This window comes from Pogona vitticeps, chromosome 4, assembly GCF_051106095.1.
Source record: "Pogona vitticeps strain Pit_001003342236 chromosome 4, PviZW2.1, whole genome shotgun sequence".
In the NCBI taxonomy this organism is placed as follows: domain Eukaryota; kingdom Metazoa; phylum Chordata; class Lepidosauria; order Squamata; family Agamidae; genus Pogona; species Pogona vitticeps.
Window position 1 is genome coordinate 95680544 of NC_135786.1, and position 108369 is coordinate 95788912.

The 108369-nt window shown below is 39.2% G+C and overlaps 1 protein-coding gene across 2 annotated transcripts; it reads left to right on the plus strand.

Moving 5' to 3' along the window:
• The first annotated feature begins 10879 nt into the window (after window positions 1-10879).
• ARHGAP29 (Rho GTPase activating protein 29) lies at window positions 10880-102911 on the plus strand. Of its 2 annotated transcripts, none has more exons than XM_072997974.2 (24): window positions 10880-11017; window positions 15411-15752; window positions 52227-52370; window positions 63187-63283; window positions 63861-63933; window positions 71780-71846; window positions 72308-72445; window positions 72704-72768; window positions 73225-73335; window positions 73440-73520; window positions 74095-74280; window positions 74472-74609; window positions 78450-78640; window positions 83096-83259; window positions 84499-84627; window positions 84754-84852; window positions 86995-87158; window positions 89095-89283; window positions 89376-89513; window positions 93923-94155; window positions 94419-94731; window positions 94831-94939; window positions 95659-95766; window positions 101083-102911. In XM_072997974.2, exons 2-24 carry the CDS (start codon window positions 15491-15493, stop codon window positions 101961-101963), a joined length of 4080 nt encoding a protein of 1359 aa, XP_072854075.2. In that variant the 5' UTR covers window positions 10880-11017; window positions 15411-15490; the 3' UTR covers window positions 101964-102911. The 2 variants fall into 2 exon arrangements, with proteins under 2 accessions (XP_072854075.2, XP_072854076.2); XM_072997975.2 differs by lacking the exon at window positions 101083-102911 and adding an exon at window positions 100117-100826.
• The last annotated feature ends 5458 nt before the right edge of the window (window positions 102912-108369 follow it).

Below are 108369 nucleotides of genomic sequence, written 5' to 3' on the forward strand. Positions count from 1 at the left end.
CTCTCTTTCTGTGCCTGCCCAGGTTTTAAAATGAGCAACAGAGGCTTTTCTCTCCATTTTGCCAGCCTCACAGGTGTGTTTAGTGAGGCCATGAAAAGAGGGCATTTTCTGGCGCTGCTTCCAAGTTGTGGATCTCCCTCCCATGGGAGGTCGAGCTGGCCCCCCTCTTTGCTATCCTTCCACAAACAAGCAAAAATGTTTCTCTTCATGCAGGCTTTTTCTCAGTAACTTGCTGCCTAAGAGGACAGCTTCGCATTCCAACCCCACTTCCAGTTTGTACATGCCTTGTTGTAATACTGTAAGCCATCTGTCTTGAGGACAAATATTTCTAAATAAAAAATAATGCATTGGAATCACCTCACCCAGAAGACAACTAAGAAGTACTGCCGAGTCTAGACCCTTTGGGGGTACAGGGGGTTGGAGCCCTTGGGCAGAAACAGAAGAGGAAGTGGACTTCCTCACAGCCGCACAAGAATAGGGGAGACTGAAAGCACAAAGTTGTCTGCAGTGCCCCAGGTGAATTGCTCAGTTGCAAGGGAGAACCCCTCATGTATAGAGAACTGCTCAGAAATAGAGGCATTAGGGAGCAATTCTAATTAACCAAGATGGCTGACTGAGTTCACATTAAGACAGCTATGTCTGTGCTGAATCTAACCACACGCCGCTGCCCCCCCAACCCAGCCCAGCCCAGCCTAGAGGTATCAGAAATGGGTTATTTATTTATTTATTTATTTATTTATTTATTCATTCATTCATTCATTCATTCATTCATTCATTCATTCATACCCCGCCTATCTAGTCAAACGACCACTCTGGCCTGACTTTGTGCCCACACAGTGGCTATGAGAGATCTTGATTTCATGTAACTCACCTCCTCCCTCTTCTGGCTATGCTACCAGCTGATCTTGGGACTGTTGTGCCAGCACAAGAGTCATCTGCCCATTCGAAAACCACTACAGCTGAGGTATCTTTGACTTTTAGATTGCCCTATTATTGTTGAGAAGACTCCCTGGAAAAGATGCTGATGTTAGGAAAGTGTGAAGGCAGGAGGAGAAGGGGACGACAGAGGATGAGATGGTTGGACAGTGTCACCAAAGCTACCAACATGAATTTGACCCAACTCTGGGAGGCAGTGGAAGACAGGAGGGCCTGGCGTGCTCTGGTCCATGGGGTCATGAAGAGTTGGACACGACTTAACGACTAAACAACAATTATTGTTGAACCGAGGGATAAAATTATGGCTGTATTGATCAAGAAATTGTTTATCTGTCATGCATATTGTGGTCAAGGAAGTGTTTCCCTTCCCTTCCCTTGGCTTTGGAATCTTAATGGTTCAAAGTAAATTTTGTCACTCTCAGACAGGAGCAACAAGAAATCACTCAAGAGCAAGGTCTTGCATGAACTGTGGTCTTGCTCTGCAAACCTGCTGACAAAAGAATGGGAAATCAGGATACTGCATCAGAAATATTAACCTTTTGGCACAGAAAATAGGCATTAAGAGACCAGGAATTGAAATTACAGTGGTGCCTTGCAAGACGAATTTAATTTGTTCCGTGGTTAATGTTTTCTTGCGAAAAATTCGTCTTGCGAAATGTGTTTTTCCATAGGAATGCAGAACAAAGTCAAATTTGGTTTACAAAGGGTTTATTAAGTGCTCTTTAAAGCCATACATATTGTGCAGATGACTTAAAAAATTTCAATCAAAAAACTTTAACTTTTTAAACATCATAGAAAAACATTTAAAAATCAGCAAACATGAGGAAGGAATAAAAAATGGAAACACATTTGTCTTGTGAAGCACGGCCATAGGAACATTTGTCTTGTGAGTCATCACCCCCCCCCTTGCCAAAACCATTTGTCTTGCGAGTTTTTTGTCCTGCGAGGCATTTGTCTTGCAAGGCACCACTGTATTAACTAGAAGTGCTAGAAAATATACCCCTTCCCACCCACTCCAGAAATCTAGTTATTTTAAACTTAAAACATTTGAACTGACTGGCAGAATATATTAAGTGAAATAAGAGAGGGAAGGCAGATTTACTATTTTCAGAATTGAAGCATGTAACCAAATATAATAGGCTTTTCTTGGTTGACAGTTTTTTAAAAAAACACTGCTGGACTGCAAGAAATGTTACAAAAACTGACAATACCATCATGCTCACTTTTACTCATATTGTAGTTCTGATTCGACCCCATGGTGCCAATGGAACATACTTCTAGATGTATAGTCTGAATGGCTTAAAATGACCAACTCTGAACTTCTGTGGTCTTTATTCAAAAAGCTCAGCTAAATCACCAAAGGAGTATAGAGGGACTGATTATTTGAATTACTGGTTTCTTGCCTATAAAATAGAAAAATTCGACATTTGACTTTTCCCCCTTACCTTATTGCTACTCTCACACTAGATTAATTTGCCCTTGTTTACTGTGGCTTAATCTTGACAACCTTGGGACCAATCACCTAAAGGTTCCAAATCCTTTCCAACCTTTCTGCCTTCTGTGTCTTTATTTGTTCTTATTCTAGGTTTACTATCAGCAGACTTGATAGCATGTAACCTTCCAGTGGATTTGTAAATGTACCTAAGCCTTAATTTAGGCAAAGAGTTACAGGGGAAAAGAAAAGGTATAGCCCACATTGGGTTGAAATCATCATAAATCTTTGTTGCTAGCCGTTAAGAAATACAGTATTTGTTCTTTGATTCTCAGAATTCAATTACAATTGAAATAATCCATGTTGAAGATTGTACAGTATTAGTGTTCTTCATTAATTACACCTGCAGATGTATGGGGGGCACTTGACAACTTGACCAGCCAGAGTTGCCCACTCCTGGTCTAAGCCAACAAGCTGCAGAACTCCAGATGGTGCATGAGAAGTTGTCAGTGTAGTACCAAACCACCTCTGATCTCCTGGCCGTGGTCCAGCTTACAAAGCTTGAAAACTAATTACACTAAGGGTGCGACTACTTTGCAGTATGGTCCTGCAGTTACTCTGGGTTTAGCATGAAGCAGATTGATTCAAAATATCCCAACAACACAACATTATTGTAAGTGCGGGGAAAAATTGCACTTTTTTTCAAGGAATCGTTTCTTTTTAACACTCATTGACAGGTCATTTATTTTTAATTGTTCTACATTTTGCTGGGTTTTTGACCCATTTTTGGTTGTATGAATTGCCATGTCATTGTATTCTGGGGGTGGGTGGGTGGATGTTCCCTTTGCTGACATCTTAGTAATGTGTTTGAGGTGGTGCAGGATGTTGTCCCATTGCAAAATCAACAATCATGCCTGCTGTCCAAAATCTTTTTTTAAAAATAAACCGTTCAACTTTAATGCTGCATCACATAGGCACTGGAGTCTTTCTCTCTGCAACACTGATGTAGTGCTATGCCACTAAGAATAAAAAAGGGGGGGAATTAACTCTGGACAAGACAGTTATGTGCAAGACCAGAATACAGGTGGACTTAGGACAGATCCATGGGTTTATCAGAGTGCCAACCTTGGGACAATTTAAGGCCATTAAAACAGTGGTGTAGTCCTCTACACCAAATCAACCCAGTTGAATTGAGGCTGCCCCATGAGGACGGGGACAGTGACACAAAGAGTGTATGACATGAAGTGATACTGTAATATCCTGACACAACTCTCAGATTATTTGGGCAATATAGTCACACTCTAGATTAATGTCCTTTTGAAACATCATCATTGAGAGTTCCATATTGCTCACTGTGAGATTGCTATTTTAAAGCGTTGCTATTAGTTTTGGGAAACTTCCTTGAGAACCAACCACCTGGTTAAGATCTGATTAGCCTTGACTAAGTAAGTTAGCATATTTAAAATAATACATTTTAAATAAGTAAGCAAACAACTGTTGGTTTGTAATAGGGCAGTGCACCTCCTTGTGTCTCAAAAATGCATTCTACAAGTTCAGTAATGCTTGGATGAGAACTGTGGATGGAGACACATTTTCAGATTTATATAAACTGGCATTTACATGGAAATCTACTTTTAGGGGTTAGCTAGATGGCTCATTTGGAGTTGGCTGGTGCATACTGAAGAAGGTCACTTAATATCAGTTAGAAGTCTGGTATGCCATGTGGTGCTATCTTTGCATCCACGGCATACAAACTTTGATTGACTCTATTTGGTCAGCCTCCTTTTTTAAAAATGAACGGAAGAGAAGAGGAGCTCTCTCCTTGCCTCCTCCTGTAGTTTTCTGTTTCCAGGAGGAAGCTTTTCATTAAAAAAAAAACCTTAAAAGGTACAGCACATCAGTGCTGCCCTAATTGGCTTTAAAAAACATGTGCTTCCTTCCTCTGCTCCAAGAAAGGGCAGAGGAAGGAAGTTTTTAATTTTACAATTTTCGAATGCCACTAAGTGGCTTAACTGTCAATTTAAACCACAAATAATATAGGGGAATTGAAACCAACTGGGATATTAAAGTAGGAAGCTCTGCTTTGGTCTGATCCCAGTGACTGCATATATTGGAAAGAAACCAAACGGGATGATCCAACCCGTACTTTAAAAAAAAGTGTAGCCCTTGACAGGGATCCATAAAAGTGCAAGTAGGAACTCTCTAGGGATGAGCTGGTTCACTCGAGCAATTACATTGTCTGACTGCCATCAAAAGGAGTGAACCAGCACATCCCCACTGGGGACCATTGTTGTTTTTTTGTCATTAAGTAGTGTTCGACTCTTTGTGACCCCATGGACCAGAGCACACCACGCCCTCCTGTCTTCCACTGCCTCCTGGAGTTGGGTCAAATTCATGTTGGTCGCTTCAGTAACACTGTCCAACCATCTTGTCCTCTGTCGTCCCCTTCACCTCTTGCCCTCACACTTTCCCAACATCAGGGTCTTTTCCAGGGAGTCTTCTCTTCTCATGCGATAGCCAAAGTATTGGAGCCTCAGCTTCAGGATCTGTCCTTCCAGTGAGCACTCAGGGTTGATTTCCTTTAGAATGGATAGGTTTGTTCTCTTTGCAGTCCAGGGGACTCTCAAGAGTCTCCTCCAGCACCACAATTCAAAAGCATCAATTCTTCGGCGGTCAGCCTTCTTTATGGTCCAGCTCTCACTTCCATACATCGCTACTGGAAAAACCATAGCTTTGACTATGCGGACCTTTGTGGGCAAGGTGATGTCTCTGCTTTTTAAGATGCTGTCTAGGTTTCTCATTGCTTTCCTCGTCTTTTAATTTCGTGGCTGCTGTCACCATCTGCAGTGATCATGGAACCCAAGAAAGTAAAATCTTTCACTGCCTGCATATCTTCCCCTTCTATTTCCCAGGAGGTGATTGAACCAGTGGCCATGATGTTCGGGGTTTTTTAATATTGAGCTTCAGACCATTTTTGCTTTCTCCTCTTTCACTCTTATTACGAGGTTCTTTAATTCATCCTCACTTTCTGCCATCAGAGTGGTATCATATGCATAACTGAGGTTGTTGATATTTCTTCTGGCAATCTTAGTTCTGGTTTGGGATTCATCCAGCCCTGCCTTTTGCATGATATATTCTGCATATATGTTAAATAAGCAGGGAGACAATATAGATTTCTTAGAAGATAGATAAGGTGGTCAGGCACTCCCATTTAAGAAATGGACCATACAGTGGGCCAAATGACTGTATGGTCACCCACAAAGGGAAGCATTGTTTATCTATATGGTACTCCCAACGTGCTTAGTCGTTTACAGAGAAATAACAAGGAAGACTCTTATCTCCAGTTTATTTATCATTCAAAATTCAACACAGAGAAGACAGAGAAGCAACAATAGGAAGACATCAGGCTTGTATGAGTTACCTCTTTTTAAAGTTTTGACTACAACCTCAGACCCATGAAGCAGGGCTTGATGCAGAAATCATACATTTAAAATGAAGCTACATATTTTGAACCTAGGGATTTCTTCTGATTACCAGAAGTGAATGGAATTCATAGTCCTTCCACCCCAGTTAATCTCAAGCTTTCTTCAGCAATATAAATTAGGATAGGGAAGGGGAAAGCATTTTGCTGCTGCTCTTGTTAAACAACTCAGAGCCAGAAATCCTTGCTATCTATTGTAAATGTCTCGGAGAGCAATCAGTAGATCCAAATCTACCTTCCACCTACTCCTGCAATAGAGACAGGGAAAGCTAGGAAGGATGGGAATTAATTTTTGTTACACATAGGTCTTGTGCATGTCCTATGACTGATTGGATGGATACTGGGTATTGACACATTGGTGCTTTGTCACTGGGAGCAAATTAGAAACCATTGTATATGTTGATTGCCAATAGATACAGGATGATGATAGCAATGATTTTGTGCTATCAAGTCAATTTTGACTTACAGTAAACCTTTCCAGGTTTTTCTAGGTCTAAAGTACACAAAACTGGTTTACCATTCCCTTCTTCTGGGAGCAGTCTGGGAGCATTTAAGGTTGCCCAGGGCTGTACAAGTTGGCTTTTTTCCTTACAAGGCATAGTGGGGGCTCTAGTTCAGAGCTGGGGGTTTCAAATCAGTAATCTATGCAGACATCTAACTGATAATTACAAATGTTAATTTCAACTTTATTCTGCATTACTCTGTAGATTAAAAACTCTTCCATTTCACTTGGAAAGAACCTAATATTCTTAGCCCTTCACGACCTTTCAGGCTTTTCTTCCATATATGATGGCATGTGACTCTAGTAGCTTTGGAGGGTGGCCATACAATAAGTACAGTCAGTACAGTGAACCTTTATTGGCATAAAACAGTGTGGACAAGGAAGTACAAAATAATGAGAGGTAAGACATAACTGGGAAATGAGGTAAAGAAAAGTTCTACGTTATGAGGCAACAGTGAGTTTCATAATTACAACTAAATAATTTGCCACCGCCTCGGTGAGGGGGGCACAGCGATCACTCAAAAAAATAGGGAGAAGGTCAGGGAAAAAGTCCGAAAAGGGAATCAACCAATGATCTAAACGGAGTTTCCGAAGGGAGTAATGTGCTGGACATCTGAATAGAATATGATCTAATGTATTAGGCAGCAAGTGACAAAAAGGCAAAGTCTTTTGCCTTTAGGGGTTTTGGAGAAACAGCCATAATGCATGGCTAATGGAAAGATGTAAGGAAAATTTACATCTACGTAAGACCTAAGAGATCTTCTGTATCCTTCTTGCTCTCCAAATTTTTTGGTTTATCCCCTTCTTTAGAATATCCTCCACATTATTTCAACCTACTGATTAATCCTATGCTGCGGAGGGCTTTCATGCTAGCCCGGTTTAACATCTTTCCGTCGGCCATACAATAATGCTTCCCCACGCCCTTCGCCTTAATGATTTTAATGATAAAATAAGAGGGGTAGGGAAGGCATTGATGTATTGCCTCCCCATAAGAGCAATTAGAGCTGCTGGAAGCAAATCCAGTTTCAAGTAGGCTTATTTCAAGCAAGACTAACTATAGACCAATCCTCACCCATTGAAGCTCCTGTGATGCATGACCTGCGGAGTCAACAATGCTGATGTAGTAGCCCCCAAAGTACAAACACTCCTCTTATTGTTATTAAACAGGCCCACTATTCACTGCTTAGGTGGTCAGTCTGTTCCAGGCTTTGACCTTTTACCACAGGATCTGTCCATTCAATTCACACTGTTCCTGGGCATGCTTTTGCCCTCTGTCCCTAACTGCTGCATTCCACACTGCTCTAGTGCATTAATGTAGCACTAGTGTCTTCAAAAAAAAAGGGGGGGGACTTACAGAGGAACAAAGATGCAGCTGGATACTAGCACCAACCATCTGGCTGACAAAGAGGACTCAACTGCTGTGGCAAATAAGCAATGCTTTTAATTAAAGGTAGCTGAGTCGATCATATGTTTTAGCAAACACCATCCAAGTAAGGAAAGGAAAAGATGAAGAGTTTATCACAAGACGATTCCAAACAATCACAAATACGTCTGCTTGAATAAATGGCAGGTTTTACTCTTTGCCTAAATCCATCCTAGGGAGTCAGACTATCTAATAATTGCCCAGTGCAACAAAGCTGAAGAATGGAAAGGTTCCGCTTATGTTTTCTAGCTGGGCTCAGTATGAAGAGTGCCATGGTGAGAGCCACAGATTCTTGAGACAAGGCCAGGGTCTTAGGAGATCATGGCTAATTTTCAGAGTTTAAAATCAGCAGAAAAGCTGATCATTGTTCAGATTGGAGAGGGGAGTGGGATTCAAAGAAGGCCTTCTAATGTGGTTATGAGCTTTATATGTTTTAAAATTGGGCATCACCTCCCACAAAAGTTGGTGCATCTATAGAACAGTTGGCCAACCTGCAGTTCACAAAGTGGCCTCAGGCAATGTAGTTCAAGTATTAATCAAAATATGATCAAACAATTAGTTCAGAGTATCTCAGGAAATGCCATAGAATAGTAATGAAACTGGCAATGCCACTGCCCACTACCAGTCTGTACATTAAAGCATTTTATCACTCACAGCTTGTGTGTAGTATTTCCTTAGGGATATGGGCAGTAATGAAGTTGGGGGATAGGGGAGATCGGATGCAGTATTTCAGGTGCCTAGAGCGTCTCTTGCAAAGGACTTTATATGATAACAAGAAATAGCAATCCATACTTTTATTCTAATTTTTTTAATGAAGTGCTCATTTGTATCACTTATAAGGCCCTCATGTAGAAGTGAGCAACTTGTGGCCCTCCAGATGTTGCCAGATGGCTACTCCCTTCATCTCTTACTGCTGGCTAAGATTGATGAGAGTTTGGCCATATCTTCCCCAATCCTGTCTTAACACATGGACAAACAGAGTGACCTAGTGTGAAGCAGCATCCTATGTATCAGCTTTACTACAGAAAGTTATGGTCATGGGGAAAAACACATTCTGGTGCTAAAATAATTGTTCTGCATTACAACACAGTTAGTAAATTCATATATGACTTAAATGGCATGACCCAAACTCAGGGAGGCAGTGGAAGACAGGAGAGCCTGGCGTGCTCTGGTCCATGGGGTCACGAAGAGTCAGACATGACTTAACGACTAAACAACAACAAAAAAGTGGTGAAGGCTTCTGGGAGTTTTAGTCCAAGAATATCTGGGGACTCTAGTCCACTGAACTAGAGACTAAAGTGTAGTTACTGAAGAATAAGATACTATTTTATTATAACTCCACAGTAAATCTATATACTCTGTTAAGAAACTGAGCAATGCGCACACACAAACACATGTGACTAACAAACGGAGAGAAAAATTAATCCTTTTCAGTTGTTCTGGTAAAAATATGGTGTTTCCCAAATGGCAGTTATAGAACCTATAGGGCAGGATATTCTAGAGAAGATGAATTATGTTATGTATTACCCTTTATGCTCATGAGATGTTAAGGTACACACATACACTTGCTCAGTCTCTAAGTGTATATGGATGAACAGAGAAGTTGTAATAAAATAGCATTTGATTCCTCAGTAGTTACATTATAGTTTGTAGCAGAAGAATATAGTAGACTCTTTCAAATTCTGGACATTACACTGAAGAAACCCAGTGAAGTATTGATTGATTCTCCCAAAGCTCTGCCTGCATTTTCTACCATAGCACATTGTAGTCATTTTTGCCAGCTATATACTTCTTACCAACCTTTTCTAATCCAGCTTCTTCAAGGTCTGTTTAAAGATGACCCCTACAAGTTTGAAATTTGATTTTTAGATTATTAACCTGACGGATCCACCCCATTTTAAAACAAAGAAAATGTTTCTTTTTGAAAGTGTCGAAAAAGGGTGGTACACAATAAGAGTATAAAATTATGATAATATGTGTGGTGATAATGGATATTCAGGGCTGACAAAAGGCAGCGCATAGTTGAATTGCAGAATTTGCAAGCATGAGGACACACTGATGCTTGCCAACATGGACAGCTTTAAAATGATATTAAACAAAGGCATGGCAAGTAAAGCTACCCACAGCTGTTAGTCATGTTTGTAATATATACCGCCTGTACCAAAGGCCGAATGCCTCTCAGTATCAGCTGGAAAACGCAACTGCGATATTACAACCAGTATATTGCTTGGGGCTTTTCTTATGCTATGATTTTATTTATATGATAGGGAGGAAGGGGCAAGAAAAAAAAGCTAAATAACATGATTGCTGGGGATCTGTTCTTCATTATCCACATAACAGCGCTCAGCGAGGGACGGACCTCTCTCTCTCTCTCTCTCTCTCTCTCCCCCTCCCCAGAGGAGAGTAAGCGAATTGAGGTTTCATCCACAGGATCTATTAAAAGCATCTAATCGTTAAGCCCCACCTCCAGGTTTAAAAGGTCCCCCCCCCAAATAGGAATTATCCTTCCAAAAAAAAAAAAAAAGACAGATGACAGCTAACCAGCTCGGGCTCTGTTCTCTTTTTTAAAAAAGGAGCGTGGATGCTGCTCCCCCAATCTATTCGATCTAAGTTGGTTTTCAACCACCCTTTGTACGCCAGAGGGCAAAATAAAAACGCACTTTTAGGTGTTAGCCTGTGGAAGGACGGATTCTCTCTCTTTCTCTCTCTCTCTCTGCTTGCTTGTTTAGACTAAAGGTACGTGTGGTCCTGTCCCCCGCGCTTTCCTCTCGGCGAGGAGTCGGCGGGTCCAGATTGAGCCTTCAAGAAGAGCGAGAGGTTCAAAAGAAAACCACGCCTCTCCTTTCCTTCCGTACCTGCTCCCTCCTTATTAGCGTAAGCCACGCCCCTGCTCTCTCCTTATTAGCGTAAGCCACGCCCCGGGTGGCCACAGCCGCCCAATACGGATCGGTGGTTTGGGAAAGGGGGCGGGGACCTCCGCTGGAGCTCGAAAGCCAGGGCGGGGAGTGGTTTGGGGCGTGCGGGTGGCGGCCAGTCTGGCAGTGGGTTGCGCCAGGGCTAAAGCGAGGAGAGAGCGAGAGCAAGAGCGAGGAAGGAAGGAAAGGGGGGGCGGGTTCCATGGGCGGCGGCGGGGATGCGGCGGCGACGGCGGCGCCCGAAGATTCGGGTTCGGAGCCGCCAACCGCTTCCCGGCGTCGGTTATAGAGCGTCGTCCTGCTGTCGTTGGGTTGGTCCGCCGTTGCGGTAAGCATAACCGGCGGAGGCTGCGGGGACCTCGGGCGCGGGTGTCTGTTGTGGGGTCGGGTCGGGCTCAGAGAGGCAGCGAAGAGGCTGTCAGCCCCGCTTCATACTCTCTCTCTCTCTCTCTCTCTCTCTCTCTCTCTCTCTCTCTTTCACACACACATTCACACACACTCTTTCTCTCACACACACACGCCGGTGCCTTCTCTCGGCGTGTCTTCGCGGGTGAGTGCGGAGGGGAAGGGCGGTGCTCCCGGTGCCTCCGGGTCCCTCCCGCGAGTCCGCAGTCGTGGGTCTCAGAATAGGAGTGTGTGGGACTTGGGGCGGGGGGGTTCCCCCTCTCTTGACACCCTTCCCAAACCCTCCACAGAGTCTCTCCGGTTTAGGGTAGGGGCGGGTTTTGTTTTGCCCCCAACTTCTTCTCCCACCCCCACCCCTCCGCGGGTGCTCCTCGGTGGCTTTCAAGCCGAACGGAGGGAAGGAGGGAGGGAGGGGAGGGTCCCCTTTCCTGCCTCCCTTCCCGAGACGTCTTCCACCTCATCCTGCATTTCCGCAGTTCCTTCGACCCGCTCGCTGCCTGGGGGGGGGGGAGGCTTTCCCTCTGTTTCTCCCACCCCCCCCTCGCTCCCCCACCCCCCTCCCTTCCTCTCGGTTTTCCGTGTGTGTTTATAGCCCGAGCGTCTCCTTTCGATTGTATTTAAATCCTGGTATGAACAGCCAGAGGAAGAGGACGACGACGACGACGTGCGATTTGGCAGCTGGCTGCCCATGCCTGGGCCGGGGAAAAGGGGCCCTTGGACTGCCTGTGGCCGCCTGAAGAGGGAGGGAGGGAGGGCGCGAGCGGGAGCGGGAGCGCGCCTCGCTCGGAATGCCAGATATGCCTTTGAAGGGGGGCGGCGGGAGCGCTCGGGCACCTCCCGCGCCCAAGTCGCGAGGTCTCTTCCCCCCCCCCGGCCGCCCCCATGCCCCCATGTGTATGTCAACAGTTTTTATGCTTCGCTTTGTTCCTCTGCCCCATGGTGCCCTATTTTTACAACATTGTTGCAAATAGTCTATTTTTTTTAAATGTACGGTTTGTACTCGTTGGGGTAAAAAAAGAATCAGTCCCTTCCCCCCCTGCCCCTCATGAAGAGTACCCACCTTCTGCTTTTAACCGGGCAGCCACCCTGTAGGTAGGGTTTTGGTAAAAAGTGACAGGGGAGCCCCACTGAGGCCAAGTCGACTGGCTTCCGAGTGAATATGCAAAGGAATCGTCTGGAATTAATTAGAAAGTGTGTCTGCCTTTGAGGGGAAAACTTTTTTGGTCCTAAGAATTACTCTCTAGGTCAGTGGTTCCCAACATTTTTCAAGTACTGAGCCCCTTTTATAATAGGCAGGTAACCTGTGACCCCCTTGCCATTTGTGCATAAAAAGGCATATTTAATGGGGCCAAATCATCTTTTCTCATAGAGGTTTCTTCCTCCAAAGACTCTGCTTCTCATACATACTCACCCATGTCCTGCTCTAAAATGTCAAGAAATTATTTAACAAGGGCAACAACACATGAAGTGACCCATGACCCCCCTGATAAAATACTTCAAGACCCCCCTTGGGTGTCCTGAGCCCCAGGTTGGGAAACACTGCTCTAGGTACTTTATCTTCTCTGTTAAAGTATATGGGAAGAATTTGAGAGTGTCAGAAAAAGAGGAAAAATTTGTGTTAGTAAAACCAACTATATGTGAAATCTGGCATAATCAGTGCAAGTGATGTGCCAAACTATTTCAAAATTATGACTATAGACAGAATTATTGATTTGTTTCATGTTCAGGCTTTCTTCCAGTGCATAACTGAAATTTCAATTAAAACAGATGCACACCTAAAAACACAGTTAATGGTAAAACACCACTGAGCAGGTTTAGGCATCCTTCAGTCTCGAGAGACTGTGGTAACATGCTCTGTATGGAGGACTTGGAACAGCGTCTAGAATGGCTGAGAAGGCCAATTCGAGAGTGACAATCCCTTCCACACTGAAGACAAATCCAATCTGTCCCCTGTCCAGCTCCCTGATCTTGCTGCTTTCGGGACTTCCTCTTTGCCTCGGCCTGCTGGACAAGGGTCTCTTCAAAATGGGAGAGGCCGTGCTGCACCACCTGCCTCCAGGCTGAATGCTCAGATGTCTGGGTTCCCCATCTGTTGAGGTCCATTCCTAAGGCCTTCAGATCCCACTTGCAGATAGCCTTGTATCGCAGCTGTGGTCTTCCTCTGGGGCACTTTCCCTATACTAATTCTCCATACAGGAGATCTTTTGACCACTGAGCAAGTTTTTATATTAAAAACAAGCATCAGATTAAAGTACAGTAATTTAAAATGTTTAATGAATGATTGTAGGAAGGGAATGTGTAATGATTAGAATGTTGAACTGAGGCTGGGAAGACGAGGGTTCAAATCCTCATTTGGCCATTGTCATGATCTCTCAGCCTGACCTTTAAGTTGTTCTGAGGATACAGTGTGCAGGAGGAGTTTCTGTGTACCTTATCTTGACCTCACTGGAGAAAAAATGGGATACAAATGTAATAAATAAATAGGGTTAGTATGTACTTATTAATATATTAATAAGTACATACTAATGTCACTTATATTAAGAAGTGACATTAAAAGAAGAGTCTAAAAGAAGTTATTGTCTGTGAACTGAATAGTTGTCACTTTTAATGGTTTGAGAAAGTATGAGTTTCAACTTACTAACATAAGAGGAAGCATTTAAAATATTTTAAGATGAGTGTGTTCTAACTACAACCTGTCAGGGCTTTGGCATACAAAACCACAAGAGTTCACTATGTGTAACAAGTCTTGCTTGTCTCACTAGTAGTTATTACATTAAAAAAAAGAAATGGGTAAGCAGAAGGGTAAGATTTCAGAACAGATTTCTGTCTGTAAAGATGCACATAGGAACTTTGCAGTTCTTGCAGTTTTTCATCCCATAGGGTATGGTGAACCAGGTAATCTTGTTGAAGTAGCCTATTTTCATACTTGTAAATACTTTTCAGTATCTAGTATTATGTGTGTTGCTTTTAAACAAAGTATTACAGTGCTTTTTACTGTGTAAAAATTGTGAGTGGAAACATACTATTATCTGGAATATTCCTGGGATGTTTTTGAAATGTATGTTCAAGTATTAATTAAAAAATACTTGGAATTCATGTTTAATTATTCTTTAGCTCTCTTTTTTTGGAATGTTGATGTGATACACAAAAATTAACAGCCCTTTTGCATTCATGCATATTGCCTAGTTTTTTTTATTTCAAGAAGTGCCCATGTTGCAGAATAATTCAACGTAGTTTGTTTACTGTTTATAAGACAAAAGGAGTATCTTTATAAATCCAATTTCAAATGAGGTTCATAGGATCACAGAATAATCAAGTTGGGGGGGCCTATAGGATCATCAAGTCCAACCCCCTGCTTAATGCAGAGATCCAAACCAAAGCGGATCTGATGGATGGTTTATAGGTTCTTTCATGTTTCAGTAATAAAGCACATTTAAAAGCCAGAACTTATTAAATGCTCAATATATTTTCAGTTGTTTCTAACAGTGGGTTAAGCTGATACTGATATAGATATCAGTAATTTGAAACCTGTATTAAGATTTTGTTTGAAGGGCTAAATGTTCCTTCCCCTTTTGTTCAAGTGAAATTCAGAATTTTAAGTTGTTAAAAGTTTTCATTTATTATATCATTGGGTATATGCATCAAGTGGTGGTGTACCTGCTGAAACTGTAGTGTACCTGTAATGTCCAAAGCATATGCATTCTGTATTCATGTTCTCCAAAGAATTATGACCCCAGATAGTTGCTCCTCTCTACACTGTATTTCTGTAGCATAAGGTGGAAAAAGAGAGAGGAATGCTTTACATAGTTGTAGCCAATTCATAGTGTGGGTTTTAATATCTGTCTCTTACAGTGTAACATATGGAATAATCTTTAGAAGAAAACTGCTTATTGGTGACTTATTCTGTTGATTAAATGCTTTGAAATATATGCTTGATTAATGAAAACATACTTTATTTTCTAAAATGGACACAGATTGATAATTCTATTATACATTATACTCTTCTTTCCCTCATAGAAAAGAATAGAAATTAAGGACCCTTTTTTAAGTATGGAACTATCAGTGTTAAAAAAAGACTTCATAAGGCTAAAAATATTCAGCATAATGTTAAAGGAATTGATTTGCAAAAGTTGTACTATTGACAATTATAACAGTTATATGCGTCTGAGCTGTTTACTGTTAGTATCAAAATGATGAACACTGTTAGTATCAAAAAGGCTTCATACATTCAACAGCTTAGTGCTTGAATTTCAACACCTGAAGTTAATGTTTACTTCTGTTGTAGATGACTCATAATTTGTTTTTTCTTTCTTCAGGACTTTTTTGCTTGGCGGATGGACCATAAGCAACACTGAATGTTAACTCTGAACATTTCCTAAGTTCCGCAGTGGCTGGGATGTTGCGACAGAACGGTGGCAGCAGCAAGCGTGGTTTAGGATTAACCAAGCTGTCTACCTCCAATTTCTTCAACATCTCTAATTCTGGAACCTGGGGTATGGGGCGTAGCACCAAGAGCAATTCTCTGAGCAGCATTAGCTCCAACTCGGACTGCTATGACAGCACTGTTGTGGACCCAGAGTACATCTTGCAACTGGTGAATGATGTCAGAAAATTTGCAGATGTTCTGCTTTATTTGAAAGATGCCATTCTTTCAGAAGGTGTGTCAGCTCTTTCTTGGTGTAACTCCTCTGATTTCAAATATACATTTACAGTGGATTGCTTAGTAAAATATGAACTAAGTCTTAATTAGAAACAGGGAGGGTTTTTTTTAGTTTGTTTTCTATATACAGGAAGTTGTGGCATTTAGTTTGCTAGCTTCCTCTGTGAACATCATGCAAGTTGTTTGGTAACTGCATGTATAATGAAGAACTAAAATTCAGCAGTGAGAACCTTTTGAGTAAACAAGACAAAAACTTGTTGAAAATAGATTCTAGTGGATTATTTCCCTGTTGATTTTCAGCAGCAGGTGCGTCTATGTGTGTGCACAGGATTCCCATGTTATCAAAGTTCTAACATCTTACTTGGGCTATTGTTAATGTTTTGAGCATTTGTACTTGTGAGGCCTTTTAAAAATGAATGGTTAGGAGGATGTTTTCTGCCACTTAGTACTTGTTGTTTAGTGGTTAAGTTGTGTCTGACTCTTCATGACCCCATGGACCAGAGCACGCCAGGCCCTCCTGTCTTCGTACCACTTAGTACTAGCAGGAGGGAAATAGCAGATTTGTTCACTGTTACTGATAGCAGCCATTTGAGTACATAGAATCTGTTTTTCTCCGGAGGGTGATTTAGCATCTTCTGTTAGGTAGCAGATAAGTGTTCCAAAACTAAGGGTGAAGCTATACTTTAGCTTTAGGGTTAGTTTTAGAAGATTTCACTTGCTGTTTTACATTAGTCTGTGTTGCCATATAGTCAACCATGTTTAACCAAACTGTGCTTAAACTTAGCCAAGGCTAGTAGAAACAACTTCAAACTACTGTAGTACTCTACAGAATTAGTTTTTCCACCAAGCAAATTTAGATTAGATGTTAAGAGTTTAGATGGTATGCCAAACTATTCATCTAAAATGGAAGCAGAAGCCTCATATTTATGCTGTAACGAGAACAAGAAAATATATTAATTCAAGGCCTACTGCAGTTTTCTTTTAAACTTAAGCCATGGTATTTGACATGGTTTATCTATCAGTTCTTGGAAAAACAGAAAAAAACATTTGAAATGTTACTCTTATTGTAGTACTTCCATAGAATTACTGTAAAGGTTATAGCATAATATTATCTTGAAGATGAGTCAGTTCTTTTTTTATAAGTCACTAGCTGAGCATCAGTCATATTCCTGCTTGCAGTGAAACAACAGAAGTTTTCCTTACAAAATGCATTTTAAAGAAATCTGTACTCTTCCTTTGTAGAATATTAAACAGTTTCACTGTAAAATGGTTTAAATTGGTTGTTCAGTTAGCTGCAATTACCATATGTGCAAAGGGGGGGGGAATCCCAAAAGCAATAATTGTCCTGGTCATAATATTTGAGTTGCTGAGGTCACCATATCAATTCTTTGTTGTATTCCCTGTAAATTCAGCATTGAATCTTTTGGAAGATCATAGAGCAGTTTCCAGTACTTAATGGAGTATAATCTTTATAATGTAAGTAAATAAGAAGCTGGTATCAGCCAGCCTAGCATGAATTCTTTTCTAGGAATATTTCCTCTCTCGAGTTTTTGTAGCACATTCAAAGCAAGCATTGTACTTCATAGACCTATAACTTTGCAGAAAATTTCCCTGAGAAAATCTGCCAAGTGCTCAGTGAAACTGATTTTGAGCAATCAGTAGATCTCCCCTTTTTTTACACATTCCACCAAACAAAGACATACCTTTGATGTATACCCACTTTAGTCCCACTTTCTTGCCAAAGTAGGAGTTTGTCCTGTTGATCTAAATTACGTGCATTTACTCCAGTGGCTCCCATCCTTGGTTCCCCAAATGTTCTTGGACTAAAAGAACCTTCAGCACCACCTGTGCTGTCCAGGATCTCTGGAAGTTGTAATCCAAGAACACCTGGGGAGCCAAGTTTGGGGGTTACTGATTTACCCTTTTGTATTTAAAATAAAATCTGAATTATGCATCTTAAAATTTTTAGATCATTTCAAAAAAAATTACTACAGTTGGGCTGTTTAATAGAGCCAGTTGAAAATTCTAAAATTGTTCCATTGGATTCACAGCAAGGTATTGTTGACCTGATTTTCGCACAAAGGTGTTCTCTACTGGTTATTTTACCTTATTTATTGAGTTTTCTTATTTCATTTGTTAAATACTTAATTTAGTTTCCTGGGGACTGCTGTGGCTTGAGGGAAAAAAGAGTGATCAAAATACTCCATGTTTTATCCTGAGGTAGCCTTCATGCTAGTAACCTACTACTGAAATGAGTCATGTCACTAAAATGTGAAGTATTCATAGATGGAATAGAGCCAGCTGCTTAGCAAATTTAACTCAGAAAATGTATGCACCTGTGTTAACAGGCTCTGCTTGTCTTTAATTTGGATCTTGGCAGGCTGAGGTTTTTAGTTTCTGTACTCCCATCAGCTAGATTATCAACATTAGCATAGCTCGAAATAAATTGAGTTTTCTGCTCATTTGAATGAAGTGGAACATAAATATATATGTAGGAATTAGGAAAGAGAGATTGATCTGCTTCTATTGTCAAACTAAGCTTAAGTCCATTGGTCTTAAAATACATACAGAAGAAGTTATTATTATGGCACTACTGTTTGCTTTGGCTATGATTGCTTACATTTTAAATTCATAGAAGAATTTTAAGCTGTACTCATTCCTTTTTCTAACAAAGTAATATAACACTAAGTCTTATTAATGTTAAAACGAATTCACTATAAGTTGGAAAGTAGTATTTAGACAGAGGAGAAAAAAATAGTGTATGAGAGTTTATGCTTGTGCATTTTTTAAATTGCATTATTCCTTCACACTGGAGAAGAATACTTCTAAAATTGTTCAGATTGTGTTGCCAAAATCAAGACTTACATGGCATACATTTTATGACAACTGCATTCACCTTTCACACTTCTGCATGGGAACTATTTAGGTAACAGTATTATAAGGGCAGTTGATCCTAAACTTAGATTCCTAGATCCAGAAACCTTTGCGGGTGGTTGGGGCTTCTCGGAGCTGGAGTCCAGTCTCTGGGACCCAATTTTATATAGAGTGGGAGACTGGGCTTTCTTTCCTAAGGCCAACTGATGAACTATTATAGCTGGATGGAGATTTGAATACTTGTTTCTGACATTCAGGTTCAATATTCTGTTCAGTACATATCACTGGTGCCAAATGGGAGGCCTCTTGATTAAACTGAATTGATCTGTGGGGGAAGAACAAGAATGACTATTGTAAGGTTTAAACTATTAACTTTTACAGTTTTTAATTTTATTTCAATTTATTACAATAAGGGGAAATATTGTGTGCTTTTTTATGCAAGGCAGGTTAAAAATCTTATGCTACTGTAATTATACTGAAAAGTTCTTGAAGAGTTAATCCATTTTAATGCTGCTGAGCAGTGGAATGCCCAAATGAATTGAGCAGAATTATATGTGAAACAACATATTGCTATAATGATCAGTTGCTAATGCTGTTTATAACTTTGGGCATGTTAATATCCCATCCACCAAATTAAAAGTAAATAGTTATATTTTATAAGATAATGCTACTGTAAAGCAGGGGTGGGAAATCTGTGGTCCTTCAGATGTTTCTGAACTCTAACTCAGATCATTCCTGAGCATTGGCCATGCTGGCTGAGACTGATGAGAGCTGAATTCCCAACAGTTTCTAGGTGGTCATAAGTTTTTAAAATCAGTGTAGCAGACTTCTATCAGTCTTATATTGCTTTTTAGTGGCCATATGGATGTGGCATTGAAAGTAGTGGTACCATGAGTCTGCATGTTTTCAGAACCTTGAAAATTACTGGGCCTGTATAGTAGAGCATGTTTTATTATTTTCCATGTTATTTCTGTGCTATGAAGACTGCCATGCTATTTCAGTAATACTAATTAAGCCAAAGAGAAGAATTGAACAAAGGAAAAAAAGAGGAGGCACTGCCTTGAACAGAGTATTTCAATCATTTCTCATGATGTTGCTATCTGCCCCATTCTCTGTAAGACCAAGTGCCCTCCTGTGAAACCTTGTTTTTGTTCATGTCTTCTAGGTTGATGGGGGCTTTCTACATCAATTAGAATCCTGATTTTCCATGGCTGTAATTTATGTGCACGTACCTAGTGTTCTGTAGTGAGTGGACAAAGTGATTTAGCCCACAGCGCCACCACGTCCCTTTTTTGGACTCAGGAAACCTGGGTTCAAATTCCTGCTCAGCTGTGGAAATTCCTTGAGGGTCCTTGTAAGTCATTTCTGACTTGATGGCACATAATGCACACAGTTCATGTAGAGAGCACTTGTGAATACTGGGGTACTGTCCTACAGAGCTGTTACCTTCTTTGTGTAAAGAGTCAGGAAGCAACAGTGAAAGATGGCAGGGCTAGAACATTCTCCTTTCTCGCATGTTGGTGCAAATGCTTTGAAAATGTGCAAATAGTTACATGTATCAGTGTCTCGCACTGATGTATTCTTGCATGGGAAGGACTAAAATGGTGAAATATTTGTCTTCTCTGTGTGCAATCCTCTGCTGTGTTCTCCAAGCCTGTTTTGTGTTTGTGTGTGTTGATTTATATTGTATAAATATTATATTTATAACAGGAAGTTATCCTACGTTGTGTGCTTCTGCTGTAAATTGGGATTCTCACAGCTCCACCAAACTGTTCACCTGGCAAGGAACAGCAAATTTTACCTATGGCCGAGAACTTAGATAACCCAGTGAGTTGGAGTACATGGCTTGGAGGGTGAGGGGTTGGGAATTTTGTCCCTTGCTATACCTGCCTGGAGATGAGCCTGGGTAGCTTTTCACAAGTTGTACAATCCTAGACCATCACCAGGAGGAGGGAATGGTAGAAAACTTCTAGGTACTTTATATCTAGGAAAACCTGGAAATTGAGTTGACAGCACATAATTGTTAATGCTAATAATTATTTACAAATTAATTATTAATGGAGAACTTGAAGCAGTGACATAGGCTGCTCTGAAGACCTCCAAAGCTGGTGGGTTACTAACACATTTTGTGTAAAAAGTACAGAATGTTATATGCCTTTTATGTCATCAGGTTAGGATACAGCAGCAGAGTGAAAGGTCCAATTTTTGCTACTAGTATGTGTGTATCTTGCACATCTGTCTGTACATTCTACCCAACAAAGTAGATGCAAAAGAATGATACCATGCTACTGTGGAACAGGAAGTATCAATGTTGAGCCTTATTGGTTGTTGGAAACCATGGCTGACTCTGAAGCCTATCAAACATTTGTGGATCCCTGAAAGGGATCATCTGTTCATTGATACAGTACTTTTAAGTTTAAATGGTTAAGACACATACATTAGAAAACATGCCATATATCCTTGAAATTTTAAAATGTAATGTATAATATAATTTTGGTTACATGTATGGAATTATTTCAGTGGCACAGTAAAAAATGGAAATAAAACTGTCACAAGTATTTGGAAAGTAAATATTTCACAGCTGACAGACTGCTGCTCCAATTAACTTTTCCATTATGTCTATCTAGCTGACTTAAAGTTGTGATCACATACCCTCCCCCATCACATACTCCGCATTCCTTCAGAACAAATGTTCACTTGTTGCTATAGTGTCAAAGATCAACAGTTGGTAGGGGTATGTTTCTTGACGAAGTCTCTGAATGTTCAAAATTAACTTTAATTGTTGTTGACAGAAATGTCTTTTAAAACAATTTTAATTATTATAAGAAACACTTGTGGGTTTTACAAGTAAGAAACTTTTATATTTTCACTTTTACAATTCAGCAAGTACTGTTATTTTCCCTTTTTTAGAATTGAAAGAGTACTGAATACTAACACAGTGAAAATATAAAATCCTTATTTCTTCCTCTCTACTAAGAGTGTCAGGGCTAGAAGTCTGAAAACTAATGCACAATGATTATCTGCTTCCCCCTCTCTTTGTATGAATATAGCATTTATCACTATAAAATAATAAGACATATTGATTTCTCTTTAGGAACCTCATCTATACTAAGTCATAGTTGTAAAATATATTTTAATGCATTTCAGCTAAGGCAGGTGAGGAAAGATAATATAAATAATCTCTTTGAAAGTTAAATTTACAGCTGCTTTCTTCAGATATAAATATAGACACCTAGACACTTAAATGATATCAGGTTACTTGAGACTAAGTCAAGTTGAAGTTGCTTCTGAATAGACATGCAGAATTCTGCTATTGATAAATAATCCTAAAGTAGGGTACTTATAAACTCTGTTGCTTTTGTAGAGAAAGGTAAACATATGCTTCATTCTTCCATTTGAATCAGTCCAATTTAGAAATGTGCACTTCTTGCTGGATTGTGCCCATGAGTTTTAAACCCTTGTAGATAAGTGAATGCATCTTCGACATCCGCTTGTTTGGGTTAATGTGCAACAGGATATATAAAATCTATTTGGAGAACTTGAAGCTTAGATCTTGGTCCTTCTAGGCTAACTAATTCAATATGTAAAAAAGTGTAGTTAATATGCTGTGATACTGATACCTAGTCTAACAGTGATCAGGTAACCAGTTTTTGGAAAGAGGAGGGATGGGGCCAACAATCTCTTTTTGAAGGGCAATTTATTATTAGTTTTGGTCATTATACCAGTTAGGTTTTTAGTGGGAATGTCCTCTGATTTTTTCTTTGATTTATGCTAAGTTAAAATTGCATGATTTGCCACTGATTCTCAAAAGGCAAGGCTAGATAAAATTGGGGTGGAAGCAGAATTGACAGTGGATGAATAAATTCTTATTTGGCAAATGATATAAAAAGACAGGATAGCCTGTGGGAAAAAATGACAATTGTTTTATGTATATTTGTGTACATGTCTGTGTTGTAGTAACAGATGCTTGGCTGCCCTGACCCTTCAAAAGAAATAGGAAAAAATGGGAAACTCAAAATAGAGAAAAGTGGTAGAATATCCATTGACATTGACCTTTGCCTTGTAGAAAACAGAGTGGTTCTAAAGTACACTTGGTTTGCTAAATAAAGATCACAAATGGTGATTCTTACTTTCTCCTGGCTAGTGTACAATGGGAAGGTTGGAATGCTATGTTGGATTGAAATATATGCTGCCTAAAGAGTCAGCTTTACACATAGATCAATGTTGATTGGTTTTATTCTAATTTCATTGTTGTGTTTTATTATTTTTCTGTAAACCACCCAGAATAGTACTTCACACTAATGGGGCAGTATACAAATCTAAGAAATAAATAAATTGTAGAACTTATTATGTGTTAATGGTGCCACAAACCTTTGGCTTATTCATGAACAGTAATGCAGAAAGCACACATGTTGTAAATATGGCTGCTATTCTTGTGCTCATATGTTTTTTACAAGTTACTGTGTGTGCTATTTTCATTGCACACTGATATTAAAGCATAGGTTATAAATTTATTGAGTAAGTAAATGTGACATAAAAAATGCTACAGTACTGCTGCATGAATGTGAAAGTCCACCTGAAATCTTCCATTTAAATACCTTCTTGTGAGATAGATAAAGCTGAAATAATTACTGGCTCAGTGTCACCCGGTGAATCTCATGCTTGAAAGGATTTGAAGAGTTCCCAAACCGTACTGGGTCTCCTTACCACTTAAAAGAGGCAACAAAATTGCAAGATTTATATTAAAATATTCATTTTATACACATACAATAGATTGCATTGTCATATTCAGTTTTATTAATTATTTACATGAAAACATTGATATCCTAGGGAATTCAGAAGAAATGGAAGATTTCAGCTGTCTTCTACCAGTTGCTCAACTTAACTCTTTTGGAATTTCTAGGTTTCTCGGCAAGGTCATGAAAAATTAATTTTCTTGATTTTGTATGGAAGACTTATTCAAGTTGATAATATTGTGGAGTTTCCATTGTTAAAATGTAGAGATTATATTGGAGAACTAATGCTGCTGAAGGTATTCTGTGTGTTCATCCCACTGAGCTTTAACCGCAGGAGTAGCCTTGATCAAGTAAGTTTCTGCTAAACTTGGCATACTGCTGCATATTTAAATTGTGTATGTGATGGGGTACAGTAGGATGAACCTATGGGAAAAACCCTTCTATATTGTTATCTAGTTTGCTGTTGTTTTTGTGCTGTCAAGTTGCTTCTGACTTATTGGCATTCTTATGAATGAATGACTTCCGGATCGTCCTATCAGTCACAGCCATGTTCAGCTGCAGAATCAGACACTGGGAGATGAGTTCCACAAGGTGCCTGTGTAGCTTTGGGAAATAGTAATCTACTTCTGAGGGGTGGCCCAGTAGAAGAAAATAGTAATCTACTTCTGAGTTCCTTATACCTTGAGAACCCTGACAATATGCTATTCAGCTATTGCAAACTGAAGGCTGTGGTTTCTATTTATTTATTTGTATTTATTTATTTATTCTATTTATACCCTGCCTGTCTGGTCAATACACCACTCTAGGCGGCATCTCTTTGCTTTCTCCTGGGGACAAAAAAGTTTTAGAGCTCAGTTTACAGCAGGAAAAGCATTAAACAAAAATGGAAGTGGCCTACTCAGAGACCTTTTGTACACATCATCCATTTTTTCCAACACACACAGTGGATTGCTCTAAACTAAACCTTTACTAAGTTAAGCCATCTCAGATGCTACTTTCAACCTCCCCAGCATTATGGTCTTTTTCACTTGAAAATATTGGTTGGTATAATTTTGTGCCATCAGATTGCTTCTGACAGAGAGCAGCCCTAAGAATTAATTACTTTAAAAGGGCCCTATTGTGGCCACAGTTGCTTTTGCTAAATCAATCCATCTTAGGTTTCATCTTTATCCTTTCCTAATGCTGCCAAATTTCCCTACTACTATTGTGTTTTTCATCAGTCTTGCCTTCTCATGGTATGTCCAAAACATGATAAACCTCGGTTTAGTCATTTTAGCTTCTACTGAGAATTCAGGTTAATTTACTTAAGAACCATTTATTTTCTTTCTGGTCCTCACTGGTAATCTTCCTTTAATCCAACAGTTTTCCTTCCTCCTTTATTGGAATTTTGCTCAACTTTCTGTATGATACAATGTGCAAATAAATCGAACAGTTACTCAGAATGTATTTTGGCTAACATCTTTTCCTATTTGTGAGACTTGCCAGGGTCCTCTTTAAAAATATAGTCTCACTCCCTGGGTGGCTCAGGATCTGTTGAGTCCTCTGCCCAGTAAGCTCCTGAGAAATTCTCCAGGGTGTCTCCCAGACCTCTTCCTCTAGAGCTGCTTCTTCTGCCCCTTCAGGGCTAGTAAGAAGTTTTTGACTCTTCAGTTTGGTATACCTGCTATTTGCAGGAACTGTCTGGTGGAGGATCTGCCTTGTTTTGTGGCAAGGGCCTGTTTATATCTCTCATTTGCCATGATAATTCAGGGCTTCTTTTCATCTAGGGGGCATCTGCCCACCTTCCCCTGGGGTTTCCCGAGTCACAAATGGGGCAGAAACTCTGGTATCCTTAGTTTGAGACTTCTGCTCCCCTTCCCCTGATGATGATTCAAGCTCCAGAGACACCAGGCTCTTTGCTTCTTTCTGATAGTACACCAGTCCCCTCTTCAGGCTTGTTGATGGGTGTCCTTGCCACTGTCCTCCACACACTATTGGAAACCATTTAGTTTCTCCATAGTCTGAACAGTAACCTCTTGTTTGGATTAAAAATATATGCATCAGGACAATCAAATGTTTTGAACAATCATAGCTTTTCATGAACAACACAAAGGCTTTGCTGTAATCTATAAAGCACAAACAGGTTTTCATCTGGAATTCTTTGGTAGGCTTCAGTACCCAATGTATATTTGCAATATGTTCTCTAATGCGTCCTCTTCTGAATCCATCTTCACATCTGGCCTTTTTCTAGATACAATGGTGCCTTGCTAGACGATTGCCTCATGGGACGAAAAACCTGCAAGACAGTTGTGTTTTTGTGATCACTATGGTGCCTTGCAATACTTTTTTCTCTATGGTCGTGCTTCTCAAGACTTTTTTTTTGAGACCAATGCTTCAAAAGGTGGGGTTTTTTTTTTGAGACTGATGCTTCACAACACTTTTTTTTAGACCGATGCATAATGAACCTCAAGACTCTTTTTTCACAAGATGATGATTTTCGCCGAACGAATTAAAATAGTCTTGCAAGTCACCACTGTATATATTTGGTTAAAAAAATCTTTGTTGTAAAATCTTCAGCATTACTTTTCTTGTATAATAAATCAACACAGTGATACTGGACTGGACTGCCGTCTCCTTTATTAGGAATTGGAATGCATATGGAATGTCCCCAGTATGTGGCCATTGTATTATTTTCCATATTTGTTGATATATTCTTGTTAGCATTTTGATACATGTAGCTTCTGTAGCTTGAAATAGCGTTATAGGCATGCCATTTGTTACTGATGATATATCTTTTCCAGGTTCTTTGTGGGTAATGTCAGTCATGAAAAATATGAATACTATAAAAATGCAGCATTTTGCTTAGATTCTGGAATTTTAATTGGAAAGGCATTAGACAGATCTAGTCATTCTTCAGAGTAGCAAATGCTGGAGCACCATTTAGTAGGATCAGATTTATAATTTACACTGTTATATTTTCCACATTTAAAATTTTCTTATGGCACCAAAATATTTTGGTATAACTGTGATAGTTCAAAGGGTTCACAAGGCAAAAACATCTTTATTAATACTCTGTAATCCCATAATCCTTCCTTTGTGTGGTCAGCACTTAGGTGGGCTGTTGGAAAGTAGTCTATTCATTTATACACTCACTCAGGCTGAAAATGGGTGAGTGTATAGATTAGAAATATTAAAAAAGTGAAGACAAATTGATTTTGGCAGATAATTTATGTTAGCACTTTGAGTCAAATAAAATCTGAAAAAAGTAATTGTATTCTATAGTCTTCCCTATATTGGGACAAATTATGTAAATAAAATACTATAGGCAATGTATTTAGAAGAGGCTGGATATTAATTCATTTAGTACTGCTACTAATTACTATGACCTGAATTTATTTTTTTCCTGCTATCTGAATGTGAAATGGAACAGTTCAAATAATTCATGAATTCTGTTGCCTAGTGTACTAAATTGCACTGAAGTATGCCTTCTGAACCATTGCTGAGTTACCTCCGCTATAAGTTATTTCAATTCAGAAGGGTCTGTTCTAACTGTGACTCACTTTAGCACAGTATCAAATTAAGTATATTTTCCCAGAATTTTTTTACCTTGGGGCATTCTAGCCACACGTACTGAAGGGATCTCTTCTACTTAGAACCCTTTCAGCACAGTGGTGATAGGTTAATATTGTATTTTGGCTCTTTACCGGATTCTGCCTGTGTACTCCCAGATTATCTGCTCGTGCCTCTAACAGTCGCCCCTCAGTTCCTTTTTGCCACTGCTTTGGACACATCTGGCAGCTTTCTGGAGCTGCCACCCGGGGGATGTTTTTTTCTCCCTTTGACCTACCTTTATGCTGGTCTCCGGTTTTTTCTCCATCATGAATTTTTTTCTTGTTCCTGGAATAACTGGACTGTGAGTTTCGTTCTTCCCACCAAGGGGATTTTTCCCTCTCATTCCCCCAACACTCTATGGCCTCTAGGGGGCTCTTTAAAAAGTGCCACTGTTGCGGCAACAAGTTGTCCCTCATGGAAAGCACCCTCTTTGCCTCTTGTGTCTGGAGGAATGACACAAACTGCAGTCTTGTCAACACTGCCATGTTTTCACAAAAGCTGCCCTTCGGCACTGACTGGATCACCTTAATGTTCATCTTTGTTAAGCTTCCCTCAAAGCACCTCAAATTGAGTCCTCTCGGGACACACAAAGAGCTTTGTTCCCACAACTCACTCCTTCCTTGTTGGTTGCTGTGGCGTCCGCCCAGGTCATGAATATTAATGTGCTATCTGCATGGGCCAATGGGAGTGCCAAGGGACAGGCAGGAATGTGACAGTTGCCAAACTTTACAGCTCGAAGCCTTCAAAACTGAAAGATCAGCCCCAAAGTCCTCGGTTTTGAAGACCCCAGTCACCCCTTCAAAATATTCTAAGAAGAAGAAGCGTGCAACCAACTACAAACATACCTTAATGAAGCCTCCACAGGAACATACTCTCCTGAAACCTCCTCAGGATGTAGTTTAACCACATGCTGCTCCATCTCAGACCATTATGGAGACTATATCTCTTCCATCTGATGAAGAAGTCCCTTCTCCAGAAGATCATCCTTCTCCTGTATTCAGTCAGTCTCCAGAGTGGACTCGGTCTCACTCAAGCTCAGCTGCTTCTTTCTCTGGCCTCTTCCGTGTCACATTAGTCTGTTCTCCAACAACCTGCACAGTCCAGGCCTTATCCTGAGGGCTCTATGACTTGGGCTCCAGCCTTGGATTCCTATCCGGTCTATTGGCACCAAGCTTACCAGCCGGTTGGCACCATGCAGGACCAAGGTCTTTCTGACCTCCTTCTGCTGACGTTCTTGCAGACTCCCAGTCTCACCCCCTTCCTCCCTCAGCGGCAACTCATCACCTCAGACACTTGGGTTCTGTCTCTCATTCCGCATGGCTATGCAGTACAATTCCACTCAGTACCTCCACTTGGCATATTCAGATCTACACCACCATCCCCCACTCTGTGGCTCGTGGTTTCGTCTCTCCTCCGCAAAAGCACTATAGAACTGGTTCCTCCATCTGAGTACCACCTATGTTTTTTCTCTTGCTACATTACTGTCCTGAAGAAAGATGGGGGTTTCCGCCCCATCTGGGATCTACACAATATCAACAGCTTCGTCACAACTCCCAAATTCTGCATGACCACCTTCAAGACCATCCTCCCACTCCTTCAGAGGCGAGACTGATTCACAGTCATAGACTTGCAGGATGCTTGTTTTCATATTCATATCCGCAGACACTTCCTTTGCTTCACCCTGGGTTTCCTAGCCTTCCATTTCAAGACGCTTCCCTTTGGCCTTTCCACTGTCCCATGCGTTTTCATAAAGTGCATGGCCCGAGTGTCTGCTTACCTGCATATGCAAGGGATCAGCATCTTCCCATACATCGATGACTGGCTTCTAGTTGCTTCTTCATGGCGCAAGGCCAGGCAAGATGTATCCTTCATCCTATGGACTCTGCAGAATCTCAGTCTTTGTATCGACTCGCAAAAATCCATCCTCACAGAACATCCCATTTATCGGAGTTATTCTGGACTCTCAGTCAGGTCGCACTTTCTTACTTGTGGAAAGACACCACAAGATCACTACCTTGCTCACTGCTTTTTCCCCAAATGCAGTTGTCCAGAGGTTGCTAGGCCTCATGACATCCACCACTTCAGTTGTTCCTCATGCCAGGCTCTGAATGAGGTATCTCCAGACCTGATTCCTCTCCCATAACAACCTCTCGGACCAAACTTCTTTGCATCACTTCCGAGCTTGCTTCCCAGTTGAAATTGTGGTCTCAGTTCACCAATGCAAACATGAGTCTTCTTTTCTGCTCACTTCGACAGAGTACTCAGCTTACCACTGATGCCAGCCTCTCAGGTTGGGGAGCCCATTGTTCTGGTCTTCAGGTGCACAGTTGTTGGGCACCTTCCAACAAGAATGAATAAATAAGCAACTACTCGCCTGCACTTTCTCACCTTGAAGATGGTGTTCCTTGTGGCCATCTCCTCTGCCAGGAGAGTGGGAGAGCTTGTCATACTTCGCCATGATCCTCCTTTTCTTCATTTTGCCCATTGGCGCCTTCTCTTGAGAGGTCTCTGCACTCATTGGATGTCAGGTGTACCTTAGCATTCTACACTACCAGCACACAGCCTTTTCACAAGACTAACTGAATTTTTTTGTGACTTATAGACAAAGTTCAGAAGGTTCTTCTGTCTCATCTCAGAGGTTGGCCAGATGGCTGGTTGACACTATTACTTTGGCATATGGCCTTTCTCATCGCCCTCTCCCTATGATAGTGTGGGCACATTCTACGCGTGCCTTGTCATCTTCCACAGCCTTCCTTCAGGGTGTTCCCCTTGAGGACTTCTGTGCTGCACCTACATCGGCTCAACCTTCCACGTTCATCTCTCATTACTGCCTTGATACCCCAAAACATTATTCAGCCTCCATGGGTAGAGCGGTGTTAGCATCTGTTCTTCCATGGCAACTTACCAGCCAGTAATTGAGCTTGTTACTCACCCATAATGTGCATTCACAGAGACCATGAAGAAGAAGGATAGATTACTTACCTTAACTATGATTTTTCGAGTGGGTGTCTGAATTCACACATCTCTCCCACCTCCCTTCTTGTCATGTTGCTTCCTAGCATGGGGAACTGAGGGGTGATCGTTAGAGATACAAACAGACAATGTGGGAGGGTGGGACCTCCAACGATCTGATTTTTCAGCTCTAGAAGGTTCCCAATGTTGTGCAAACGCAGAAGAGTAACCCATAGTGTGAATTCATGGAGATCCACTCAAAGAACCATAGTTATGGTAAATAACCTATCCTTTCATAATAAAGTATTTAGTGTCCCTTGGAACCAATTAGCTTTTGTTCCTTGTAATTTGACTTTAGGTATTCAGGTGTTATTAGTTTCCCACAGTGGCGAGGTATACATATATGTTCCTCTCTCCTTTCTCTAAATTATTGAATTTTAATCCGCATGGGGAAAATCGTGTCATTCAAAATGGGATATATGGTTGAAAATGGATGGGTTAGATCTTTTCTGCATTTGCCATCATACCATAAGTGTGTCTTTCAAAAACAGGTTGAGTTTTCCCCCTGTTTATTTTTTGTAATGGCAATGCTTCTCTGTTTGTGTTCCTTTGCCCCATTTAATCTTTTTTCTATATATTGTTCTAATTAACTTTAATTAACTCGGGCATTTGCTTAATTTGGCTTGGTTTGTAGCAAAGTTGGAGGTATTGGATTGCCAACCCCCGCTTTCAATTTTGCTTTTGTTTGTGTGTATTTAGAAAATGTAATTCCTTTGCTAGCAACAAGGAATTGTGTAATTGTTTTTGCCACTTCATTTTTTTAGCCATGGCAACAGTAATAGAGCTTGAAATAAGTACATAAACATAAATAGTATATTCATCCTTCTTGTAGTAACTCTTCCTAATAATGAAAGGTTTAATTTTGTCCAATCTTCTTTATTTCCTGGCTAATAATTTTTCTACCAGTTTGTAGTTTCTGTATGACAGTTGTTCCATGTCTTTTGCTATGAGTATTCCTAGATATATAAAGGTTGAAAATGGAATCGGTGCCTCACTTTGTCTGAAAGTTCACTGTGTTCTTGAGGTGTCATGTTGATAGAGAATAATCTTGATTTTAAGTAATTGGGCTGAAATCATTCATATTTGCCAAATTTCTCCAGGATGTTTTTCAGTTCTACCAGGGTTTCTAATGAGATTGTATGTAATAATATGTCATGTGCTAAAAGATGTATGTCATGTTCTTTATTATTTATAATTACTGCTTTTAACTTGGAGTACTGCCTTGTCATATTTGCTAGAGGTTCTTGTATTATTGTAAATATTAATAAGACGAGGAAATGTTATAGTCTTGTCCCTCCTCTGTGTTGTATCATGGAACATTCTTGTTACATTGTTTGGGGAAAAATATATATACACCAGATGCAAAAATTAGCTGTAAATATTTTGTCCTAACCCATTTTTTGTATATTGGAAAAAATTATGGCAGATGGATGGCATTTGGAGAAACTTTACAACTGTGCACAACACAATGTTGTGAAGTACCTGAACTGTAGTTCTAGATCTGGGTATTCTTTGAGGGACTAAACACTGTTCTAGTGCATAGGGCTTAAAATTGCTTTGAATTTTATAATAGAGTTAATTTTCGTGAGCTTGAAAACATAGTAATTCAAAGTCTTAAATTCTCTATTCAAAATTAGTAAGGGAACAGTGTTATATATGTGGCTGGGTGAGCATATTTCTGTGTGCATGATCTATTTTGTGTTTGTGTGTGTTTTCTTTACTGGAACCTGTGTTTATATATCCAGGGCCGTGCAAAAGTCGTATTTTGAATTAAAGGATTCTGAGCCGAAGGAATTTGTTTTAAATGTTGAATAAAACTCGCAATTCTTCTACACTAAAGACCATTACTGGTTACCCCAGGTTGTGCTTGTTTCAGTATTATTTGGACTGGAGAGGACAGATACGGTTTCTTGCTGCTCCTGTAAACAATTGGAAGTCTGAAAACTTGGTTGATATATTTCAGATACTTGCAGAAGTTTACTGTTTTGGGATCAATAGCTTGTATCAAACTGTTAGAAAGTTTCAGCTGGCAATATGAAAAGCAGACTTGGACTTTCCATTCACCCAAATACTGTAGATTGTGTGTTGCCTTTGCTTGCTCAGAAAGGGGAAAAGAGGACTTTGACACAGTGGAAATCTTTATCTGTAATTTACTGGATTGTAGTTTGTATTCTCAGCTAGGAGGTAAAACTACAATAATGTGGATATTTGTAACACTTGATCATTTATGATTAGCTGCTATTTTACAGTGCCTGTAACACAATATCCAGTGTGTTGTAGTGGATAGAGTAATGGACTAAGACAGTGGTTCTTAACGTGGGCGATAATGCCCCCCAGGGGGCGATTTCATTTTTCAGGGGGGCGGTAGAACGAAAAGGGGCGACGTGGGGGCACTGGAGCAGAAGGGGGCAGTAGGGGGGTGCTGGAGCAAGCCACACCTGTGAAGTTGGCTGCAGCCTTTTTACAATGTGCATGAATATATATTTTCCTCCAATCTTAATTTAGTTTCAGAGTTTTCGTCTTGAAATTTTTAGTTCCTGCATTGCGGTTTGTTTTTATGCCCTTTTTATATTTCTTTTTGAGTCATAAAATTCGCTTGCAACTAAATCATTAAATGTTACTTTTGGGGGGGCATTTCATTTTCTTGGAATTGAATTTTGTTTTCAGGGGTCATTGGATTCAAGTGTCTTAAATAAATAAATAAATAAATAAAAATAAAAATAAAAATAAAAATAAATAAATAAATAAATAAATAAATAAATAAATAAATAAATAAATAAATAAATAAATAAATAAATAAATAAATAAATAAATAAATAAGATATCACCGCAGGGAGGGGGGCGATGATAACTTCCTCAATGGCTCAAGGGGGCGTTTCTTTCAAAAAGGTTAAGAACCACTGGACTAAGAGGACTTAGGAGATATAGGCTCAATTCTCTGGCTCTGCCATGGAAACTTGGTACAGTAGCAGGGATGCAACTGGTAAAACCACTTCTTAAATATTTCACCTTGAAAAAATTATTAGGGTTACTATAAGTCAGTTCTAACTTGACGATGATGACAACAGCCACAACAACAACAACAACAACATACAGTTCCTTAAGTGCAGGAATCAAAGTGGGCAATCAGTCTTAATTGTGCTGAAGAAAAGTAAAGTACCTGATTGCTCACAATCTTAAAAATTAGTGACTTTGATCAAGTTTTGTATGTTAATCCTTAAAGAGGGCTTTGTGGTGTTCTTGCATTAGATTCTTTATGTTCATGTAAATAGTATTGAATCAAAGTCTTCATGTAAGGTGAATAAACCTCCAACAGCCACTCCTTTGGGAATAGCACTGTTTTAATCAGACTTTTAAAAAACAACTGCAGTAACTAAAGGTTTGATTGTGTTGCTTAGCTTTTCCAGATGTGTCTAGGTTAGAGGAGACTGGAATATCGAGTTACAGAATATATAGGAATAAATTCATGGAAAGATGTTATGGAAGTGTAATGGGTGGTGGCATAGGCCTTCAGTTTAACTAGCTATCTTCTTCCAGATCATTGTGTTAGCAGTAAAAGCCCAATAGTAAAAGCCCATCACATATGGTGTTTGAATCTTGTGACACACTGCAAAGGACTCTGACTTCCAGTGATCAGAGTAATATGTCATCATCTTCTCTGGTCACAAATAATATTTTAAATTACTGTGATTTGTTTAATTGTTTCTTAACTTAGTAATTTATTGTGTTTTAGTCTAATCTGTTTTAATCATTGTGAGCCATCTTAGGTCCCCTCACTGGGAGAAAGGTGGCCTAGAAATGAAACCAACCAACCAACTTGCAGCAATGATTTAATACTGTACAGGTAATCTAAATTACAGATGTGCATGGCAAGAACTTCTGTATTGTTTTCATTCTGTTTTCTTTTGGGGAATGCCTCCATCATTTTTATTCTTTCCTGAGTTGATCCTTTTGTTTGCTACAGAAGTGACTTGTTCTTTCAGGCCATTTAATTTTGTTTCCCAGATGGAGGGTGCTCAGAGCTGAGGAAAGCAAATTGCTATCTCTCTCTTCCCAGGGAGAGTGCAGGGAGGCAGAATATTGCAGCAGAGTTGGGGTTTTTTGGCAGGAGGGTGTTAAGTCCTGCTGGTCCTGACCAGCATGTGCTGCCTGCCCATCCTTTGCCACATCACTGCCATCTGAGTTCCTGCAGCCAGCTCTTCTACGGTGTGTTCTCCACAACCAAACCCCCTAGTGAGACTTCTTTCCTTCCTGCCTGTTTTCTTAGTCTTAAGTCCAGCAGCATTGTGCTGGCCAGCCCAAGGAGCAGCAAAAGGGAAAGTAGGTTAGATCCCAACATGCAGCCCAGAAGCCGCAGTGGTAATGCCACATAAAGAAGTAGCCAAAGTCAAAGAGCAATCCTAACTGATTCCCTGGGTCATTTCCAGCTTTGAAACCTGTGCTTCCTCAGTTTTTTGATGTTCTGACAGCTTGTTGACACAACCCTCACTTGTGACCTCTTGAAAATCAGGCTCACAGTGAGCTCCTTGTTTTTTAAATAAATATTACACATGGCCAATAGGAAATGCAAGAGAAAGAAGAGTTTGGGTGTCTGCTCTATTGTTTCTATGAAGACTTCTGTTCTAAGAGCCTATCTGTCATAACACAGCAAAATCTCCTTCAAAACAGAAAAAAGGCCTATCATTGCTTTTCTAATTAGTTTCAGGATGGATGTCCCATGCCAAGCCTAAATAAGTTCTTATTAGATGCATTCAATTCAGCCAGAAGGTACTGTTTAATGATAATAAACACATGCTGTCAAGACAGTTCCAACTTATGGCAGCCCTTTCCAGGGTTTCCTAGATATGGAGTACTCATAAGTAGCTTCCCACTCCTTCTGTGAGACCATGTAACTTGCTCAGGAACACACAGGTTGACACTTCTCCTACAAAGTACAATACAAAATCAAACTCCCAACTAGGGATGCATTTTCTTTAACTACAAATATTGTAAATCTCCATTCTGGGAGTTCTAGTACCTTACAGATACTTTACAAACACCTAAATGTGATGCACCTCAGGAAAAAAAAAATAGCCAGGCCTATTTCTGTCCAAGTTTCCTGCTTAGAGAGAAAGCTCCCAGGTAGCAGTGGGGAAGAAATGGGACAATTGCAAAGTCTAGCTTAGTCAGAGCTTTCTAATTTACACCTTTCTCCCAGGTGCATCACATTTAGGTGTTTTTAAGGTGTCTGTAAATTAGGTGGAACTTCTAGAATGTAGAATTATAATATGTGTAGTCCAGAAAATCTGAAAATCCCATCCCATCTCCCAGCCCCAGATGCTCCGAGTCACTGAGCTGTCCAGCCAGCTGGAAAGGGACTATTATCTGTCAGTAACTAATGTCTGAACACAGTGTTGTGCAAGATTCAAATAGTTAGCTAGAATGTCAATATTCTAAAGTAGCTTTTGAGGACAAATGTGTGTGTGTGGGGGGGAGGCATGCTCACTCCTGTACTTCTGAACATTTTGTGACATCTAGCTGGTTGCTGTTGAAATGAAGTTGCTGTATTAAATGGTGTTCTGATTCCTTTCTGGCAAGTCAGTATTTTAATTAATCTTATGATCAGCTGGCTTTCTTAAGTTTAGGTTGAATATTCTTGGCTGATTACTCCTGTGTAGGCCTTTCTGAAATCTAGAAGTAACACGATGAAGTGGACTTCTCCTACAAAGTACAATACAAAATCAAAGGCCTTGAAAGCCTTTGCTGTAGAAAATGTGTTACTGTCTCATGCAGCTCTTGATAATTTTTGTTGTAACAAACTTAAGATTGCTACCCCTTTGAAAAAGCTATTATGTGCAAATTGGAATTGCTCAGGTGTGCAGGGTAAATGTGTTTCAGATTTATTAGTTAAAAGTAAGATGCTCTTTATGAAATAAGCACAAGTAACAAAAATAGAAATTTAAGAACATCCTTTTAAGAATTCAAACCATGTGTTATTAAAAGTCACTTATGAAACAAAATCAATGTTAAATTGCTCCTGAATGTAGATATTTCATGATATCTTTCTTACTTTATTATGTTTCCTGAGTCACAAATGTTAGAAAGTAGTGTAAAACGATGAATGAATAGACATATAACATTCTTGTATAGTCTAGAGAGGTTGAATATTTTCTAGATTGGTCACTTGCTGTCCAAATAAAATGTGTTCTCAAAACTGAGGGCTCAAGTAAATAAAAGGATTAGAGAAACAAAGATTCAAAATGTTGTGCTGGATTAGTCCAGCTTCCTGAAGACTTATTTTTGATTGACAACAGGGCACTTATTGTTTAAGACTGGCTCTTTTGACATTCTGATAAGTTACTTATCAGAAAAAATGAGAGTCCCCACCCCTTTTTTTAAACAGATAAGTGAGGTATCACTCAAGAAATTTACCTAGTGAAAGACTAAACCGTAATATTAAATATAATGCTCACAATCCACTTAACTCCTCGTTGTTACAGTGTACTTATCTTTTGCATGCCTGTGTTACCTGGTTGATAAAACTAAAAGATGAACAAACCCAAAGTTCATGTCAAAGATGTAACCTGCTTTAAGATTATGTTGTAAAATTTTCAAAATTATAACCTACTCAGATTCTGGCTTTACTTCACATGGAAGTTCTAGCCTCTGTAGGTCACCACCCCTTTTCTTCTTTGGCTTCAAAGGTTCAGTTCAGTGTCTTATAAACAAAACAAAGTCTAAATTGCAGTATTCAGTATGTATGAACTACATTGCAAGACTGGTATAATCCATTCTCTTGGAGTCACATCCCTTCCCAAACTTCAATGAAGTTCTGTAAAACAAAAGCAATGATTAAAGGAAACAACAGGAAAAAAATCTGGTAACGTAGAGAATGACAGACTGTACCTTTGAGCCTTGTTTTGAAAGAGTGTACCTAACAACATAATATCACATTTGTGATGGCTTAAGAAACCATGGCTAATATTTAACCCCCTGAGATAGGTGTCTAGCGTATGTATAAATTCTATCTCCCTCGGGATTTTAGTTCTGTAATTTTTCTTTTCCAGAATAGCAACGTTCATATCTTGTGGAGAGTGACCTGATAGTTTGAAGTGATTTGAGAAAGGTTCCTGTGTATTGTGATTTCTGATGTCTGATTTATGTCCATTAATTCTTTTGTGTAGAGATTGTCCTGTTTGTCTTATGTAGAATGCAAAAGGGCATTGTTGGCAAAAGATGGCATAAATCACATTAGCACAAAAACAAATAACAGTGCCCTTGATGTTGTGAGTGGCATTGTTGGGTCCTGTGATTGTGTTGTCAGAGTAAATGTGGGGGCAAAGCTGGCATCTGGGTTTGTAGCAGGGTATAGTCCCCATCATTGTATCAGTGTTGTGCAGTTTGTTATGTGTCAATTGTTGCTTGAGGTTGTGGGGTTGTCTGTAAGCAAATAAAGGCCTGCCACCAAGTGCTTGAGAGAGTGAAGTATTCTTATCAAGGATGGTTGAAGATCATTTATAATGTATATGAGTACAAAATGATATGCTTTTGATATAACTGATTAATTTGGTATTTTATATTTTATTTGTAATCAGTTGTTTAAGACTAAGGCACATTGAGATAAATTAGTTCTATCTCTGTTATGACTGACAGAATCTGATTGTTATATTTGACTGTTCTGAAGGGAAACATTCTTGGTTTTTAGATGAATATATGCATTGCGGCAGCTGTGACCTAAAAGTCATTCTGTCCTGTGTGAGAGAAGGTAAAGGTAAGGGTTCCCCTTGACATTTAGTCCAGTCGTGTTCGACTTTAGGGGTGCTGCTCATCCCCATGTTCCAAGCCATAGAGCTTGGAACTACGTTTGTCTGTAGACAGTTTCCGTGGCCACGTGGCCAGCGCGACTAGACACAGTACACCGTTACCTTCCCACCATTGTGGTACCTATTTATTTACTTGCATTATTACATGTTTTAGAACTGCTAGGTTGGCAGGAGCTGGGACAAGTGACGGGAGCTCACTCTGCCACATGGATTTGATCTTACGATTGCTGGTCTTCCAACCTTGCAGCACAGAGGCTTCTTTGGTTTAACCCACAGAGCAGGCAGAATAACAATTCCAACATAAAATCTTTAATCCATTGTTTTGTAAATTCTTCTTGTTACATTTTCTAAATTGGTAAACATTTAAAATCTAATCAAATGACAAAGTATTTACAGTACGACCCCTGTATCTGCGGGATTGATATTGTCAATTTCATTTATCTGTGGTTTGTAACTTACAAGTACACCCCGTTGTGGCCTTTGTCCCACCTCTTTGTATGTTGTATATGGGGTTCTAGATCAGGAATAGATCCCCACGGATACCCCTCCTGTAAATGTTGGCCTGTAAATTGGTGCTGATCTACCAGCTCTTTCTATAGCTGGTTCTCCTCATTTCAAATTAATACAGAATGGTAAGAAGATGAAAATGTACTTTAGCTCATTTTTAGCTCATTTTTACTTTAGCTAATTTTTGTACTTTAGCTAATTTTTAGCTAATTTTTAGCTCAGTGAAATAGGTACCAGCTACAGCACAGAGGCTGAGAGTTTGATTGTGCCTTTTAGGAGAAGAGCCAGCCTGTGTAGGTGCAACGTCCCATGGTGCCATTCCCTTCCAGAGGAAGGGAATGGCAAACCACTTTTAAGTACACTAGATCTGGAAAACCCTGGAAAGAGTTGCCGTGACTCAGAATCAATTTGATGGTGTATAATTGTTAATTGGAAATAATAAATGAAGCTCTTTGTGGCTGCACTAGTGTGGAACATTTACATGGCATTGGCTGGGCAGGTTCTAGTGTGTAGTTGGTGGGGATTGCCTTAGATTTGTGTCTATGCTGAAGCAGAGGTTTACAGAAGATTCTTTGCTCAACCGGATTAAATATAAGGTGTCTTAACATATATGAATGCTGAAGATCACATGTTCTATTTCAAAGGGGATATAGAAGACTACATTCAAGTTCTTATAGGTTCAAAAATACTATGTTGGGTAGACATATGCCATGGGGGTTGGGTTTTTGTTCCATCCCAAAATTCTTAAATCTGGGAGTTCTATCTTCCAGACCTACACCTAAACTGTGCTCACATTGAGAAAGGCTGGGAGGATTCATGACTCAGGATAAGCCAAACTCTGGCCTCAACAAGGAAGTTCCCTGATGCTTGCGGGAGTTCAGACAAAGCACACCACAATAGTGGGTTTCAGCCCTCCAGGTTCCAGGGGAATTACATGTTCTCAGATCTCTGGAAATCACTGCTGTGAATTCATGGTCCAGTCTGTTGCCAGAAACAGCATGTGTCTTGCGTCAGGAAATCTAACTACAGTAACTCTGTCACAGCATTAGTAGAGTCTTGCCTGCAAAAAGTCAGAAGATGGTTGTAACACTTTCCTATCTGTAGGATCCTTTCTAAGGAGTTCCCAGCCCACTGAAATATACAACTGTTATTCTCCAAAAAAAAAAAAAAAAAAAAGTGGGGAGAATCCTTTTTTTAAAGCAAAAAAGTCATAGTTGAAGTTCTTTGCCCAGAAGTAAGGAAATGAAGACCACAAATTATGAAGAATTTGTAACTGGCCCCATGTTTGGAGTGCGGAGAGGGAGTTGCTATGTAGTCTGAATGTCCTTACTTTTGGAAGACACAACTTTAACCATAACTCTTGGTTTGAAAACAAAAGATTTTTCTCTTCTGGAAATGTTCATACTTTTTAAAACATAGGAACAGCTCTTTGTTGGGAAAATAAACTCTGTATTTAGTAAATAACATGAGAGCTTTTTTTTAAAAAATGTTGTGTAAAAAACAAACAAAGAAAACAATCAACAAATAAATGAAGCACCTTAGATTCATTAACACCTCCTAAATCGTTGGTCATCTAAGGCAATTAATTGTACCCACTCATAAAGGAAAATTCTCATTTAAATTTCTTTCTTAAACAGAGGGATTGTGTTTTTTAATCAAAATCTGCCTTTCTCCTGCTGATATGTTGGTCAGACTTTTCCTCCAAGAACATTCCAGGTAGAGATATGTCCCACCAAAATCTAGCTGTAGCCAGTGGGGAGGTGGGTTGGAATTTTTACCTGATAATGAGCATTCTGAATTTTCCATTGGGATAAAATGTAAAAGTAGACACTTCAAGCTTTTAGAATGTAACCAGCTTGAAAGGAGGAACTGAAGCATATGTAAAGAATTGTTTTGTGCTGTCAAGTCACTTCCAATTTAAGATGATCCTATAAATTAGGACCTCCCAAAATTTCTGTCTTTAAAATCCCTGCCCAGGTCTTCTAAACTAAATTACTATTATGTGTCATAAAGCAAAGTCAATTCTGACTTACGATTCCTAATACTAGTTGAAACTTGATTTATGTAGAATGAATTTATTTGTATTTCTGATGGTCCATGCTATCCATAATGTTCTCCTCCAATACCAGATTCCAGATGAGTCAGTTTCTTTCCTGTCAGCTTTCATATCCCTATGCCATAATTGGGAATGCTGTAGCATGGATGCTTTTGGCTTTGGTCCCCAGTGATACAACCTTTTTACTGTCATTTAAAATCTGGCTGCTGTTTCCTTGGCTGCTGTCTGCATTTGGATTGATGACTGAACTCCCATATAGAACATTGTTATGAAATTTGATTTCTTGACAATATTAACAATACAAAATTCTGTAGATAATGTTTTTGTCTTCATATTATTCAGATATAATCCTGCTCTTGCACTTTCTTCTTTCATACTCATCAGTAATCCTTTGAATTCATTGCTGTTTTCTGTCAGTAAAACAGTGTTATTTGCATGCCTTAAGCCACTGGCTCTTAACCTTGGGTTACTCAGGAGTTTTGGACTGCAACTCCCAGAAGCCTTCACCACCAGCTGTGCTGGCTGGGGTTTCTGGGAGTTGCAAAAACATCCAAGTAACAAAGGTTAAGAACCACTGCCTTAAGCTATTGATATTTTCTCCCGGCAATTTTCACTTGTCCTTCATATGAATCTAATCCAGGTTTCTGTGATTTATGTTCTGCATATAAATAAAATAGTTAGGCAGATAAAATGCACTTTGACTAACATATTTACCTGTTGGAAGCCGTTTTATTTCTCCATAGGCTGAAGTAACATCTAGAGCAGGGTTGTCCAAACTTTCACCTTCCTTGGGCCACATTAGAAGACGAAAATTTGGTTTGGGCCGCATGGGGGGGCAGCCCTACCCATCCCCCGCAGCCCCGCTCCAAGCGCGCTTACCAGCAGCTGCGATCTCAGACAGCAGAGGCTGCCAGCTTCGACTCCGGTGGCTTTATGGGGCCGGGAGGGGGTCCACCTATTGATGGGGACGGTGCAATGCAGTCACACAGCCCCCCTCTCCCTTCCACTCCTGCTCCTTCCTTCCCTCTCTCCCCCACCGTTGTGACGTGCCCCAGCCGCATTCCGGCCGCAAGCACCGGCAGTGTAACTTGAAACTTTGGAATTTCTTTTAAAATAAAAAATTGCACTGAGCCGCATTATGAGCCGACCTGGGCCACATGCGGCTCTTGGGCCACAGGTTGGACAAGCCTGATCTAGAGCATAAGTATGCATCAGGACAATTAAATGTTGTGGCAAAAACATTTCATTTTGACCAATCCAAGAATTTCATGATAAAAGAGTCAAAGGCTTTTATGTCATCTATAAGCACAAACTGATTTTCATGATATTCTTAGTGAGGCACCAGTAGCCAATATATATTTACAGTATTATTATTTATTTATTTCTGGCATTTATGTACTGCCCTGTTAGTGCACAGCACTATTCTGAGCAATGTACATTTAAAAACAAACAAAATAATTTTACAATATATCTTCTGTTTGGCTCTTTTTTCCCCTCAATATAGCTCTGAACCTTTCCTTTGTACATATTTGGTTACAAATATATATAAAATATATTTGTAAAATATTGAGCATTCCTTCCTTTCATGAGAAATGAATACATTTGTCCTGAAGTCATGGCACTGTTTGACCTTCCCTTTCATCAGGATTGGCATGTACAGTATTTGTAAAGTTCTAGTCTATAGGCCAACCTTTTAGGGACCGCGGAGTGGCTGAGCCTCTGAGGAGGGTGGGGCATCCCCCCACGCTCATGCACTTGCTCTCTCGGATGCATGCACAAAGCGGTGGGGGAGTGTGTGCGTGCATGCCAGCGCCAGCGTGAGCACTCCCCCACCCCTTCGTACATATGCAGGAGTGCCTGCATGCTTTCGCAAGCGCTTGGCGCATGCGTGAAGGGGTGGGGGAGCGCTCACGCTGCGGCTGGTACACACGCATGTGCGCAAAGCAGCTGTGGGGAGGGAAGTGCTTGTGGGGGCGGCGGGAGGTCTGTCTCCACGGCCCAGTCCAGCTCAGGCCACTGACAGGCACTGGGCTGTGGAACGGGGGTTGACAACCTCTGCTATAGGCCATTGTTTTGTTTTCCACATTTATAGGAGTACTCTTGTTAGGCTTTTGTTAGATAAACCATCTGTATCTTGAAGTAGTTTTATGGGCATTCTCTCTATTCCTAGTGGTTTATTTCTTCAAGGTGCTTCCTAAAATTATGTGTTCTGCATCAAAAGATTCTTTTTTTGATGCATCCTGTCATTCTTGTATCATTCCTATATAGTTCTTCTGTATATTGTTTCCAATTTGTCATTATTTTCTTTCCAGTTTGTCATTATTTATTATATTCCCCATTGATCTTTACTCATATCTAATGTTGGTCTGATTTTTCCCTTTGATTTCTTGCTTCTTAAGAGATCTCTTGTTTTATCTCTTTTGGTTCTCTACTATTTCTTTCTACTGATATTATGATAGTTCTGTTTCTTTCACCATGCACATGGTTGAAAAACTCCATTTAAAATTCTGATCTTATATCTCTCACCTTCTAATTTTTCTTGTTGTCTGTTGTAAAGAGCTTCATCATTTCTTCCTTAAAATCTTTCTTGTCTTTTGACAACAGAAATAGCATTATTGCATTCTTTCTTCGTAAGCCTTTTGTTTCACTCCAAACTTTTCATGGTCCATGGCTGATTGAGCTTAGTAATCAAAATTAATTATTTACATAATTGTTAAATTCTTCGTTAATTTGATTTAAAATATAGTTGAAATCCTGTTGTGAAGTTATACAAATAGTATAACCTTTAAATGCAAATTGATAGATGTTTGTTTCATGGGCAGTTTGGAGAACAGTGTTTTCACAAAGGAAAACACCAAACTTTTTCATAGTTGGTGTTTTGCTTTGTCCCCCCTCAAAAGCCCCCCTCCTTCAGTTTGCCATGCTACTAGTTCATGTCTTGTAAAGGGGTATTCTGACAGTTCTTTCTTTAAGCTATAAAATGTTCCGAGTTTCACTTGCGTGCAGAAACACCCACTTTTATGAATTCACAGATGACTTCTCAAAGAACCACAGTTACAGGTAAGTAGCCTGTACTTCTTGGATTACAGCCCACTCTTGATCTTATTTTTGCAGAAAGAAAACACCTTCATCTTCTGCTTTCTTGTATTTACCTTGTTTGATTTCTGTTGGCTACCTGGTGATGCCTGTGTCTATTTGGCTGCTTGACACGTTTTTGCAATAAACAAATTGTTGTCATCACATAATTCTGACTCAGCCTCTTGTTTTATTTTTAACTCACAATTTCAGTCATCCAGTGATGTTTGGTTCTTTTTCCTACTTTTGCATTTCAGGCACATATGATTGTCAGTGTATCCTGTTTGGGTGTATGATTGGTTTATTCCTGGACATTTGCATAAAAGCTTTTTATTTCTTCTTTTCAGCACCTTTACTTGGAGCATAGACTTGAATGACAGTTATTCTGATAGGTTTTCCATGAGGACTGATGGGCGTTAATTGGTCAGATGTTGCATTGAAATCCATAATTGCCTGTACTATAATCACACCCAACTATTAGAACCATCCTGTTTCGTCTGAGTTAATTATTTCCAGAGTAAAACTATTTGTAATTATCTGAAAATGTTCACTTGAGTTCTCTTCAGTTCACTCATACTCCAAGTATTTTTGATGTTTATACATTCTACCTTGTTTTTTATATTTAAAATTTTTAGCTTACCATCATTCATACTTTTAACATCCCGAATTCAGTTGTATGCCATCATGCAACATTGACCTTTTGTTTTAGATCTATACAGTTATGCAGCTGAACATCATTTTGGGTTTTTTCTGGCTGCTGCATTGAAGGCAGTGTTACTTGTACTTATGCTTAGCTCTTTCTCAGTAGCTGATAGAATTTCTTATAACCGAGAAGTTTCAGTATCCAGCACTGAATTTTGTTTTATCTTGGATTGTCTCATCATAGGATTTTCAAGATATAAAGCTTTCAAAAGTGGTTTACCCTCTTCTTCACAAGAGTTAGCTTAAGCATCACTGCTATTGTCTAGGGAAGATCCTCTGCAGGTGTCATCTGACATTATAAATACAGTATTTATATTTTGTGTAAGGTGATACATTAAATGTATTAGAAGCAAATGTCTGCTTTTTGTCCACCTGTTTTTTGTAATTCCAATAAGAAATTCAGTAAGTACTCTTCCCCCTCTTTATGTAGAAGTCTTCTGTTTTTAAATTCTTCAGTATTTAATAGTTTATAAAGAGTAATTGATGTTTTAATTATTTCCCATGAACATTATCTTTCACCATTTATAAACTTTGAATAAATAAGCCTTACAAGTTTAAAAAAATAATGGAAAGAATGTACATAGTTTTACACTAGCCATGTATGTTGGGAGATGTATGTTCACACAGGGCATTGTGTATGCACTGTGTGTGCTTGTCTATGGGGGAAATAGTATGTAATGAGTTAAACTTGGATTTTGTCCAGTAGTTGCAGATCTGTGTGTCAGATAGCAGCAACACAGTTCATTGTTTTATCATTTTTGCTTAGTCTGTGATGCTCATTGAGGAGCTTCATAGTCCAGTAGAGAACTTCCTTGAATATTTTTATGCAGTCTAACACAGCATACCCTGTCCCCTTGGACATATTTAGAACAGGGGTTCTCAAACTGGGATCCCCAGATGTTCTTAGACTGCAATTCTCAGAAGCCTTCACCACTTGTTGTGCAGTTTGAGAACCACTGGTTTAGCATATACTGAAGAAGGCAACTTTCTAATAACTTCACTGAGAATTAAAGGTAAAATATTAACTTAAATTCTAGGAACCACAGTCTCGGGAACAGCCATTTTTGCAGAGAATTTCATACCCACTTGAAATACTACTCACAGTGGTAATTAATTGGTAAATGTATACATAGAAAACAGTTTCCAGTGCAGCATGACTGACATATAGAAGAGGAGTTGTACCCTTCAGTTGTTTCAGTAAGTTTTCTTTCTTGTAAATTTCCTGGATGTTGATCTGAATGTTAGAGAAATGATAATGAATGGATGTGATCGTTTTTTGTTTACATCATGTTTCATCCACTAATTAACTAAAATAATATCTCAGTGTTGTATATGCTTGAGTTGCCATGCTGTGCTGCACTTTCTGAGCGATATAGGGGTCACTATGATAAATTATTTGAACATAAATCTACAGTTTGTCAAAACCTCAGAATATTTTTAGGTTACATTAATGGAAACATAATTTCTGAGGCCTGCAAACTGAATTGGGAATTGTTAGTGCACTCATTGATGCTAAGATCCTGTTCAGAGTGTTGAGTTCTAATCTAGGCACCATACAGTACAAAAATGACTATTTGAAAGGAGTTCATGATGCTGATCATCATGTTGAAGAACATCATATGCTGAAGGGTCAAGAGTGCTAATTCGGTGAGAAATTACTGAGGAAATACATGTGTCAAACCTGACAAAAAGGTTACAGCATTACAACATACAAGTAGAGATAGGGGTATTCTTATACAAATATCCCCCCACAGGTGAAAATAACAAGGGTCCACTCACCATTCCACCGCTGACACCAGCTTGATGGAGCCTTCCTATTGTGCCGTTGTCCGCAATGGATTAGCCATCTGCGACCTGACAGAGAGGCTTGTCATCCCGCCTCCTGCCAGGAGTGGCTTATCCATTGTGGACAATGGGGCGATAGGAAGGCTCCGTCAAGCTGGCATCAGCAGTGGAATGGTGAGTGGACCCTTGTTATTTCCACCTGTGGGGGGGGGGAATATTCATATACAAATAAAAATACCCCCATCTCTACATACAAGTAATGAGTGGAATTATAGGGAATTTGGGGATAATGCATTTTAAAAAACTAGCACCAACTTGTATATTTTCCTCTTAGTTCCTTTTTATATTTTGAGTTTGGAAATGCTCAACCCTGAGTAAATTTGAACACTTACTAGAAACTTCAGAACTGTTTTGTGAAAAGCTTTTAGTCATTACTCTTTGCCAAATTGTTGGTGATAGATTTTCATATTGTTGAAGTACTAGAAGGCAGAAAGAAAATAGATTAGCATTCTCATACAATGCTCTTGACAAGATGTGGTCTAGACACAATAAGGAAGTTCCACAGATTATCCAAGACACAAAATAATTGAGGACCTGCAGCTGCCTTCTGTTTGAAATGGGGGTCTTAATTGTCTTAACATACTGTACTCCCTTCCATTGTGATTAGCCAAATTACTCTAGATATTGCTCTGGGTTGATAAGTTGTGTTGGCAAACACTGTGATTGAAGTTATTGGTGTTGGAATTAACTGCTGAAATTAAGATGGATTTGAGTAATCTCTTTGGAAGTACAATGTAAGGATGGGCTATAGTAAATATCTTTTTAGAAATTTAATTAGCATAAGATGATCTTTCAGACCACACTGTAGGTGACACTTTTTGAGTTGTGCTTTGCAGACTTGTAAGATCATTCTTGACACTAAATTAGAGAGCAGTAAGTACACATTATAAAGGCCAAAAAGTAGAATAGATGTAACTGCTTAAAATTCACAAATGTAGCATTGGGGTTTGTACTTAATAAATCAAATACATCTAGCTTATTGCATAACCAGTTGCTTAAAAGTTATTGGAATATTTGTTCATGTAATTTGGTATTCATAACTAATGCCTAACAGAGGAAGACCCAGCTGACTCAACAATCTCTTTCTCAACTGTATTAATGTAATTGAAAATGACTTGGCAGGAAGTTGTACTGAAGCTGACAAGCTTGATTATAGAACATTATTTTGTGTCTGGGTGAGAAGAACCTATAATGAAGACAATTATTGTGAATTAATATTTGCTTGGCAGAAAGATTCCCTTGTGAAAGTATGTTTTAAAAAACAAAAAGTAGGTGCACTATCTTTTGACACCAAAGATAAGAATGATAAATGAAGGAGTGCAAAATTCAGAAAATTTGAATAAGTGCTCTGAATTAGTATTGTGAGTTGTGAACACGATCTGATGCCTTTGTGTATTGTTTGCTAACATAAAGCCTTGATTTTAAAAAAAAATAGCGGTTTGATGGAAAAAGTCAAAGGCTTCTTGTACACACCAATCTATTTCTGATGAAGCATTTGTTTCCTGTTTTCTTATGGTATACATCCAGGAAAGTAGTATTTTGTGGGACTGTTTTGTAAAATTCTAGCTACAGATAATAGAAATTTGAGTTGTTGTCAAATCTGAGTATCAAGAGATTTATGTAGTATTGGGAAGCTAAGATTTTAAAAATGTTCAAAAGCCCTACCCTGCTTTACTCTCTTTAAAGAAGTTTGTGCTTGTTTCACTTCTTTTAGTTGCCTCTTTCATTCAAAAGGCTTTATTTTCCTTTGCTAAATCTAGTCTTTTGAATAAAGAGAGAGTAACTGGCAAGACAAGTTGGAAAGCAAGTATCGATGGTAGAATTATTACTTTACCTCTAGATAACTCTGATGCCATAACTAATTCTTCTAATTAGGCTGGAATTGACTTACCTAATATGTAGACTTAATTTTATCCCAGCTTTTCTGATATGGGGTTTGCTACATTTCTGTGTACCTTTATTCCCAACAGCAACAAAAAAAGTTCTTGCTCTTCAATATAGGGCAGGTTGCTGAATGACTGGCATTCCTTCATCTGACAAGGTTGGGGAAAACATTCCAGTTCACAACACCAGAGGTGAAATCTAAAATTTACACCTCTGACCTGAGTCTGTAGTCCCCGTTTTGAAACTTTATTTTAACCAGGGAGCCTATGTACATTTGGCCATGAATCACAGAACTCTGTATCACTCTCAGGTCTGTGCTACTCAACTTGACAAAAATTTGTACAGGGTTAAGAGGTAACATATGACTGTTATTTTTTTAGTGATCTAATAAATGTATCACTCACATTATCTACTAAAACCCCTGTATTTCAGAGATGTTCCCAACGTCAGCTGTTTTGTTTTCTTTTGACTATGTATAAAATTCAAAGGGAAAAATCATTTTCTAGTTTTTGGTATGTTCCATTTTGATTTGGCTGCTCCACATGCTCTTGATGTTGCCTGTTACTGGGCAAAAAATATCCAGTATAATTATTAATTGTACAGTGATGCTTCTAATACAAACAAAGATTTCTGTCTGCATTCTACATTAGTAACCTTTTGGGGAAAGGAGGCTAGCTGGATGAATAGGTCAGAGTTGTTGGCAACAATACAATTTTTCTATGACAATATATTTTTCTTAGTACTAGCTTCATTGCAGTTCACTTTCATAAACAAAGAAAGTGGATATTTCTTCATGCCTATGTAATGAATGGTTGTAGAATATAACTATAGACTGCTCTTGCATCCAGTACTCTCTCTTGAGGCAAGCATTATAAGCTTCAGGATTGACTGAGTTCAGGTCAGGTCATCATAACTGTGTGTGCTTGTAAAAATTCCATCTGTTGTGTTGTACTGATGTTGAAATATTGGGTGTCACTATACAGTATACCCCATTTTCATGGTTTTATTCCATAGTTATATCCTTACTTTAGAAATTGTCACTTCAGGGAATTGTATGGAATTGATCCATTAGCCTGAGCAATTAGCTTAAACTGTTACCTGTTTTAGGAGCCACCATCATTTAAGTAGTTGATCAGAAAAGAAACTGCATACTGTCTTTCTGTGTGATATATTGTTTCATACTAGAGACATGGTTGTTTTCTTTCACTGGCAAAGTTGTACTGTTGTGTCTGTGAAATACTCTTTCCAAAGGTCTTTGGCTAAGGTCTTCCTCCAACTTTTCACTGGAAGTGCAATCTAGTTATATCATACAGGCTTGTTGCTATCACTGTCACTTGCCCATTAATTAAAATAATAACGTGAAATCCAGTTTTGAGGTGAAGACGTATATTTTTATGGACATGCAATGCTTTGTGTTACATTAAAGGATGTGGTAATGTACTGTCTAAAAATGTAAATAAGCTTCATAGATCTAATTATTCCATACTGTGTTGTATTGCTGTGATATCTTCAAATCACAGCAGTATGGGAAAGAGCATGACTTTATGGACTTTCCTAAAACTCGTCAGTGGCTCACCAGAGTACTCATGATGTGAAATTAGTTAAATGTGTTCATTCTTCTGGCCATGGGCAAACAGCCCAGAACCCATTTACGTTCTATAGTCAGGGTTGTTGTCGTTGATAATTTTTGCCCTCTCTACTTAATATTAACATCTTCCTCATGCTTGCCAGATGTAAATTCTGAAGGTATGTTTTATAGAAAACAATAGATGAGTAGGCTTTACAACACTAACTGAAATAATTAAACTTCCAGTACAGTATACCATGTTCTTTCCTGCCTTTTGTGATACACAAATGAGGAGGAGAATTAGGTCATCAGGAGTCTTTTGAATATAATAGATCTGTATTATGTCAGGGTTTGAGCTGTGTCACCTTTACTTTTTTTTCATTAGCTTTGTTTATTGAAGTTTTAGACTAAATAATAAATGGTACTGTGAAGTATTGAATATATTTAACAGCTAACTTTTCACATTATTAAAACGTTTGCTGTATATTTATACTTCATAAATACTTAAAGCTTCTGATACAGTAGTTATAAAAATGCATCATGTTTTCATTCATGATTTAACCAGTGTGTTCATATGATACTTTATACTGTGAGACTGTTGATCCTAACCTATTCTGGCTTGCCTCAGTTCTACCATTAGTCCAATGTCTTTTCCATTTTCCTTCCCAATGAATGATGACCATTTATTTTTGGGCCCTCTACTTGCAAAGTATGTGTTCTACTATTACATTATGGGCAATCCCAAAGTTACTGATAAATATATGTCTTAACTATCTAATGTCTCCTAGTTTAGCAGAATGAGTAAAATTATTTCATGAAGTTGAAAATCAGAAGGAACTAAATGTTGATGTGTATGAAGGTTTTTACTTGTAAACTGAAAACTGAAGAGATGTGTCTCTACAGATGGACAGAGAGGTTCTGTACCCATTAGAGTGACTGTTTTTACTTCCCACTACACTAAAGGAGTTTGCCATTTCATAATGGCTTTTTAGGGGCACAAGGAACTGATGTAGAGCAAGTCGTAGAATACTGATGGAACATACTGTGTGCTGTTTTAATTTCCATATTTAGTGGTTGTATTTATCTAGTGGTGGCCATAGCCCACTTCAGCTATTAGAGCTTGAAAATTACTTTTTAAACCAAATTCAGTGCTCTTAGAATTGCAGTAGCTAACCCTAAATGGCTGGGTCCAAGCTATCTCGAAAGACTGTATCTCCCATTATGAGCCAGCTTGGGTGTTTAGATCATCAGGAGAGGCCTTTCTTATGTCCCATCACTTTCACAGGTGCATCTGATGGGGACACAGGAGAGCCTTCTCTGTTGCTGCTCCCATACTTTGGAACATCTTTGGTCCCATATTTGCTGTCCTTCCACAAGCAGGCAAGGACCTTTCTCTTTGGGCAAGCCTTCTCTCAATTAACTAGCTACCTGTGAGATTTTTAGATGGATTGTTATCTGTTACTGCTGCTTAGTACTACTAGTGTTTTCCATCTCTCACAGTGGCATCTTTTTTCTTTTTAATATTTGTATATTTTTATTCCTAGCTTTAATATTGCCTTTTAATGATGCTAACCACCATTGTATGCTCATTGCTTTCAACCTTAAGTATCATCTTCCAATGTTTGGTCCTTTTCAAGGAGAGAAAGGCAGGGTAAAAATATTTTAAATAAACATTAAAAATATAAATAATAAATACCTGTAGAAGTAGAGAGCAGCTGTTAAAATTCTAGTTCTTAAAAATAACTTTATTTTCCTGTTCCCTAGTTACTTTGTTGATTTTTTTAAAAAGTATGACAAGCAGTTGACTTGTGCTACAAAATACATTCAACCTTCCATCTACTCTGTTGTCATTTCAAAATCGGCAGTAAAGCATTGGAAGGCCAGCAATGCAACACAGTATCTGAACATTCCCCTTTTAGTGAGAACATATCTCTATAACTATACAGTAGAAGTAATTTTATAAAATTAGTTACACTTTTATTTGTTTCATTTCTAGGGTGCCTATCTCCCATTAAGAGAGGTCAGGTGTGAGATAGGAAGACAGAAAATAAATTGAGGCAGAGAGTTGGACCATGTAGCCCTATGAGACTAACTGGCATGGCTGTCCTAGCTTTCATACATTGAAATGGAACCTTGTGCTTGGAAAGGAAACTATCCCTTTCAGAGTTACACTCTTTCCCCTGGTGTTATCCCTTGTTAAAGTGAATAATATAACTTAGAGCCTATCCACACTAGCATAAAGTTATGATGTATGGTTCCCAGATAGCACTGTTTGGCACAGAAAAAGGACCTTGTCCACTTGTATTTCTACTTAACACGATCCATTCTTCTCCCTTGAGAGCTGGCTGTATCAGTCAGGCACAGGGCTAAGACATACAGTCTTTTTGAGATGATACATTGAAATTCAAAATAGCTCTTTGTTCTGCCTTCATGGATGGGCACCAGGAGTTAAAATAGATTGCACTGAAGTTAAGGACCTTTTAAGCACCACACCAAATTTCACAGTGTAGATAGCCCCTCTGTTCTACCCACATTGATGTGACAAAATAGGAATTTGTAACTAGTTCCTTCCAAATTCTTACCGACTATTTATTGTTTTTATCAGGCAACTTGATTGATTCGTTTTCACAGGAAGATTGTAGTGGTAAAATGACTTGCCCATTTTCTGTCTTTTATAGTTGAGCTAATTTTTTTCTGCTGTGGCATGAGAAACATCAAGATACTTTGTTTCTTTTACTTTATATAAAATAGAAAATACATTTATAGTATTTTATGCGGTAATGTTTACAGCTATTAAATACCTTTAAATTTCCTCCCCCAGAAAACCAAGAATGCCTGCATCATGTTGTTCATGAACGTTTGGGAGAGCTACTGCGTGTCCTGAAGGCAATAATTAACAAACATCAGAGTCTCAATTCAGTTGATATTCTAAGTGCTGCAGGAACAGTTATAGCTAAAGTGAAAGGTAAGGAAAAGGAACAAACTGAATTCTTACAACTTAATATAAACTGAAAAACCTGAAGTTCTCATTGAATGATGATGTAGATAGTACAGATCTGCCATTCCCAAGAGATGCGACACAGACTGGAAACAATTCTTCATACACCACCTTATAAGGTTCATTATGTGACTTGTACAACCCTGATTCAGCCTATACAGTATTTCTTCCATATTGTGTTTATGGCTGTGGCCCAAAAATATTGAGAATGGCTGGCATAGATGGTATTGTAGGAACTTTAATAGGTGCTCAGTTTGTTCTGTGCATTGAATATTTAATCATTTTCCTAAAGCCTATGCAGATATATTCTGTTCCAGAAGGCTTTTAACTGAAATAATATTAGCTGTGGGTCCGATGGCAATTTTATATATATTTTAATTGTATTTTAATTGCTACATATCTTTATTGTATTTTAAATGCTGTAAGCCGCCCAGAGACCTTTGGGTAGTGTGGGCGGCATATAAAATAAATAAATAAATAAATAAATAAATAAATAAATAAATAATATATTCTTCTTAACTTTAATTTGCCAGCCTGCTTTGTAACAATATTGATCCTTATTTACTTATATTCTGTTCTTTATTGGTGGCCAAGATGCTTCAGAAATTGTATTTTCAGAAAATTTATTATGTAGATTAGTGTTATTTCTATGTTATAGATCAGGAAATTTATTATGTAGAAAAAGTACTGTATCTTTCTGTGTATAAAATGAGAGTTTTTTCCTAAAATACAGTGGTGCCTCTCTAGACAATGATAATCCGTTCCACTGAAATCGCTGTTTAGCGAAATCATCGTCTAGTGAAAAGCATTTCCCCATTGGAATGCATTAAAACCTGTTTAATGTGTTCCAATGGGGAAGAATCGTCGTTGTCTAGCCAAGATCGGCCATAGGGAAGTCGCTTTACGAACCGCCGATCCGCTGTTTAAATAGCTGTCTTGAGAGGCTTAGGTCCCGAAAACACCCGTTTTGCGAGCACGGAGGGAGCTGTCAAAATCGTTGTCTAGTGAAAATTGGTTTGCGAAGCAGGGACCAAACATTGTCCAGCAAAACTCTCCCATAGGAACCACTGTTTTGCAAATCACTATAGCGATCACAAAAAGTCAATGTCTAGCGAAAAAACTGTCATTCGGGGTAACTGTCTAGTGAGGCACCACTGTAATTAGAGGGAAAAGTGAGGGTTGTTTTATACATGGAAGGAGGCAGTCGCTCAAGTGCCTCTTGCTGCTGCCGCTGCCCAGTTGCCTCTTCCACAGCTCAGGGCTTGTCCCTTCCGTGGCCAGGACAGCAGCAGCAGCAGGTGAACGAGCATTCACACACGCTGGGGCACCTCTTGCTGCTGCCTCCCCCACCCACCTGATCACCTCCTCCAGTGGGACTGATGGGGCTCACCTCCAGCTCAGGAGGCAGAGGTGAAGGAGCACTCTCACACGCTTGGGCTCCTCTTCCTGCCGCCACCGCTAAATCACCTCCTCCAGCGATTGTCTCCTTAGGGCAGGGGACAAGGCAGCAGTGTGAGTTGGAGGTGAGCCCCGCATTGGAGGAGGTGATCGGGCGGGCAGCGGGGGCAGCAGAAGACGGAGGTGGAGGAGCAGTTGCCCATTAACTTCTCCTCCATCTCCATCATGGGTCAAAATTAGGGGGTCGTTGTATACATTGGGGGGTTGTATACACGGAAAAATATGGTAACCATGTGAAAGCTGCACAGTGCCTTCATAGCCAAGTTGATTTTTAAACTTATAGTTCATGCTGTGGACTTTATTCTGATAATTGTGTACTGCAATGCAATTTCATCATTTAGCTTGTTCATAGACATCCTTAGGGCTCAGTGTTTAACGTTTTAGTTTTTCTAGTTCGGAGTTAGCACTCATTCTGACTTCGCACAACTAAACTGTTCAGTAATGAAAAAAGCTTGTTGCATTTAAATAGTAAAAGAAACTGGTTCATGTTGCATACTCCCATTAAAAACTATGACTGTACTTGAAATAGAATTGGCCTTACTTGATCTAGTCAATGTATATTGATTTTTAAGATAGAGGTATACATTTCTGTTAGCTTGTTCCATAATGATTGCATAATTTTGCGTTTAGAGTGGGAAAAAGAAACCACAAGAGCAGAAACAACTACGTGTTGTGAAACTATGTTGTGAAATTGCTTAAAGATAGTGCTTCTCAAGAGTCCTCCTGGTTATCTACTTGTTGTCAAGGTTGCCACGTACTATATACATATAGCAGTGCCTAGTTTGATTTTGATCTAAGCAAAAGTTACTTAGACTGCTCTATAGTCTTTAAACCTAGTAATGGTTTCAAAAAAAGTGATGTTCAAAATATGTACATACCATCTACAGTTCAGTGCATGTGCAAAGGAACAGTTCAAGCTTGTTAGATCTAGGGAGACGTGCTTTGGCTGGAAGCTCACCCTCACATTCAAAGGAGTGTGGCTTCTGTTTTTCTGCCGAACTCTTAGTTGACGGTCACAATGGTAGCATGAGGGCATTTTGCTTTTGCTTCAAGAGTGCATGGGCTGCACCCCTTTTTTGCATATTGTTGTTTTACTCTGTTATGGATCATTGGTGGCAAATGTTTTGAGGTTGGAGTCCCCATATTCAGTAGCCCAACAGTTATGATATTAATGCTTGATACAATGGGTCTACCAGGGCTGCCTGGTTTGTGTATTTTTGGTAGTAGGTAGAAGGTGACGGGTTGAGATTATTGAGGTGTGAGAGTCAGGATTTGTTCACTTACGTTTTCAGGAAAGTTTTTCATAAGGTTTTGTAATTCCTTTTGATATTTAAGAGTTGTGTTTGTAATTAAAAGCTGGTAAAATACAGAGTTGGCCAATATGTGTAGCTTGATTTGCCCATGACAACCACAGTGCCACCCTTATCTGCCTCTTTGATGAATATATGGGGATTGTTTTTGAGGTCGTGTATGGCATCATGCTGTGTTTGGGTGAGATTGTATGGTAAATCTTGTCCCTTGTTGATGATTTCAGCCAAGGCACAGTGATGAAAGCACTCAATATAGAAATCTAGTTCTTTGTTCTGATCCTTGGAAGAACTCTACGTAGAATTCTTCTTTCTCTGGTGCTTGAAGAAAGGTGAATGTGTGTTGGTATATAGTTCCTCATGTTGTTGGGACACTTCCTCTTCATGTTGTGAAGAGTGATGCACAGATCGTGTGTTGTTCTTGTTGTCAAAGTTGTGCAAATGTTCTTTCAGTTGTAGTCTGCAGAAGAGGGCTTCAAGGTCAACACAGAGCTGTATAATCTGTGTGGGTTTGATGTCACAAAAGACAGGCCCTATGAAAGTACTGACTTTTTTGCTTGGTTCAGCGTATGACTGTGTAGTTTTACAATGTTACTATGTAACTCCATGGTGTTCTTGTTGTGGGCCAGGCAGCTCTGTAGTAAATAGCTTGTTTTCTTTCCTTTTCTTCAAGGAAGACAGTAATGCATCATGGATGTTTTTTCTTATGGTGAGGAATACAGTACTCATGCAATATCCAGTGTTCTCTTTGTTGTAGATGTCTTACATTTTCCAAGATCAGCTCAGAGGGATTGCTACCTTCTCTGTCTTAGTTAGGGACTTGTAGTATATAAATGCCTTTATTCTGAATAGTGCTGCTAAGTGTGAACATCTCAGGTACAGATGAGGTTTTGGGAATAGAGCTTCTTTACAGCAGATAATGACCATCATTTGCAGAGCCCCAGAAACTTTGAGAACTGCACTTGCTACCAGTCTGTTTTTTGGCTCAGTCCATGTTGTTTCTCATAAGTGAAGACCTAGCTTGCTATCCTTTTTTGAGGTTTACTTGTTGCGCTTCTCCATTTTTTTTGTCATTTTGTTAACTGTAATCTACTTTGTCACTTGTAGTTGAAACATTTTATTAAACTGTGAACCCTATGCTTTCTGTCTCCCAACTGTCCCATGCTCATCTCTTACCCAGCTGACCATAAGATAGTATGAGCCACTAGGTACAGAGACTTTTAGCCACTTATAATCAAGGTTACTTCCCTGATAGCTATTATCTTTGTGATGCAGGCTGGTTAATTCTTTTCCCCTTAATGAACCAATTGTCCCTAGCCCTTTTCAGGAGTAAAGCAGTACTCAAACCTGACATGGTCTTTTTTTCTGCTAAAAGTGGCTTTCACCAAAATAAAAACATTACCTCTACATAGATATGGCTACAGTTGCATTCTAATGTGAGTAGATGTCTAGAGGGGCGGGGTAGAAATCGAATAAAATAAAATAATAAATAAATAAAATAAAATAATTTTTCACATTTTCTTATGTTGTCAGATTCCCAGAAAATAAATCTCCTGGCATTAACTTGGCACTTTTTGAACTGTTTTTACTTGTTAGCAAGCTCTGGTACAGATTGTTTCAGCACTATTGTATGTCCATGCCCATTCTACAAAAAAGGTCTTTTTGAGAGGAGTCTCTTCTTGCTTCTCTGCAGGCATGTTGCTTGATTCAAGCTGGCCATATTAATCTGAGATCATATGTTACAGGTGTAGTCTCAAGTGAATGTCTCTTTCGGATGTGCTGCATCAAGCTCTGACGCTTAGTATTGCTTGCCCCTACCTCTGCAGAGAAACAATAAACAAGAAAAGATCAGACTGTACCTGTGCCATAACTGATTTTCTGCTTACTCAAGTGCATCTTTACGTAGGCAGTGTGGTGGCTCATTCAGAAATGGATGAGGAGTTGAAAGCTGTGTATTTTGAGTACGCATACTGAAGGTTGCAGATAGGTTTTTTGTTTTCACTAGGTATAAAAAGTTTCAGCTATTATTCTGTGAAGGCATGAAATCATGTGTAGCTGTACAGATTACAATTTTTTAAGAACTAGTTACAGGAAGCAGTCTGTTTTTGTTCATAGATACAAGATTGTAGGATGTAGGCAATGTATTAGATCTGAAATCCCAAAATATTGCTGTGCACTTAGTCATACTGAAGTCAAGCCGTATATTTGTGTATAGAAAAATGTATATCAACTGCGTGTGAAAAGGTTGTTTTGTTAGCACTGAATTTCTACAAAGACAGATCTATTTCTAAATGCTACCCTATCCATGACCAAATGTTGTGTTTTAAAGACTGTAAAAGTTGTTTAAAGATGGTTTTCATGGACTAATAAGCATATTAGTAGTAATAATAATAATAATACAGTAGGAACCATAGTATTTTTCACAGAACATAGTAAGTATGCATATGTGGACATTTCACATATGTTTTGTGTGTGTGTGTCTTTGTGTAGGAGAGGAATTGTCACTTAAGTGGCGTAGTTTCTACATAAAAACAGAGGAGGAATTATGATACTGATTGTGCACTAAACTACAATTATTGTATGCATTTACTTGCCAACTATATGAGAAGTTAAATGTTTCAGCAGTCTGATCTTCGGTCCAAGACTTTAAAATTACAAAGCAAACTCTCAGTAAATAATTCAGCAAGGGAGTCTTAGCGATATGAAGCTAGTGATTTATTCCAAAATTAGTAATTCCACTGCCCATCCATTCTCTCATGTCCTCCTCTTTCATTTTGCTCTTCTTATATTCTCATGTTCCTTCAAATATATTGTTACATGTATCCAAAAACAATCATGCGTAATTAGAAGGAGTGTACTAACCTTTAACCTCTTGCATTACAAAATGCGAAGCTCTCAAGAAAGTAAAATCTGTCTCTGCCTCCATATCTTCCCCTTCTATTTGCCAGGAGGTGATGGGACCAGTGGCCATCATCTTAGTTTTTTTTTTTTTTATGTTAAGCTTCAGACCATTTTTTGTGCTCTCCTCTTTCTCCCTCATTAAGAGGTTCTTTAATTCCACCTCACTTTCTGCCCTCAGAGTGGTATCATCTGCACATCGGAGGTTGTTGATATTTCTTTCGACAATCTTAATTCCTGCTTGTGATTCCTCCAGTCCAGCCTTTCGCATGATGTATTCTGCATATAAGTTAAATAAGCCGGGGGACAATGTACAGCCTTGTTGTACTCCTTTCCCAATTTTGAACCAATCAGTTGTTCCATATCCAGTTCTAATTGTTGCTTCCTGTCCCACGTATAGGTTTCTCAGGAGATAGATAAGGTGGTCAGGCACTCCCATTTCTTTAAGGACTTGCCATAGTTTGTTGTGGTCCACATAGTCAAAGGCTTCTGTGTAGTCAATGAAGCAGAAGTAGATGTTTTTCTGGAACTCTCTGGCTTTCTCCATAATCCAGTGCATGTTAGCAATTTGGTCTCTAGTTCCTCTGCCTCTTCAAAATCCACCTTGTACTTCTGGGAGTCTCAGTCCACATACTGTTGAAGCCTACCTTGTAGATTTGGGGCATAACCTTGCTAGTATGTGAAATGAGTGCAGTTGTACGGTATATTGAGTGTAGTACCTTAACAGCATTATCTTTTAAGATTTTAAATACAGTAGTTCAACCGGAATGCCATCACCTCCACTGGCCTTCTTGTTAGCCATGCTTTTTAAGGCCCACTTGACTTCACTCTCCAGGATGTCTGGCTCAGTGTCAGCAACCACACTATCTGAGTTGTCTGGAACATCCAGATCTTTCTGGTATAATTCCTCTGTGTATTCTTGCCATTTCTTCTTGATGTCTTCTGCTTCTGTTAGGTCCCTACCATTTTTGTCCTTTGTCTGTTCTTCACTTCCACTGTATATTCATAAGGGATTTGGTTTAGATTATACCTGACTAGCCCAGTGGTTTCTCCTACTTTCTTCAGTTTAAGTTTGAATTTTGCTATAAGAAGCTGATGATCAGAGCCACAATCAGCTCCAGGTCTTGTTTTTGCTGACTGTATAGAGCTTCTCCATCTTTGGCTGCGGAGAACATACAGTAATCAGTCTGATTTTGGTATTGCCCATCTGGTGATGTCCATGTGTAGAGTCTCCTCTTGTGTTGTTGGAAAAGAGTGTTTGTGACAGCTTGTTCTCTTGACAAAACTCTATTAGCCTTTGCCCTGCTTCGTTTTGAACTCCAAGGCCCAACCTACCTGTTGTTCCCTTTATCTCTTGACTCCCTACTTTAGCATTCTAATCCCCTATAATGAGAAGAACATCTTTCTTTGGTGTCAGTTCTAGAAGGTGTTGTAAGTCTTCATAGAATTGGTCAATTTCAGCCTCTTCAGCATTGGTTGTTGGTGCATAAACTTGGATGACTGTGATGTTGAAAGGTCTGCCTTGGATTCGTATTAAAATCATTCTATGATTTTTGAGATTATATCCCAGTACAGCTTTTCCCACTCTTTTGTTGACTATGAGGGCTACTCCATTTCTCAGCAGCTTGCTCCAACTTCGGCTCACACTGTACAGTATTTAAAAGGTTAAATAAAATCAATACTAAAAAACACATTTAAGCAACAGGGCAGAACAATCCCTCCCAGACAGCCAGTCACTAAGGGAAGGGGAAGATCTTTGTCTATGTGCAGAAAGACAGCAGAGATGGGGCCAGCCTGGCCTCTCATGGGCGGGAGTTCCAGAATCAGGGAGCAGTGACAGAGAAGACTCTCTTCCATGTCTCCACCAAACACATCTGTGAAGGCAGTGGGGTTTAGGGAATGGCCTCCCCTGATGATCTTAACACCCAGGCAAGATCATAAAGGGGGATGTGGACCTTCAAATAGCTTGGACCCAAGCCAATTAGAGTTTTACAGGTTAAAACCACGCCCAGAGCCAGATCAACAGCCAGTGGAGCTGCTGTAACAGGGATTATGTGTTCCCTTGTAACTAGTCCTAGTTAACAATCTGATAGCAGCATTTTGGACCCACTGAAGTTTCCAAACAATTTCCAAAGGCATCCCCACAAAAAGCATGTTACAATAATCCAGCTGGGACATAAACCTAAGACATGTGTCATCATGGCCAGATCAGACCTCTCCAGGGAACAGATATCAGGAAACATGTTTAATAGAGCAAATACAATTTTTAGGCTGAAATTTAGATTTCGAGGATAGCTCGGTCAATTAGGTATGGGAGTTCAATCCCTCACTGTGCATCTCAGAGAAGCCAGCCTATGTGGCCTTGAGCAAACTGCACAGTCTTAGGATGCCCCCTAAAGGAAGGTGGGAATAGTAAACCACCTTTGAGTATTCGCTACATTGAAAACTTGGAATGGTTGCCATAACTAAGAATTGGCTTGATGGTACATGATTATTATAAGTCCATAGGATGTCATTTTGTCTTGTCTTAATAATCATGGATGGAACTCTGTGTTTATATTCACCACCTCCTCCCCCTTTTCCATTAAGTTATGTGGTCACTAAATTGTAACTACATAGATAGTTGCCACTTCCCAGCTTGGAAATAGTACTACTACCAGTCATTGTTTAAGGGCTATTGTGTTTAGCCAGGATGTCCTGGGGAAAGACAGTTCTCAGAGCTGATGTTAAGTAATGTCAGAAATCCCAATCCCAAAGAAGGGCAGTGCCAAAGAATGCTCCAGCTACCGTACAATTGCACTCATTTCACACACTAGGAAGGTTATGCTCAAAATCCTCCAAGGCAGGCTTCAGCAGTATGTGGACCGAGAACTCCGAGAATACAAGCTGGATTTCGAAGGGGCAGAGGAACTAGAGGCCAAATTGCTAACATGCACTGGATTATGGAGAAAGCCAGAGAGTTCCAGAAAAACATCTACTTCTGCTTCATTGACTATGCAAAATCCTTTGACTGTGCGGACCACAGCAAACTATGGCAAGTCCTTAAAAGAATCAGTTTTACTTTCCAGAAACAGGCAATCTGTACAAAATAATTTTTGTACAAGTACTAAGGGAAAAGAAAATTATTAATTATAAATTCTTTTCAGGACGGAGAGTGTGATAAAGTTCTTAAGAGCAAACTTAAAGTCCATATAATGTCAGTTTATTAACCTGTCATAGTGTTATCTTACTTCACGGATACTTTGTATCAGTACACTGGAAAAACTTTTCCTTTCATATAGGAAATATGATGGAATATTCGGTTTTCTACATAAATTACCTCCATTATCTATTTGTGATTAGACACCTGACAGGAAGCTTTTTAATATTTCTTTTTTGAATAATTGTAATGTTGTTTAAAATGAATTTCTTACTAGTTTTCCTGTTTCCCTTCAGTTGCTAATCACATTCAGTGATATTTCTTGTAAACGTTTTTCTTTATTTAAATTACTATGATTGCTAGAAGTTTCTATTTAGGATTCAAAACATCTTAGTGCACTGTGTAAGGGATGTGGTGGCACTGCAGGTTAAACTGCAGAAGCCTCTGTGCTGCGAGGTCAGAAGACCTACAGTCATAAGATCGAGTCCACGCGACGGAGTGATCACCCGTTGCTTGTCCCAGCTCCCGCCAGCCTAGTAGTTCGAAAGCATGCAAATGCAAGTAGATAAATAGGTACCACCTCGGTGCGAAGGTAACGGCGTTCCGTGTCTAGTCGTGCTGGCTACGTGACCATGGAATATTGTCTTCGGACAAAATGCTAGCTCTATGGGTTGGAAACGGAGATGACTTCCGCCCCCTAGAGTCGGACATGACTGGACAAATTGTCAAGGGGAACCTTTACCTAGTGCACTGTGTGATTTGTTGTCTTAATATATGTGGAACAATATCTGCATGCTAGATTCTGAACGTTTAAATATCAATCCAGTAATTTTTTATTTATTTATGGAAAAACATGCACTTTACAATAGTTATTCTTGTTTACTGATTAACTGTATGCATATCTACTACACATCCCATCTCTGAAAATTTGTAAAATGAGCTGTTGCAAGAATGTAAAATGTTTCTTTCCCAAATGCATATAGTCCCATGTGAACCTACCTTCTTAGGGAGCACTGTTTCAGTGAAACTGCAATAATGATATCTGTTTTAACCATCTGAGAATAGAACTGAATCCAATGAAATGATAAGGGACTGAGACTGGATTTACTTCTCAAAATTTAGGGACACTAGCCACTGAGGGTTAAGGAAACAGAACTGGTTGGGATTCTGCAGCTAAGGAGAGTGTTAACTCTTTCCAGTCACCATTTTCCCAGTGAAACCATATGCACTCCACCACAGAGCAGTTCTTTGCACTGCTAGTGAAACACCAACTGTGCTGTTGTTAATAACAGGGCAAATGATGGCTTGAGGAAGAAGTGTATAGCAGGAGGAAGGATTTTCATTCAGATCACATATCTCCCCATTCTTCACAAGTCAGCCAACATTCAAAGATCAAGAAAATTCAACCACAGATCTTCATTATCTTGTCCAGTGTTTTCATAGTTCTGAATGATTAGGGGTCTTTATTTCACCAGATCAACGTTTGTGTAATTGTCTTCGGAAACTGTTGCTTGGGGTAAATGTTCTTATATAAGAGAGTCAAGTTTGCTTTTCTCGTTATTCATAAGACTTCTTCAGAAAGAATTACCCAATCTCTTTTGTCACATAGTTTAATTTTCATGGGTGCTGAAACTCCAAGTTGTTGTGCACTCAGTTTTTACACATGCTTGTTTTAAGGTATTAGCAGTGCTGAAGAGGGTCTCATGTTATGTAAAAACTGGAGATGGCAGGCTTTAGAAAATAAGAGCTGACTGAGGTTTATTATCTCTCTGCCTAGGTGCTGTTCTGAAGACATGTACAGATGTCCTGAGCAATTAAGCACCAAAGATTTTCCAGCTACTAGTTTGATAATTGCCATCTTGTTCCATATTTATTATTTTAATAGATCATATAAATAGCCCCATGATGGGATTTCAGAGCTGTTTCATAACCTGTGAAGGTGTTGTCTGATAGATGTACAGTTCTTCTTTTTCTCCCACAGCTGTGAACTTCAAAGAAGTTAATGAAGAAAACAAGCGAGAAGTCTTAAGTGAGATATTCTCTTCTATTGACGCACTGGCATTCACCTTTGGCAACATGTAAGTAAAATAAATTTAACAGTGCACTTCCTTTCCAGAGAAACTCTAGTCTCACCTTATCTGAACCACTGCTGCCACCTGATGCTTCTGTATTTCATCCCTACTGTTCACTTGTTGGTCTGTAATCTCCTTTACCCTTGCCAATCCTGTTTGAGGCCACTTAATATATGAGATGATCTTATGGTATTGTGAAAGGAATGGGAACTTATAATGCTCTTTGTCTGGAAAACTGCTTCTTTTCACTTATTTCTGATTAGCTATTTCTTGAAACAGTATCATAGTTTACCCATTTGCTTCAGCAGTTAGATAAGCGTTCTGTCCTTTTCCCTCAGACTACATTACGGAGAAACTGTGTTTTTCCCATCTAAAAGGGAAAGCAGGTTTCGTTGGCTCAGCTATCTGTGAACGACATATAAGAATAACTAAATTTTTAGAGTTCTTAAGATTAGTAGCAAAATACTTTATCAGTGAAGTAAAGAATAGATGCAGATCTTATCTTTTTCATTCAGAGGCCTCCTAAAGTTGGAACTGAACCATTAAAAAGCACACATTAACTTTCCTTTTCTAACTGTGTCAGAGTTTCAGACTTCCTTATGGGAGATGTGGACAATGGCTCAGCACTTGGTCTTCCCATATCTCGTCCAAGCCAGGTAGGATGAACATGCTGTTTAATTTTTAAAAAAATATGTTTTGTTTTAAAATATATTGCTATCAAAAATAATAACACTTTTCAAAATATCCAGAAGGATATTTAAGCTTGAAAATTAAGCTGTAGAAATAAGCAGTTGCAGTAATGATGACTGTTCTTATGGGTGTGCTCTTTCAAATTTTTGAACTACAACTCACAGAACTCTAGAGGAATTCCCTAGGCAGAATTCTTGCAGCCCAGAAGCACAAATCTGCAGACCTTGGATTTTGCTCCCCAGAAAAGGGCTTTGAAATTATTGGCTTTGACGTTATTTAGCTTCAACTGTTGTGCTCTCGTTGGTTCCTCCGGTGTTTGTCTTCTATTGTTAATTTTGTTAAAAAAGAAAGCTGCCACTGAGCTTCTTGAGAGTCAGGTGGCAACCCTGTATATGGCCTAATGAGTATCAATTCTACAAATCCTAGTGTCCTCCGCATCAAGAGGGGAGGTCCCCACCAGTTGGTCAACCATCATGAAGAACTACAACTCCAAGAAGCACCATATTGTACTGGAAAGGCTGAGCTAATGCAGCATTTCCTAAGTTGGTGATCCACAATACTTTGAACTATAACTCCCATGAGACCTAGCAAATGTGGTCAATAATCTTTTACAATGGGAGATGTAATTCAGAACACCTGAGTCCAAAAAGTTAAGGAAGCCTGAATTCATGCATAGCATATACATACTATACTTTATGAGAATCAACCTAGGTAAAAACTCAACCAACTTAGCTTCTTTTCAGGAATGTTTTTTTGTTTTGTTTTATGCCACATTAGCAGACTGGTGCTCAGACCATTGATATCAAATAAGAACCTGCAAATTAGTTGACATATCAAGCTGTGTTTGTAGAGAGAGATTTTCATTATAAAATGGATGTTTATCTGCAAAATCTGTTTCTGCTTTGACTACTTTAGCAGTGCTTGGTAGATGATCTAAAATGACATCATCTTAATGCTGTATATATTCAGTTCTTGTTATTAAAAGTGATTCTACTAGCATCTAAAAATGATTCCATTAGGATCTAAAATCTAGTACATACAGAAGGGTAGTAAACTTCCTTTGCATATTTTTACCAACAGGAGACATATGTGCACATCTTACTGAACTTGGTGGAATTTAGACATGTCTAACTTGGGCTGGTTTGTGTCCGAGATGTATGATGAGCTAAGATATTCTCTGAAATCAAAATGTTACTCTTGTATCACCTGTTTATACAATAGGAAGTTCTGCGGTTTGTGTAACTGACTTCCAATCAGTGTTAAGATACTGGAGTGATGTTTATTTTGGAGTTTTATTTATTTTACATGCAAATCAACTGTTCAAGGTTGTGAGGAAAGTGATTGGACTTGCATTCTATACCTTAGAAGAAGTTAAAATGTTCAAATGTGTGGGACATTAGTTGCTGTACTCAGAAAACTTAGCAGAAACTGGTATTGCTTGATTAACTTCTAAAACAGGTGCCTGGAGCCTGTTTTGAGATGGATGGCAAACAAGCTGAGTCCAGATAAGACAATAATGCTCTGGGTGCGGAAGTCACTCTAGAATCACATAATCTAGCTACTCTGTATGGAGGTGTGAATGAGGTGTTTGATGAGCTTGTACTCCCCTTGAAGAACCAAGAATGCACATTGTGGGTTCTCCTGGTTTAGGTACTGTCTGAAGGTACACAAGTGACATGGGTCTCCAGTACTGACTTTTATCAGCTTTTCCCATTTCACTAGCTTCATCCACTTGTAGAGAAAGTGGATGTAGCTACAGTTGTCAGCGCTCTGATAATGTCTCAACTGTACTACTGTGAGGAACTTGTACATGTGGCTGTTTTTAAGATAGTTCAAAAGCATCATATAGTGCAGAGTAGCAAGTTGCTTATGCAGGCTAGGTTATCAGACCAAGTGAGATTGTCTGCATACTGTACTTGCTGCACTTATTTGCCACTGTGTATTTCCTGGACCAGTTTAAAATGCTGGTGATCACCTTTAAAGCCTTAAATGGCTTGGAACTATGTTGTCTGAAGGATTAACAGTGTTTGTTTCAACCTGTCCAGGCCCTAGATCTAACACAGAAGGCCTCTTCTGCAGTAGATCCATCTTCGTAGAATGCCCTGAATAGTAATGACGAAACACTGTCAAGTCGATTCCCCTTTCAGTGACCCTTTCCAGGTTTTCTAGGGAAAAAGTATTCAGATATGGTTTACCTTCTCCTTTGCTTGGATGACACAGCTAGCCCAAGGCTAAACAGGCTGACTTTTCCCAGGAGGCACATTTGGGAATTGAACTACTGACCTCTAGCTCCTTTTTACATGTGCTATAAAGACCTGGATTTTCCTGTTAATATTTTGAAGAATTTAATTAATAACAAAGTTATTAAGTATTCACAAGGTTTTCAAATCATAGTTTGTAATCAAATTACTTTTAACGTGGGTTGTCTTGTTTTAAGATACACTAGTTGTGCTGATTTCACTAGGAATGTAGCTGCTGATTGGAGTACAGTCTGAATTATTAAAGCAGTTAATTTGCTAGGGTATTCTCCTGATCACAGGTTCCTTGTCATGTGTTTTCTGGCAAAGATGGTATGCACTTCTGCGCTATTTTTCTTCTTCCCTCTTGAAGTAAGAATGGCTTTTTAGAATATTTAAGGCTCTTGAGATTCGTTGTTGTTTGTCATTTTAAAAAATGCATGTTGCATTTGTCACGTTTCTGTACTATATCTGAAGCAGAGGAGACCAGTCCCAGGAGGAGCAGGAGGTGAACAGTGGTGTGCAGACCAAAAATGAAAAAAAGGCAATGCTACCTTTCTTTGTCTTTATGCTACCCACATTCTCTCTTCTTCCTCATCTAGCAGACTTTTGGGAATGAAAGAGTTTGCTCTTGGAGACCTGAGATAATTATTTGCAGAGTAATAGTGAAATTAGTCCTTGGAGCCATGTGCGGTTTTAACTCCACAGGTTCCCATTCGTGAATAAGAGCATAAAAGCATGCTTATATAACAGCATGCTTATATAGAGGATCCGAGGAAGTGTAAAAAGGGAACCAACTAGATATAATGAAGTAATAAATTCTACAAAGTGGGATCGAATCTCTACATTAATATGAAAGAAAGACAAAACATAGAGGCTCCTATTTTTGTTTTCATGTTCTCTCATTGATTTCTGAAAAAGAGCTCCTTAAACACAAATGATTCATATTAATGAAAGAGGACTACACAAAAATTTCATGTTTTTTCGTGGTTCCCTTTTTTATTAAATGTTTCTTTCATTCTTTGTCTGACAAATTGCTTGGGAAATTTGTCAGTCAATAGTGTCATGAGGGCTACTGTCAGCAGCCAGCTGGAACATCCCTGAGGGGTGATGAAGGAAATGTCTCATTACATCTAGTACGTTCCTTGTAGTAGGGAATGGGCTGGTTGGAGACCATTGAATAATTTTCTTGTCTTTGCTGTAGTCATTCCATGTAGGTGGCATCTATGTGCTGGTAAGGTCCTGCCTCCTGCTGCCTTCCATTTTGTTCTGCCTGTGCTTGCCTGCTAGCCTGGGCCTTCATCTTGGATCCTGTTGGCCTTCTTTCATAGATTTTTGTAGGATTATGTCCTCATTTCTTTTCATATTGTATGTGTGGGATTTTTGGGGGGGCTGTTTGCTTCTATGGAGGGATGTGGGTCAGGGGTGGAGTTTGTCACTTTGCCAAAGCCAAGTTGCTATTGGGTAGCGTGGGTGCTTGTACAAGTCTTGATTATTCTTTTTCTTTGTCGTATACGCTTGTCCACTTTTGGAGTAGATATTGATTGATTCTCTATTTCTTGTCTTGCCCCTGCTTTTTTTCAAGCAATTTTAAAGAACTGTTTAGGAATTATGGAAGATGCAGTTGTTGAAAGAACCTAAAACCAAACAAAAATGGGAGTTTTTAATATGCACATCCCTACTAAATATCCACTGTAACACTTTCATGATGGAATAGAGAGCATAGAGCCTATAATGAAGATCTAACAGTGTGCAATTGGTTTGAGGGAAGAAGGTTTTCTGTAAAATATTAAGATTCCAAATTGATTATGGTGTTAAGAGTTCAAAAATAAAAGTTGGAAATATGCTCAGTAAAAGATAAACAACCAATGACTATGGTATGATGAAAATACTGTGATGAGAACAGCAGGCCATACTCACTTTCTGGGGTACCATTTTGTACCAGAGGAAATCTCTGAACACTTTTCAAATCAGTCTCCTGTATGGAGGATATTCTAGTAATGTAATCTGGATCCGGCCCAGGCCTGTCTACTGTTGATAAGTTGCTTATCAAATAAACTGATGATTTGAATGACAGCTACAACTGATCTGCCAGCAGATTATATGTATACACACTCCTAGTCTCAGCTGTCACCTGAGCATCTTGGAAGAGTGTTTTACTATAAGCTGCAAATACGAATTCTGAAAAGACATAGTGGGTAAAATCCTCTTGCATATCATAGTAAGTTGCACCAGAATAAGTGCATTGAACAATAGTGATTTGCTGTAATTCACCTGTAAATTCCATTGATTCAAATGGACCTATTCTAATGCAACTTTCTATGCTAAGCAACAGAATTTTAGTCACTAAATCCCATTCAAAATAAGTTGTTCACCTAACAGTGATTTGACTAATCGCCTGACCAACAATACCTATGTACATCTTACATGAACTGAATTTTAGTTTCTTACCTCTGATGAGTGTTGTAGTGATAAGTTTTGAAGTAAAGGTACTCAGCACAATATTTGCTATTATGTTGATCCATAGCAACAACTGGACTGAAAGTTGTGTGGTTCCATAGTTACAAACCAGTTATACCAGTTTTCTTCTCCATTAGTAGGTCTTTTTTAAAGGTAATGAGTCAACTGCCCATTCAAAATCAAGACACTTCAAAATATTTTGCATTAAAATTGGGATACAGTACTTTAAAGCATTGGTTCCCAACATTGGGTGTCCATATGTTCTGAGACTCCAACTCCCAGAAATCCTGGCCAGCACAGCTAGTGATGAACACTTTTGAGAGTTTTAGTCCAAGAACATATGGGGAACCAAGACTGGGAACCACTGATTTAGAGCAATATGCTGTTGCTGGGGAAGTCTCTTCTCCACTTCCAGATACTATGAGGATACTACTTAAGCTTAAAGAAGCAGGGAAGTCAAGGAGAGCAGCAGATTATATCATCTGGGTGGCCCTGCACTACAAGTTTCATAGAAACAGAGCAGCTGTAGAAGTGTGCATGCCATGTAAACTGAAAGAGGTCTATAAGAAAGGATATAAGGGCTGGTTTAAGGGGAATCGTCCCGCAGCCACTCTTTTTTTAAAATGCATTGACATTATGTTTCAGGAGATGTGTTTTGAAATTATATCCTATTCTGCATGCTCTGTGTTGATCCTTGAAATTAGAAATGTTGCCCAACTGCACTCAGCTGTATTCATTTACTTTCACATGGTAGAAACTTCAGGCCTGTGGTAGTGCTGTATATTTTAAGCAATTTTCACTGAATGTTACCTTTAGATGAGCACAATGATATCATTTGAAAGTAACTTACATCTAGGCCTTTATGTGGTGCTGGCAACCTGAGCACTACAGAGGTATCTGTGGTGTTATTGCCATAACTCTTGGCAAGCCTGTGGTTGATAAACATACTTAATTGAAGAAAGAGGACATTAACTGAACTTACTAACTCAGACAGGGGCACTAGGTTTCTTGCATATGATATCCTCTGTGTCTCCTTTATATGTACAGTGGTGCCTCGCAAGACGAGCGCTTCGTTTTATGATGAAATTGCATAACGACGAAGGTTTTGCGATCGCAAAAGTGATCGCAAAACAATGTTTCCTATGGGTTTTTTTACTTTGCGATGATCGGTTCCCTGCTTCGGGAACCGATTCTCGCAAAACGACTATTTTTCTACAGCTGATCGGTGGTTTCAAAATGGCCACTGGCTAAAAAAAAAATGGCCACCCGCTGTTTTCTGGGACGCATTCCTCGCTGCACGGGCAGTGAAAATTGCCCCGCTATGGAGGATCTTTGCTGGATGGTGAGTTTCAAGCCCATAGGAACACATTAATCGGGTTTTAATGCGTTTCTATGGGATTTTTAAAATCGCTTTACGGTGTTTTCGTTCTACAGCGATTTCGCTGGAACGAATTAACATCGTAATGCGAGGCACCACTGTATTACAGAGGATACCAAATATTACTATGTAGTTTGAAAGTATTCATCTCATTTGTATTTTGGTAACTCATTGGCTAAAATCCAGTAGTAAGTCACAACTAGAGCAGGCTCATTGAATCAATGGGGATTTGGTGAGTTAATGCTGGTGAAAGTTCTGTTCGTTCAGTGGCTCTGTTCTAGTTGTGATTTGCTATTGTATTACAGCCATTGTCTAATACTGAATTCATTCAGTAGAATGTTCTGGCTCCACAGCGTGTTTTTTGTCAAGCAATCTTCTCAAGTCAACACAAGCTTAGAGGCAGACCATTTTTAGTAGCAGAGGCGAAACATATAGAGGCATAGGTATGCATTCATTCCTTTTTGTCCATTGTTTTTTCTCATTGAGCAGTTTTTTGCAATTTTGTTCTGACTTTTTTAAAAAGTACTGCACAAAACCTATGAAGAGAGGTGCCAGTGTGTTAAAAATATATGCTGAGCAGCAATGCCTTTATTATGTCACCTTCCAATCTCTGAAAATGCCACCTGTCTCCAACTAAAGGAAGCTTTCTAGCCTATCAGTAGGGGAGAGGCTAATCTTTTTTACTTACTGTCACACTAAGAACTTCCCTGATTGACTGAAGGGTGTAGGTAACTGATAAGTATACATAATGTGCTTAACCCACAAGTGATTGGGGCATTGTATACTAAATGGACTGTGTTTCCACTGTCTAATAATAAAGGTGCATTCATGTTTCTTTTCTTGTATATAATCCACCAAGCTTTCCCTCAAGATTAGCTTCATTGTTGTGAGAAAATTGCATTCTGTGAGCATCGAACACTAGTATATTGTTGCCCAGGAAAAGGTGACCTTTCCAGTAGAGTGTATTTTCATTGTTGTTGGAGTCAATGTGTGAAATGGGTTTGCATACATACCATAAGCACCTGTTGCATTAGTTGAGAGTGATAAAACTCCATTCCAAGCGTCTGCATTATTCTCTGAAAAATATTGTTTATTTTAGTGCGTAAACGTTTTTGCACTTGGTCATTGTCCAGCTCCAGATGAAATTAACTATACTGTATGGAGTAATGAGCACTAGGAGGGTTACCTACATTTCCATCGCAACTTGGGGAGTTTTTTTCTCCCAGTTTAGTGTTCCATCCCTGCTTGCTGGGCACAGTGTTTTTCATTGTATTGGCAATGGACATTTTCCCTATAACAATGCCATCTACTCTCTGTAAGCAGGATGTTATGCCAGTGACATTGGAATGCCACTTTCAGAATTATTGTGCAAAGCCAAAAGCATTTCTGGGGTCATGCTTTCTCAATACCTAGTCAGTTCATAAAGTAAACTTTTTCTTTCCTTCAAGAGAAGGTTATCTCCTTTGTCAAATAAATGGCTCCATCAGAATTTTAAGTGCTCAAAAATTGTTGACCTATGTAGAGGTTTCTCCGATATCTAAATTGTCTTTGCCTCTTGAATAATTGTAGATGTAAAGGGGGCTTGAAGTTACTAGGCACTGAGTTCATTCATGCTATTCTCTTGCTGTGTCAGTATGACAAGTTACATTCTGAACAAAGGACATGCAACATATGTTAAGTATTTAATTATTTGTTTGTTTAGTTGATACTAACAGGTTGTATTTTATTACAAACCAGTCTTTCGAAAATCTTTCTGTGGATTCTGGAGGATCACTGCATGAAAGGGATGATGTTCAAGGTATAGGTAAGCATTCTTATATCTACATTGATTTTGTTATTTTACACCTATAGAGATTAAAGCTAGTAAAATTTGAAGATGCCTACAGATAACATGTTATTCTAATGAAAATATTCTGAAGGGTAAGTCTCTGGTATTTCTGAGTAGTTTGTTTGTGCCTAAAGTTCACAAAATCACTAAATATGCATATGGTAGTGATAGAATGAAGGTCATCTATTCAAAATGTTTTCTTCTATTAGGTCACTATGGAGGAAAATTTACTGGCTATATGATTCATTAAGATATAATTCTGTGACCCTTTAATTTGTTCAAAAAGCCCTGCCAGTTCTGTTTAATGTCAACCAGCATTAAAGAAAATCTCAAGATCAGAGCTGCTTTAGTCTTCACAGTTGGCTGATACTGGCTTTGCTGTCGCTGTGTGGCCATGTCTAAAATTTCCTTTTTTACATTTGACATTATATTTTCAGGACACCTTAGAGCTGAAGAAATTGATAGTGTTCTCCTAAGAAATGATAATGGAATTGAATCGGCTCTATCCTATGCTAAAGCATGGTCAAAATATACGAAGGACATAGTAGCATGGGTAGAGAAAAAGCTTAACTTGGGTGAGTGGTTCTTTCTGGCACCTAATGAGCTTTGTCATGATGGAATTAAATCTGTTGTCAGGATTGTGCTACAGACTGTCAGTAATGTGATTTCTAAATTAGTAGCTGTTCACTGAAATGAATGGAACCATAGCCTGTTTCCTGTAACCAAAAGATGGTAGCAAAATGTTCTCTGTCTTATTAAATGAAGAGTTCAAAGAAGATTTTATTTGCCCTTAGTAGTCATTCTTACTATGTGAACATCATATTTCTCTACAGAAATGGAGTGTGCTAAAAGCTTGGCAAAAATTGCAGAAACAACTAAGACTATTGTTGGACCCCAGGTGAGTGTCAATTAATAGAAATGTTCTAAAATGATTAAACACAGATATTACTTAGATGCTGAAAATAGAATGGAATCATGCTCTTTTATTTTATGAATTTCTTGAAGTTAACTGAAATTCTTACGAATGTGCTTTGTCATGTTATATTAAATGTTCCGATATATGAAAGTAACAAAATGTAGTCAATTTTGGTAGAAATCACAAAGTTTAGGGTTTTATAAAGTATTTGGTGTATTGAGTGACATGTACATTGCCATAATATCTTTTTAGTGAATCACATCTTATTAAGAGTAGGAACACTGGATAAGAAAATTATGTAACATTACAACTGAAATTCTCTGATATGGATCTATTTAAAACACTTGTTCACTAGGATTAGGTGGGGAGGGATATTTGAATTTGGATGAACAGTTTGTTAATCCAGAAATTTATTGTTATATATATTTTGTGTTTTAGGATTACATGCCATTTCAGTCAATATTCATAAATGCATTCCAAAATGACATAGAAAATAGTCAGCTTTGGCAGCAAACAGCAGCAGCTCTCCAAACTAATAAATTTGTTCAGGTAAAAAAAAAACCTTCAGAGAATTATTTCTGGATGTAGCCATAGGCAAATATGTTAAACCCACTGACATTTCCTTATATAGTCACTGTATTTCTCTTATTTAGCCACTCCTTGGAAGAAAAAGTGAATTGGATAAACAAAGGAAGGAGATCAAGGAGCTTTGGCAACGAGAACAAAAGAAAATGGTTGGTATCTTCATTTATTATACATCTCGTGTAGTGATTAGAAATTGTAAACAGCTTGCAATGCAAACATTTTTGACAGTCTTTACAGTCTACTGGGTTACCCAGTGTGTTGTAGTGAATTTCTCCTTAGCATAAAACTGTGGTTTCCTATACTTCCTATACTCCAATCCTAATATATCCTCAGATTTTTTATCCCAAATAAAAACCTTGGCATTAGAGAAATATAGCAACAAGACGACTGAAATCCTGTTGCTAAGAGTAATAAGTTATGCTAGAGTAGGTCCACTGTTAGTGTGAATTTAGTAAGGCAACTCTTCTGTAGGTTCCATTGTTTTAAATGGGCCAACTCTCATTGAAACTTATCACACTAAAGTAAGTTGCACCAAGAGTAGGGCCACCGGAATTAATGGAAATTGTGGAGGAGTGCCCTCACCAAATCCCCATTGATTCAGTAGGCCTACTCTAGTTGTGACTTACTATACTAAACAACAGGATTTTAGCCAATGTGTAATTAATACTGTTCACTATAACATGAAAATGCTAATATAACAATGTCTTCCCTTGGAATGAACAGCAAGAACTGGAAACTGTTGTAAGAAAAGCCAAGCTATTATATATTCAGAGACAAGATGAATATGAAAAGGCAAAATCATCAACTGTTCGTGCTGAGGAGGAGCATTTGACCTCCAATGGGGGTATTATTAAAGATGCCAGCAAATTAGAGAAGAAGAGAAAACTTGAAGAGGAAGCCCTTCAAAAAGTAAGTAAATCTCTTCCAATATGCTAGCATCAAAAATATGCTCTTCTTGCAGTTATTTGATGTGCAGGAACAGTTGCACATATGTTATAATGAGTCCTTTTATTACGGGCTTCCTAAGGTTGAGAGAGTTTTTGCTACTTTAATGGAAACATTTCGCACTGTCATTTATATTCACGTTTAATTTATTGTAGGCTGAAGAAGCTAATGAACATTTCAAAGCCAGTCTGGCAGAAGTTGAAGAAAAGCGAAATGATCTGGAAAATTTCAAAACTGATATCTTGACGCAGCTCCGGGAACTTGTCTATCAATGTGACCTCACACTTAAAGCTGTAAGAAAGTGTGCTACAGTGTGGTCTAGACCAGGGGTTCCCAAACTTTTTCACCCCACGGACCGGCTGGGGAAGGCAGGGCACCCCCCGTGCTCGTGCACATGCATGAACAAGCGCATGCTCTCTCTTGCACAAATGAGAATGAGTTCGTGTGCATGCACAAATGGCAGTGTGGTGCCTGTGTGCGTGTGCTCTTGTGCGCATGTGCAAATGGCAGTGGGGAGGTTGTCTGGGCGTACTTGCGTGCATGCGCAAACGGTGGCACAGCACTCGCACGGACACGCTGGAGCACATGCGCATGCTCGAATCAACTGTGGGTGGGTGAGTGCACGTGGGGGGCGGGGTGGGAGGGCTTCCTCTGCGGACCGGTTTGACTCAGGCCACGGACCGGCACGGGGCTGCAGACCATGGGTTGGGGACCTCTAGTCTAGTCAAAACATAATGACTGTTTAATTAAGATAGAAATTCTAGAAGTGTGATGACTGACTTCATGATGTATTCTTCTATAAAGTCTTGCTACCAAATGTCATAGAAATGTATTAGAACAAGCATATTAGCTCTGTTAGGCAGTTCCCACTGTGATGTTAATGGATCTTGAGTAAGCCATGCACATATGTATACTCTTCATCGAACCTTTCTGCTCCATTTCTTTTGTTTGGCGCCGACCATAGTATGAGATGGGTTTTGAATTGGTAAAATGGACGTAATGTTTGCTCTTCAGTCCATGATCAAAAATCCACCTCAGAACATGGTTTTAGATTTTGTTATGGAAGGCAAGGCCCAAGAATAGGTTCCCAGTTGAGATGTCGTAATAACCTATGGTTTTGTGTTTTTTGTTTTGTTTTTGTTTTTGTTTTTTTTGTTTTGTTTTTTTGCCATGTGAATAGAATCCAGGAAGCACTGTCCTTGTGCAGATTAAAAGGCAAACAGAAGTTTTTGCTTTTGTCTTTAAACTAACCACAACTTTCTGTTACATCTGAACTTGGAAACATGTTTTTTGTTTTTAAATTATGTCACATGAGATTATGTCATATCAAAACATGTTTTGTGGTCATTGCTTTTCCTCAGACTGTAGTTTTAACAAGCCACTGTTCTCAGAGTTTGGACATTAAAGGAAATTGTGGTTAGTTTACAACTGAAGTAGATTTTTGTCTGATTTTGATGGAGGAAGACAAAGGGAGAACAATATAAGTCTGATACTTGCTGCAGGCCATTTACTTAGTGGATAATTATTTGTTCACCTTTGTCTGACCTAAGCTATTGAATATTTGAAACACACACTGTTAAAAACAATGGTGATGTCTCAGAAAGGGTTCTTGCTGCTTGTCTGTAATACAAAGAGTAGTATTAGCCAACCTTTTTAAAGACAGAGGCTTATTGATTGGCAAGATTAACGTTTTCAGACAGCTTTCATTGGCCAGAATCCTGTTACTAACCTTGGCCAGTGTAGGTGTGTTAGTATCAATCTCAGCTGGGGATTGCCACAAGCTAAGGAGATACTGTACCATGGATATTTGTTACCATACACTAGTTGCATCATTTGCAGCACAAAAAATGCTTATGCTGCCTTTTTAATTTGTGGCAATTCACAGGTCAGATTAATATTGGTGGACTTAATATTGGTATATGTTTTTGGTTGGATTCCAGATTATATATATATTTGGACTGCAGTGTTGTTCATTTGTTGATTTGCTTTTTTATATGCACTAATGCTAAGCAGAGAACCAGTGTGGAAATGCAAATGGTGTTTTACATTTATAAAAACATTGACTTAAAGTTACACCTATCCATAACTAAATTGTTCTTCTTCGTGGCCTCTGTGAATACACACATATGGGTTTAGTCTGCGCCTGCGCCAAAACTAACGCTTGTGAATTATTTGCCCAGCAAGTGCTCTAATCATAAATCCATTCTACTAATATGAAATGCTTTCACATTTTTAAGGCATCCTCCCATTCACCTCAATAGAGGTGTACACAAAAACACGCTTTTTCAGAGTATTGCTTGAGAAAAAAATTAGACAAGCAGCAAATGGCAATTGTGTAGTATGCTGGTCCACATTGCCTGTTTAAATCTCGAAGGTTGTAGCTTCTAGACAAGTGGTTCCCAGCCTTAGGTCCCCAGATATTCTTGGACTAAAACTCCCAGAAGCCTTTACCACTAGCTGTGCTGGCCAGGATTTTTGACAGTTGTTATCCAAGAACAACTGGGGACCCAAGGTTGGTATCCACTCTTCTAGACCTACTAATATACAGTGGTGCCTCGACTTACAAACATCCCTACTTATGACCATTTCGAGTTACGACTAGCTCGAGCTGCAAAATTTTGCTTCGACTTACGGCTGGAGCTTCCACTTACAAACAGAAAAAAGCAGGGGGAAAAGGCAGGAAATTCAAATTTCTAACCATAGGTGGCAACGAGGCTGCTTCTTTGTAGCTTTCACCCAGACAGTTAGCGTGAGTGTGATCAGAGGAGGCTAGGGACTGCCTGGCTTTTGCTTCTAAGTGAGTGTGTGTGTGTGTTTGCAGGGAGGCTTGCCTGGTAAGGTAAGCCGCTGTTTTCTGCTTTTTAAAAACTGTTCTGGGTGTTTTGGCAGCGTGGTTTTGGGCTGGGGAGGATTATGTTTCTGTGCTGTGATGAGTCTTGGGGTGTTTGTGGGGTTTTTTCCCATTTCTGATGGGTCTTGGGGGGGTTTCCTTGCTTTTTGGATTTTTTCCCCATTTCCGATGGGTCTTGGGGAATTTGTTTGCTTTTTAGGGTTTTTTTCTGCCCATTTCCTATCTTGCACGATCTGCTTGATTGCTTTTTGCTTTGACTTGTTTACATTTCAAATGGGTCTTGCACGGTTCATTGGTTTTTGGTTTGTTTTCCTTGCATTAGGTCTTGCACACTTGATTGCTTTTTGTTTTGTCTTGTTTGCATTTGCAATGGGTCTTGCACGGTTGATTGCTTTTCTCCCCCCCCCCTTCGGCTGGAAGGGATTAATCATGTTTCTGACCGGTCTTGCAGTGATTTTTTTTGTGTGTGTGATTTTTTTTTCTTTGGCTGGAATGGATTAATTGTATTTCAGTGCATTCCTATGGTGCTTCGACTTACAACCATTTCGAGTTATGACCATCTTCCTGAACGAATTAAGTTTGTAAGTCAAGGTACCACTGTATAGATAATTTTTACTTAAGTATTGCAATTTGTATCCACTTACTCATCTTTACATTTCTTCACTGAATATTCTCATGTTTCAGACTTTGGTAGTCTTGTTTGTATTCTAGCTGCTTAACCCAGTTCTTCTAGAAAATACTGGGTTAGATCCAAATCTGCTGTTCTATGAGGAAAGGGAACTTGGGCTTATTCAAAATGCTCACCTCCAAATTCTACCAATTCCTTCTTCCATTGAAGCTCTCCACTGTGCTAGAGAGTCCCCTAGCTGTTAAGAATGTTTTCAGAATCTTACAAGAGTACAGTGAGTAAGAGTTGAGAATAACCTGTTATGCAAACAGAATTCCATTTAATAATTCTTTAGAATTTAACCAATACCACCATATAGTTAGAACAAAACTCCTCCCCACAAAACATAGTCTAGTTTAAATATAAATATATGTCCTCCCAGTTCTTTCTCAAGACATGTATAGTATACTAACCAGTGTAGAAATTGATGTGTTTGTAATTAAACAAAGGTTGAGGAAATAGTGTTAGAAAAAAAACTGTAGATATAATTGGTGATAACAGAGTCTAATTTGGTTCTGATCATCAGGAAAGAATTGTTGTAAATTATTTTTAAATGCTGGAGATGGAGAAAGAAATGTTTGCAACATGAATCTCCAAATAATACTTTCCACACAGGCAACAGTTAACCTGTTCCAGATGCAGCATGCCCAAGTCGTGTCTCTACCAGTTAACTGTCAGTCCCTCTGTGAGAGTGCCAAGCTGTATGATCCAGGACAGAAATTTTCTGAGTTTGTGAAGAATTTGCCAAAATATGATGTTCCCATTGAACCTGGTTCCTTTGAAACACCGAGCTCCCAGGCTGGAGGGTGAGTGCTCAGATATGATCTTTGCTTCTTTGGCAGTAAATGTGAGCAAAGTGCGAATGGAATGTAGATAGTGGAAAATGAAAAAGAACTTGTCATTGTAATAAGTCAGGCATTGTTGAAGTATTGGTGGGATGCCCACTAAAAGGTGGGGAAATGGATGAAACCTAAACACAGGTGAGCTTGCACAGAGAAAAGCAGAATTAAGTTTATTGTTGTTTTTAATTACTAGGAGGACACGGGGGATTGCTTTTATATTACTTTCTATGCAAGCTCACTGTTCTTTTACTCTCTAAAATTCATTATATGCAGGTGGTACATAAATAATACAAACAGGCCTGCAGCTGACGCTTTGGCTTCCTATTTCGAAGCAAGATATTAACTATATCTGCTCTTCCTGATGTGGAATAAACATTGATGCTTTTTCTTGTGTTTATTTTTCCTTAAACCAGCATATTCATCAGCAACGATTTCTTAATACAATAGGGCCCCTGTATCCACAGGGGATTGGTTCCAAGTCCCCACTGGATGCCGAAAACCTGCAGATTATTGTGAATGCTTAGTATAAATAGTATGGTCTCTGGCTCCCTCTACTGGCCAGTGCTGGAAACACTTATTTCTGGGATTTTTCTTTTAATATTTTTAGTATTTTCAGGCCACAGATACTGTAAGTGCAACCACAGATACCGATCTGGCTGATACAGAGGTCCTACTGTATTCCATTTTCAATACTGGTATTTTCTCCACTCCCAGTATCAGTAGAGAGGGTCCTAATGTTTCTTCAAAACTTAATGACTGGCCAGAGATTGTAGTGCCCATAAATGCATTTGTCAGAAATGAGTTTCAATATAGAATGAATAGCGAAACAGTCATTTATCAGTTATTTCATGCAGATGAAGCACCATTAGTTCTCAGTCTGTAGGAAAGAGCCATCCAGCAATGGGTTGGTTCCTTTTTCTGTCCAGTCCCCAGCAGGAGGAATGAACTTAAAAGAGCATAACAGTCATGCTCCACAAGTTCCTCCCAGTTTTCTTCTCCTGCCTTTGCCTAAAATTGGCCTCACTTTTTGCTCTCTCCTCTTTCTGGTCTCTGATCTCTCTTCCTTGTTGATGCTATTTCTAATGTTCTCTTTTTCCAAATTTCTCATTTCTTCCTTATTTTCTCTCTTTTAAAAAAGTCATCACTTTCCCCTATATCCTTCTTAGCCTTCCTTGCTCTTGTTTTTCTGCCTTTATGCCTCATTGGGTAAATCTGGCAAGGTCTCCTCAAAATCCTTGTCCACTTAGCATGTCTGTATATCATCTCATCCCAGCTTTGTTGGGCATGGGCAGCAAATGCTTTGTTCTCTGGATCATCATGTCATTCCTGCGGTATGGCCTCCTGAGGTTTTGTATGGTTTAAGGTTGCCCACCCACCACCTTGATGAGTGTAGATAGAGGTGAATAGAAAACCAAGTTACGTACCGTATTTTTCGCACCATAAGACGCACTTTTTCCCCACAAAACAGGGGGGTGGAAAGTCTGTGCATCTTATGGAGCGAAGAAAACAGATTATATTTTCCTGTTTTCTTCTCCTAAAAAATTGGTGCGTCTTATGGAAAGGTGCGTCTTATGGAGCGAAAGTAATTCCGGTAGAGGCATCAGAAGGGGAAACTGATATGTCAGAGGTTTGGGGCTGATCCTGAGAAGTCTTATCCCCACTAGCAGTGAGAAAAAGATTGAAGCCATCAACTCAGAGGAAGTAGATCAGCAGCAGCACAAAGGAGGTTTACAGGGGTTCTGAGGATGCCAAAGTTGGGTTTATTTAGTGCCAAAGCCCAGAATAGCAGTCATTTTCAAAGGACAAAGCCTGCTGTTCCTAGACACTCCACCAATAACCTCCAGAGGCTACCTCCGCAGCTCATAAGGCAACCCGAGGACAGCAGCCATTTTATGGTGCCACCCCACAGCAGCCATTTTCAACTGCCTTATTTCAAGCCTTGAATGCCTTCAGCAGTGTTTCAGATTCCCCTCTGTAATGAGTTTTTAGTTAACAAGATTAAAGCTGCAGTTTGGAGGGGAATTCAGGGCAAACTGCAACCATGTCAACCTTTTAAGAAAGCTCAAATGTATATATGCCCTCCTACAGTTACTGTTATAGCACCAACTATGAAAAGAAGAAGGATGCCAGTCTTCTAGCTACTTCTACTGGAGCACCTTCTCCTTTCCCAGCTTCCTCCTGGTAAGGTGGAAAGTGCTCCCACTTCATGGATAAAGGAGATGTGTCACCAGATATAGATATGGTTTGCCCGATCCAAGTAGTCAGGCAGGGGTCCAGGGAAATGGTCAGACTCTGCTCAGCAGGAAGAACCTGGCAGAGATGGTTTATTCAACTCTGATTATTTTCTCCCATTGTTATCGAAGGTACTAGCTACACTGGGGTTGCAGCACTCCAAAACCTCTGATCAAATGCCCACATATTCAGTGCCTGATAATTCACTTAGTGGGGCATCTGTGTTCTCCAAGGCAAAAGCATCCTGTAGAGAGGTTCCCTTCTTAATATCTTTGGATAAATTGGTCAATGTGGAATGGGACATTCCGTGTCATGGTGAGAAAAGTATAGTACTCTTGCCCAGAGACGTTATTTCCTTGTAGGTGAGGAAGTGGAGAATTTAAAAACCCAGTGGTAGACATCCCTATTGGATCTATGCTCTCAAGGGCCTTGGCTCCCAAAGAAGGGAGTGCTCCTCTTAAGCAGCCCAGCAAAATAGTGATCTGACCTAGCCCTTTGCAAGGTCCAGGAGCCTTCAGCCTTATTAATTATAGCCTCTTCTAATTCTTTACTAATTGCAAGGCTTTATGTTTTGGATGGAGGATTTATTAAACCCCTCTGCCTTTGATGGCAATGTATTTCAAAGGTTCCTAAGTAATTATACAAGCCCCATGCCTATATTGCTGATTCTACTCAGGATTCCCTGACCTATTGCCAGATCTCTTGTTGTAACCACAGTAAGATTGCAGATCCCTTGGATCAAGCGCAGAAATGCAGATGCCTCTTCCAAATCCAATTTAGCTACACTTCCATACAAAAGGATCTCTCTTTTTGAGAAACAGCGCCCTCAGATATGTGCTGTTGGAGAACAAAGATGAGATGGTCATGCCAAATTTACTGAAAAAGGATGAAAAAGACAGACCAAAAGGAGTTTTCTCCTTTCATTACCCATAAGGATTTCCTGCCCAAAGGGCTTCTGTAAGCGGCAGCCCTTTGATAGATGTGTCATTCAACAAGTACCGTATTTTTCCATGTATAAAATGACACTTTTTCCTTTAAAAATTAGAGGGGAAAATTGAGGGTCGTTTTATACATGGAAGGGAGCAGGAGGAGGCAGAGACTGAAGCAAAGAAGCAGCCAGACTCAGCCGCCTCTCGTGGCTGCCCATTGACTGCTGCCGCCACTGGTCAATCACCCCCTCCAGCAATTGTCTCCTTGCAATCAGGCGGCGGTGGCAGCAGTGAGAGGCAGCTAAGTGTGGCTGCCCATTGACTGCTGCCACTGCCGCCCAATTGCCCCCTCCAGCGATCGCCTTCTTGCGATCGGGCAGCGGCGGCGGCAGTCAGTGGGTAGCAGTGAGAAGCGGCCAAGCACAGCTGCTTCTTTGCCTCAGTCTCCGCCTCCTGTTGCTGCTGCCTCCACCGCTGGTTGCAGGCTCAGTGATCTTGCAGCCCTTTGATCCCTGCTTTTCCTTCCTTTTGCTAAGCCCCACAGCTTAGCAAAAGGGAAAAGCAGGGATTGAATTTTCAAATTAGGGGTTAGAAAAGGGGGGTCGTCTTATACGTCGGGTCTTCTTATAAATAGAAAAATACGGTAGTTTCTCACTGAAGAGCCAGACTCCTCTCTGTAGACCTAGAACTTGCTTGAGTGGGTCCCATTCCTGGATGGCTCCTTCCTGCAGACTGAGAATGGAACATTGCCTTACCTCTGTGAAGGTCCATTCTTGTCTGCAGAGAAGGAGACATCCAGGCACACCCAGCTGGTGGCTGACTTCATCTCTGCCTTAATTCACTAGCACCTTTTACTAACTTTCCTATCAAGCTCCTCCTTTCTCTGGCTAGGCTCGGGAAAGAAAACTGGGAAATGTTTGTGGAGTAGGACTGTTAGAAGAGCTTAAGTTCATTCCTTCTGCCTGGATTGGGCCAGGAAAGAAATTAATCCATTCCTGTATGTCTTCTTCTCTGCAAACCAGAATGAACCTTTACAGAGGTCCGCCAATATCTCAATCTCTGATACATCTTACTTTGCAGTTTTAGTGTTAATCATAGTTTTTCACAGTCACACATTGGTTGCATAGAATGTTTATACATATGGTCATTGCCTTAGAATTAAGCATTTAAGGTCTTGAAGAGAAAGATAAATATATTTTTATTTTCAAGTGAAATCTATGCTAGTTTACATTTCCGAATATTTTTTCCTCTTCTCCAGAGTTTTCAGTAAACGATCAAACAATATCCATGCATCACAAGGAAACTTATCTCAATGTTCGGGGGATTATCCCAGTCCATCTCTAGAAGATGTGGCAAGCCCAGCCTGTCACCGTTCCCAGAAAATTGGTGAAAAACGCTCTGCAAGTAGCACAGACATCTCTGGTAATATTTCAATAGGTTTCTAAATCCATGTGTTTAAGTAGTCCTCTTTAGCAGACCACTACAGTACAGTGGTGCCTCGCTTAACGATTTTAATTGGTTCCAAAAATTCATTGCTAAGTGAAAATATTGCTAAGCGAAATGCGGTTTCCCATTGAAATGCATTGAAAATGGGATAATCCGTTCCAGTAGGAACGAATTGCCATCCTTAAGCAAAAATCACCATAGGAAACATTGCTAAGCGAAACGCAGTTCCCCAATTGAAATGCATTGAAACCTATTTAATGCATCTCAGTGGGAGAAAAAATGCAACAACAAATTAAAAAAGAATCAGAACAAAGTCTAATTTGGTTAACAAAGGGTTTATTAAGTGCGCTTTGTGATTTCAAACATTTTAAACAGTAAACTTTAACTTTATAACATTTAAAAAACAGCAAACATGAGGCTGTTTAAACCATCGTTAAACGAAACAGGGAACCCCAAAATTTAATTGTTATGCAAAGCATGGTCCCAACATCGCTAAGCAAAAATCGCCCATAGGGACCATCGTTAAACGGAATGCAAAAACACTCCGAAAAAGTCATTGCTACGCGAATTCATCGTTAAACGAAGCGCTCGTTAAGCGAGACACCACTGTATACCAATACACAGATATGTCATGTGGCATATATTACCTATGATAACTTGATTTAATTTCAGATTATTAGCATTGGATACTTTAATGTTTTTCAGTTGTATCTTTGATAGTTGCCCCCTCACACAGAAGTATGATTGAAAGTTAGGTGACTTTGTTGCATTGCCTATAAATGAGACAAATGTCAAGTGTCAATGTACTGTATTGTTCTAAGTTTGTGCTTCAACAATTGACATCAGAACCTAGTAGTATTTTGTTTAACCTTTTGGGTTGATTTGTAAAAATCTATTGCTGGTTGTTAATCATATTCCTGCCTTGTGAGGTAGTTCTTTCTGCCACGACAATGTATTAGGTATAAAAGTCCATCAGTCCTCTGAGCAGATGTAGCAAAACTACAAGTCCTCAGAGGAACCATGCCAAAGAGAGTAGCCCATGGAAACTTAGATAATGTGTAGTTGTTTTATTCACTTCCATACTCTCCAGTAAAGAAAGGTGTTTTTGATTTTAAAAAAAAGTAAAAACATGCCTAAACCATAAGATTGAGAGGAACCTCTTTGTGTCTGAAGAGGATCCTAAATAGTTAAATCCATACCACTTTTTTTTTAAAGCTGTACGAGGGCCGCCACCATTCAGATCCTGGTCAGTTGGTAACCAAAGTGGAGGAATGTGCAGCGATTCTGAAAGTGCTGGAGGCAGCAGTGAATCACGATCTGTAGACTCTCCATCTGCAAGTCCAGGTACTAATATTAGTCTTCAAACACTTACTAGGGCCAAAATATAATGAGTATGAATAATGCTTGCATTGAAAGGGTTTTTTTAATTACTTGTTTTTTAAATATTAATTATTCTTGGCTCTTTGATAGGTGACTTTAAAAGAAGGCTTCCCCGAACCCCATCTACTGGTACAATGTCATCTGCAGATGATCTTGATGAAAGAGAACCACCCTCTCCTTCGGATTGTGGTAATGTACCTTGGAGTTTTAAGCTAAACTCTTCCGTTGTCATAAAAACTAGACATTGCTATGATATAAATATGAAGGTCCTTCTTTAATGTGATGGATGAGATAACTGGAATGTCTTCCTTATTGGATCAAAGAAGTAGATTATGTTAAGCTGAGAGGATACACTATAAGAGGGACCTGAACTGTCTCCTGCAGTTTTGAAAAATTTAGGTATAGTTGCTCAGTCATGCTTAATGCATCTGCTAAACACCTGTTTGATAACACAGTGGAAAGAAATAAGCAGGTTTTTCTTCTGACTCAGGTGATGTTTTAACAGGGGACTTCAAAGCCCACAGTAATATTTGAGCACGTAGAAATGCATGACTTAACCAAAATTCAAGTTTTCCAAAAACAGAAGTACAGACATGTGAGCTATTCTAGAAAATTACTAAATGATACAGTTGTTCCTGAGCCCCAAGGCTGCAGTCTTCCACATGCTTGCTCAGAATTATGCTCTCATATCTGGGCCTTTCTCCAAAGCATGTGAATGGAAAAGTACACAGTTCACATTTGGAGATAGAAGTAAGTGCCTGAATACTGTATGTATACAGTATGTGGAAGTTATATGTATAGGTTTTTAAATGCTTCTGTTGGATGTTTTAAGCAGTGCAGGTTTTAAGCACTGTGTCTGCAGGGTATAGATAGGGAAAAAATCAGTCCAGAACCCACTTAGGTCCTTTGAATAAGGGGCAACTCCACTTCAGATGAACCCTGCTTCAGTTTATATAAAAGGGACAGTTTTGCTTCTATTTTGGATGTTTCTTCTTGGACTACATGGCATGTGCTGCTGTTGATACAAAACAAAATATTTTGTGAACATGAAGTGTGGGTTCTAGAGCCAGAGTATCAGGAAAAAGATTACAGGTATATCAGTTAGCCTGACTCTTTTCTTCTTTCTGCAATAGCATAATCCTGTGAAGACTTTTGTTGAATATAGTGCTTTCCAGAGGGGTAGTCAAGTTAATGTGTTGCAGCTTTGTGGTTTTATAGCTTAAAAACTAGCATTTTTTAATAGTTTAAGCTTAATAAGTGCAGTAGATCACCTATTGAACAATATTCAGAGCTCTGAGAAGAACAAAAAGAGTTATGTGGTATCTTAAAGGTTAGCGGTGGTGGCGCTGCGGGCTAAACCACAGAAGCCTGTGCTGCAGGGTCAGAAGACCAAGCAGTCGTAAGATCGAATCCACATGACGGGGTGAGCACCTGTCACTTGTCCCAGCTCCTGCCAGCCTAGCGGTTCGAAAGCATGCAAATGCAAGTAGATAAATAGGGACCACCTCGGTGGGAAGGTAGCAGCGTTCCGTGTCTAAGTCGCACTGGCCATGTGACCACAGAAGATTGTCTTCGGACAAAACGCTGGCTCTATGGCTTGGAAACAGGGATGAGCACCGCCCCCTAGAGTCGAACACGACTGGACAAAAAAATTGTCAAGGGGAACCTTTAAAGGTTAGCAAATTCATCATGGCGTAAGTTTACAATTGCTAGAGCCCAAATGTTTAAAAATTCTTAAGACATACCCATAGTTGCATTCATGCCTCATTTTCATTTGGAACTATGTGTGTGTGTAACTACAGTTGCAGATAATTACTCCATTTCCCACATGAAGTTGATTACAGTATGTAAAAGCTTATACAACAATAAATGTGTTAGTAAGTGTCACAAATCCACGTAGCCCCTGATTGTTTCACCATACAAAGAGCTCACATTACGTGAGCTGCCACCAGTTGATTTCATCAACAATACCTATTATTAATAATAGATGTCCAGGCCATATGCCATTTTAAAAGAACCAACTAGAAATTATACAGGTGTTGACAGAACAATGTTAACTCTTAAACAAACATTCTTCTTTATCCACCATCAACCACCATTCTCCTGCCCAAACTCCAAAACTCTCTCAACACTCTAACACTCAAATTCTTCATCTCCAAACCCTACCTAAACCTTATCTAAACTACTACTACTACTACTGAGTCTCTTATACCTCGTGACTCCGCCCCTCCAGCACTCCCATTGGTCTATGCAAATATATGTCCAATTTATGACAACTTAATTTCCTGCTGAGATTTTCTCAGAGCTAATGGTAGAACTTTGTGTTTAAAGGTTTAAATGATCTAGCATCTGAAATTACTAGTTCACCTGGACCTTTCCGAAATACTGTTCTGTCCAAGGCAGCACAAACACACAAACTGCGGAAGCTGAGGGCTCCATCAAAATGTAGAGAATGTGATAGTCTGGTGGTATTCCATGGAGCAGAATGTGAAGAGGTAAGAAATATTTTGCTTTGACACTGCAGTCAAGCTGTGTGAGGAACAGTAAAAGCAAAAGCATGCTGCTTATATACCGCCCCATAGTGCTTCAAGCACTCTCTGGGCGGTTTACAAGTTAATTATGCAGGCTACACATTGCCCCCCCAGCAAGCTCGGTACTCATTTTACCAACCTCGGAAGGATAGAAGGCTGAGTCAACCTTGAGCTGGCTACCCGGGATTGAACCCCAGGTCGTGAGCACAGTTTTGGCTGCAGTACAGCTGTTTGACCACTGTGCCACAAGGCTCTTGGTTTAAAACTTGTGCCACTGTGATATACTTTGAAGGTGAGAGGTAACTACTAGATAAGGAGACCCACCAGATAGGGTGATGCTGATTTGCCCTCTCAGTTGTTCTGATAATAACTCTTTCCCCTACCTGCTCCCCATTGCAGTAGAAGCCCCCCCCAAATAGCATACTTCTCCTGGGAATAATTGAGATCAACATCCAAACCATATGTTAGAAAGGAGATCCATAGCTAGAGATCATGACTGTTTTTCATTCAAACGCAGGAGTTGCCATTTAATCACTGTAGAGAGATTTGCACTTTATGGAGATAATACTGTGTAGGCAATATTTCATTACTTCATTTATGAAATAAAAGATAATACAGTATTGGAAACTGGTGGCGTACATCTTCTCTATACAGTGATGCCTCGCTTAGCGATCGCTCCGTTGAGCGACGAAATCGCTTAATGACTGACTTTTTGCTATCGCAAAAGCGATCGCTTTGCGATGGTCCCTATGGGTTTTTTTCGCTTTGCGATGATCGCGGGGAAGCGATCATGGCAAAGCGATCCTTTTTTAACAGTTTATCGCGGTTTCAAAATGGCCGCCGGGAAAACAAAATGGCCACCCGTTGTTTTTCCTCGCTTAAGAGGCAGCGAAAATGGCGGCGCTATGGAGGATTTTCGCTTTAAGGTGAGTTTTTAAGCCCATAGGAACACATTCATCGCATTTTAATGCGTTTCTATGGGCTTTTTAATTTCGCTTAGCGATGTTATCGCTTAGCAACGTTTTTTCTAGGACGGATTAACGTCGCTATGCGAGGCACCACTGTATATCTTTACCCCTTTGGCAGGTGAGCACAGTTGGACCCTTTTCTCACTGCAGTAACTAATGAAGCCTTGGCAGAGAGCCTGAAGCCCTTGTCTTGGACAAGATGTTGTTCCACTGCGCAATCAGTACAAAATATTTGAATGGCTACCTTTCCTATAGTTGCTGTATTAGAGCAGATTACAGTGGGGTCTCTACTTAAGAACTTAATCTGTATTGGAAGGCGGTTCTCAAGTCGAAAAGTTCTTATGTCGAATCTGCATTTCCCATAGGAATTCATTGAAAACCATTTAATCCGTATCTGCTCTTTTCCGTCCATAGAAACTACAGTGGAACCTCTACTTAAGAATTTGATCCGTATTGGAATGGTGTTCTTAAATTGAAATGTTCTTAAGTTGAAGCAAAATTTCCCATAGGAATGCATTGAAAACCGATTAATCCATTCCGGCTGTTTTTTGTCCTTATGTACAGGCATGTTTGTACGCTGAAGCGGTAGCTCCCATAGGAACTAATGCAAAGCCGGTTAATCTGTAATCTACCACTAGGGGGAGAAATTTTTTTTAATCTAAGAGATCTGCCTAAAATGACCTAAGGTTAAAAAAAGGGCAGGAAAGTTTTTTTCCCCTGTTCTTATCTTGGAGCTCCGTTCTCAAGTAGAAGCAAAATTTAGTGAACGGAGCTGTTCTTAAGTTGGATTGTTCTTAAGTAGGGATGTTCTTAAGTAGAGGTTCCACTGTAATCTGATCATATGAATGCTAAGTATTATGATCAGATTTATAAAACTTGCTCTCTTTTTAAAACTTACTTTCAATGGTTCCTCCTTTCTACTTTCCTTCTAGTGTTCACTCGCCTGTCACAAGAAATGTCTGGAGACTTTAGCTATTCAGTGTGGGCACAAAAAGCTTCATGGAAGGCTTCATCTATTTGGAGTTGAATTTAGTCAAGCTGCCAAAAATAGCCCTGATGGAATTCCATTCATCATAAAGAAATGTACCTCTGAAATTGAAAGCAGAGCCCTAAATGTGAAGGTGAAGATTTCACAAATATTCAGTCTCAGAACTTCTCTGTCTCAAATCCATTTTTGGATTTTCAGTTAATTATTATTTTCTTTCTATTTAAGGGTATATACCGTGTGAATGGAGCAAAATCAAGAGTAGAAAAACTTTGTCAAGCATTTGAAAATGGAAAGGACTTGGTGGAATTATCTGACCTCTATGCCCATGATATAAGCAATGTCCTTAAATTATATCTTCGCCAGGTAAATATGCCTAATCTTTTTGGTTCAGATATGCATCTGGCACATCTTTGCTGTCTTATTCTAAACTGAAAGAGTGGGAGAGGATCAAGGAATATGCTTTAAATCATTAGATTTTAAAATCTTTGTCCAAAACAATTGCTTTATTCCTCACTTGTGGAGAGGAAAGTGGTCTGGGCAAGTCCTGATTGGTTAGCCTTATCCTTATTTGTACTTAAATAGTTGATCACCTACCTGTCTTACCATAAAATTATAATTTGGCAATTTAAATTACACAAAATAGCAAATAATAGCGTAAATCCATTAGTAAATTGCAACTTGAATAGGCCCAGTGGGGGTCATTCCTCTGTACATTCAGTTAAATTCAGCCAGCCTACTCTAGTTGCAAGTTACTATTGGATGTCATGTGATCTGCAGTGATCTAATAGGAAAACAATTATATATAACTAATCTGTATCATAATTTTTCTTCCTATAATTAGAAAAAAGATTGTTGCAAGGTTAAGATTCAGCTGTTTCTTGTGCTTGTTATCTCACTAATGCTTAGTAAATGTGACAAATGTTATACCTCATTTATCCATTCTTTATACATGATTTTAAGTACCTTTCAGTACTTTGCTATTATAAACCTTAGAATTATGAATAAATGTGATATCAAAGAGTTGTGTGTTGAACAGTACATTGAAATAATTCTAAAAATGTTCAAAATAATTAGTCATAACTGAATATTCATTTGCTAGCTCTTTCAACTAATTTTCAAAGCCACTGAATAATTAGATATGCCCACCTCATGTGATAGAAGTCTTCATTTCTAGTATATAGAGTTTGTGTTGTAAATTCTATCTAACTTCCTAATTGGATATAAAGCAACAATTAAATCAATTTGAATTAGTTCTACTAAGATTGACAAAAATTGTATTCTCCACTCCTTCCAATATATCAGTGTTCTCAAACCTTGGGCCTCCAGATGTTGTTGGACATCAGCTCCCAGAAATCCTGGCCAGCAGAACTGGTGGTGAAGGATTCTGGGAGGTGTAGTCCAAGAACATCTGGAGGCCCAAGGTTGGGGACCACTACAATAAATAACAGTCTCTACTCTGATTGTTGGTCCCATTTTTACCCATCAAAATTTGTGATTCCCAAAGGAAGGAGAAGATCTTGGTTTGAAGCAAGAGTATATTGTTGAAGTTGCACACCAACTATATTAAGGAAATCAAGACCACAGATAAACACCCTTACCTCACACTCAGAACATGGGGCACATTGATACCTTTTTTGAATCTTATATTCCACTGTAAGTAAAAGTGAGAGATGAGATTCACCCCAAAGAGGGATTTGCTCTATGCTTACTTAGCACAGACCCCACTGAACCAAAGATTTTCCTACACCAAATAAAGATTGGTTGGAATGCACTGGAAAGGTGATCTAATGGTAGATAGGACACTGCCAGCCTGCTATTTGTAAATTTTGACACTATCAAGATACCTTCTTCTGCATTTCACCTCTCCCATATCATTAATTATGTTCTGTATATGGAATGGGGTGACTAATGGAATTACGCTACAGTGCTTAGGGTGGCAGTAAATAATATATAATATCATCCTCATCTTAGAGCTGGAAGGACCCCATGGATCATTGAGTCCAGTTCCACTTAAGGAGGCACACTGGGAATCAAACTCTCACTCTCTGGTTCCATAGCCAGATACCTGAACCACTGAGTTGCCCAGTAGTCAGAAGAAGAGTGTCTCCCTGTGTTTGAGTGAGGATGGGAGGTTGATATGTGGTTTTGATTTCTAAAATATTTTGAGGTGCCGTCTCAGCAGTATCTTTTTGCTAAAAACCTAAGGATTCCCCCCCCCCTCCGTTTTAGGAATGTCTGTTTTAAATTGTGAGGATACAGAGATGTTGATATTAGACTAGAGGTCTTTAGATTAGAGAATTAAAGCCAGCATATAAATAAACAATACAGCAAGAAAGCACCTTGGAGTCACTGGCTTCTCTGAAACCGTTAGATCTCTGAGAAGACTAAAGATCAGTTGTTGTCATATTCACCTACCTTCCTCACACAGATGGGGTATGGAGAACAGAGCCTTACTTTTAAATGTTCACTTTAGTGCTCCAAAGAGTTGAATCTTCAAAAAAACTACACTCACTCATAAAGGAGTAGGAGTTGTCATTTAAGCTTCTGCTTTAAATAAAAGGTGTTGCATACTACAGAATGTTGCTCACAGTTTATGTGCTGCTCAGAGTTTTAACTCACAAATAGGAGAAAAGAAAATCTTCTTGCTTGTGGTTTTATAAATTGAACCAGATAGTGTTAAGCAAATTTATCTGTGACCTTTAATAAAATGCTTGGTACTTAGTAAATATTTGGGGTGTTCTCTTTCAGACACAATTCAAATCGAAAAGTATTATTTCATATCTTAGCTGCTTACTTCGTTTATTTCCCACCTTTTTCCCAGGGAAGCGATCCAAGGTGGTGTGCAACAGGTGCAAAAAATACATGTTTTAAAGTGCTATAGATTAATGTATTAAGAGTAAAATATTAACACAGCTGGCTGGATAGCTCAGTTGTTTAGGTATCTAGCTGCAGAGTCAGTGGTTGTGAATTTAGTTCCCCACTGTGCATTTCAGAAAGGCCTATGAATAGAGTCAGCCTGTATGGTCTTGGGGAAGCTGCACAGTCCCAGGGCACCCCCAAATGAAGGGAATGGTAAACCACTTCTGAGCACTCTACTTGAGACACCATGAAAAGGGTTGGCGTAAGTCAGAATTAACTTGATCACACATGATTATCATTATTTAAATATGATTAAACCTAAACAGTATTAAAACATCATTAATTAGAACAAATTTTAAAACAAATTTAAAACATCTGATAAAATATTCTTCATCTCTAAAAACTACAGTCCAATTTTACTTAATGCAACACATAACGTTCTATGACAAAGCCTCTTAGAACTCACTTCTTTACAATCATTAACACTTCTTATTGTAGTATAATCAGAAAGAGATGTAATCAGCCGCAATAGAGATTTCCACAGTTCATATGATTCATAAATCCATTGTTTATAAAATGTTTTCCAAATATTTACAAAGGCACTTATGGTTTGTGTTTGACAAGCCTCAAGCTCCTGATAAACCTTGTAGCAATATTTCCTGTTTCACAATCTTTCTTCAGAAACAAATTCTCAGTGCTTAAATCTTCCCATTGGAACAATAATACAAGCACAGTGCCGTAATTTGGAAAACAGTTTGAAAACTCTTCCAAACCTGAGCCCCACAGTTTTTTCTGAAACTTCCCTGTCCTTTGGATTCTCAGGGTAGGCTCCTCCTGAAATTCTCAAGTCATCTATCTCCATGGGGGATTCTGAGGGTGGTGGTGATAGTGCTCTTGCCTGTCATGTCATTATCTGTCAAGGGTAAGGTGGCCATGGAGAACTCATGCAGGAGTTGACAGGAGTGGAAGGCATGGTGGTCAGCCTGATACTGGGTTCCCTTGGGAGTCTCCCACACACGTTAAGGGTACAAAAGGGCCTTGACATTCCAAGTAATTCCTACCAATCCCCACACGCTGATTTCTAGATATTTGGAGAAGGAAAGAACCAAATCCTATGTTGACAATAATATTAGGATATAGGGGCAGCAAGCTATCTCAATCACACTGAGATTTCAGGAAATGGAGAGTGATGAGTGTCCTTTGATAGGCTTCCTCTCTGTTCTTTTCCCTGAAGCAAAGGTCCTATTTCAGCAGTGTGGCAGTATGACTATAATGGTTGAAGAGCTGATATATTAGTCATCAAAACTACGAGATTTCCCTTTCATTTTCCTCCTTTTATATGAAAAATTGACAGTGATGATTAATCAGTTCACATTTTAGTGAACATGTAGCTTTGCAACAGTTTTGGAGATTAGGATGAAGATGACAGCCCCCAAGGTCACCCTCTCAGTTGAATGTGAAGCTGAAGTTAAGTCTCCCTAAAAGCCAATGCCTTTCAACTTTTCAGACTCACTGTAGTTTAAGTGGTTAATAGTTAACCACTGTCCCATTTGAAAATGAAATGAAGTTGGATGGAGGGTTTTTTCAAGGTTAAAAGGTTATATTTGGCATTGTAAACATAACAGTAATATCATTACCCATAGGGATTCTGTTTCTGATCTTTGTTTATATATCATGTTTATGCACCATTTGAAGAACATCTACAATTCTTAAGCACTGGTTTCTTCCCCCCCCCCCCCATGAATACTATGTTGCTTGCTTGCTGTATGCTGTTTATGAAGTGGCTGAATGGGATCAGTAAATATCAAGTCCAGAAGCTGGCCAGAAAAGAAGAGGAACTAGACTAGACAAGAGGACATAAACTTAAATTGACTAAAATTGCAGACTGAAATTTCTGTTGTTCTTTCCTCCAGCTCCCTGAACCTTTGATTTTATTTCGGCTTTACAATGAATTCATTGGACTTGCAAAGGAGAGCCAGAATATTAATGAGGAATTGCATATGAAACAGATGAGTCCCAGATCAAAGAAAAGGCAGTCAGTATGTATTGAACTGAATAGAATCATTCTCAAAATCAAAGATCTTCTGAAACTGCTGCCAGCACCAAACTATAACACTCTCCAGTTTCTTTTAGGTCATCTTCACAGGTAAGAGAACTTCTGTGAGTTTAGACATACATTCAGAAATATGCTTTGAATGTTTATTTAAAAATAGTACATGTCTTTGTAGATCTTATAATGAGGAACTATGAGATATGAATGCCTTGAGGACCTGCCTCTTCTTTGTTATATTCAGCCATATTAATTTCAACATTCACGTGAATTTTTATTTCAGTTGATGATGCTGTATTTCGTTTGTAATAGGCTGGAACGTTCAAATTGGCTCCGTTTTTTGCTGTTCCTTTCTGTAGGGTTACTGAAGAATCTGATGAAAATAAAATGTCTGCTAGCAACCTTGGCATTATATTTGGCCCAACCCTGATTAGGCCACGTCAGACAGATGCAACACTTTCTCTCTCTTCACTTGTGGATTATCCGTATCAAGCCCGAATAGTGGAGCTCCTCATTACCTACTATGAGAAGATTTTTGACATTTCAGTACAGCCTGTGTCTACTGCCACTCAATCAGATGAAAATATTTCTTGTGTTCAAACAGTTTTATTAGCTGAAGATAGAGAACGTTATCAGCAGAGAAAAGCAATGCCCTGCATTGCTGTGAAAGAAGTGAGTACCTGTTGAGAAAAAATGTTTTGCATTTTATTTATACTGTTTAACCCAGTTTTTAAAACACTGTTTTATTTCTAATGTTATTGCTATTGACAGAATGTTCCATTAATCCAGAATGAGAAGAAAAATTCAGAAACACTCACATCAGTGGATGAAACAGATGGCAGTAAAGGCATCCAGAGAAATTCGGATATTCTAGTGACAGGTTAGTTTGCATGTTTAATACATTGCCAGAGAGGTATATAAATACAACATAATTCCTATTTATGCACCAGAATACACTATTTCAGGGTCTCAGTCACTTTTTCTTTTTGGACAATTCACATAGAACTATACTTGAAGGTCAGGCATTCTTCGGCATTTTCACCTGCAGAATTGAACAAAGGATCTCCCAGGTTTCAGCCATTTTCCTTGTGCAGCTTTTTGACAGATATATACCAAGTGGGACAAAAATTGTCGCATCTGATTTGTTGCTTTATGCCATTTTGGCCCTTTTTTGTCCCAGCCAGTGTAATACATTGGAATTGTAAAGTCCCATGTTGTTGTTTTTTGTGTGTGATGTCAACAAATGGAAAGTTACGTGCACCCTGACTGCCAGTAAGTTGGCCTTATCCAGAAGAGACATGAGATATTTTTGCAGATGTATTTGATACAAGGAGTGTACATTAAACCAAATACTGCTACCCCTACTGCTATTACAGTGGAATTCTAGTGATACAGAACATACCACAAGAACTCATTGCAATTAAATCATCAGCATCATCAGCATCATCCTGGTGTAGAAAGGCTAAATGAGCAGGTAGTGATGCTTTCTGTACAGCCTACAGAGCAGCACTATTATGCCTCAAGCCTGGACTGACCATCAGACAGAGCTTTTCTGTTGAGATTTGATTATTATATAGAATTCTTTTAATTCTTTCTCAGAATGCAATTATGAACTTGGAGCAAAACAGACCATTTGCAGGAAAAATTCTCCTGAGCCTCCATCTTTCTCACTTTCAGAAAACCACATTCAACCTACAAAAGAACAAGGTCAGTTTCCTTAATTACAAGCATGGGTTTCTAGGCCAGCTTCTATGGGTCATATTTATGTAAAAAAATCCCTGCTGCTACAGATATAGGCCTAAATCCATCATTATGCTTTTAACTCTTCTGTCTACAGACCTCTGTGCTCCCCTCCAAACTGTCCCAGGGAGCTCTTCAGCCTTCTGGAGAAGTTGGGGGGGGGGATATGTCCAAGAGCTACAATCAGAAGGGGAGAGTGCTCCCTCCCTGATTGCATCAACTGAGGCTGTTCCTTCAGTGGATGTTGTCTTTTGGATTTAGGCCATTGTTCTCTGATATATTTTTAATCAGAGAACTGCCTAACTCTTGTACTTCAGTGAATCCATAATTTATTATCTAAACAATGGTATTGAGTAGCTATTTTTTTCCATATAGATAGCTAGTTATTGACTACCTTTCTGAGTACTGTGCAAATCAGCAATGCCTGTAGTCCTACACTGATAAACATTTGTCAAGTACAATCTTTTCCCCACTTCCACTTTATTGTATGTGTCTAAAATATATATAACTGTGTACATGAACAAAAGTAGCTCAGTGATCACAGTCTGTTTGTAGTTGCTTCAAGCAGTGCAGTATTTTTACAGCTGCCAGCCAGAGATGTTTGTGTTCTTTTCTTAGTCTTTCCCTTTGTCTGTACAAGGCTTCCTTTCCCAGAAAAGGCATCTCATTCTTCCTTGGCTGATTTATTGTAGGTATTGCACGGTCACTCATCACGGTCATGAAGTGGATAGGCATGTCCAAAGTGCTTGAATGGTTGCATTCTTTTTTCAAAGTTTAGGACCATTACAATTACAGCTCCCTCATGATTGATACTGGAGTATCAAGCTAAACTGGAAAGACACTAGTCCCAACCTAGCACAGAAAATTGGATGGTACAGCCAGTCATCTAAACAGCTTTACTTGAGATCATTCTGCAGGTTCTTGGCCTGCTTTTGAACTAAAACAGCATATGATTCTGAGCATGCCACTATCTGCTGCATTAAAGCAGTGTGCCATAGTGTTGTTGGTTTTTTGTTTTTTACCCAGCTGTTCTTTACACAACAGAACTCATTTGACAAGTCAAATATCGTACTTAGAAGGATGTCTACAGAATTTTTTACTCTTGTAACATATTGAGGAGGAAGGTGTATCGTACTAAATAGAACTAAGCAGGCAGAATGATTCCATTGTAGGAAGCAGTTCAACAAGAGGTCTCTAAGGCTTTCCATTGCATATCTGCCATAAGGCAATAGGATTGTCAAGAAGTAATGTTATTCTCAATGTAATAAGCATTTAAAATAAGTGTCTTAAGCTTTTTTCTGCATATATATTCATGTGTAGTAGTAAATCACTGATACCCAGTGTGGTGTAGTGGATAAACAGAGTGACAAACTAAGGAGACCCAGTCTCAGATCCCTTCTTGACAATCCTAACTATATGCCATCAAGTTGAACTTATTTTGTTGTTGTTTAGTCCTTGAGTCATGACCGACTCTTTGTGACCCCATGGACCAGAGCACGCCAGGCCATCCTGCTTCCACTGCCTCCCGGGGTTTGGTCAAATTCATGTTGGTAGCTTCAATGACACTGTCCAACCATCTCGTCCTCTGTCGTCCCCTTCTCTTCTTGCCTTCACATTTTCTCAACATCAGGGTCTTTTCCAGGGAGTCTTCTCTTCTCGTGAGATGGCCAAGGTATTGGAGCCTCCGCTTCAGGATCTGTCCTTCTAGTGAGCACTCAGGGTTGATTTCCATCAGAACAGATAGATTTGTTTTCCTTGCAGTCCAGGGGACTCTTAAGAATCTTCTCCAGCACCACAATTCAAAGCTTCGATTCTTCGGCAGTCAGACTTCTTTATGGTCCAGCTCTCACTTCCATACATCGCTACTGGAAAAACCATAGCTTTGACTATAAGGACCTTTGTCGGCAAGGTGATGTCTCTGCTTTTTAAGATGCTGTCAAGGTCTGTCATCGCTTTCCTCCCCAGAAGCAGGCATCTTTTAATTTCGTGGCTGCTGTCTCTATCTGCAGTGATCATGGAGCCCAAGAAAGTAAAATCTGTCACTGCCTCCATATCTTCCCCTTCTGTTTGCCAGGAGATGATGGGACCAGTGGCCATGATCTAGTTTTTTATATCACGCTTCAGACCATTTTTTGCACTTCCCTCTTTCAGTTTCATTAAGAGGTTCTTTAATTCCTCCTCACTTTCTGCTATCAGAGTGGTATCATCTGCATATCGGAGGTTGTTGAAATTTCTTACGGCAATCTTAATTCCAGTTTGGGAATCATCCAATCCTGCCTTTCACATGAGGTATTCTACATATAAATTAAATAAGCAGGGAGACAATATACGGCCTTGTCATACTCCTTTCCAAATTTTGAACCAATCAGTTGTTCCATATCCAGGTCGAACTGTTGCTTCCTGTCCTAGATATAGATTTCTCAGGAGATAGATAAGATGGTCAGGCACTCCCATTTCTTTAAGAACTTGCCATAGTTTGTTGTGGTCCACACAGTCGAAAGGCTTTTGCATAGTCAATGAAGCAGAAGTAGATGTTTTTCTGGAACTCTCTGGCTTTCTCCATAAACCAGCGAATGTTAGCAATTTGGTCGCTAGTTCCTCTGCCCCTTAAAAATCCAGCTTGTACTTCTGGGAGTTCTCGGTCTACATACTGCTGAAACCTACCTTGTAGGATTTTGAGCATAACTTTGCTAGTGAGTGAAATGAGTGCAATTGTACGGTAGTTGGAGTATTCTTTGGCACTGAACTTTTTTGGGATTGGGATGTAGATTGATCTTTTCTAATCCTCTAGCCACTGTTAAGTTTTCCAAACTTGCTGGCATATTGAGTGTAGCACCTTGGCAGTGTTATCTTTTAAGATTTTAAATAGTTCAACTAGAAGGCCATCATCTCCACTGGCCTTGTTGTTAGCCAGGCTTTCTAAGGCCCACTTGACTTCGCTCTCCAGGATGTCTGGCTCAAGGTAAGCAACCACACTATCTGAGTTGTCTGGGACATCCAGATCTTTCTGGTATACCGTAATTCCTCTATATATTCTTGTCACCTCTTCTTGATGTCTTCTTCTGTTAGGTCCCTCCCATTTTTGTCCTTTATCATGTCCATCTTTGCACAAAAGATTCCTTTAATATCTCCAGTTTTCTTGAACGGATCTCTGGTTTTTCCCTTTCTATTATTTTCCTCTATTTCTTTGTACTGTTCATTTAAGAAGGCCCTCTTGTCTCTCCTTGTTATTCTTTGGTAGTCTGCATTCAATTTTCTGTAACTTTCCCTATCTCCCTTGCATTTTGTTTCCCTTCTCTTCTCTGCTATTTGTAAGGCTTCATTGGACAGCCACTTTGCTTTCTTGCATTTCCTTTTCTTTGGGATGGGTTTTTTTTATTTTTTATTTTTTTATTTTTAGCTGTTATGAGCCTCCATCCATTTTTGCTGTTATGAGCCTCCAATGCATAGTTCTTCAGGCACTCTGTCCACCAAATCTAGTTCCTTAAATCTGTTTTTCACTTCCACTGTGTATTCATAAGGGATATGGTTTAGATTATACCTGACTAGCCCAGTGGTTTTTCCTACTTTCTTCAGTTTAAGCTTGAGTTTTGCTATAAGAAGCTGATGGTCAGAGCCATAATCAGCTCCAGGTCTTGTTTTTGCTGACTGTATAGAGCTTCTCCATCTTTGGCTGCAGAGAACATAATAAATCTGATTTCGATATTGCCCATCTGGTGATGTCCATGTGTAGAGTCGTCTCTTGTGTTGTTGGAAAAGAGTGTTTGTGATTACCATCTTGTTCTCTTGACAACTCTGTTAGCCTTTGTCCTGCTTCGTTTTAAACTCCAAGGCCAAACTTACCTGTTGTTCCTTTTATCTCTTGACTCCCTACTTTATAATGAGAAGAACATCTCTCTCTTTTTTTGGTGTCAGTTCTAGAAGGTGTTGTAGGTCTTCATAGAATTAGTCAATTTCAGCCTCTTCAGCATCGGTGGTTGGTGCATACACTTGGTTTACTGTGATGTTGAAAGGATTCGTATTGAAATCATTCTATGATTTTTGAGATTGTATCTCAGTACAGCTTTTCCCACTCTTTTGTTGACTATGAGAGCTACTCCATTTCTTCTACAGGATTCTTGTGCACAATAGTAGATATGATAATCGTCTGAATTGAATTCACCCATTCCCATCCATTTTAGTTCGCTGACACCCAGGATGTCAATGTTTATTCTTGCCATCTCCTGTTTGACCACATCCAGCTTACCAAGGTTCATAGATCTTACGTTCCTATGCAGTATTTTTTCTTTGCAGCATCGAACTTTCCTTTCATTCCAGGCACGTCTGCAGCTGAGCCGTCCTTTCAGTTTTGGCCCAACCACTTCATTAGCTCTGGAGCTACTTGTCCTCCGCTCTTCCTCAGTAGCATGTTGGACATCTTCCAACCTGAGGGGCTCATCTTCCAGCGTCATATCTTTTAGCCTTTTGTTTCTGTCCATGGAGTTTTCTTGGCAAAGATACTGGAGTGGCTTGCCAGTTCCTGCTCCAGGTGGATCACGTTTATCAGAACTCTCCACTATGACCTGTATGTCTTGGGTGTCCCTGCACAGCATAGCCCATAGCCTCTCTGAGTTACTCAAGCCCCTTCGCCACGACAAGGCAGCAATCCGTGAAGGGGAGTTGAACTTATAGCAACCTTAATAGGAGTTCCAAGGTAAGTGAGATATTTAAGGAGTGGTTTTACTATTTCCACTTCCCCAGTGAGTTTCCATTGCCAAGAAGGGATTTGAGACTGGGTCTCTTTAGTCTGTCACACTCTGTCCACTACAGCACACTGAGTATCACTGATTTACAAACGTATTTGTATGTAATTTAAAGTATGGGTTTGGTTTCCAGTGTACAGAAAAGTGGCTGAGAGCTCCATGGTTTTCTGTAGGAGATCGCACCATAGGTTTCTTTGATATGCCTCATCCCCACACCTTTGAGAGGTGTTTCTTAAGGGTGTGGATATGTGGCCCCAGCCCAGCCAAAATTGTCCACTCATGTACCAGAGAGTAAATTTAAATTCCCCAAAGACACAGCTGAATGCCTTAAATCCCCATTTAATTTTGGTGCTCTTGCCTGAATGTTATTTTGGTCCAATTATTCGTGCTTTTATGGAAAACTAAGCCAATATTCCTTGTTATACTTGGTTTCTTTTTAATGCTAGGTACTTATCAGCTTGCTTTCTTGCTACTGTTATTCAAACATCATGGTTTCAGATGGCAAATCTGACAATCAAAACTAAGTTGCTTTCTTTCCTAGGCAACACTGCAACTCCAGTTTTGGATCAAGCTAATGAGCAATCTCTCTCCCAAATTGAAGATGGTGATAAAGTATGTCAGTTATTGAGACCTAATCGTCAAATAACCAAAGTCCAGCTGCGCTGTCAAAGGACAAAGCCCGTTGTTCGTCCTGTGAGTTTACCTCTAGGTCAAATGCTTCCTCCCTGTGTTTTGAATGAGAGAAACACTCGCAATCAAGAGAAACTTGGAAGAAGTCCTGTTATTGAAGAAGTCTCTGAGGCACAGTCACCTCCAACAGTTAATGCTGGCTGTAGACTTTCTTGTTATGACCTACAGACTCTGAAAAAGACTTGGGATAAACAGTATAAGCAGTACGACATGACTGCAAAGACTGCAATGATTGTGACAAACGTACCCCAGGAAAACCGCACACAAGAGTCTGTAAGCACGTGTGCCTTACCTACACCGAGCAATCTTGGTAGCAATTCAGTAAATGCCATACTTCCCAATAAGCCATATTCAATACCTATCAAGGCTGCAAGGACAGCAGTGGAAGGACATTCCCCAGATACTAACCCTCTTGCTGCTGCTTTCAGAACACCAAGGACTTTGCAGCCACCACCAGGGACATTTTATAAACCACCTTCCCACAATAAGGCCAAGGCAAATGAAGAGAGTTCTGCACCCAAACTCTGCACGGCAGAAATTAAAGATGAGAATCCAAAGCTAACGGTGAGTCCTGGGCTTGCCCAGAGTTCATCCGGCTCCTCTAGCCAGCAGGCAAAACAACAGAAAGCAAGTTCTGAAATGATTTCCCATACAGACTTGAAGCCCACTTATCAGAGATTAAGACCAAAGCGGATGCAAGAACTGGAACACAGGGAAGCTCACTTTGTATAGAGCAGGGAATTTTTTCTGGAATGCTTATAGGATTTATCAAAAAGAGGGTTTTTTTGTTTGTTTGTTTTCGGTAGAGGATTTCACTGTTGTGCCATATTGGAATTATTTTTATATATACTTGTACAGACTTTTTAAAATATGTAAAAAAGCTGTGAAAAAGTATGAACTTTTGTTTTTTAATTCAATAGATTTCTTATCAAGAGTATTTAAAGGCATTCCAAATATAGAAGCAGCTAATAGCAGGTGCACTAAGGAAACAATAAACCCATACCTTAATTCCATGTGTGGAATTATACTTTTGCTTGTGAAAACCAACTTACTGTGTTTGGGTGGAACAATGAAAGGAGCCACTTTTTCAGAATAAATGATTTATTAAGACTGCAGGATATGATATGCAGCTACTTAATTTAAGAATAAACCAAAGCTTGAAGCATTGCTGTAAGTGTCCATATTTAGTTTGTTGTTTTTTACTGTTCTATGCAATGAAATGCTCCTGAACTGATCGTTGGTCAACATGACCTGTGTATATTTTGTATGATTACATGTCTGTGTAAATGTATATAATGTTTTATATTCATTTTTGATTACTTATGTTGAAAATTACTTGTACAGAAAATATTTAGTATTGACCTTTACTATAAAAAGTATTTAAAAAGCTTTATTATCCCAGTTACCAAGTGCTTTAAAGATGCCAAAAGCTAATTGGTCCAGTTGCCCTTCAGTAAAATGAAAAACTGGTGGAAATTACATCCCTTACTTACTATTATCATAGCATTTCCCCCCTTCTGAAGGTTATATTGCTTGGTGTAGATGAAGAATATAAGTGAGGTAAAAATATCCCCAAAACCTGCATTTAGCAAATATGTCATGTAGTTTTCATTTTTGTATGAATGTTTGTTTATATATACACTTTTTCATTTAACAATACACATTAACATGTTAACATTTCACTGTTTCCATGTATTCTATAATGGCCTTCATCTAATACAATTTAGAGCTGCTTATATGTTAATATGATATACTGTGTCTAAATACATATACTTCTGTTTCTTAAAAAAACTCTGTACAAAGGACTGTTTTGTTGCACATTAAAATGGCATTAATATTTTGAGAAATGTCAAATAACAAAATATAACAGTAATGCAAACTTATTTTTCTTTTACACAGCTTTTGAAATGGGGAAAAAGGCATGTCAGTCTCGCAGTCCCCATCATGTAGCTGTAAAGTCTAGCTTAACCTGTAGGGATAGTGAAAATTTTAATTGCTTAAGCTTTCTGGTTGGCACTGATTTTTTTTCAGATATAATCTGTATATGTATAAGCATCATAGCAGACAGAATTAAAGGGGGAAAAGGCAGAAAAATGTAAACAAGAGGATATTGTGGCATTTTAGAGACTAAGAAATTTGTTTTAGTGTCAGCTTTTTGTATCAAAATTCACTTCAGATATGAGTCTGAGGAACTGGATTTTGATCACCAAAGCTTACACTGAAACAAAGTTGTTGGTCCTTGAAGTGCCACAATATGCTGTTCTTGTTTCCCCCCCACACACCTTTAATTTTGCCAACACAATGAAGCAGAGTAACATGGCTGCTTCTTTGGAAATACCAGACAGCAGTATTGTTTATTTTCTAAACTTGGCCCACTATGCCGCAGCGTCATCACAAATAGAAACATTGGAATCATACTTTCTGGCACCAGACAGCTTGGCTGGGAAGGATTAAGGTTTCTCGGACATACAAGGAGGTTTAAAAGTAAACTCCTACCGGAACCAAGGGACTGTGATGTAGTAGCCCAGTTATTCCTGTGGGTGTAATTGAAGGTGTGCAGGATAACAGCTGATGTTGCTCACAACATTGTGCACCATCATACTGAAAAAGCACAGTTTATTTCAACATTCTGCATATGTAATGTTATAAGTAAAAAGCCAGTATATCCAAGATAGCTATAACCTTGGGAGAACAAATGCATTATATAGTGCTAATCTGCCATTAATTTCTCCAGAGATAGATGGGCAGTGGCATAGTAGGAAGTGATTGCCTGTCATAATTTATATTGATTCCACGAGGATAGTTTTACCCTACATGTTGTAAAATAGCTACAAGGAAACTTAACAACAAAATCATAGAAATACAACTACACACAACAATAAAAGTAAACAAATAAAAACAGTTGGCAAACATAATAAAACTAGTAATGAACACTGAAAAAACAGGTAAAAGTTGAATAGCTGACACTTCTATACCATTAAAAAAACATGCAATAACAAAAAGAACATTGCAAAGTGTCTGAAAGAAAAGAATGGTACAAATGAACATATCTGAGGAAGAAGATCCATAGTTCAGAGTTCATAGCTGGAAGTCCTCTCTTACTATCTTCTGAGGATGGCAGTACTTACAAGATCTTAATTTATGATCAACTTAAAGTGGAAGACGGAGATAATCTGGTGATTAAAGGAATCACTTTGACTTTAGCCCAGAAGTATATTTGCATCCACTGAAGTTTGTGCAGTACTGGTGTAACATAATCACAACAGTCAGCCTTATTTAGTCATCTGGTTGTTGTGTTCTCTAACATTTAAAGCTTCTGGACTCTTTCCAAAGACAGGTCTATTTGCAAGTAATCCATATTAGATTAGAGTTAGATAACTGTAGCCAGACCGCCTCTTCCTTCCAGAAGGGGCATGAACCAATAACACCACTCAAACTTAGTGGAAGGTACTTTGATCACTTGTGGAAGCTATTTGCAAATCTAGTGGGATTTATGTAAAGAAAGGCATTTGTGCCTTTGATGGGATGAGTGCAATGCTGTGAGAGTGCCTGAAGAATGGCTGTTTTAGTTCTACCTATTAGCCAACATTTTAATCATTTTTTAAAAAACTGAGCTTCTGATTTATTAGTTCTCAATCAATTCATCTCTAATTTCAAGTCCTGGTTTCATCTGTGGATTTAGGGTATCACTGTACTAGCAGCAGGAAGTGAGCTAGTGTGGGCTGCTTGGAAACATTTGGGCTTGATTACAACAATCCAATCAAGTTGACCATTCACATAGAAATGGCCTCAGCCAATATCGTGAAGTGGCTGAATAAGCAAGCCACTTCAGGATATTAGCAAATTAATCATTTCCCCTGCTTGGCAGAGCACAGGGGAAGTAGAAATTTTTTTGATTGTATATAAACTAGTGCTGATGTGCTGCATCACTTACTTTTCTTTGCCTCTTCTTAGAGGACCAATTGAGAAACAGCTTGCAGCTGAAGCCACCATCATGGATTCAACTGTGGGCAGTTTTTCAAACAGACCCTTAAGACAAGGCAAAGAAATATTTTTCAGTTTTTTTAAATAATTGATGTAGTGCATCAGCAATATTTTATAAATTGCTCTCTGGTGAACTGATTAATCCATTTCAAATATTGGGAAATTCAAAGTGGAAGGTTTGCCTTGGATTGGTTGCAGCAATCATATTTGTTGCAATTGATCCAAACCAGAGTGATCCTATTTCCACCAAAAAAGTAGAAGCCCTTTGACAGAAAGGAAATAGGAACACCCTGGGGGCAAGCTGGTGTGCTCTAGCAAAGACATTGTCAGATCACTATCTTTAAGAGTGCACCAGCCCATCCCTACAGCACTCCAAACAGGGGGCTAAACAGCCCATGTAGCCAGCCTCTCAGTTTATTGAAAAGTACGTATTTCCAGTGTTGGTTGGAAAAGGAAGCCTTTCATTATCCTTCCTTCTCTCTTTTGTTATTTAAATATACCTTCTTATAACAACCATTGCAAGCTTTTGCTATTGATTATAATGGGCATACACTTTTACTTGTTACACTTCTGGCATAATCATCCCCTATAACGACTAAAGAAAGGTTGAAATATGCCCAGAAAAATCAGTATTATTTAATACAATATAATGCAGCTTATTTAATACAGATTTTCTGGGTGCATTTTAATTTTTCAAAATGGTTGCTCCAAAAATTGGTTTTGCCAACACAAAGAAGCCTTAAAAATTCTCCAGATGTTTGGCTTTAATGCTTAAAGAGTATATCATTATTTTTCCACTATGTGCTATGCCTATCCTTAAGGAAGGAAGGAAAGGAAGGAAAGGGAAATGGTTAGCAGGAGAAGAGGACTCCAGTAGTAATGGGAGAAATTTTCAAAGCAATTCAGAGGAGAGACTTGCTAGCCCTTATGCCCACTTCCCAAGGTAAGTGGCTTTTCCCTGGTGAAGAGATTACAGATGGAAGGGCATCGGAGGAGCACTACCAGAATCAACATTCACTATGATTCCAGTAGGAATGCAGGTCAAGCACACTTGCTTTGAATACACCACTCGTCTGCAATATCATCTGGGAACATCTGGACTTCAGCAGTTGTCATATAATCTGAATCATGTCCACAAAATACACATAACTATTGGTTTGTGGGATCTACACAAACTAAGGTTGACTGAGATGAATTTTATGCACTTGGAGAAGGCCTACACTATATGTACCTTTAGTGATTATTATTTCCAAAATATGTGACTATATAGACCAACTTTCAGCCAGCTATAGATATCAACAAGTAACACCTTTGCTAATATTTAACATATGCTGAGTTCCAAACGGACATCAGTCTCCATCCAGGAAAAATGCAGGTGTGTTAAATCAATATGAACTGCTGGATAGCTCAGTGACAGGTATCTGGCTGGAGAACCAAAAGTTGGGAGTTTGTTTCCTCACTGTGCCTCCTTGATAGGGGCTGGACTATGGATTATTCATGGGATGCTTTCCAGCTCAGCAGTTCTAAAATTGTGATGATGGTCAGCACCAGAAGTAGCTTTTGTGTGATAGAACTGGTGCCAAAACAGATAAGAGCTATACATAACACGTTTGAGGTATTCTGTGCTATAAACAACCTGTTAATAACTGATGTGCTGACAAAATATATGTTGGCTTTGTATAGTTATCATCCCTATACAAATAAATGGTAGTGACTGCTTTTTCTCCCAATCCTGCTATCTTCCAAAAAGTTGAAGTCTCTGCTTATGCCTTTTATCCAAGTGGATGATTCATAATGGCAATCATATGAAAATGCAGGTTTCTAGCCCCATCCCCTTTAGAAAGGATAAGGGTTTTCTTTTGTAGAGCATGTCTAATTGTGGAGTATGTTTCCTGCAGGGAAATTATGAGTAGCAAACTGTTCACAGGAGACAGATTTGTATAGGACCTGTATCTTTGAAGGAGACTTCTTTGTGAAAATATCCCTTACAGGTCCAGCTTGTTAGGAAGAAGCTGGGGGATCCAGGGTGTCATGCTTCTCTTAAGTGTTTGTTTTATTTAATTATATGCACCTTTTAATTTGTTTCTCTTTAAGATTTTTAGTAAGGACTTACTTCCTTTCCCCAACATTGATGTTGGTGTTCCTAAGTTTTAAAAAGCAGAGACACATTCAAAATAAATTTCAGGTTGAAGCTAAATCATATAAAATCAAATCTATATTTCAAAACATAAATTTAAAGTCCAGATTGACATGCTATTCACTGAAAACATGGACACACTGCAGCACCCAATCCAGCATAAACCAATATACTAGCCAACTTTCTATAATATCATGAATGGTATAGAAGAGGTAAAATGAAGCACAACATTTGTTAGCATTAAGATCTAAGGGATGGAAAGCTCATTTTCCATGCCTAGGTCCAACATTTCAAAGGGTAAACCTCAATCTGTCTAGGTTTGTAGGTGGAAGAATGCAGTGAAAAATTAAAGGAATCAGTTATGTGCTTCTCAAAGTTCCCCCATAGGAAGGCAATTTAAATGGTGCATTCCTTTTTGGCAAAGTGTGAATTTGGGCTAAAAACATCTATCTATGCAACAGATAGTACAGGGACCGACAGAGTAGAATTAGCTTCAAGTATCCCCAGAGTAGGCCACCCCTTTTGGTTCTCATCAACTGGCACTTACAGTCTCAATAATTTGTTCAGTACTGTGAGTAAATGGAATGTTTTATTATTTCTCTTGCCAATGTCTCAGAGGTTCCATTTACTGACAGTTCTGAACAAATAAAAAACAGCATATTGTAGAAAAGGAATGACTGGTTACATGAACAGGCCTTGCCTAACTACATAACTGCACTCTAACTCTAATAGAATACTGAATACTGACTGCAAAAGAACAGGGGAAAGATTCTTAAACAGAGAGGCATGGCTCTCTTGCAAATCAGAGGCAGAGATGGAACAATTGCTTTCTGCTAGACTGATCCACATTCATCCCAGCTTAGAAAGGTCCCTCCCACCAAAAATTCTTAAAAGCAGCATACAACAATTGTTAACAATTCCAACATTCCTCATCAAAAGCCCTCCTCCTCATTCTAGTCTTTCCAGGAAGTCTCCTACAGAACTTTTAAGATATGCTGTTTCCTAGCCTTACACCTA

Coding starts and splice junctions, on each gene's coding strand:
- ARHGAP29 (XM_072997974.2), top strand. CDS start 15,491: ATGTTGCGACAGAACGGTGGCAGCAGCAAGCGTGGTTTAGGATTAACC. Junction 15,753..52,226: donor AGATGCCATTCTTTCAGAAG/GTGTGTCAGCTC, acceptor TTCCTCCCCCAG/AAAACCAAGAATGCCTGCAT. Junction 84,628..84,753: donor CTCTCCATCTGCAAGTCCAG/GTACTAATATTA, acceptor GCTCTTTGATAG/GTGACTTTAAAAGAAGGCTT.